The sequence below is a fragment of the Aptenodytes patagonicus genome, chromosome 6 (assembly GCF_965638725.1).
Source record: "Aptenodytes patagonicus chromosome 6, bAptPat1.pri.cur, whole genome shotgun sequence".
NCBI classification, from domain to species: Eukaryota; Metazoa; Chordata; class Aves; order Sphenisciformes; family Spheniscidae; genus Aptenodytes; species Aptenodytes patagonicus.
The window spans coordinates 40,325,981-40,447,876 of NC_134954.1; the positions used below are offsets into that span (position 1 = coordinate 40,325,981).

Below are 121,896 nucleotides of genomic sequence, written 5' to 3' on the forward strand. Positions count from 1 at the left end.
TTTGGTTTTTTTGACTTATTTGAGGAAGGCTAATATTTCCACTCAGGAAAGGTGCAAGGACTGAATGGAAAAATTAATCAAGGACAATGAAGAAGCAGCCAAGGCAATTTATTTCCCTATTCCACTCACTTAACTAAGGCTCTTCTTTGAGGAAAGGTAACAGTGCAGAGATGGACAGCAGTATTTGCTGCCAAGTCAATGCTGGCATTTAATTTAAGTTAAGGAATTTCAACAGTCTCCAAATTACATTATGATTGAACACATAACTCTATTCAGCCTGGAAGAGATCCTTTAGATAGATCTGTTGAACTAAGGTGCTTAGTTCAGTGTTTTGTTTTTAATTTAAGTTGCATGAAAATTTAGAGTAACTTCTTGCCTGATTTTTCAGTACAGAATATAAGTGGTCATATAATTCTGTCTGAGATCATGAAGCAGAACAGAGGCAGGACTGCCTCCCATGCAGCAGTTCTCTGCAGGTGTGGTCTGTACATTATGTCATGTGTAGCAAATAGTACAGGGATCAGGGAGATGATTTGCTGAATAAGATCTGACACAAGAAACGTTAATGAGAACCATTAGAACTTTAAGACTTTTACAGATAGATGATATTTTTCTACTTGTGATTCACATGCATAAAGAATGTTATCCTGTACTTCTCTACAAAAGGCATGACCTAGAAAGGCACTGCAAGGTCAAAATAAGAGACTTCAGTGGAAAATTTGTATACTGGGAAATGAAAGCAAGACACTTTTAATGCATCTAATTAAGAGCTAGCCTCTGCTGGATGAGATGGGGAAATAAGATTCCTTCATTGGAGATAAACATCAAGAATAAATCTGCAATACAAGACTGAAATCCCTAAAAGGACTCTGGCATGTAAACTGAACTTTATGGGCCATTTAGGCAGCCCCATAGAAAATTAGAGTCCAGAAGCTGAAATGCTGTCTAGGCCTGGAGGTATCTAAACTCCACAAGTGTCAGACTTAAAACTTGTGTCCCAGAGTTACTTTAGTAACTTTAGTATCAGTTCCTCTATCTGGGAAAGCTTAAGTCCCCTTACAGGCTTGATTCAGAGCCCACGTAGCCTGCACAAGTTCATCATAAAAAAAGCTACTTCCCACACTGCCTGTTAGAATCAGAGCAGCAGCATAGCCAAAGATCAATCATACATCCCTTGGGGTGAATGGCCTTGAGGCTAGGAGTACCCCCCAGCAAAGGAGAGTCAGGTTCCATGCATCTTTGGGGAGGATCCCAAACAATCTCCCACATCAAGTAGTGTCATGACCACCAAACTGCAGTAGAATTTGAATGGAAACTCATTCTCTCTCCTAATAATGCCATGCCACTGTGCAAGAAAGGGGAAAAAGGAAAAATATTTACTAGGTGAAAAAGATTAGGTCTGTAGTCTAATACCAAAGGTATCAGACGTTAAAGGAATACAGAGCTTTCAGTTCCAACTGAAGAAAAGTATTCACAGCTCTGAGCTAGACATATAATGCTAGAGAAGTGCAAGATTTCAGATATGTATGCATGCACAGAATTTCCTACTAGCAATTTCCTGATCCACCTACTTTACTGTTCTGGACTTCATTCTCATGTACCTCTTTCTTTGATCCCTATGTGAGGAGCCCAGTTACACAACAGTTTTCTGTTTCATTCCAGGGACCTAAAAATAAAGTATTGCAACACTTGGCTTTAAGTGCCTGGAAGTTAAATAGCTTTTCTATTAAACACTGGTTATTTGATTTAAGAGTGTGGTATATGTTTATTTGTTCAGCAAGAATAAAGTTTTCCTGACAAAGCTGCAGTAGGACAAAACAAGTTTAGGGATGCCTAACTGAACTGTAATCACAACAGTAATTTCTAATCTCAGTAAGTGTAGTCCAGAGCAGGGAAGAGTAAAATAAAGGCTGCCCTTTTTACCTGCTGTTTTCTCATAATATCTGGAACTCAAAGATGTGCTGACCTCTGTAAAACTCTAGTCTAAAAATCAAGCTTGGAAAGACATTTAAGGTATTAAAAAGGCAACATATTTCACCTGCCAGTTTGCTTCTGTCTTCCCCTGCAACCACAACAATCCAGTCCCTCTGAATTGTGATCGCTGTGGCAGTGCTGGCCAAGTTGGCAATATTTGCTATTGTGATAACCAGGATATAGCACATTGTCTAGAGAAATGGGGGGAAAAAGTTACAACGTGAGATAATTGATGAAGGGAGATCTCCACTCCTACCCTGTCCAACCAGAAAAGACACTTTTACATTTGAATCCATACATTTTAGTGTTATTCTTCACACAGAAGAAGACCAAGTCTACTTTACAATTCCTGACAGAAAACAATCACCTCTGTTTACCCAACTAGCTCAAAGTTCCATTTACCAGTTTTAGCTCACTGGAATGTCTAAACAGTCTAGAGAGAAAAATAAAACTTCATCTGTCTGCCACGCTCCCCCAAGTTTCTTTGTAAGTCAATTCCTTATTAACAAGTTCAAGCACTCACAAGAAGCCATCCATGGTATAACGTCAAAAGCTGTGTCTTAAACAAGAAGACAATCATCAGGATAATACCACACAGGATGACAGATGCATTCTGTACAACCAAGGATGTCTGGGCCACTGTTTTAAAATCAAAACAAAAAGCAACAGTTATGAACATAAGAATGAGCTAACTATAAGCTTAAGGAGGTTATAATCAAGGAACATACACAGATTCTTTAAATATTTTTATTTCCCTATTCTCCCCCCCAAAATATAAGTGGTAAAGCTATACTTCATAGAAGATTTTGAATCTTCCATTGTCTTAGAGAAACAAATTAATGTCTGATGTAACTTTGTAGCTCTTAACAATTTACAGCCCAAGTAGGTCTTTTCTCAATCAAAAACCAAACTGTATCTGTTTAAATGCTGATACTATTTTTAAAGGGGTGAAAACAAGACAAAGTTTGAGTCTCTAAAATTCACCTTCAGCATACCACGGAAGTGATGCTATTTCATAAATTCTTGGAATGTAAAAATGTGTATGAAGAACTTGATGCCATGTTATTTATAAAACAGACTAGAGCATACGTATTTAAAACATGTATAATGCAAATGCAGTGTGTGTTTACACTTAAGTGGAAGATGTTTGTATCTAGACAGAAGACAACAAATAACACGAGTGTGTGTTAGTATCAGACTGTGAAGAACTTGGTCTGTAGTCCTTAAAGTTATGCGCTTTTTACCTTCTGCATTTCTGTGCATCTCTACGTATCGTACCAGTTTAGCTGGAGTAGTGGACATATTGTGACATAAAAATGTTTTCCTCCTGTCTTTGATGCTATCTTTGTATAATCATTACCACTCTGAAACACTATCCTTAAAAAAAAAAACTGAGTGAGCCCCATTCTCATATTTGACTTGAGCAGTTAACTCTTAACAGCTTTATCTTTTTACATTAATTTGATCCATCCTTAAGTAAATAACCTGCTTTAGGCATCTAACCTTTGAGCCTGGAGTTCTTGTCCACCCAGTCTCCAATAATGGCTCCCAGGAGAAGAACTGATCCCGCCACAACCAGTCCATAGACTGCAGTCAGGAGTAAGCTGTTTCCATACAGTTCAACCAGGAATACAGACACAGCAAAATGCCACATACGGTCTCCCTTTAAAAGTAAGAGAGAGTACATACACAACATTACTATTTGCACTTTGCAAGCACACAAGCTATTTTACTAATGCCCTGACAAAAGTCTGTATTAAAATAAAGGTTTGTTACACATGAAGGGGTGGTGTGTGGAATTTTTTTTTTTTTTTGGGGGGGGAGTGTTGTTGGTTTTTTTGGTGGATTTTTTTTTTGGGGGGGGGGGGGGGGGGTGATGACTACATCCTGTCACCATTGATTTTATCCCAGTATCACTAAGACCATCTGTCCTAATCAAGTGCAACATTACAGCTTGTAGTACCACATCAGAAATCTCAGATATTTTCTACTGTATTACAGGACAAAGTTTGTTACCAGTCACATAAAAAAAGCCTCAGAAAGCTTACGTAGATTCTCCAGCACAGATCAAATATTAGCAACAGATTTATTCATTACTGATAATATTTAAATAACTTTTCAAGACAGCAGTTTGCTCTTAGATGATCAAAGCTTAAACACTGCTTTAAAACACAAGGGCCAGTCAAGTCAAAGCAAGTCATAATACAATTCAGCATAGACATGGGTAAATCAAGGAAGGTGGTGTCCTGAATGTTAACTGAAGTTTCTGAAGTCAATGGACTTCAGCTCTTTTTAATAATGTTAAGCATTGGCATATTACTAAGAAGTAGAGTATCAGAGCTAGTTTAACCTATTGTAAACCCATTGCTAGTTCAACCTATTCAGCCTATTGCTAGTTTAACCTAGTGCTTAGAACACAAAATTTTCATGTTCTGATACCACTTACTACAGGTGAAAAAAAAGAAACCCAAGATGCTAAACATGTCCAAGTGAAGTAATTTTCATACTACTCAAAACATTTTTAGGTTTTCTACCAAACAGACCTGTGGCTTGCTATTGAATACATCGAGGTTTTTATGTTGTCACATGATAGGAATCATATCTCACTTTATTTGTAAACATATTGCAAGAAATGCACTACAGAAAATGCTTTATGTAATCAATAACAAAGCAGATGAATAGAAATCATTCATACTATTCTAGGGCACACAGTTTGTTTAATAAAGGTCCCTAATGTTAGTCTTCTATAAACCAAATATAAAACTGTTTTATTCTGCTGCCTTATCTTAAATAAGCAATTGTTATGTGATATAGCAAACAGTACAAATTTCTAAGGACCTCAAATATATCCCCCTTTAGTGTTGGGGGAGGTGTAACATTAAAAACACTTTTAAAAAGCGAAGTCTGCCAAATCTAACGTATCGTGTAACACAGCAACCAAGAGGTACATAAAAAGCATGCTATTTGGAGCGTCAAAATAACCGCAGTTTGATTAAAGTCCTCAATGTAATCCAGACACACTAAAAGAATTCGCCTTTTAATGTTACTGAAGTTCTCTGAAAGAGATTTCTTCAAACATTGTAATGTGTAAACATTCATATTTGTTTCCTTAACCATAGGCAGAAAAATAATTACATCACAACTATGTGGGAACAAAATTTCACCTGTTCAAGGAAAAACTCTGGGTATTTTGTATGTTTTCTAACTAAAACCAATGAAAAAATGCAAATATAAGCCTCAATGCTTCAATGTGCCCTCTCGTATATAATAAACCAATTTTCACTCTCTAGAGACACCTAAAGTCTTCTGCAAAATATGTTCCACTTTTATTCCATAGTTAGGAGAAGTATATAGAAAGTATTCCAGCAATGAAAACACAGGGATATAATTTCCCAAGTCTAGCATTCACTTAAACTTAATATGGCCTGAGGTACCTCTTTACTGAATTTCACTTAAAATACATGCAGGTGGATTAACTAAGTTTCAATTAGCCTGGGTAACTGTTTATTAAGCTAGAAAAATAAGCCAAAAGAGTACTTTCACATTAAAATTTCGTAACAGAAGTTTGGGTTTTTTTCTTTATGCAGAGATGTTTCAGTAACTGAATTCTGACAAGATGAAAAAGGCATTTTAAGAAAAATTTAAGTATGTGAAAGTTGGTGGCAGGCACTACTGTCAGAGTGAAAAACCTGTTTTCACTTGAAACTCACAGGAAGATTCCTTTAACTCCAGTGAGATCATGATTTTGCTATACAATTCATTTAAGGAGCCCGTGAACTCTGTTCAACCTTATCCAACACATTTACCCAGAGTATTTTGATCAGGCCAATCCACACAGATAATTTTTGGGTAACTAAAGCTGTTCCAACCTAGAAGCATGAATTTCTTTCAAGAATTAAAAACCATAAAGAGCAAGCAAAGATAAATTAGCATCACAGAAGAACAATATTAGTGAATTACAGAGGTTTGAAGCAGGTATGTAATTTCAAGCTAAGACCTACTGAAATTTAAATAAACAGTAAACACTGCCTTCAGAAATGAGCAAAGCCTTGATCATATATACTTAATCCCACTTTAAAATGTCTCAAACTGTGTATATTTCAACTCTTTTAAATAAATAACTACAGCTGTTTAGCCTCACCATCCTTTCAAGGATGGTTCTTGCTCTTCTGTCATTATGATTATCCTTATAATCATCTCAGATTGAATGTATACAATCCTATCTCAGAACTGAAGCCCACAAGTCAAGCAGCAGCCAGGCTACTACCTACTGACAGGCCTCCTCAGGTCCGAGTGGCACGGATAAGGCTGGGAAGTTGCAACTGACCTCCCGGCAAGCATTAGGCCTGGCACCAACAAGGAGGACCCAGTTTCATTCTGTTGTTTACTGCCGAGTGATAGACAGCAATGAATTAAAAACATAATGGCAATAGCATAAGGTCTGAGACTCCAGTTCAGCAGTGCAGCCCAGCCTATTAAGATCACTGAGGCCAAGCACACATTCAAACGCTTTACTGAGCAAGAGCCTAAGGCATAGTCTAGACTTTGTTCAAATCTGAACATTTGTGGAGATGTGACACGTTTAATCATTTACAGCTTCTGTCTGTATTTGGGAATGGCTTAGTAACACAGAAACCAAATTAGCGCTCTCAATTACAGCAAAACCACCTTTCTACCGGTTTTGTATTTTGGACGTAGCCATTTTAGAACAAAGATGATATATTACTTTGAGTTCTGAAGATTAAAGTGCTTGTTTATTGTTCCTGTTAGCAAAAACATTCAGACTACAGAACAGTAAAGCTTAGGAGATACAAAAGGTGCAGTCCTGCACCCAGTTCTGTCAAAATAAGCTATATTTCTGTTGTTTCAGCAGGTTTGGTTGGGCTTTTTTGAGTCAAGATTTTCAGCACAAAAGAGAACACATTGGAACAAGGAGCATATACCATTAATACTGCTAAACACCTGAAAAGACATCTTGCAGCCTAATGTTCGTTATGGTGTGCAACATTGTTTTCAAACTCTGCTTTGTCACCTTTACTCACGTACCGAGAGCAGTCCCACTGCCGAGCTTTGAAGCACTCGTCAGGGAGGAGTAAGCAGGGTTGGCCGACTTGCCAGTTAGGCGCTTTGTGGGCATTACTGACAAAAACTGTTGCAGGTAACGACCCTAGCCTCTGAAAAGCCATGAGCCAAACAGAAACATCACCACCCAGCTCCTTCCACAGTATTAACACTTGCTACAATATTGCACTTGTTTCAACAAGCATTTGATACCACTCCAAGCCTTCTCCCATTAACAGAAACATCAGTACGACCTTTCAGGTTAGTGGAAGCGAGGAGCTGCCAGAGTTCGGCATGCGATGTTGTAACTGTATATCAGCCATTTGTTCAATGCTATACAAAGCACACATTAAACCAGTCCAAATCCAGGACTAAAGACAAAACAGGGAATAGTAGGGAGGAAGCTTTCCACTTCTTTTTGAATCAAGCTATTGGATGGAGACTTAGGATTGTATTATAAGATACACATATTCTTAATTTTATTACATGGAATAAAACCAGATTGTCTATTCCTAGTGCATATTTTAAGATTTTTCTACTGTCTTTCAAGTGAGTAAAAACTGGTGCAATAAGTTACTTTAGTACAGAAGGAAAGCATTTCAGAAAACAAACGTTTTGACAGAAAGAGAGACATCTCCTGACACTCTCAACAGGTTTGCTAATGAGTGGCAGCAATGGGTCCATCGTAAACGTTGAATATTTCCCATTAGTGTCCTAAGTATGCAAGTCCTTCAGATACATGTTGCAACCGACTGCCTTTCACTCTGCTAGGGACTATCCTTCATTTCTTTCACTCAGAACTTACTCTATAAGGAGTCTCACTGGTTCTGTAGTTACTTAAAAGCATAAAGAGGTACAGAACCAGGCCCTCAGGAAATCGAGCACTGCACTACGCTGCACTAATGAAAACTGAATCTACTGCAACATATTAATGTAAAGATTATGAAGACTTTTAACAGCAAGGTGTTGTAACGAGACCTCTGTCTTTGTGGTGGCGTGCTATTTCGTGAAGCTTTTTTGGAAAGTACCAATAATGTTCAGGTAAATCATAGCTAGATTAATAAAATCCTACTTCTACCAGGGCAATATTTTACTTACCCAAGTGGACAGTGCATGTCCAAGATAAAGAAGAAACTTTGCAGACGTAAAATAGGCAACCACAGATCCTGAATGAGAAATAAGAAACAAACGCTAAAGGAGATTCGGGCCCCTCCACCACGTTTCGGTACACACCGGGCACCATTCGCTGCCGTGGAGGAACCCAGCGTCGTTTTCAGAGCGAAGCCGCCGCCGGGACACGCCGCGTTTCGGGGCGGCGGCTACCGCGCCGCAGCCCACCACCCGCGGGCAGCACCGCGCGGCAGCCTCGCCGGGGCCTCTCGCCCCCCGCCCCGCTCGCCCGCGCCCACTCCGCGCCCGGCAACCGAGCGAGAGGCGGCCCGGCCGCCTACCGCCGCCGCCGCGCACTGACCGCAGCGCCGCCGCTCGCCCGCCTGCTCCGCTCCCCGCGCCATGCTGGCCCGCTCAGCCTCTGCCAGAGCCCGATGCCGAGAGGAGAGGGGGGACGCGCGGCTTCGCTCCGTGTTGCCTTCCCCGACTTAGCTAGCACTGTAGCTGAAGTCGGAAAGCCTTAGCCTTATGCGCCGCGGGCGGCCGGGGACGCTCCGCCGCGGAGGGGCCGAGCGCCGTGCGACGCCCGGCTCGGTCTACGCTGCCGCAGCTGCCGAAGGCGTCGGGCTCAGCGTCGCGCCGCGCACCGCCCTTTCAAGGCGGCTGCGGGCACCGCCCCACCGGCCCGGCCCGCCCCGAGGGCGGCCCCCGGCCCGGCATCGCCCGCGCCCGGCACAGCCGACAGCCGCGGCCCGCGGCTGCCGCGCAGCCCCCGGGGCCGTGGGGACGCGACGCGCTGGCCTGGCCGGCGGCCTTCTCGGCGGCCTCGGCTCCCTGCAGTCATGTATTGGACCCCAAGCAACCACGAGACCCGCTTAAAAAGCGTCACAACGTGCTTTCCGTATGTGGGCCATAAGCGTCCTTCGTTTGGTTTGGCTCTTTTTTGTTGGCTTTTTACGTTCTTTTAAAAATGTGACGTTCTTGAATATTCAAATACATCAAGAAGCTGCGGTTGTAAGATAAGCACCAAATATCACAAAACTATGGCTGAAACACCTGCAAATGACAGTGCTCCCGATTCATAGCTTGCAAAAACAAAACAAGGTACCCAAATTTAAGCTCTTGAACTGAAATAACCTTCTATTCTAATGAACGTGGTGCAGAATTCACTCATTCGACGCTGGCTCAGTCTGGCTGCTTCAGATCAAGTATCCCAGTTCCTACCGTAAATATTTTTCTTTGCACCCTGTGTGACCTGTTTTTGGTATTGACCACCAGCAGAAACTGCATTTTTATAGAACTTAAAAAACATTCAAAATGTACAATAGGCTAGTTTTTTCAGGGTACTATGAAAATAATTAAGAAGTTTCTGTCCTTGTGCTGCAGAAAACATCATGATTGCTCTTGGTTGCCAGGGCTGAGATAGTTTTTTCATTGTGTAATACTGCAAAGTTCCCTCCTATATGCGTAAAATTGCTTTTGGTTTGGTTCCCCCCTCAAGTATATAGGCCATCCCAGGAGCAAATGCCTGATGTAATAGACCAATAATCTGTTCTGGTTTTGCCACTCCTGTGATCTTGTTCAAAGTATTTCTTGTATTAATTAGATGACTTTCCATGCATGAATCACAGTTTATCCTTTGCATAAAGGGAACTATACCTTGGGAAAAAGTAATACAGAAATAAAAATTCATAAAAACATAGGAAGCCTAATATTACTATTTTAATGGCATCGGTTATCCTAGGTGAGTTAAGTGTTTCTTCTTATGGTATGTTCCTTAGGAAATGCACAAAATCTTTTCTCAGATTGGCATATTGATGCCCATCCAGTAGAGAAAATTTTCTTGATGGCTCATCTTATAAAGCCTTACTGCTTAAACTTTATTCTCTTCTTTACTAACAGATAAAAAGAGAATTATTTTTTCCTAAAATGTAACATTTTTAATATTATTAGCCCATATTAAATAAATAACCTACAGTATATAAAAATCAACTGATACTTAGTTGGTTTTAAGTCTATTAACTGTCAGCGCTTGCACCTTTCCTGACAATTTCAGTGTATTGCCCAAGTAGATGCACGGAACTAACTCGAGTTTCTTCTGAAGTAAGGCTCTGATTAGTGTCTAAGTTACTCCTATCTTAGGCAGTAAGGAGACGCACCGTCTCGAGGAGCACTGTGAGATGCCTGTAGTGGTCCACACAGGCCAACCCATTTGACTCGCATCTTTGGCCAACCTATTTGACTTGCATCTTTTCCACCCCTGTCCCCGGTGGCACTTCTGGCCACTGTTACGGTTTGGTTACTGGACTGGATGCACCTGGGGTCTCATCTAGTCTGTCAGGTACCATACATAATACAGCAGCAGAACTGGATCCTAGAGAGATTTACGCTCCGTACAGTAACCCTAGGAACACTTACCAGAAAAGCACACTGCTGGTTAGACCTTTTTTTGTTACTAGAGAACAACTTGGATGAATAGTTTAAATAACCATTTCTGATGGAATGCTTGCAGTACTTTACACACGTGCCTTGGATTATATAGCTGAAATCATCATCCTCATTCTTTTTTCCCACTGGGCAATGCGTCTTTTTTGTGATATTTAAGGCATGAGAAAAGGGCAAGAAAACGTACCTACCATCCTTTGAGATTTAAAAAGCAATAGTTCCCATCTCTCTCAGATTTCTCAGACAGATGTATAGTCTGTCCAGTGTATACACAGGGAATCCAATATGTCCATGAAATACTGAATTTACTGGATGTCAGTGAAAGATTGTATTGTAGGCAATGCAGAGTTGATCTGCACACAATAAAGTCAGCCTGTCCAGAGTGTACAATGTATGATGCAAACAATTTGGATAGTGCAAATAAACCCTGCAGTTCATATACTCTAGGTCATGTATGTCCCAGACATATCAGAGTCACTGCACATGTGATGTAGAGTCAACCTGCACCAATAGATACAGTTGGTACCATCCAGAATTTGTTATATCTGAATGCAGTAACAGCTCCTTTTCTAATGATTTGCCTGCCGAATGTCCAGAGGTCCTAGACATACAGCTAAAACGCCACAGCTGATTTATGAAGCATTTGCCTACTTCCAAAAGCAGTGGAGTTGGCAGGTAGAGGAAATCCAGTTTTCCTCCTGAATTTGCCACCACTTTGCTGCACAATCTTTCCCCAGATGCTTATTAAAATATGTCTGTGCTTAGGTTTCTTCCTCTGTCAAACAGGGAATAACAGAACATTCCTTACAAGACCGATGTTAAACCCAATACAGTAGCTTGAGCACTTTGATTTTTACATCTAAGATGCTGCTAAAAAAGTCCCAAATATTCTTATTAATACTCCACTAAATCCAAATTTTATTAGATTGCTTTGTGAAGCCCTTGTGAATATTTTTAAAGAGGCAGCTCTTGTTTCAGGTTGGCTGGCTCACCGGAGTCTTTTCACCACAATATTTACAGATTTCAGATGCATTTAGGGAGGTGTTTAATAGCTGGAAGCTGCATGAGAGGAGTTACCAGTTTTACTTGGGTATAGACCTGACTCAGCAGTCTTACGGCAATAATTTACGTAATGGGACAGCGTACCAGCTGTGGATTTGAGCCCAGGTCTGACTAATAGTCACTGGCAGTGTGGAAGTGGAGACAAAAAAGTGGGATTTTGGAGACACAGGATCCTTCTTCTGTCTGAACACAGGTGCCAAAAGATGTCTTTAGATTCAGAAAGTCTGATTCTATATTGATGTTTAGGTTTGCAAATAATAGCCTCTGAGTTTTCAGAGATAATAGTTTCAACAGGATTTGCGTCTTCCTTTACAACAAGGGCAACCAGTATGTGCAGAAGCCCTGTATTATGTTAGCAAGTGTTGACCAAAACAGTAAGCCAACCTTGCTATGCAGATAACCCTGGCTTTCCACCACTCTCTGGAACATACATGTTTGTGGGCAACCCTATAGCCTCTTCTATTGCAAGGCCAGCCCTAGCCTCCTACTTAATAACCTGATGTTTCCTGTTCTTACCTATGGGAAGGCTTAATAATTTATTTTATTACTACTTTTCCAGATTATTAGATAGCACAATTTATCTTTGTTTTGTTTCTTTTTTTATGTGAGGAAAACCCTTTCAGAATTTATATTTACTGCTATTGTATAGTTGTCACAAAGGCATTTTGTTCTTAATAGAAATCTCTTAATTCTCTATAGCCTATCACTGGAGATGCACAGGAATTACAAGACATGTATTTATGTTCTAGTCTTCCTAGCCAAAGTTTTTCAGTGGATAAATTCCTTACGCTTTATTAAAAATACATGATTAACGTCGTCTCTCTAGTTATTATTTGACTGAAGAAACGTAACTACTGGATTAGTTTTTAGGATTTTTAAGTTTCATATTAAAATCTAAAAGTACTTTAATTTCATTCAAAAGACAAACATTCTTCAAAATGTTTCTGATGAGACAGCTATCTATAAATGAAAAAAGTTATAATATATTTTACTTGTCTGGCAACACGGGCAACAATTCAACTACAAGATGTAAACAACTGAAACTGTTTTAATTATTGGTAAGCGCATAACCATGATGCCAAGAATATGCAAAGATACACTTCCAGGAAAGACATGTCTTGAAAAATAAGAGAGGATGTATTTTGGCTTTAAACAACTGCCCACATCAGTGACAGGTTCTATAAACACTGTGCTTGTAATAGAGCTTCTGAATCTAGAGCAATAGCAATTTTACAAAATAATACCCACAAATGTCATCATGGTTTAACCAAAGAGGTGTGAATAATAGTGAGAGACCTCATGTAAGCTCAGATCTTACACTCAGCTGAGAGGTTTCATCAAGTTTAATCATCATGATGTTACCATTCTTCATTGAGACACCCCTCTTGGTGTGCGAAGTGGTTTTTTACTCATTTAGCTTACACAAGCCCTAGCAAAACTGGAAAGAATATATTTATATAATCTGCCGTCTTTTGAATGGTGAAGCATGGAAGCCTTTACTGAACTGACCCCTGCTATGACTTAGGCATGGAAAGCTGTGGCTCTGTTGCTCATAACCCCACACATTCAACTACCAGAACCACCATCTCCCTATCAGCTGACACTCAGAGTTTGCAATGCACTTGCACAGGGAAACAGGCAGAGATGGGGTGGAGAAAAGTCTCCCAGGTTTTTTAGGATTCCTGCTTCCTTTCAAAAGAGATGCTTTTCACTCCAAAACTGTTCATTTCACTTACATGTAAGTAATCTGAATAGCTATACATACTAATCCTCATTAAGTAAATTTCTACTCCCTCTCACTTTCTCTAAGATTCATAGTGTTATGCTCCTATTAGATTTGTTTCTCTCAGACTTCAGAGTAACAGCTCCTGTCTCTCAGGACTAGATGACAGACTGCAGACATTTTAACCTGAAACAATCATCATTTGCATTACCAGAGCTAGACTCCTGTGACAAACTCTTGTAGGAAAACCATCCAGAAGCTCTAGCAAATTCAGAATTCAGAGGTTTGTTTAGAGAGGCTAGAATTATCTAGCTTATACAAAACTCCAGCTCGGGGGCTGAACCAGCTCTGTGCTCACATGCCCAAACTAAGATGTTTGTAACTGAAAAGTGATGGCCTAACCAGTGAGCAAAACAACTTGCTTAAAATCCAACATTATGTGTGACAACTTGTTTCAATAAGAGACTCCTTTTGTCCGATCTTTCTCAGTCATAAGAAAACACTGTACCCAAAACACGAGTAAGGAAAGCATCTTCGAGCAAATGAGGAAAAAAAAAGTAATTAAAAGAAAGGAAAAACACCGCATCTACTAGGAACAAGTGGGTGTTTCACACCCAAATGTCAACAGTAGAATTTCTGCAAACTCCCTGTATCATACTGAACATCCATTCTCAAGAGTGGGAATTATTGACTTGAATTGGAACACTCTGTGTTGAGGAAGAGACTGAAATGAGTCTGGAGGGTAAGATAACAGCCTATCTGCAATTTAAGCTCATTTTGTTTAGTTTTCTTCATTAGAACTTGCTGCAGTTTGTCTCCTACAGGGTGTCATTGTTCTGTTACTAAACAATACAACAATGCTTAATAAACAGTATTTTGTTTCCTGTCTGTATCTTAGTATGCAATAGGAAAACATTGGGATTTGTTATTTTCCCTACAGCCTTCTAATACCTATGAATTTTGCCTTTATTTTTAATTCAGTGTTCAGGAATTCTGATACATACAATAAAATCAAATGTGAAAGCAAGTCAGGCAGTATTGGTAGCCCTTAAAAAAGAAACCCTGTTGTAAGCAGAAGGCATTCTTCTCTTGAACAGCTCCTGTTGAAGATTATGGTTGACCTCTTTAAGGCACTCAGATTTTGACATCGCTGTTCACCTTTCTGCAATATTTTATTCTGATTCTATGCCAAGAAAATACTTAAAAGCACTTTTTTAACTTCAGGCACATGTTTAGTTTCCACTGATTTCAATGAAATAAAAAAAAATAATTCCTAGATTTAAGACAATGTTGAAAGACTTTTTGGAATAGAAATGAACCAGGGAATAAAAGCTTCTTTTGACCTGCCGTTACTTTGAATTGAACAATCTATAGTATCAGCAATCCCACAGCAGGAAAAGGGAAATCCCTTAGAAGAGCTTCAGTTGCACTATCAATTTCTGTTTCTGGGTGTCTCCCAGAACGGTTTTTATAAAAAAAAGTTTGTCTTTGAAGACCAATATTCACTTAGGTTCAAATTAGCCACAACATTAATTTTTTGGAAGGCAAAGCATAAAATACAAGAAGTACTTAGAAGTACATGATGAAATAAGTATATGTCAGCAAATAAAATAATTAGTTTGAACTGTTCTGCAGTTATACAAATAATATCCACCTCAACAGCCATCAATTTTGTAGGCATCAGTTTTGCAGGTGAATGAATATGGGTGGAGCCCTTCGCCCATACACAGCACCCTATGTGAACGGGACTCTGCGCTGGGGCATGAGACTTAGCCCAATATATCTTTAGCAAAACCTGCATAGATGATTCTGGCATGCATTTATAGATATGAAAAAAACCTCGTACTACCATCTGACTGTACTTGATGTTAGACTGTGATTAACTAAGTTGCCATATCTTATTAAGAATTAATAAGCCAGTCTTTCCCCCTTTTGCAATATCATTAATATAATCCTTTGGTGTTAGCACTGTATTGCTTATTCATAATAATCCATCTAGTAATTAGCCACCATTCTACAATTACTTAGCTTTCAATTCTCATAAATTCTACCCTTAGCTTCCTAGCTTTCGATGAGTAGTTTACTCATCAGACTCGACCTGATACCTTCTTGTCACTGATGGTATATAACTTCACTAACACCAGTAAACATCAACTATTGTTTCGGTCAGGTAAAGCTGTTCCTATGGAAAGCTTTGTCCATCTTCAGGCTTTTTTCTTAAAAGGTGTTTAGCATTAATAAGTAGTTGAAAAATTAAAAAGAAAACCTGAAAATGTAAGTTTGCTCTAAAATTTCTTTTATAGTGGCTCTAACAAGAACATTCATATTAATATTGTTATGTTAATTTTCTAATTCATCTGAAGTGAAAGTTAAAGTAATACCAAGGGAAGCACTCCCTCTCTGTTCCATTAATGACACCCGTGGCCTGAATCATATTACAGAGATACTGCTGGGGAGACCCCCCAATATCCAAAATGGTATGTGGAATCTGTTGGCATCAGCATATTTATGTAGCTGTGCTCAGTGACAAGATACAAACCCCTCTACCCCAGGACGGTTTTCAAAGAGATAGTCTTTGGCGACAATGGTGGTCTTAGTCCTCAGTTTCAGCTTTGTGCAAGCACTGCTCTAGCAGAGCTGAAAATGCAGCTTACAGTATTTGCAGAGCTCTTTTTTTTCAGTATCTTAAGCACAAATCTACTCATTAGCTTATATCAAGCTAACAAGAAAACACAAATATGACTGATAGCTTGCTGTTATCTTGGTATAATACTTATCCACCCTATTATTATGGCTAGCACTCCCAAATGGATGGAATGACCTGTTATCCTAACCCAGATAGCTGGCTAAAGTACAATTTTTCATGGAACAATTATGCTCAATGGCCAAAATTGTGATACATTTAAATAATTAGGGAAATCAAGTCTCAATATTAAGTGCCCATTGAAAATTTGAAAAACAAGCGTGGTCAACATTTCAACAAAAAGTTTATCAGAAGCAAATGCAAAGTCTTATATCTGGGATGGAATAACTCCATTCAACAGTACAGGCTGGGGGACAACTGTATAAGCAGCAGCTTTGAAGAAATGGATCGGGGAGGCCTGGTGGACAGCAAGGTGAACATGAATCAGTTGAACATGAAGCAGTGTGTCCTTGCAGCAAAGAAGGCCAACTTGCATCCTGAGCTGTTTTAACATGAGTGTAGTCAGCAGGCCCAGGGGACTGATCCTTTCCCCCATTTGGCACCTGTGAGACTGCATCTGGAGTACTGTAACCAGTTTTTGATTCCTCTGGACAAGAAAGACATTGACATATTGGAGTTGAGTTCAGCAAAGGGCCACCAAGATGGTCAGGGGGCTGGAGTATACCATGTAAGAGGCGAGGCTGAGGGAGCAGGACCTGTTCACACTAGAGAGGAGAAGGCTCAGGGCACATCTTAATACTGTCAGAGGATACAGAGAAGATGGAGCCAGACTTCTCGGAGGTGCATACTAATAGGACACCAAGAGAGGCAACAGACACAAGTTGGAAAATGAGAAATTCCAATACCTACAAGAATTTTTTTTTTTTTATTACAAATTTACTACTCAAATACTGGAATAGATTACCCAGAAAGGCTGGGGAATTCCCATCCTGGGAGTGCCCAATACACAACTGGACAAGTCCCTGAGTAACATGCTCTGGGACCTACTTTGAACAGGGCATTGACTAGATGACCTCCAGAGGTCCCTTCCAAGCTAAATTATTCTATGATCATGGAAACTTTATCACCTTCAGCACTCAATTTCTCAAACAGCAGGCTGCGGACCTCTCTTTTGGGGGAAATGTAAATAAATCCCATTACAGATCCACCAAATAGAGTCAGTGTATGTGAAGAAAAAATGGTCAAAAACTGATCCACTGAAAAGGCAATGTTGATTTGAATTTGGGGATGGGTTGTAAATAACTAGATATTACAGAAGAACTGCTCATGAAAAATAAGTCTGTATTCAGTGCCCATGAGTCAATTCAATTTAAATCAAGGTTACATTAATATAATAAACGCAATCAGATCTTTTAAGATTTTGCACATCAGGAGATCAAACATTAATAAATTAAGGGAACTGATACAGAAAGTTAGCAACATCATGGGGGTTCTGGTCACATGAAGCCTGGCATGTGAGTCAAACGTGACTTAGCAAGAACACTTTCCTGCCATAACAGTGTCAGGAAAAAGAGCAAATATTTTCAAACAACTTCAAACAACTATGAGAAGAAAAAAATAAAACAAAGTCTGTATATTACTGGTACTGCAAAGAACAGCTGTATATTAGCTATATTCTTAAACTACACTGCACGGGTTCACACATGGAAAAAGTAGAACAACAGCAAGATCAATGGGTCTCAAATTGTCTCTTAATACAGTATATGAATATTTTTTTTCTGACCTCAATTGGAGCTGAGGCAGGGCTCTTGCATCACTGCAAAAGAGATGGACTTAAGTTGCTTTTCAAGGTAAATTTCAAGTAAGTAGTCTTTTAAATCTACGGCCTACTCACTAATTATGTCTTCAGTCCTATAAAAACACGTAATTGCCCATTACTGTATTCAGTAGAAATAGTAAAGTATTTATTATGCACGTGCTTCCAAGTGTTTTCACGATGAGAGTCCATGCCAAAATCAATTAAATATAGGGCTCCAAAGTGGTTGGGAAATTACATAGTATGAACAGGCAGAGGATGTTTCTTAAGTGAAGGTGCAATTCTGGATGTCAGACATGGTCAGAAGCATTGTTGTGATGTATTTAACCTTGCGAACAAACAGAAGAGTTGTTGTAATATATAATTATTAAAGAAAACATTGACACAATTAAACCTGTAACTAATGTCTATTTACACAATATTCACATCCATCCTGAGGAGCACAGGTTTTTCATTTGTGAATTCCTTTCTTCTGTAGTCTTTCTGTTTTGACCACATTCTTATTGTCAGCAATCGATTTCATACCGCCTGTTGCAAAACAAGTATTTTGTTTATGTGGTTGTGCATAAGAAGTTTCAAAATGGTGATTAATTTAGCTAGAAAACTCCACAGTGACTACATGCTACATAGGGCCAAAATAAGCTGCCTAAACATAAGCATCTAGTTTGAGACACCCCTGTGTATCTGAAACACCAAAACGGCAAGTACAACATAGGTCCTGTAAGAGACCTGTGCTCTTCTGGTTTATTAACTGGGTGGCAGACGGGATACCCTCTGTCATCTCAGATGATAATAGATGTCTAAATTTAGAAAAACAGATCAAACTCTTACTCTCTAAAAACCTTACTGAGGCTGTTGGAGACATACTAAATCTTTAGGACAGCATGTGTTTATTAATATTGTAAGGTTTTGGTTGGTATGTTATCCTTGGAGTACTTTGCCAATATTTCTACACTGAGACTCAGCAGCACTTCTGCACGAGGTATTACAGCTACACTGTGGAAGCACTGAGGTTCAGGGAGATTGAGAGCCACATTCAGTTTTCCCAAATTCTTCTTCAGTCTGTGTGTCCAGCATTTTCCACTGGAAAAGCCTACAGCCAACCGATCGAAACACTATCACTTAGTTGCAATTTGGATGGCATGAGTTTGGCCTTACAACTTCCTCCGGGAGGATTGCTTGGAGCCATCAGAACCCTTGGATGGAGTCTTAATGGAGAACTTGTCCTGACTGATTTTTAGAAGGCAGTCTGAAAGGAGAAAATGAGGGCTCTACAACACATGAGCTTGTGCTGTTGTAGTGAATAGCAGGTTGTAGTAGTAACTGAAGGAGCTACTCACTAGGAAGGTGAGAATCATTCCAAATTGTCTGGGGGAACGTGCTTGTCTTCACAATTATTATTCCTTAGATAATTAAATACTTGGAAATTGGCTGTGGGAATCACTGTTTGGAATAAAACGGTTCAGTTCCCTCATATTTTGTATAGATGCCTAGACTGAGAGATTTAAAGGAAGCCATCAAAAGAAGTATTTCATTAACTAATTCAAGACATGAGATTCATTCTTGTGATTCAGCTTTGTTAGGTACAGCCATTTAACTAGTAAAATTATATAATTATGCTCTGATATACCAAATTAACAAATGCAAGATACATTCAATTCAAAGTTTATTACTTTCTCTAAAATGCACAGGCCAAAGACAGGACCTAAGAGAACAAGAAGGCTGGACATTTACTTGAGTAGGAAAGGATGGGGGAAGAAAGAAAATTCAAGACTGTACCTGCCAATGTGAACATGATCTGATCTCCAGTGGGGCCTGCAGGAAGCAGAAGGCAAGGAAAAAAAAATGAGGCTTTGGCACACAGGAAGACAGGACTGAGAAAGAGATTAAATCCAGCGACTGACCAATAGGCTGGGTGCCAGGCACTTCTGGATTCTGATCTTAGATTCATTGCTGACTCACCACGTGGCTGCAAACAAATGACTCCACCTTTATGTTTCAGTTTCTCATAAGCACGGTGATATTTATCTACTAGTCTCATGGAATGTTGTAAAGATAATTAATAAATGTTTGGAAAGTACTTTGAAGATGAAAGGCCAAATTCACAGTCGTGCCTAGGAGGGCATCAAACTGACTTGCTCATTCCTTTTCAGCAAAAACAGTCTATACTTACAGAAAGCATGCAAAAAACCCTCCAACAGAGATTTGTTACTGCTGTCTACTCTCTCCTCTATCTATTTTCACCTATGATTACACTCTATTTAGCTAATGTTTGATTCAAGCAAATCATATGTGTACAACTATTTATCTGCTAAAGTTAATCATGTGCCCAACTGATTGTCAGATTAGATTCCAAGACTAAATGGTGTGTAGAGGGCTGTCTTTTATCGTATACCTACAGAAACATCTGGTAAACACTTTTTCAAATACAAATAATAATAGCTGGTAAGTTATAAAAAGTGACAAATACATTTAGCATTGGTCATCAGCTCTCTGAAGTTGGTACCATTTTTAAGGTCTATTTTTGTGCCTTAGCATCAAAGCACACTGTTGATGGCGGGTGTTCATTAGGATTTTATATTATTAAAATATATTTAAAAAATCACCACAAACTATAGGATACACTTGTTATTTCATCTAATGTCAAAAGCCCACTACATCTTAGGCAGCTTTGTGTTTATTTGGTCACAATCAGACCAGAAGCAGATTGGTATTCTGGGGTGGTAAAATTCTGGTTACTTACTTTCCCTAATGATTTCTCTACTCAAGGCTGAGGTCTTTCAGGAAGGCAAAACACTCTTAGCTTATGGGTGCCATAAGTCAACTGTAATTTCTATCCAAGTTAATATGCCTGTCCTTTCCATGAGTCTATTTAAAGTTTTGTGTGTCAGGCTTTATATATGCAACTATCTATGAAATCACAACAACTTGACCTAATCTGGTGATGTTGAATAATAGAAGAAAGCTCAACTGAGAAAGTTCAATAGCCATCCCTAAATAAAGTCTGTTTGTAAACTATTCAAACAAATTATTTAATAAGTATTTTTGAACTATATATTTAGTTTGTTGCCAATTAAGATTTGCTGTGTTTGGGTCAGGTACTGCCGCTGACTTAAGTAAATTATCATGATCTAATACAGCAATAGAAAAGACTGCTAGTCAGTGTGAATTAGTACATGAAATACCAGACATGCCATACTAATCAAGTGATTAGTCCACTTCTGCTTCTTCTGTACCTAATAAGTGAGTAAACCATTTTTCCAGTCTAAGGAGAACAAGAAAATCGGCTGAAAGGCCAAAATATTATTAAATGCTGAGACAAAATTTGCTTTTATGGCCTAATACATTTTTAGTTTCGGGCAACCCGGTGAAAAATAATTTATCATCTCTGCAAGGTAGGAAGCAGGGGTGTGTGCTTTATTTGCCAAACAAAAAGAAAACTGCATTGTCCAGCCCATTTTCAAATGCAAACACAACCAAGCACACACATAGGTCTTGTAAAAAAAGACAGCAAGCTGTAATTATTTAGCAAAGTAACAGCTAGTTTAAAAACAAACACAGGCTGTATCTCCAAACCATAGCACACAATTGCCAATTTTCAAGAACACCACGTATAACATTGCTTGAGAAGTTGCAAAAAGTGACATTACATCTAAATATTCACATCTGAATATGAAAGAAAAACAACAATATTTTTGTGGCTTGAGTGGCTTAACTGAAAATTGGATGGAACCACTGATAATTCACTGCTTGCTTTCTCCTTACTGATATCAAAATGAAATGACATAGCAGCTTGCTAATCAGTAACCTTGGATTCATCCTGTCCCTGGCTTTGTCACTGATACAGGGTACAGCTATACTGCAGTCTCTAATACCAATCTATTTATGGCAGCACTGAGTTGAGCAGAAGCTATACAGTCTGTCTAGGAAATAGGGTATGTGCTCAGTTAGTCCATGTCAAGCTTTATGCTGCATACCTACTGATACTGATACTGAACAAATACCACACCTGCTACTAACTCCAGGAAAAATGTATCAACAGCGTGTCACATTTTCCTTTATGCTTTATCAGCAGCTTGATAGATGCAGAGTGACAATCCACTGGTCAGAGTCTATTTTTGGTTCTATCACGCGTCGTTTGTGTATTCCTAAACAAGTGCACATTTTGTCTCAGTTTCCTGTGCTAGAAAAAGAGAGATATTTTCTAAAGTCTTTTAAAATTTGTGGATGAATAGTATCCTGCACAGTAAATTCAGAGTGCTGTTATATGCAGTCATGTCTAGTTTTATATCCTCCAATTTCTTCAACTATAGAATGAGGATTATTTTATGTGTTATAAGTAACGGGTCACTAAGAGGTTAAATTCATGAATGTCAGTCAAGTACTCTGAAAACCTGAAAATGGAGGCAGCATTCAAAGATTATTATTATTGGTTTCACCACATGCATATTACATAAAGCTTAACTCTACAGAGAGGCCAGGGAGCAGGAGACAGGGAACAGTGATGTTGTTGTGCCCAGAGTGATATTAGAACAATGACCATTATAAGCCGATGACACTTTATCAACTGAAGGGAGCAATGGCCAAGGCTTAGAACCCAATACTCTATTAGTTGTGACATTATAAATCAGAGAGATCATAAAAATGACGTCAGTTCTCTGGGCTAATTGTGTTTGGCTATTTGTTGAGAATTGTTTGTATAGGAAAAAATGCGTAGTTCAGTTTACAGATCTACTGTACTAAAAAATGAGAAATTCAAAAGGGCTAAAACTCAGCTGAGCTCTTCCCCCAGCAGTACCAGTCAGGTTCCTCTGTAGCAGGATGCTCAGCACTTTTAAAAATCCCAGTGGAAAGTGTGCAGTTTGCAGGATTCATGTGTCATGATTTGTTCTTTGGGAGGAAAAGTCACACTGTTAACACCTAAAACATATCTTTACACACTGTCCACAGTACTGGGTGCTCCTCAGGGAACAAAGCAGTTGGACAAAGCTAAATATTGGGGCTACCACTATATTTTTCCTCACCTACCTGGTTACGAGAGAGAGATATTATACTAGATGTTTGGGTAATTCGACCACCATTTTTTATATAAATATATCTATATATCTATATCTAACAGCACTGGACTTGTCACACTGAAAGCTATTGACCAGCTAATACCCAATGTGTCTAACCTTACTATAGTTCTCCCAAGGAAAGAAGATCCTTACATGGTCGGTGAAGAGGTGCTAAAATTCAGACAGACATCACCTTCCTTGAAGGTCTTCATAGCCCTCTCACCACTGCATGCATTCCCAATGTGTTTGCCATGTGCTTTCTGATGTGAAACAGCTTTTTGGTGACCAATCTGCACAAGAATTGTGGGATAAAGCACAGCCGTTACAGCAGTGACTGTGCAGCAGTACAGCATAGAATGTGGCTGCAGGAGCAAACAATGCGATCTATTGAATGGAAGGGACAAGAGGGGAAGCGGAATTAGTAAAAGTAAAACCTGAAATGCAAGATGTGATTCATTTATTTTAGGTGTTAGAAAAAACATGGGGATTAAAGAACGGCTGGAGTAAAAGGGTGAACGTGGCTTGACTGGCCAGGTCAAAAAGTTTATTCTATCGCAAACAGTGGGATAAAAGCATGAAAGGTAGGAAAACAGGTTAATTGATCACATACAGTACTATTATCAGCATGAAAGAGGTAAGGAAATTAACTTCAGTAGTTGAGCACGCAAAAGAAAATAACAAAAGGCTTCCTGCAAATATAATGAATATGGTACACACTGTCCTTGTCCTCTCCTCTCCAGTATAACTTCATGGAAGTTAAACAGAAATTCCGTTGCAGCCCTGGGGACAACTGATTGGTACAATCTTTGTACTGGAGTCTGGGGCAGATCAGTGGATATGGGAAATGGGTTTTTTCCACCCAGATGCAGGTCATCTAACAGAAGCAGGAGATGCGAGCAGCCTCATTGGAAAGAAGGGCAATCAATTAAAGGAAGATATTGCAGGTAAACATCAGGCCAGATTGCAGCAGGTTTTATTGGCCTTGTGAGATGCTAGACACCTTCAAGCTTTTCTTGATCTCAAAGATTTGAATAATAGGACAATTCAGGTTGGAAAGGACCTCTGAAGGTCTCTCGCCTAATCTCCTGGTCCAAGTAAGGTCAGCTATGATATCAGGTTACTCAAAGCTTTATCCGGTCTGGCCTTGAAAACCTCCAAGGTTGGAGACTGCAAAACCTCCCTGGCCAACCTGTTCCTCTGCTTCACTGTCCTCATCTGCATCTTCTTTTGTCTCATCTGAGAAATTAATTAATGCTTCCAGTTACCAAATATCTCCTGTATCTGTTCCTGCTTCATCCTCATTGATATTGGCACCTGGAATTGCTTTTATTCTGCTAAGGAGGCATGACTAGCTGAATTATTTTTTTTTTTTAACAAAGTTCATACCGTATGAGCTGTGGCAATGTGACGAGAATAAAATACATGGGAGATGCTGCTGCGCTATAAACTTAAAAAAACCCACCTTTGTTCAGAGGATGGTAAAGCACTAGCAGATGGCACTGCCATGTTATGAGCAGTCTCACAGTTGGTATATTTAAATTCTGTAGGTTAAAAGGCTCTAGTGTAGTGATTTTAGGAGCTCCCACCTGACTTCAGTACAAGCTGAAAACATTCTCACTGTCATCAGAACAAGGATTTCAGTCCCCAAGGATGTTTTATGAAAGAAGAGAAGCAGCTGTGCAAGCATTCCTGCCAAAATAATCAACAAAAACAATAACTAACAGTAACTGGAGTAAGTGGCTGTATATTTTGCACCCTGAGAACCACAGGGAGTCAAAGTGAGAGCAACAGCTGTGGACGAAGTAGTTAGGGAAATAGAAAAGGACAGCAAGACACTCCATGATACAGATTTTGAGTCATTCTGAGGTATGCATATGTGCCTTCTGAGACAGGGGCCAGGATACTCAGCACCTCAGAGAATTAAAAATCAGCAACGTCGTTTGTGTCCCAGACAAAGCGATGATAAATGTTCTTCCCACACCTATGCACAGAGGTGTGGCACTCTGGTCTTTCATCAAATCTCTATTCGCAGGAAAACAGCTTGCTAGATAGAGCTACTGCATAGTAAGAGCCTTTCATAATGCACACTCTAAACCTAGCTGGCTTACCCAGGAAATTTCCTCCAATTAATAGTCCTTCCTGTTTGAAGATGGCTTTTTTGGATAAATCCGTACAGACCGCAGTGTGCTCAAGGGCAGAATATTGGCCCAATTACACCACACTCCCTCCTCAGACAGAACACAAAATCTTCAGTCAGGATGTTGCAGCTGTTCCACCATTGTGCACAGCGGTACTACACAATAATTTAGGCCAGGAAATGGAGATTACTTCATAGTAATGCAGAGCTGGTGATGATTTTTAAAAATTCTCAGAGGTAAAGTTTTATTTCACAATAAAATTTCACAATAAGTAAATAAATGCATGAAGCAATGGCACCAAAGTCAAGCAGGAAGTCTGCTTAATAACTTTCAAATATGAAGGACTAAAATTACAGTCTAACATAAAATGACAGTAACACATATAAATAAAAATATCCTCAGCCTATTCACCTCAACTGCTGAGTTTACCAAAAATATTTAGCCTGCTATTGGAATATACAGAAGCTGCTCCATAGGCAGGAAGAACTACTTGATCCAAGCATGCACTACGCTCTGTTTGATGAGAAACAAACTATTGAGAATTAAATAATGAAATGCTGCTAAATCATTTTTCTATGCATGAGGTCAGTACTATTTGAAAACAACTGCCATCTATTCTGCTAATCAGAAATTGACAGACATATAATAAACCCTTGCAAAAAGACCTATTTACTATCTACAGCTGTATTATAAAGTCTTACGTTTAAAGATGAACTAGTTAGAAAATCATTAAAAATGAATCATATTAGTGCCTAAGCAGAATTCCGTTTTGTTGTACTTCTCAGTGAAAATGGTAGCAAATGCTTCAGCGGAAAAACAACCAAAAAAATCCATTATAATGCTAAAATGCAAATGCAAAGAACTTCAGTGAAACCAGTTATTTTTAATTAATCATGCTAATTAGCATAGTAAAACCCTCAAAATTGAAGATGATAACCAAAGGCTAGCATTGCCAACTACCTATCTTTCCATACAAGAAGACAACTCAGACTACACTGGCATTTGTGAAATTGTTTTATTACTGAACAGCTAGCGGTAGTTAGGTATAGCACAAGATACTGTGCCATTTTGTTGTTGTTGTTGACTTCTTAAAAGGAACATTTGATACTGGAGCGTAAGATCTATCGCATTCATCTAAGTGTCTGACATTCTGGCCTTCCTCTGACCAACAGCCAGTACTACAGAGCAGATTTCAGTAGATGTGCAATTCACTGTTGCATTTGCACACACTGGTGCAGAAGGTGACTTAAGGGCTTAAACCAATTCCTTTCTGACACCTGCTTATACGCTGAAGCATGGGATTTGGTCCTCCTTGTCCTACTGTAGCCTATGCCAAAAAATATCATTAGTGCTCATAAAATTAGTCTATTAAAAAAAACAAATCAGCATTTTAAACTAGGAATTTCTGTGGCATTACATTTCACCCACTAGCTGTGTACAACATGAATATTTTCAGTTCTAAATATATTACAACCCCACCACCCATCAGTGCTTTTTCTGTTATAAAATTAAATTAAAAAGAGGCAACAATCCCTACTATTTCAATGTCTCATTCAACCATTTTTCCAGTTCTAACTAATACAATTGTAAATAAATTCTCCCGCATGTCAACCATATAGTACGGGTGAAGCGTTAGATCAGAAAGATAATTCATGTCAACACTGTTAGCAATCATCTAGCAAGTATTTCCTCATTGTTGTTCTGTGTAGGGCCAGATACGTAGGCAGAATAGATGGCACAACCTGTCATTAGAAGCTCTGCTGGGAAGAGGCTGAATACTACAAACCTCCTTCTCCCCCACTCCCCAAAATCACTTCCCTATCTACATATTAGAACAGAAAATCTTTACCATCAATATCCTCAGCTTTGTCCTCAGCATCAGAATGAGAGACACGCTCACAACTTTGCAATGACTAGAAACTGAATTGTCCAGTAACTAGAGTCAAATCTTAAGCTTTCTTCATCAGCCACGTGCATGATGCAGCCGTGTGTTCTACTTTGTCAAACAAAAATACCCTCAGTTTTGAAAATCTAAAAGCAGCTTAAATAAGACTGAATATACTATCAAGATAATATATTGAGGTATATATTGAGTACTGAATACATTTATCAAGATAAATACTAAGACATTCTGCATGGTTTTGGAATGGAGTAGTGCCTGAAAGAAAACAGTAAACTGCAGTGATCTCGGATGCATATTTAGGTCTGATTCATCACATGTGATGTGGAAACTGCCCCCTTTGCTGTTCCATTTCTACTTGTGTTTTAATTCACCTGAGTTTAGGTTTTAATGACTTCTGTAAACTTGAAAAAAATATTAGTTGAGTTATCCAGGATGATTAAAAAATCCTTTTCAAAACAGGATCTGGCATCCTCAGAGGTCATCAAGCCTAAGAGAAAATTTTTTCTCGGTAGGCAAGGCAGATCAAAAGTTCAGTAAGAACAGCATCTATTAAGGTATAAAACTATTTAAAATTCTTCCCGTTCTCCTTAAGTGTTTTTTGGTTTGGTTTTTTTTTTGTTTGGGGTTTTTTTAAAATGCTTAGTATCACCTAACTTCCTTCCTTAACTTCTAATTAATTGTTAAATATTTGAAACAATGTTGGTCCACTAAAAATCCAGACTCTTCTCATAAGTAACTTCTAGATTCTTCATCCTGGGAACAGCTATCCTTGTCACTTAGGGCTTCATCCTGAAATGAGTTTATGCTCTAGGGTAAGTCTGACCTTGTCACCTATGCAGAGCACCAATTATTCCTATATATTCCACTACCCATACAATATTTTCCAAATAGCGTACAGTAGTTTTGCTTTTTATACATAATGTATCAACAGAATCTGATCAAGTCCAAACTTAATTCTGAAACTAGTATGGGTTTCAATGCAAGAGCTTGCTGAAACTTGTGGGTACTTTTCTACAGATTCCTAGTGATTTATACCTGGACCTAACTGAAAATTCACAAAAACCTAGAGCTATTTAAGTAGGGAAGCTGTTTCACAAACCAAATCAGCATCTGTACTGCATCATCATCTCTGCTTTGCTATCTAAAGAGTCTCCTAATCTCTTCTTAGTGTATAATTTTAATATACAGTTCTCAACTTCCAAACTGTTTTCTCTAAGATGATTCAGCCCTTGCCAATTTTTTCACGTTATTCTTGTTTGATTTTCACTAACAATTTCTTAAGCTTTTCTGTCTACACTTCCAGTATTTTATCTCTGCTTCACTCTTCCCTAGGAATGACACTAACTTGGAAATCTTTTTTTTTTTTGAGTTTAACTACAAACTCCTTATTTGACACCATACATATATATGAAATATAGAATTCTACAATATAAAGAAATGCGACTAACAATAATTAGAATATCTAGGATGATTATTATCTAATACAGTATGCTTATGTGCATATATATATAAACTTTTATTTCTGTACTCACACACAAACTCGCACACACTTAAATTTATACAAATGAGACATGAAGTTCCATTAAAGCTAATGGAAATCCTCCAGCAGCAAGACTTTCAAGACTTTGTTGCTTATATTCCCCACAGAAAGAATGCAGTCACCCAAATAGTTCCTTATCAGCTAAATCTTGCTCATCTTGCTTTGTAATCAACAGTCATTTGATTCACATTACCTACAAGAGGAAGGCAGCAGAATTTGGCTTTGCGGACTGCTATTCATTTAAACAAGTAAGATGCAGATCGCATGTCCAAGTTCTTCTATAGTAAGATGATAATGACTTTTATTACAGTTAAAAATACCAAATATGATTGCAAACTAAAAAAATATCAATTTTCCGATTATTACTCAGAACAAGAAATGCTTTTTATTTCCCAATATCACGTATGAACAAATTTTTCCAAATTTTCAGTCATACAAATATGTATTTTATTCTCCAAGGTGTTAGCTGTTAGGTCTTTTATTAAAAAAATAAAGGTAGAGCACTAAAGGAGGAAGCACACAGTCTGAGTCTATTCTAGTGCAGGACTGAAAATAAGCATGGCAAAGTCTCCTGGCAACATTTTGTGTAAAGACGCAGTAAACAAATAAGCGTAAGTTACATGCACAGTAACTGAATGCTAGAGCCTTCATTTCTTATCCAAAAATATTTTGAATGGTTCTATGTACTGTTAAGGAGCTGTTGCACTCATTTTCGTAGCAGACAATCCATATAAGACTGTATGTAGTGGACTTATTTAACAGCGGATTAAAAGTCAATTAAATACTTCAGATAAAAAGTAAAATGCAAAAAAAGAGAGAGCAATAATCATCTTCCTCTGATTTTTAAAAAGATCACGACCTCCTTCTAGTTAATAGAATTTTTAATCAGATATCTTAACGTAATTTCTGCAGTAGCTGTTTAATAGAGTAAAACTGATAGTTGCAAGGGCTGGCTACGAAGCCTTTTCAGCAGGTATTTGCCAAACCTGTCTGTTCTGCTTTAATTGTGCTGAATACAGTATAAATTCTTTAACAGTTGTGACAAACTTAAACTCTGCTCACCAGTAAGCCAGGCACAGCCTGTGACGCTGCTGTTCAGGGGCTCGGGTGTGGGTTTTTTTCCCCACTGGGACAGATACCTCAAGAATCCTTGCAGTCCGACTGTCAACATCTTAACTATACATCTTTATGCCTAAGGATTGCTTTAAATTTGGAATTGCCTTTTGAGTTTTGAACACTGTTAATAAGGGGATTTGGACCACACTTAGAGGTTACAAAACGTGAAGTCTGAACACTTCCTCAAAAGGGAGTAGCACAGTCTTATGCATTCTACATAGCAATAAACCAAGGAGTAAATTATAATCCTGACATTGACATGAACAGTGAGAATGGGGCAGATCAATTTAACACAGTCCCTTATTTAACCTATATTAAGCGCAAATGAAAATGGTCTCCAACAGCCATTTGGGGGATTAATTACTACTTACTACTTTCTGCATACTATAAACACACATTATTACTGCAATATAACTTATTTTGCAGATTGTTACCAGAAGAAAATGTGGCTTGCTTTTCCTTTTTGCCATGCACTTGTGCTAGAATACTGTAGTTCTCCTAGTCTAATAAGTTAAAAGAAGCAAAGACACATTTATTCCTTAAGAATTCCTCCCAAATGCTTAGCTGTCCAGCTGTAACAACTGAGAAACAAGTTCCCAAGCAATTGCGCTTTCTTTCTCTTCTCTGAGAAAGTACACACGGCAACTCCCCCTTGATCAGCAAACGGAAGACAAATCCATCTCGTTAAAGAAGGCAGTATGATTTCAAAAAACAAAAGAACTTCTGCCACATAGATCACCTTTTTTAGTGTAATCAGCATTTGAAACAATTTGTTTTTTCTTGTTTGTACTTCTTTGCATGTTCTTTCCTGGGCTACATTTATCAAATACAGACGGAGACAGCCTACAGAGCTAGACAGACCTTTGATCTGACTCCATGCAGCCACTTGTGTGTTATCTTATGTTCTACCCTATTTCCCCCCACCCCACCCCCGCAGAGTGCCATGTATAAGAAGTAGCAGAATTTTCATTGTACCAATTTGGTCCTGTAATTCAGATATAAGTATACTGACATAGTTTTATGACTGAGATAACATTATTGACTATTTTTGGTGCATTACAAGGAAGAGCCATATCCATATAACATACACACAGTCCACACTAGAAAAATCTACCACATTCCTCAAGTACCTATTTTCAGCTTCCATATCAAGGACTGAAATTCATTGTCTCCCTGATAATAATTTTTCAACATTTCATTGAGGATGGAAACCAGCTGAGAAGGCTAAGAAGATACAAAGAGAGTGAAAAACAGTTGCCAGTTTTCCCTTCTTTTGAGAGAACTTTCATCCTTTTGGACTGGAATAATTCTAGAGATTTATGTTCCTTCATTACAGTTCATTGTCATGCCTCTCTTTTGTTCTGTTCTGGAGACAATCAAATGTAGTCACATCTTGCTCATGTTGTTGCTTGCAATTCTACCAAGAAAGGGTAGCTCCAGAGTTTAGTTTCATATGCTACTACTGCTAGGCCACTCTAAATTTTCCTCCTTCATGCCCATGTAAACTGATACTGACATTATTGTCACCTTCAACCTATTGAGACTGTAAGCAAAATTTTGAAAAGGTTGTTTGTTCTAAATTCAGTATTCTTATTTCTGACTTCCACTGCTAACCACGGTCACTACTTCTGTCTGTCAAGTTACACTGATACTCTCATGATTTTTAAAAGGTTTTAAAAGTTTGCTCTAACAGCATTAACTGAACTTACAATGTGTGTAGGCTGAGATTTTAACTTACAGGTATCTAATGTTAGTTTTGGGTTGTTTTTTTTTTTTCCCCAGACAGCTACCTTACTGACTTGATTTCAGAAGTGCTAAATACCAGTATCTTTCATTACAGAAATATTACAGTATTTCTAAAAATGATATGTTACTCGAATGTTCAATGTTGCAAAATTGTATGATTTATCTAGGCTACCTCTATCACATACGCTAACATATGTCATTGGCAGAAAGACCTTTTTTAAGCTTTCTATTACCTAAACTACTGTTAAGATTCTGAGCTACGGTCAATGTGTTGCTAAATACCCACCAGTTAGAACACATGCCAGGAATTATGTAACGATGCCTCTTCCTCCCTTGTGGTTATTCTTGCTCCACATGATGAACTATCATATTCAAAAATCAGCACTGTGAATACTAGGAACTCAGTCAACATTACTGCATTTCAAGTAACTGTATCAGCTACAGATAATACTATTAATATTCAAAGCGTACCAACACTTACATTGCTGGTTTCTTAGCTTCTAGTGGTTTTGCCTTGGAAGAGAAGGAAACCTTTTGAGGGCTACTATACTATCTAAAAGATGAGGTTCTTACGCCTCACAGTAGTTATAGCCCTTTTGTACTACTATATGTCCTTCTTCCTTAATTGTAACAGCTGTAATTACTCAAAAAATTGTGGTAAAAGTGGGAAAGAGTATAGGATCAGTAATGGTGTTTCACATGAGAATAGTCGGGGAGAACAGTTAAATCTCAGTGAAGTTTAGACTTTAAATAAGATGACAATCATAGTAATGCATAGGACACAGCAACTTGCGACTAGTGAATTTTGCCTTTCTTCAGGTTTTATGTCAACATGACAAATGGAAGATGCTTTTGTCTTGTGATATTCCAAAATAAACGTTTCATGAGATCTATCCTGTGAGCTCTTCTGTCAGAGCTCACCTAGCTGTGGAATCCCTAGTTCCCATGAGAATTTGATTAGGATATTTTCCTTCCAGCTACTGAGATGAAGTGTCTAGGCTGCCAAGCAAGCACGATGGTTTAAAACAGTCAACATAAAAACTGCGATAAAATTAAAATAGATATAAATTCATTGCAGTGAATTTTTTTGTACTGAGTAGTTTTCTGATTGTGACTTCATAAAGCAAAAATAGCCTCATTTTAAATATGGAAATAGTAATTTAAACATGCAAATAGTAATGCTCATAGGCGGAACGTGAAGAAAAGCCAGGACCCCTGCCAACTCACACAACTTTGGCTTAGATTTCCTCTTTGCATTTATCTGCTCGAGGGTAGGAAGGCTCTGCAGAGGGACCTGGACAGGCTGGATCGATGGGCCGAGGCCAACTGTATGAGATTCAACAAGGCCAAGTGCCGGGTCCTGCACTTGGGCCACAACAACCCCATGCAACGCTACAGGCTTGGGGAAGAGTGGCTGGAAAGCTGCCTGGCGGAAAAGGACCTGGGGGTGCTGCTCGACAGCCGGCTGACCATGAGCCGGCAGTGTGCCCAGGCGGCCAAGAAGGCCAATGGCATCCTGGCCTGTATCAGAACTAGTGTGGCCAGCAGGAGTAGGGAAGTGATCGTGCCCCTGTACTCGGCACTGGTGAGGCCGCACCTCGAATACTGTGTTTGGTTTTGGGCCCCTCACTACAAGAAGGACATTGAGGTGCTGGAGCGTGTCCAGAGAAGGGCAACGAGGCTGGTGAGGGGTCTAGAGCACAAGTCTTATGAGGAGCGGCTGAGGGAACTGGGGTTGTTTAGCCTGGAGAAAAGGAGGCTCAGGGGAGACCTCATCGCTCTCTACAACTACCTGAAAGGAGGTTGTAGCGAGGTGGGAGTCGGTCTCTTCTCCCAAGTAACTAGCGATAGGATGAGAGGAAATGGCCTCAAGTTGCGCCAGGGGAGGTTTAGATTGGACATGAGGAAAAATTTCTTTACTGAAAGAGTGGTTAAACATTGGAACAGGCTGCCCAGGGAAGTGGTTGAGTTACCATCCCTGGAGGTATTTAAAAGATGTGTAGATGCGGCACTTAGGGAAATGGTTTAGTGGGCATTGTGGTGTTTGGTCGATGGTTGGACTCGATGATCTTAGAGGTCTTTTCCAACCTTAATGATTCCATGATTCTATGATCTATCTCAGTCAGGCATTTTCTATGGTTCTATGGACCCTTAAAACAGTCAGAGCACTAAGTATCACATTCATCATAAAATTATGGTGAAGAAGTATAACCCTCAAGACTGAAAGCTCTAATAAGATTTCAGTTATTTGGGTCCTGGGTTGTTTTGCCATGTGTGCAGGCTGATTTGTACCAAAGCTTCAAGTAGAGGAAAAAAAAATGGCTAGAGAGGAATAAGGACAATGCGTAAATGGGAAGCCCTCAGCATAGGCTAAAACACAAAGAATGAAATATAAAAATAAGTGAAGCCCAGCAAATTGTCTGATAACATGGCCTCTGGCACATTAGAAATTTGAAAGAAAACTCTCAGGTTTTCAAAAACTCCCTTCTCCAAACCCGGAAAAACTAAATTTTCTCTCTTTGGTGTCCAAGTGGCTATATTTGTTCACTAGCAAGCACTAAGTCCTAACGTCTGTAAGAATGAGAACAAAGGGACAAAAAACACTTGAGAACAACACGTTTAATAAATCAGTCTAGGTAAGATCCTAATCTAACTGGGTGTCTTAGAACAAACAGCCTTACCTTCACTCTTGCCTCAGAGAGCCTTGCAAAGGTATTAGGCATTTTCACCTCTCTCCAGCCTACTCCAGACATGTTCTGGTCTGCCCAAGTTCACACTTAGGCAAGTCCATTTTGTTTCTATGGGAACATGCTTTTGCTTTACAGGACTGTAACCTAGCTCAGCCAAAATGACCAAGTCCCTGGTTCTAGAAGACCCATATTTGAGTAACACAAGCAGGCTACTACTTCTGTACCTTCAGCCCATCCTGCTCAGGCCTGCCTACTCCTTCAAAGCAATCTAATCTCTGTGTTTTATCTTCAAGAAAATATCAGTTGTACATAGTATTAAACACAGTACTCACTGTCAGGGAGGCACTCCCAACAGGAAATAGAAGCAGGCACATAATTATCCCTCTAGTCTTCTCCAGGCTTCCTAGCTCAGCTTGCAAAAAGCACACTACTGGGCAGGCTGACTCTTCACTCAGAGTGTATTTGGTGCAGTTGTCATTTCCTTTTCTCATTAGGCAGAAATATTAGCATGATTTAGGCAGAAATATTAGCATGATCTGATTTTGCATCAAGATGCCCCAATTCAAGGTAACATAAATGAGGCATAGGTCCACCCGGTGTTCACGAGCAGTTCTAAGCCACTCATACCCCTGCTCCTTAGCAGCACCAACAGAAGGGCTTCCAGCTTCATACTGCAACCAAAATGTTTGTTGTTGTAAGACAGAGCACTTGATTTTTTAAGATCCCTGAACATTCACTGCTCAAAATTTGTGTCTGGAAATCTGATCCCATATTCAAACTAGACAGTTACTATATTAAACCTGTGTGTTGGTTATTGAAACTATATGAGGGACTGCCATGCCAGGTTATGAACTCTATAACAAAAGAGCGTTCATAAACAAGAGACAAAACCAAACCTTTTAGTTCTACCTTTTTAAGTCAAACTACCACTCACATGAACTTCTCAACTCTCTTTTAAACTCTAGCAAAGTGCACAACAAGGTGTTCTGCACTAAGGAAGGGAAGATTATGAGAATTAAAGCTCAGACTGTGTTCTCAGCTGCAACAACATAAAACCTGGAGAAAGGCCCTTGTATTCATTAGTTACTTCAGTTTACACTGAAGAACACAGAGTAGACTTGGAAAAGTCTATTTTTAAACCCTCTTTTATTTAAATCATCAGACGGAAGACTATGCCGGGAGTATTTTACAAACAAGCTGCTTGATCCAGCACTTTTTGAAGCTTTAAGGAGTGCAATCAGATTGTAAAAACTAACGATAGACTGATGCTACGCAAGTTCTCAGGTATTTTCACAACAGCCTTAAAATCTTCCATGTGAAAGTGATGAAATTCTGCTTTTAAATAGAAAATTAAGAATTTTATGCATCTGATCTATGCAGAATTTTTTTAATAAAACAGTTTTCAGATTGCTTTAACAGTGTATCAGAAGTAAATACCGAAAAAACTGACTGTACTTCAAGTTCATAAAAGTACTCAGACTTCCTGTTTTGTTTGCAGTAATGGGACTTTTAAAGCAGAATGATCAGAAGGTTTGCAAGGTTTCTTGTGCAACTGGTAACCTAGATACTTAACCTATGGAAACAAATCACAATGTTACATCGATTCCGGTAATAGATCCAGGTCCCTGGTTGTGTAAACTAACCTAACTCCCTTCAAATCCTAATGTCTCAATCAAATTAGCAGAAGGATTACCATAAAGCAAACCCAATTAATTTCATCAATTTGTCTTTTCTTAGACTGGTATGAGTTAGTAAGTTATTAAAATTTAGGTTCAACTGAGAAGTTAATGTAGAGATCAATGTTGCATCTCAGAATTTACTCGCATGGATTCTGAAGTTACAATGTCTGAATACAAAATAACCCAGGATCAGAACTTAAAATATTCCAAAAAAAGACAAAAAACCAAAAGTGCAAATACCCTCTGACCATGCTCTCCCCCTTCTAGAAACCTCATCTACCTGTCTTATAATTCAGGCTCCCTTCTTTCTTTGATTATCTCTGGATTCACCGAACAGCCAGCACAGTTTCAGCTTGCTCTCTTGTGGCCAACATTAGAGCTACAATTGTCCTGGTACTGTTCAATTCCAAGGACCTTCAGGAGTGGTTCTTCTAAAGCATGACAAGTTTCCTCAGATGACAGTCACTTACAGATGAACCTAGTAAATTACTAGACTCAGGTTTGAAACCGCAATCAAGTTATCGTGGCTTAACATGTTACCAAGCATCAGCTTAGATACAGAACTGAGTACATGCAGATTTCTATCCCACAGCAAAGCATGGGAACTTGGCACTGCTAGGCCCCAAAGGCATTATCAATGCTACCCTGTACCTCTCACATCTGTAAAATCATTGGACACAAGTGTACTGCCGACATCTTGAAAAGAGGTCTTCAAGACTGATAGCGGTTTTCAGAAGGATGGCCTAACATTTTTAGCATGCTTTTAACAACAGTCTGTCAGAGCTTGAGCTTGGTTTTTTGAGGATACTGTTTTGGGCATGCGTTTGCTAACATGGGATGGCAACTTCAAATATTTTCTGGCATCAGTCATGACTGCCCGTTTTGTAAATGTTTACATTGCTTGTTGGGTAATTTGTGTTATTTTGTATATTTTTAAAGATCCCAGATACTGAAAAGGTGAGGACTTCAAAAGACTGAAATATTCCGTGATACTTTATTAACATTGTGTCAGGCGTTATTAAGCTCCCAAAAATAGTTTTATGCCAGAAATAGTTCAGAGCACCTGAGCTGGCTCAGAGAAGTGTACAGACACAAGCAGATTGACCAGAGATGTATCATTGGACTACACTGCCCACTTAGCTGTCAGCCAGATCAGCACCTGAGTCACCTCACCACCTCTCATGAAGAACAGTGCAAGCACATAGCACACAATAGAACTACAGCAGCCCTGAAATAAGGTTGAATTAAGATGTCACAGCTCTGCATGGGGAGATAAAAGGTGCCAACCTTTGCTGAGTTTTAAACACAGCTGCTCTTGTCATGGGTATGAATGTGGGTAATTTCAGGAGTATTCATGTCGCAGGAATCCATTCATTTTAGAAAGGACTTATCAAAAGCACATTCCGTATCAGTAGAAGAATCAGCAATTCATGGTAAGACCAGAAGTTGCAAACATTCTACGTTCGCTAATATGCCTCAAGACCATTATCATCATTCTTATGAACCAACTGATGAAACATTCTCAGGAACAGAGTGATGAATTTTTGACTAATAAACATTAACTGTATTTATTACTGAACATGAAAAGGATCATCAATACAGAAATTATACTTTGAATACTGGGTTACTTGATCATCAACCTTGTAAATATCAACAGCAAAGAAAATACTCAGGCAGCAGAGGGTTGGGAGATACTCAGATTAAACAAATTACTCCCCAGACCAAGAGTGACGAACTACAAAGCACACCGAGCAACAGCATCAAAACTGTTGTATGTGACCCAGGTATGCGCACTTCTTCTAGAATTTGAAGGACAAGCCCCAGAACCTCTCCAACCCCTAAGCAACAGTTCCCCAGCAGCTTCAGTTAATCTGCTTTGGGACTGCCAGAATCACATAAGCACTGGTACACTACAGAGAAAGCTGGATCAGCTACCTAACCTGTCTCACCACACAATCCCACAAGCAGCTACGTTGATGCAAGGGTGGAGGCAGAAGCGTGTGGTTGAAGGTGGAGGGAAGAGCAAGACTGACCTTTTATGAAACTGTAACCTGTTTCTCTTTCTCTTCAATGCAAATAAGCACAACATTTGCAAGTTACTGTATTGTTAAATATTCTTATAGCCAAATTGTCTTTTTTCATGCTTCTACTAGAAGCCAAAATCCTTATTCTCCATATACCACTGCCAAAAATTCCAATCAACATCAAAGACATTCCAACCAAGCTCACAGATGCCACCAAAACAAGGTGTAATCTTGCTCACAAGCTCTAAGTATTATCAAAATACATAACATGTACGATGTGAGCCATAAATCACAAAGCAGCAAAAGAAAACACTCCTACCTCACTTATTAAAGTAGCAAATATTTCAAATAATTCATGAAGATTCGCACAATATTTGCAGTGCAGTCAGTAGCATAAGGACTTGTAGGATTTTATGAGATTTCTACCCCAATTGAGCTGTTAGCAGTAGTCTGTAAGTTTGGAATGGCTCTTGAGTCTTTAGAATAATTACACAACAATATTTAAAAAGACAGAAGGGGATGAGACCAAAAAAATAACTGTCATGTTCCTACATCAACCACCCTGACAAAGTCTTACCCAAACTTCCCAGTGATAACCACTAATACTAATAAATATATGATCTATTTTCCATGAAAATCAGCAGACTTCCAATTCCCTGAGATACACAGTTCATTCAGCAATTAACTCGGTGATCAAAGCATGTAATTCCTTTCATAAGTAAATAAAACTCTATCTTAATTTTTTGTTCCTCATTGGTGCTACTGGAAGACATTTTCAAAACCTTCTTGTCACAGTAATTGACTCCTTTTACCATTTCTGGGCCTAAATTTATTTATGATAGCAAATCATGATAATATTATTTGTCCTCGTGCTATCATCATCCTGCCACTTAAAACAACTTCTTCCCTGACATATTTATAAAGACAGGAAGACAGATGCATCACTGCAATATAGCTATAGTAGAATGGAAGAGACAGAGACATATTAAGACCATCCTACCAAAGAGGTAAACATATAATCTTAATGTCTGTAAATATTATGTAATTCATATCTCCTTGGGAATCCCTTTAAGCAAACTGCTTAAAGGTATTTCAGAGCAAGCTGCCCGATTCTCATCCAGGGTCACCACCACACCAAACAGTTCCAAGGCAAAGCACTTCCTTTTCTTTTTCCTTCCCCCCCCCCCCCGTTTTTTTTTTCCCCCTTCACACTCTACAAGGCCCAGTTTCCAGCCCTCATTCCAAACAGCGTTTTCACCTTGGCCCTGCCAATGCCCTCACAGACAAGGGGACAGTTCACCGCGAGCGTATGATGCCCAGGAACTCCTTCACTGGGCCGGGACGTCGCCTGCTGCCCGTGCGGACGGCGGGCCGGTACCGGGAGGCGCGAGCCCCCTTACCCGTTACCGCCAACGGCGGCCGCGGCAGGTGCGACGGCAACAGCCCCGCCCCACCCGCTCGCGCCTAATAGCTCGCGCGTGCTCAGTTGCGCCTCCACTGGAGGAAGCGCTGCTGACTGGTGCTCCGCGTGGCCCTGCCGCACGCATGCGCGCAGGCCCCCCGCTGGGCTGTTTGCGCATGCTCTGCCGCGACTGGCCGCGCCCGGTGGGAGGTGGTGGGCGCCAAGCTGCTGCCGCTGCCGCCGCCGCCGCTGCCGCCGCCGGCGGGTTTGTGCGCGTGGTGCCCGGCGGAGCCCGCTCCGCGGGGGGATGTCGGGCCGTGCGCCGCGGCAGGAGGAGGAGGAGGGGGAGAGGGAGAGCGCGAAGCTGCGCCACAAGGAGGAGCTGAGCCGGAGGGTGAGCTGAGGCGGCCGGCTGCCGGGCGGGAGGGAGGGAGAGAGTGAGGCACCGTGTGGCTAGCGGTGGCGCCTGCGGCCGCGGCCCCCCTGCGTATCCTCGCCGTGCTCTCGGCTGCGTGGGGCGGGCTGAGGCACGTCCAGGGCCGTGCTGCTGGGGGGGAGGCGGGCCGGCGGCCCCGCGAAGCCTGTAATCTCGGGTGCGATCAGCGTGAAGAAGAGGAGGGCGAGTCCTGTCAGGAAGCTGGGGCTCCTGCGATACGGGGTTTTCGTTGTAGGGCTCGGAGGAGAGTGTCTGTCGTGTCGCGCGTTCTTGTCGGCGTCGCTCTTAGCTCTCTTGTCAAATTGGTTTTTTGGTTCTTAGCGCTCCAAGTTGAGCTTGAAATGTCAGGTGAGTCGCAGTGAGGTTTTTCTCTGCAGTATCTACTTCAGCTGTATCTGCTCAGAAAGTCCCAAGGGATTTCAGTCACAGAGGCTGGCATTCCTCATAAATGTGCTCTGTCCGTGGTGCCAATAGCTTTGTTTAGTATGAAATCTGTCAAGTCCTATGGAACTGCTTTCCCTCAAAAAATTAATTCCTTTCCATATGGTCATATTGTACAAAGTCGGGGTGGTTTTGGTTGCCTGGGAAGCTGTAAAGCTAGGACATAACAGTATTGCAGGTTGTAATTTCTGTTATGCTTAAGTGGCCGGTTTAGTCCGTAGCAAAAGATGACACTGCTGTTTTGTCTGTTGGAATTGTAAATATAAGATATTGATGTAGCTGCTGGAAAAGTTGTCTTTTCTGTATGCCACGTTCAGTTTGGCTAACCTAGCTCTGTGGTAGCTTTCTACTGTTGCACCAATTCCAGGAGACACAAAGGAAGAATAAAGGAAACCATAGTGTTTGTTTCTAACAAAAAGCATTAAGTGCCTGCTGACCAGATTTTGTTCTATTTGTTGGCTTTCATGACAGTCCTCCTGATTGCTCTTTAGCATTGACAGCTGTCATTGTAGAAGAAGATGGGAATACTGCCACCTCTGCCAGTGCAGTTGAACAGAGTGGTAAATCCCACTAAGGAAGTTTGTGCAAAACTCCAGAGCAATAGAAAGGCTTCCACGGCTCTTAATACAGTTTTAGGGGTTCTGGGGTTTTACTGGTTTCATTTTGAATCTGGAGAATACCCATGATTATAAAGTGTATTGTAGATATTCTAACGTTATTTTATGTTTTATTGGTTGTTTGCATGTTTTCTTTTCTTCTGGGGGAAAAATGTAATCTCTGATTATAAATAGCTAGAGGTACTCTGGCTTCCCAGTAGTGATTGCTTTCGAGGGTAGGAGAAATATCAATCCATGCAAGATAACCCATTTCTAGAGCGGTTATTTAGTATTTCATTTTTATATCTATTTCCACTTCATCTTCAATGGTCCATTCAGAGAACAGCAACTATATATGCATGTAGCTGTCTTAAAATATTAGTAAGCGTGTTCACCACCAAGATTATAATACAGTGGTTTATTTTTAATAATTAAATTGAAGTGCATCTTTTGCCTTTCAGATTAAAGAGCAGAAGGTTGTAGTTGATGAGCTTTCTAATTTGAAGAAGAACCGGGTAAGTGATTGAAAATTTGCTTTTGACTATTTCATTTTAGCTTCAGAGAAATAAGCATAGAGACGAGAGGGGAAAGAAAATTGGAGCACACTGTCTTTGATTTGTTTTAATACAGATTTTAGTACAGACGTGGTCGTCTGTTCTCAGAATAATTTGTCCTCCAAATGGTTTGATTAGGTACACTTGTGCAGTGTAACACAGTACGTCGTTGGGCTTTTTTTGCCTTTTAATGTTTTTTCTGAGTTATTTCATTAAGATGTTTGAGTTGATCAGAAGACTTCATGAAGTATTCTTACGTTGCATGTGTATGTGTCTTAAAATAGAATGTGATCCCTCATGTATGAGGAAAAGAGAAACGCAGAATAGTCATGGGTTGATCATGGAATGTTTTTGATGGTACGACATTAGAATGTTGGTGTTATCAGGGCAGAACTTATCCTTCTGGCATAAAAGTGAAGGCGTATCTCAGTGGACCTGCATCAGCTTCTGCTGCGGTGTGGTTGCCAGAGTTTGTTGCTTTGACTTAATGCAGCGTTGTTTTTGTTTTACAGAAAGTTTATAGGCAGCAACCCAATAGTAACATTTTCTTCCTTGCGGACCGAACAGAAACGCTTTCTCAATGCAAAAGTAAGTTTGCAGTGTAAAAGCTGATCAAATAGTTAACTATTTAAAAGCTGTATTTGTAGCTGTTAAGGATTTCAAAGGTATATTAAAATGAAAAACTGGCAACTGTATATCAAATGCAAAGTAGACTTCAGACATGTTCTTGTTTTTCTGGATTGGATAAGTGTGAGAGTGTTTCCACTTGATATATGGATGTGATAAAAGAGGAAGTGCTGAAGATGTAGGAAGAGCACGAACGTCTGCCCCACAGAGAAGTCACTATTCTCAGTGCCCTTTGGGAAGCTGTATAGCACTTTGTCCCTTAAAAAAAAAAAAGTCTAAAAGTTGCATGGGATGAGTAGGAAGAAAATAATGACAAGTTAAACTGGAGGCTAAGCTAGAAATCTTTAGGTAGTTGAAAGAATGGATCTGTGGAATTACGAAGATAGGAGAATGGATGATAAAGAGAGTTGATTGAATAAGCGTTAGAAATGTATAAATTTATTTTCTGGAATGAACAATTGCTACTTTGATTTTCTTACCTTTGATTTGAGTTAATGGTGTTGACATTTTAATTGACAGTTCACTTTTCTTATTATTACAGATGTGTGAATCATACTGATTATATAGGCAATAGTTGGCCATTCCCCTAATTCTTATACTTGTAGTGTGGCTTTCTTTGGGAGGAAAAAAATAATCTTTGTATAATTAGAGGAATAAGCTACAGTGAGCTATGTTTCTTACATCAATACTATAGCACTTTTGTTAATTAGTGTTTCATGTTTATCTCTCTTTAATTGAACAAGTGGCTGGAGTTACTAATTTCTTAGATATACTCTTAAACTTATTGTTGTGGTTTAACCCGGCAGGCAGCTAAACACCACACAGCCGTTCGCTCACTCCCCACACCCCAGTGCGATGGGGGAGATAATGGGGGGGGGAAGTAAAATTCATGGGTTGAGATAAAGACAGTTTAATAGGACAGAAAAGAAAGGGAAAACAATAATAATGATGATGATAAAAGAATATACAAAACAAGTGATGCACAATGCAATTGCTCACCACCCGCCGACCGATGCTCAGCCAGTTCCTGAGCAGCGGTCACTGCCCTGTGGCTAACCCCCCCAGTTTCTATACTGAGCATGGTGTCCTATGGTATGGCATACCCCTCTGGCCAGTTTGGGTGAGCTGTCCTGGCTGTGCCCCCTCCCAGCTTCTCTCTGGCAGGGCATGAGAAGCTGAAAAGTCCTTGACTAGTGTAAGTACTACTTAACACACTGATGTTTTAGTTGTTGCTATCAACATTATTCTTACACTAAATCCAAGACACAGCACTGTACCAGCTACTAGGAAGAAAATTAACTCTATTCCAGCCAAAACCAGGACACTTATCTACTCAAACTCACTCATAAACTTATCACTTTATGAAACTGATTATTTGTCTATTTTTCTCTTACACAGATGCATTAGATGAATTAAAGAAAGCACATCAGGAGATGGAAAATTCAGAAAAGACTAAAATCAAGAAATAGTCCATCTGAATTCAAAGTCACAATGTGTGGTATTGGTTGTGTTGTTACCTTGTGTAGCCAGCATGCTATTCATGATTTCTTTAACGAAGACATACTCTGCTGTCTTAGAAGAAGAGGACCAGACAGTAGCCAACAGTTGATAAAAACTGCATCTGATCTCTCTTATGAGTGTCTGTTTTCTGGCCATGTACTTCACTTGAGGGGACTGATGACTCCTCAGCCTCTGGAAGATGCCAATAACAATATTTTTCTTTGGAATGGAGAAATTTTCAATGGAGTGCATGTAGGCGATCTAGAGAATGACACTGAAGTAATGTTTCGTCATCTTGCATTATGCAGTAGTGAAGCAGACATTTTGTCACTCTTTTCATCACTGCGGGGTCCGTGGTCTTTTATTTATTATCAAGCATCTAGACATAGTTTATGGTTTGGTAGAGATTATTTTGGTCGTCGTAGTTTGCTTTGGCAATTCAATAATGAGGTTGACAGTGCTTTCTGTCTCACATCTGTAAGTGTTTATTCCAAATCTGGTAACCAATCGCAAGAAGTGCCAGCATGTGGAATTTTCAAAATTGATCTCAAAGCTTGTGCAACAACTAAATCTTTGTCTTTAACATTGTTTCCATGGAAGTACAGCTGCACAGAGATAGCAGTAGACAAAATATTTGTTAATGTTCTGGACCAAGTTTCAAAACAGTTACCAAACCACATACCTCTCGTGATGAATGAATCAAAACTATGTCTTAGAGCACCAGTTATCCCCTTAAATAAAACAGTTTCTGAAGCTTCAGGTGAATGTCCAGGCACTAATATTAGCAACATTATCCATATGGTTTCTGTAGAAACCCTTCAAGGACTTCTTGCAGAGGAACACAAGAAAAAATTAGTCCATCAGTTTATCGATGTTTTAAATGAAGCAGTGAAGAGACGGGTTTTATCTCTCTTTAGAGATGAAGATCAGAAAACAAGAGAAGTTCCAAGCATGTCTAATAGGAAAGCACATGTTGCGGTGCTCTTTTCTGGAGGCATTGATTCTATGGTTATTGCAGCCCTTGCTGATAAACATGTGCCTTTAGGGGAACCAATTGATCTTCTCAATGTAGCTTTCATGATAAAAGAACAAGCTAAGCAAAAGTGTACTGATAAAAAACATACCAACCAGGAAGTACAGCTTGATTTGCTTTGTCCTCGAGAAAGTTGTAAAGATCGTGATGGTAAAACTGGTGTTCATTTATCTTGCTTTGATGTTCCTGACAGAATCACTGGTAGGGCAGGACTGAAAGAACTAGAAGCCATTAACCCTTCAAGAACCTGGAACTTTGTGGAAATTAATGTTACACTAGAAGAACTGAAAAAAATGAGACAACAATGCATTAATCACTTAATTTACCCACTGGATACAGTCTTGGATGACAGCATTGGCTGTGCAATTTGGTTTGCTGCCAGAGGAGAGGGTTTTATTAGTAACCATGGAGAACTAAAACCATATAAAAGTCCTGCAAAGGTACTGATTGTTTCCTGCCTTATGCTTGACCTATGAATGTAAAAACAGTTCTGTTGTTTCAGAAGTCGGCAGGGGTCTTTAATATTCAAAAGGCTTCTGAAATTCAGTGGCAGAATATAGAATAGTTCTGTAATGATAATCTTTGAGTAATTCTGGAGTTAAAAACTGCATTCAGTTCTCTTGTCATGTAATGTGTATGGCTTTTCATGAAGCTTGAATGAGCAACAGTGTGACTAGGAAAAAAATAACAATCTTATCGTCAGCTCCAGTAGTGGGTAACTGCTGTGCAATCCAAACTGAATAGGTTAACAAATTTAGAGAGAAACATTAATGAAGTATTAAGTAATACTGTTTTGTGCCAGCATCCCAACAGCTGTAAAATTACTAGCTTGTTACTTAGGCACACTATGTGACAAAATCGCAATTAATAATGGCAGAAAAGATGGCTACTTGGAATCTTTTGTAATTAGAGTCTGATTGAATGACAGAACTACAGAAAGTAGTTATTTTTCATAACTTATTTTCATGTATGTAGTTTTAAGTAAAATCTTTTTAGTAACTAGATGATTTTCTTGGGAATTTGAATTGGGAACTTCCCACTTCCCAATTCCTGACGGTTTGTGTAGGGAAGAATAAACTGTTCAATTTCACGAGTTTGCCGTTCACTGCTGCCTTTGCTTTTTGAGGCTTCTGTTACTTTTATATTAATTGGTAGATCTTAAAAACTCAAAAAAACACCAACAACAAAAACCCCCAACAAGCACAATAGTTTGCGTAAAAACTGCTGCTCTAGAACACAGTTGATTTAGTTGACTGATCTACTTAAGGATGTACATCTCAGATTTGCAAAATATGCAAATTCATCTTAGGTCCAGAATATGTTGAAATGGGCCATGAATTAATAAAACATAAAGTGAAATTTGTCATTCTCATATCAATTACTTACCGCTGTGCACAGGTAAAAAATTAGTTGACCACTAGCCGGTGTCAGATTAGTGAAACACACTTGACTGTTTATGTTAAGAGACTGCCACATTTATAGTGAATTACTGTTGAAGGCACAGTAATGGACCAGATGTAGTAGTGTTTTTCTCTGGATAACATTTTATGTGCTTATCATTGAGTAGACAGAACAATATGACATTTTTGTTTCGTGTAATGCAGTTGTTACTAACCCAGTAGCTGGTAAATTAACAATAATCTGGGTGTACATTCAGATGACTATTTAGAACCTACGACATACTGCGTACTGTGCGGCAACATTTTTTTTTTAATAAAGGCTGGTGTTTAACAAATACTGTTTATTGTAATAGAAACTAACAAAGACATTCTTCAAAGATACTGGTGTATTTGTGATGCGCACAATATTATTATGGTGCTTTTTCCTTGCCTTGGTAGAAATGTTTGTGTGTACTTTTAGGTCTGATTGTGAACCTACTTCAAGTTTCCAGTGACTTTATTGGGAACTGTTTCAGGCTCTGTAAATGTGTAAGGCACATCCCATCATGATAGGTAGTATATTTAGAAGATGTGTATTAAGTTATTCTCCTTAAGATGTAGTTAAACATTTAAGATCTGTTACGTATTATTAGCTTGCATAGATATTAAGAAAGATTTCTCTTATTCTGTTTTCTTAGGTTGTGCTTACAGGAATGGGAGCAGATGAACAGCTTGCTGGGTATTCTCGACATCGTGTTTGCTTCAAAAAATATGGCTTAGAGGGTCTGAAAAAAGAACTTGAAATGGAGTTAGATCGCATTTCTTCTAGAAATCTCGGTAGAGATGACAGGATTATTGGTGATCATGGGAAAGAAGCCAGGTATTATTGTTTTAACATGAAGGAAAACTGGTTTTGCTGGTTAGATTCTGCTTTTAACACTCCAACAGAAAGCTTAATTGAAACTTCTATGCATTTTATTGTCTCTAAGTTCTGCTGCAGTTTTGTTAATGTGTACTGTGTTGGGGGGGGGGGGTGTTTTTGTTTTTAAAAAAGTGGTCTGTAGTACTGTGGAAGAGTTACTTAAGGAAATTTAGCCACTGGAACATTGGATTCCCATCTGGAAGCTTTAAGAAGCAGCAACAAATGTTGAAATAGTCAAAATCAAGTTGGTTTTATCATTTTAAGTGGAACAGTCTTCTGCACAACTTTGAAGTGTTCTGGTGTGGTCATTTGGGGAGTGACTTTGGAGAATGACAGCGTAACACAGAAGCCATGTATTCCTGTCCATGCAATCAAGGCATGATCAATATCCACTGCATTTCCTGATTGTTAAGTCAGAATAGTTAAAGAATCATTTTATTTGTGTTTACTTCCTCCATGCTACCACCAACTTGCAAAAAATTCCTTAGGTGTTGTCCAGTAGCAGAGGCCACTGAGGTGCATGAAAGGTCTTTTCATGTGATCTTTGTGCCAGTGTTTTTCCAAATCTGTTCTTAAGTTGCACATTTTCAGTTTAGCAGTTGCAGTGGTGGACATGCAATGCTGTTAATTGTGCTTGTGATTAGGTATGAATGCCTGGAATTGGGAATGTTGTCAGAATTTGTTGTGTAAATATTTTTGTTTCAAAGTTACAGTGTAGCTTCATACAGTATTTTTAAATACTTAGAAGCTATCTTGAGAAGTGTTACCTTAAAATTTGTCTTGCTCTTCCATTGTATTTTCTGATTTTCTTCATAATTTTTATTTTGTATAAATCCAATATTTCTAATGCTTGTTCTTACTCTTTTCTTTGCTTGAGTTTTGAAAAATTCCAGGCTTCTGAGTTTAAACATGATATATTATGTTTTCTTTCTCCAAGACAGTGTAACTGCTTTGGAGACTTGCCTCAGTGCTGTGACACTAACATTTAAGATACATCTATAGTTAGGAATTGACACAGACTCTGAAGTCTTTGCATGTGGTAAAGGGGAAAACCAAGACTATTTGTATGAAGTTTTTAAAGGGCCTTTCCCCATGTATATCTTTCCTTTAGGTTTCCTTTTCTTGATGAAGATGTTGTTTCATTCCTCAATTCTCTGCCCATCTCAGAAAAAGCTGACTTGACTTTACCTCGAGGAATTGGTGAGAAATTGATTCTGCGCCTTGCGGGCACGGAGGTTGGCCTTACAGCCTCGACCGTTTTGCCAAAAAGGGCTGTACAGTTTGGATCTCGGATTGCAAAACTGGAGAGCAACAGTGAAAAAGCATCTGACACGTGCAGCAGACTGAAGTTATTTTCAGTAGATGAATTATAAAGCTGCATCTTGAGATCTTGCATTTATCCTATATGCAAATTCAGTAAATCTTTGGCATTTTCTCAGAATGTTTGGTCTGTATTTTTATTTACTTGGACATTATTATTAATCATCAAAGTAATACATGTAGATGTGTACTTGTACTAGAGACTCACTATGAATGCATCCTTAAGGAGGAAGGGAATACTGGGCTCTGGGGAACAGCGTATAGCCAGAGGTTGGCTTTCCCACCCTTCCTAACCAATGTCAGTGTCGCAAAAAGCATATTGAATCTGTCCAATCTGTCACGTATATAGAATTCAGTACAGTACATTTTCTTCTGCTGTAGAACAGGGCTGGTCTTGCAGTTCTGCTTTAGGAGAGGGTTCAGGTTATGGTTTTAGAAGGGAGGGCGCAGTGAGGAGCTGTCCTGGGTTGCCAGAGCCAAAAAGATGAGGGTCTCGGGCCTTGTTGCCTCTTGGAGATCTGCCCTCCAAGCGTCATGCTTGCCCTTTCGTTACTTGAGAAACAGACACCCCACACACACCCTGGGTGTTTTGGGGCCATCCCGTGCAGCCTTCTGGTCCTTGGCCAGTTCTGCAGGGCTGGGCTGGTTGGTGGTCCCCAGCCTGGGGCTCCCTCTGCTCCCAAACTGGGAAGCTCCTTTGTTGTCCCTTGTTGGCTCCCCTAGCTTGCTGCCTCTCCTTTTAGCTTTAGCTCTGCTACTTTTACTTCTAAAGTTGCAATGCATCCATTGTGTACTTCAAGGAAGATCTCTTTTAAACAAAACAAAAAAGGTCTCTCTTTTTTTTAAAAAAAAAAAAAAAAAAAGGGCACTCTGAGTATGTGGATGCAATCATGGGGTTGAAATAGAAATACGAACGGACTTCCTCTGAAGAGAAGCTTGAGTTAGCTTGTTTTTCTAATTGTGTATGGAAGGATTGCAAAGGCAATGTTATAAGAAAAACTGAATACGTGCTCTCCAGTGTTTTTGGTAAGGTCGGAGCTTAGTACTCAACTTGCTACCTTACAGTTCTAGTTTTTATGTTTGTCCAATTAAATAGAGAAAGGAAAAATCATACCAGAAAAAAAATCCATTTTCATACAAAGCATAATATAGCTATTCCTACAAAGTATCTCTAAGGGTGTAAGTAGATTTTGAAAATAACTTGTCAAGTCTGTAAAGAAATATTTATTACAAAAACTTGAGTTTCAGACTGCTTCAAAGCACTGGCAGATTTCTTACTGGTGCTCTGAGGAAAATTGAGTCCCTAGTACCTTACTCTGGGATGTTTGCAAGAGTTCTTGCGTCATGCTCTAAAGCAAGTGGAGATTGGACCAAGAGGAACATTAGGCTGATGAAATGCGACTTGTTCATTGTTTGTTGTCTCTGTAGTAGTGTTGCAGTATTCCTAGAAGTTATGTGCCACCTAGGACCCTAAGAAAAAAAAGTTGGGCTTTTTATACCTAGGCAAATAGCTTCTTTTCCAAACTAAGAGGCCTCTGATACTTAGAAAAACATGAGAAATAATTTTGGAAGACTTCTAAACAGTTTTAGATAGTAGAAAGAAACTATATAATTTGGTGTTGGCAAACTTTTCCATTTATCCGGTTATTCATAAGAAATTAATTTATTGTTATTATTTATGGTACACTTTTATTATTTATAGAGTTTCTTGACCAAATGTTTGGTTCCGGGGGTGGGCGAGGGAAAGACATTTTAAAATGCTGGATGTATTGAAATCACATTCTATAATATTTTAGAGCAACCTGCAGGAATGTTACTGTCTTTTAATCTTGTCCTTAAGAGCTTTATTGTTTTCTTGCAAATACTAGTATATTCTTGATTAAGTAATACTCTCTTTCTTTTTTTGTTAGCCTCTCTAAGTATTGTATTTTATAAACTGGAGAATATTTTTGAAGAATGCTGAGGCCTGATAAGTGTTCCCTAGAGCTGAGTAAGCTGATGAGGCAACCTGCTTGTCAAACATAGTAGCACAGAAAAATGCTAGTGCCTTGTTTGCGAGATCTGACAAAAGTAAGTAGCAAGAATGACTTACTACCATGTCCTCTAGTTGGCTGGCTTCAAAAGATGACATACAGTGGTCAGTGGAGATTCCCAGTGGACTGCTGGGCCAGCTAAAAAATTTGTGTACCCAGACAGCAACTTTGCTAGCACTGATGGATTCAGATATGCCCTTGTATTATTAAGTCCATCGGATTTTGAGAGAATTGGCTGTTAGAATTTGCTGTTTAAACCTTCCATCAGTTCAGATGCAAATTATCATCACAGAACTTCTTGTCAGCTTCCTCCAGCTTACACTGATACAAAAACTGGACAAATTTTGATCAGTGTTGATTACATGGCAGAAGTTTGGGGCATATATACCCAAAGAGAAATGTGTCGGATTCTTTGAGCTCTGGTGCTCTGAAATGGACGTTGATACTGATGGGAAAACCCAAACAGATGGAAATATTTTTTGAGTTTTTGTTCAGGAGGTGAGTACAAAAACATTCCTATTTAAAAAATACCTAGTATTGCATGTAGTTTATACATGGCATTCCTAAAAGCTGGGATTATTACTCAAAAAAAATACAGATCATTGGATCTCATGCAAAATTACAAGCTGATGTGAAATACTGTAAATTAACACATTTCCAAAAGAGCTCAGCTTCCAGTGTGGTATTTAAGTGATTGGTTAGATTTTCAAAAGTCCTCAGTACTCTGAAGCACTCTCTAAGAATAACGAGACCTCCAGGCTTCTGAATTCTTCAAAATACATCTCTAAAGACACTTATATATTTTTTTCCTAACATTTTACATAGTTTTATTTATATTAAGATTTAAAATTAATTGCCTTGCTTTATAATATATAAGGTGGTGTTAGCAACAGAAGAATCTTCTAACTTTCTAACTAACATATAACTAGTAATTCCCAGTGTATTAATAAAAATACTGTCACGTTATATATGCAACAGCAAAGTGCCTCTGACAAATACATTTTAAAAACTGAAGAATAATGCTTGCATTTAGGTGGTACAAACGTATTTTTATGGCAAGCAATGATAGTGTTCTAAAAGGTTTCATTTGACCTTGTAGAATTTTGTACTCATTCCTGATTTGCAGGTCTAATTGATATTTTCACTAAACATGATTTTGAGGGAACCTGTGATGAAAATACAAATGAAGACCCAACTTACAATCCAAACAGTACAGAAAAAAAGTCTTCTATGCAATATGCTGTTAATATGCTATTTAAATTGACACTTGGCACTACACAAGTTGAGCTACATGACAGTATATTTAGGTTTGATGCGGTGAATAGGTTCACCAATGTGATAAGATCAACAGAGGCCTATTAAGATACAATAACGTATCAGACTGCAGCAGAGGTTAGCTCTTCAGCAAAAGCTTCTGAAGAAACAATTGGAAAAAATCATAGCTATCTGCAGGAATAGAGAGTACCTCAAGTTAATGAACTCCAATTCCATTTTTACTGGAGTTTGAAAAGAAGATGGAAATCCCAAATTTAAGTAAATGTCTTCAGCCATATTCTAGTAAGACAAATGTAAATTTGCTAATTTTTTAAGTTCAAATTTGACATTGATATTTTTACATCTTCTAGATATCATAGCTTGTAGATTTTTTTATGTTTAAATGAGAATTTATCTTTTATATATTAAATACTAAAATAACTTTAGTGTTTTAAGCTGTTGTCATACTGCTACTTCTAAAAAAGAAAAAAAAACCACTTTTTTTTTTTTGTATCTTGTAGAGTTAAAACTGAAAGAGAACTGCCACTGTTTTGGGGGGTTTTTTTGACCAAATTTCAAATGTCAACATTTTCAATATGCACAGAATGAGTATTTTTATGTCCATGGGGGAACTGAGTTTGATGTTGGTACTCTGTCAGTAAAGGATATTTCATTAAAGATCATGATTATAGTTTGCTGTCTGTCTTATAATGTATCCGTGTGTATGTCTTTACAGCTAATAAAGCATGAGAGAATATTGTACTTGGTTAAAATTAGCGTCGGAGATAAGGAAAAAGCATGCTTGCTCCAGGAGTTAATAGGTTTGTCTTGACCGTGTTGTTGCTTGGTTATCTAAGTAGTTCTTACAGACCAGGCTAATACAGAGTTCAGTACTTACTTCTCAAAATGAGTATGCTATAAGAATATTTGCTGCTAATACTGAGCTGTACAAGCTGGCACAAGATACCTTAATCATAAGGACAGCATTGCCCTAAAAGAAGCATAGCTTTTAGGTGGCATTTCTGGATGGCACAACAGTAGTCTTAACAATGATCAAAACAGGTTCACCTGAGAAGGTATCGACTATTCCCTGAGGGATGCTTCTCATTAGATACGGCTTTAATTTGCTGTGACGTGTGCAAATGATCTGTATAAAGAGGTAAAGCACTTCTAAACATGAAATGAAATAAAAATTCTGCTTCAGCTTCCATGTTTGCTGATCATTGGTAAGCTTCTGAAGCTGCAATTCTATTGGTCATTTTATTGATGTAAGCAGTTGGGTATTGATGTAAACAATCCTTACAGCTGATTTAGTAACTTTTCTCATAGGCTTCCTGTCGTCTGTCAGGCTATAAGGCTTGGTTGTTTGACAAGGATATGCCAGGTTTGACATGGATACGCCAGGTAGAGAATATTACCCCATTCCAGTGATGGAATTTGATGGTAAGATGTAAGGAATGTGCACAGTAATATAGATACTATAGTATAGTCTTAAAATAATAGAAGTCCTTTCTGTTTTCAGATTGGCATTTACTTAACTGGAATTGCTGCATATACTATGAAGGTTTGAGGAGGTATAAAGATTTTTGTAGCTTAATAAAATGCATTTTGATTCCAGTTTGATTTTTTTTTTTTTTTTATTTTTTAACATTAAATGACACTCACTATAAAATACTAGTTAAAGTTCTGTACGTGTAGTACAGTTGCTGGCAATGTACAGGGTTGCTGGCTAAATACTGTGCAACCATTTATTTTGTATAATGCAGTTACTTTTTCTGGAAATAATGAAAGTTCTGTAGAAACAAATGAAAAACATTCATCACAAGAAGAACTTGTTTTTTTCAATGCTTTAAATTCAAGCATGTGAAAATATCCTTACAAAAGCACTATAAAACCAAGGTTTAAATTGTAAACAAGCAGAGACTGCAGTTGGAGGGTTTTTTTCTTCCCTTATTTGAGCACTGTAAAACTTTAAAACGTCTTATAGGAGGCAGTGGTTGTATTATTTCATGTAAGAAAACTGCTCGTCTTGCTATAGATGTATTAAATTCCAAGTAAATGTTTTCAATTGTACTAACTAGACTAAAACTTACTCAAACATATTTCATGAAGATAGAATTTCAAGATTAAATTATTTTTAGGTTTAAAATTTTATCAGTTGTTTGACTTACGGTTACTGAACGTACTTTAAAAAAAAATGAGTCTTGAAGTGATATGAAATGATTACATTCTATGGGTTTTAATAATATCCAGAAGGTTAACAAGCAATGAGAACAAGGTGTATATATTGTGTACATTATAGCAGTGTAGGGCTGCAAGGGATGTCCAGAGGTCGTCTACTTTACAGCCTTGTTCTGAATGAAGAATGAAGTATTTGCAGAGCATTCTAACAGTTATTTTAATATGTAACATGCTGTGATTGAGCGATCTGTTTCAATAGGTAATGATGTGCTCCATTACTTCCCTTCCTTAAAATAGAAAGCTTTTCCTCAGTTTTGTAAGCCTTTTCTGCAAATTAAGCTAAATACTTCAGTTTTTCCTGCAATGAAGAACAACCGAACACTGGTTTTACAACATACTGTAATAGACTGAGAGTTCTTCGGTATATCATTTCCGTTGTTTTAGTCAGCCTCTTACTGCAGTAAAAAAACCCCAACCCTGTATTTCTTGTCTCTTATGTGTTATTCCTATAATAAAGACAAAATCTATGCCTCTCAGCACTATATTGTTGATTCGTATTAGATTTGATTCAATTACATCCTACAAATCTACCTCATTAATCCTAGTTGCTATTTTGTATTTGCTTGTCTTTGTCTGAGTTCTATTTTGTTGATTTTTTTTTTTTAAACCAAAGATCATCGTCTTTGTAAGTAGGTTTTCAGAAGCGTTAGCAGCTGCTTTCAAAACAGTATAAGCTGCAATTTCACCACCTCCTTTTGTGCTTTCAATTTTCAGCTACAAATAAAAAAAATTAAAAAGTACAGAATGAGACATGGAAGGAAACGAAACCTTTCATACCTTGTGGGCTCTATAATCACAATTCATCAAAAAGCCATCAGTAACTACTCATTGAACACAGATTTTAAACCATGTAACGTTTTATTTGATTTACTGAGATAGGGCAGGAAATTGTCATGATAGCATTTATAATTCATTGTTACAAGACATCTCCACTTAAATATTTCAAAACGTCTTGTCTTTACTATAATTACTTGAGGCATTGTTCCCATGTACTTGTTTTGGAAGACTTCTAAGTATTTTTTTTAATTTAAAAAAAATCATTTTTGCTGTGTAAACTTTCAAACACTTAATTGAGATGAGATAAACATAATAGTGATGTTACTGTATTTGTAGTATCATGCAAGAAAGTTTCTGTGGTGGTAGAATCAAGCTGTCTGGTCCAAACAACAGTAGTTTTGGGAGGCTTGGGACATACTGGAACCACTCCACCTCCAGTTCATAAGGCTGCATCCCCCATGGGAAATCTGTATGGGATTTTATCAGCATTTATTGTATCACAAAACACAGCTACTTAGGGATTTCTTCCTCCTCAATGTTCAGACAGTTTGGAAGCAGAGAGAGACTCCTGAGCAGCAAGACTGACTGGCTTGTTGATCCCAAGGAAGGTATGACCACTAAAAACTGGCGTAATTGAGAGATTAGGTGTAATACGGAGGAAAAAAGGTTTTGCTCACTGTTAGTTTCACAAATTCCAGTCTTTCATCTATGTTGAAATCAGTGAGCCACATGTATAAACATACTGCTGGGTAGGGCCTATGAAATGTGATAGTTAAATTTATTAAATGATACATTACCAAGAAGATAAACTACTTAATGATACAGATAAATTACTTTACCAAAAGATAAATTACTTGTAGTTGAAATCCCATGAAAATGAGACTCCAGAAATGCTGCATAATAAAATGTAAATACTATGTACTCTTCCAATGCTTTTTGTTCAATGAGGGATCTTAACCTTCTTCCAAAAATTAAGTATTGGTGAAAAAATAATACATGTATCTTGTTAACTTGTTACATCTTGCCCTCAAGTTAAAAAAACAAACAAAAAAAAAAACCAAAAACCACAGGCAACTTGTTTGGCTGTTTATAGCTGTCCCACAAATCCCAATTACTTGTTTGTATTTAAATGGAGGCAATTTTAAACATATGCATTATGAATTAGAAAACTCTTACTGTCATCCAAAATGAAGAGGTGCTTAATACTTAAAGTATTTATTCCAGAAAATACCATTGCAATGAATAATAATGTAGAAGTGTATTATACTGACTATCAAAAGGCAAGGTAAGTAACCCATTATTCACATCAAACCTCAGAACTCGCATCCTAACAGCTCGCTCACGCTGTGATTAGCTTTCCTGTTTATAAAAAAAGGAGAAAATTAAAAGGCACTAGCCCTATACCCCAAAATTTAAATTTTGTATAAGTAATCACACCAGCAGCAGAAAATTAGATACTGCTGAAATTCAATTGTACTGGCACAGCTGACACATGGAGATCTTGAAAATCTGTGCTCTCTCGTGATCACTTTCTGTAACTTTTCAATCATGGAAGGTAGGAATTTTTTTACATGTAGTGTAAATTATAAGCCTTATATGAATTAATATTATATTGTTAAATTATATATTATAAATATGTAAACCTTTGTCGTGGTTTAACCTCAGCTGGCAACTAAGCACCACACAGCCACTCACTCACTCCCCCCGCAGCAGGATGGGGGAGAGAATCGGAAGGGCAAAAGTGAGAAAACCCGTGGGTTGAGATAAAGACAATTTAATAGGTAAAGCGAAAGCCGTGCACGCAAGCAAAGCAAAACAAGGAATTCATTCACTCCTTCCCATCGGCAGGCGGGTGTTCAGCCATCTCCAGGAAAGCAGGGCTCCATCACATGTAGCTGTTACTTGGGAAGACAAATGCCATCACTCTGAATGTCCCCCCCTTCCTTCTGCTTCCCCCAGCTTTATATACTGAGCATGACGTCACATGGTATGGAATGTCCCTTTGGCCAGTTTGGGTCAGCTGTCCTGGCTGTGCCCCTCCCAGCTTCTTGTGCACCTCCAGCCTTCTCAGTCGGTAGAGCATGGGAAGCTGAAAAGTCCTTGACTAATGTAAGCACTGCTTAGCAACAACTAAAACATCGTGTGTTATCAACATTATTCTCATCCTAAATCCAAAACACAGCACCCTTACCAGCTACTGGGAAGAAAATTAACTCTATCCCTGCCAAATCCAGGACAGTATCCACCCCTTATTCTATACCATCTACTTCATGCTCAAGACCCGTATTTTCCAGTACAACCTCATTAACCACCCGCCCCACTTTCCATCCTTTGATATAACACACAGATATCATTCCTTTAGTCTATGGACCACCCTTGTGGAATGTCTGTAAAGTGTCCAGAAATGTCCATGAAATATCCATTGAGTTCATTCAGTCCATGCCTTTGGGCTCCATCTGTGATGGTGGTCACTCAGGACAGGAGAGGTGGTGTGTTGCGTGGAGTTACTGGGCACCAAAGCCAGCTCAGGTCGGGTCACTGCTGCACGTGCACTGCTTCTTGTAAGGCTTGTCCTCCGTTGGTTTGGGTGGTTCCTGCTATAGTAATTCCTGTAACACACAACTCAAATCCCGGGTTACGACAATTCAAAGGTATATCCATTACAATCTCCACCCCTGGTCCCTTTGGACCAGACCATCGGGTTTAACATTGCAATGAACTCCTCCCCGTGCCCCTGCTCCGGCTTGGACTTATCCACAGACTGCAGCCCCTTAGGGGCGTACCTGCTCCAAGTGGAGCCTTATCTATGAGCCACAGTCTCTCCAGGGGTATTATACCTGCTGCAGCATAGACTTATCCACAGTCACTTTGAGATGCACCTGTTCCAGCATGGCCTTCTCCATGGGCCACAATGCCTTCAGAGATGTACCTGCTCCAGCGTGGCTTTACTCACAGCCACAGTCCCTTCAGAAGTAAACCTGCTGTAGCACAAACGTAACCGCAGCCACAGACGCTTCGAGATGTACCTGCTCTGGCATGGGCTTATCCACGGCCACAGACGCTTTGGGGTGTCCTGCTCCCGCATGGACTCATCCACAGGTCACAGTCCCTTCGACTCGAGTTCACACTGCAGTTCCAGCCTGTCCAGTACAGCAGCACAGAAACAGCAGCGATGCCCTGGCCATCTGCCAGCCCAGGCGCATCGCCATTGCTGTTGTCAAAACGTTCCCAGGCACAGCACAGTGAGATGATAAGCAGTACAGCAAGCAGCGAAAGCAAAAAGCAGCCACCAACAAGCACTAGACTCTAATACACAGTGAGGCAAGCAAGCCCCATGGCAAGCACAGGAGCCTGTCAGTTAATAGCTACACAGCAGTAACAGCTATAAATTCAATCTAGCACATTCCAGTCAAATCTGTCATTATCTCGAACCCTTCGAGCCCCACGGGGCGCCAAAAGGACTGTCGTGGTTTAACCTCAGCCATTAACATCGGTGCGTTATCAACATTGTTCTCACCCTAAATCCAAAACACTGTACCAGCTACTAGGAAGGAAATTAACTCTATCCCTGCCGAAACCAGGACACCCTTATAAGAAGTTATAAAGTGTAAACATTGGAGATATTTTCATTTGTGTACATTTATTTTTATTAGAAAGTGCACTTAGATTTTTTTGTTATTGTTTTAATAGCTAGAACTCTTAGACATTTGTGGACTGGAATCGTTTTGGTGATACCACACAGCATTTATTTCTCTGACAGGTTATTTTTCAACACTTGTAAACCAAGTACTGTCAGTAAATGTAACAGCATTGAAACAGTTTTTACTGAACAACTTATAGCTGCATTTACTTTACTAAGTTACTTTTTAAGATGCCAACCATTGTATCTTCTTTTTTAGTTTTGGCACCTTGATGGAATCTTCTTCAACTCTTTTTGAAATATCAATTCCAAGGGGAGCTCTAGAAAATAATAAAATTATGTATTTGTTAAAAATAAGTAACATGATTGCCGTATCACACAGATGTGCAGATTCACAAACCTTTTTTATAGTGAGCATTGGAGTCACCGTATTTTTACAGATTCCCTGCACTGTAAGACTGTGTGACCATTAAAATGGTCCATCTGAAGCTGTACCTAGAAACATCTTTACACTGAGGAAATGTTTCATTTGTAGCTATTCCAAACTCAGGGAAACACAGCTGTGATTTCAAAGCCGTCTTTTGGGGACGTTGTTTTATTTAGATTCTGATTTTAATTGACAATTCATTTTACATGTCACTGATGAATGCAAGACACACTAGAGATTCACAGGTATCTATGTGATAATCTTAAAGAATGTATAGTCTACAGCAAATAAAACTTAGTATTTTATTCACCAAGATATATACAGCAAGTTATTTTTGAAGAAGAATATTTTATCATTTTTCATGTCAAAATTATAAAACAATTTTTTTTGTCCTGAGACCTTCCAAGGCTGTTTTCCTGGAAGTGGAAAGGGGAAAAACCTGAAAAAAATTTCAAGTTTAAGACCAGCTGGTACTTTTGAAATACTAGAACTTTGTTTGGCCTTAAGCCTAGGCTCTACTTAAATCCATAGAACAAGTCTTACCTAACAAGTCATTAAAAAAATCAGTATTATCAGTAAAAAAAAAGTATTATCAAACTTTGTATGTCAAGTTCTTCTTTTTAAATCAATTGCTCATTATGAATACACAGTTGGACTTGAAGCATTTTGATTTATGCCTACAGTAACTGAGAAGCTAGGGGGAGCGTATTACAGCTTACCTTGCTCCAGTTTTCCCATACCACCATGGTAATAGGAAAATACATAGAACTGTGATGATGTATGGTAATTTAAGTTTCTGAGCCAAAACAAACCTAAGTGCCAGACTCCATCATTTGTATTTCACAACTACATTGAAAAGGAAGTGCTGGTAACTTTTAAACCTTATATGCACTGCAAAGACCCTCCTCATCAGCTTCTGCTCTTTTTAGTCTACACCTCCTTCCCCTTTCATTGACCATAGCGAGTAAGTGAAGAAACAGACCGTGAATGAATTGAGTCACTTACTTTGGTTCATAGCGGATGCCATCAGTACTATGTAAAACACCAAGTCCTGCACGTAACCTTTCAATGCCATTCCTAAGCAAGAAAGCAATTATGTAAAAATGTATGTCATAACTGGCTGAATATGTGTATGTGGTTCAGTCACCATAAACAGAAATTCTTGATTTGGATGTCAGCTTTTAAAGAACATTATAGAAACATGCAAAGAGAAACAACTCTTACCATGCGATCATAACACCATTATCGGTGCACAGTCTTGGAGGAGGACACAGAAACGCAAAATCATTTGCATCTGCCAAAGTCTGTAGACCTTTTCGGATATACTGATTACTTGCAACTCCTCCTGATACAACCTGCCAGCAGTTTCAAATAGAAGAGAGGCGTTAACTCCAAAGTAGTGATGGGTCACGCTCAACTAACATCCTATTTAGAAAGAGGTTATCAGACGAAGTTCTGAAGACAGCAATAAATAATGCATTTGAAGATTAAAACATATCTTTGAAGATGAAAACGTATCAGAAAAGAGTATGATAAGTGAGCTTATTATGCTAAAAGAGATTCCTGAATAAAAGCGTGTTATAAGTAGAACGGCTGTCGAGTATTGGGGAGCACTAGGTCAAATTATGTGGCCTAAATTGTTGCGGAAGGTCAGATTAGATGGTAAGAAAACTTCTAGCTTAAAACCAAACCATGAAAGACTTCATTGTAAATATTTAGATGACTATTACTTTAATCCTGGTATTTTAATGATGTAATACATACTGACATCTTCCTCACCCGTCAAGGAAGGAAGTACAACAAGGCACCTGCATCTTCAAATGATGTTATACAGTCAAATATAAAAAGGAAAAAAAAAGTATACCCACCAAAGTTGCATTTTTTGATGATAATATCCTATTTTTTGTGCAGAACAGCATGGCTCGATAGGTTCGCTGGATAATGTGAAGAGCCACTGCATGCTGTACAGCAGCAGCAATATCCTTAACACAGGATAGGATCTCACCTTCTTGAATACCTAGAAAAATGTATGATCAAATGGGTTTTCCTGAGTATAGGTCATCAAAAACATGGTTTGTATCTGATTTTGAAAATACCTTCTTCTTTTTCTTTTTGTATAATGGCTTTATTGACAAGGTTCTGAAGTCCAGAAAAAGAAAAATCACAGTTACGATATTGTTGCATGGGAAGTCTGAACGTGTGCTGTTGCCGGTTTCCAGTTTGAGCCAAGTGCTCTATCGCCTTCCCCCCAGCCATGCTGCGGCACTCTGGGTGCTTTCTTAAAGACAGTCTTCTTGCTACCTAAGGAGATAATAAACAACAGACTCGGAACAGCGAGCTGATTTAATTCCTCCTGTAACTGCATCACTGTATTGTAGTCCGTGGAGTAAAATTAGACACCACAAAATCCAATCCAATGTGAAATGATGAACAGGGCACAGTAAGACAAGACATACGCCGGCTGGATATTTTTTTTTTTTCTGGAGCAACTAGAAATGCAATTCTAGAACAATCTGGGCAAACATGAGGATCAGCGAGTTTTGCAGAAAACATTCATTACCCAATTTTTATGCTATAGGAGACACACGTGGGCTGCCATACTGTATTACCAGATAAACAGGAACAAAGTTGATTTCAACTTTCAACAATCCCCCTTCTGACTCCACTCGCTCCCCCACTTTTTTAATTAATACACACAAATACTGTTTAAAAACTCTGCTTGTGTTTGAGAACAAAACTGTAAGTAATCAATTTTACAGAATGTATTCAGTGACCCAGAGAACTTAGATTCTGAAAGCCAAACCAGGCTTTTCAAACTGTACAAAAAAGCTGGTAAGAAATGTTTTAACATGCATTGTTTTAAACCTGACAGCATCCTTTAAAATATCACTATCAATCTTCTCAAATTCATACAACTCATTTGTATAGTGGGTGTCAATGAAACTTCCAACACCAGTTTTGGTTATGTTGTCTATTTGCTAAAAATACAATTAATATACATATGTTACATCTGATGCTAGGCATAGATTTTTAACAGCCTCTTATGTCTTAAATCTATGGTATTTCAAAATAGAAAACAAAAAGTTAAGTAAAGCTCATATTGCACTGTAGTACTGTCCTTGGGCTGATGATAATACTACCATTATGTAGTATAACTGCAATAAAAAGAAAAAAAAACTAGATTCACTTACATAAGAAAATATTACCTTATCCAGCATGTCACCCGGTGCTATATCTATGGACTGTCCAAGCAGAAGGAAATCTGAAACTCCTTGTGCTACTGCCAAGATGCAGTGGCCTCCAGAGAGTAAAAGAACTAAGAAGGGAAATTCCACGTGATGGGTCAGTCTGATGGTCAGTGCGTGAGCCTCCATGTGATGAATGGGTATGAACGGCTTCTGGTACCTGCTCACCAAGTTCAGGCTGTACTGCAGCCCCACCTCAAGGCTTAGTGCAAGTCCTGGTTTTACCGTAGTTGCAATAGCTGCAAGTTCGTGTACAGAAACTCCACTGACACCAAGTGCTTCTTTTACTACTTGCTCGATGTTTTCTCTGTGAAGTTGCTGTGCCACCACAGGAATTATTCCACCTGCTCTAGTAAAAACAAAGAGTTACAATACATTTGTATTTTGTAACAGATAGAATGGCATAAAAAGAGATTTTAAACACCTCTTAACCTTGCCATGTCCTGCCTGTTTCCTTAGTACATTCTCAAATGCCTTGTTTAGTGTAAAGGGCATCTATGCACCGAAGAGAGCATAATCACCACTGGGGGGTCAGAAAAGGATGTGACCTGCCCTTTTTTGGTACACGTACCTCTTAAACGTATCTCAACGTTGTTCCAAAACAATGTCTGTAACTTAATATTCACAACCCCTCACTTGTCTGTTCACGTACTTAGCCACCAATGCCTGTATCTGATTAATTTTCCCCTAAAAAATTTGAGACATTTGGTGGTTTTAACAGTAATAATGATTTCATCTTTAATTCAAGCTAGATAAGTAACCTGTCTCTTTTTGAAAGAAAATACCGGAGGAAACTTGTTAAATGCACAGCATTTCTTTCCTCACCCTTAGTAATATCTCAAGCAGAATGCGGTGTGGCCCAAGAGACAGGTCTTTACACCTACCCACTTCTTACTGAGTTTTCTGGAGGAGAGGACTTACACAGACAGTATTACAAGTAAGAACAACAATAAAATCATTATTAAGGCAAAAGCCCCGAGAGAATTATATTCTCACTGTAAATGGACTTCCTTCTGACAGTGCAGCGCTTCTCCCAGAACGTTGCCGGCACCGTCCACCACAGCAGCGCCGGTGTCATCGCAGCTCGTCTCTATTCCCAGAACTAGCTTCCGAAGATGCTGTTTTCCAGAGTGAGCAGAGCTGCTTCTCAGCCACGCAGCTCGGCCATGTTTAACGGATTTCAAAAGGCTTTTGGCAATGCTGTTCATCGTTAAAAATCTATCTGGTAGTTATGTCTAGAAAAGAACTGTACAGCTTATTATTACTGGAGGGTTTTCAAGCATGCGCTCTGGTTTGATGTTCCGAAGAGGTGGTATTACTTTTAAAGTTACGAATGGCCACACATGATTTTTAAGACTCTACGAAAAAAAACAAACCAACCTAATTTAAGAGTTGGGAGCAAACACCTTCGTTTTACCTTAACGCCGCTTCAGGAGAGTTCTTCACCCAGGCTCGCTGCGCATGGCGCTTCCTGCAGTCCTGAAGGAGGGGCGCAAACCACAAAGCAAGCCCGTGACCCGCAGCAGAACCGCAGAGTGGCCTGGCCCTTTGTCGCCCCCAGTGCACAGGGCGATTCCCAGCTGTTAGCGAGTTGGCCTCTTGGTATCCTCTTTGATGTTTCATCGGCAAAGGCTTACTTCCGTCCTCAACGGGCCTACGGGCCGGGCAGCGGGGGAAGGCGGAAGGTGCGCCCCGGCCGCGGCTCCGCCCCCCCGCCGCGCCAGGGCAGCACCGACCGCCAGCGGCGCCGCTTCTCAGCGGCCCCGCCGGGCGCGGCCACGTTTGTCACCGCGCACGCGCCCCGTGTCCTTGTACCGTGATTTATCGCCATCTCACGCCTCTCGCCCTCCCCTTTTCCCAGCAGCACGTTTCCGCCCCGCGGGGGGACACTGCCGGCCGGGGTCGGGGCCGGGGCCCGGACAGCTCGGGCACGCCCGCTCGCCCGCCTTCCTATCGCCGGGCCCGGCCCAGCGCCCACCCGCGCAGGCTGGAGGCACCGCCTCCGCGCACCGGCGTCTGTCAGGCAGCGGCGCTCTCCCGCCCACCGGCGGGCCCGCGGGGCGCGGCTCCCCCGGGGCCGCCCCCGAGGCCGGCGCAGGCGGCTCGGCCGCCCCCGGGGCCGGTTGCGGTAGGCGCTGCGCTCCTGCCTCCCCGGAAGGCCGAAAAGAAAAGGCGGCCGTCCGAGGGCAAGTGATTTCAATTCCGCAAGTCAAGAGCTTTGTACAACCGCCCGAAGGCGTCCCTGCCCCGTTACCTGCGGTCCCAACACGCGTCGCCACCGCTCCGTGTCGACAAATTCGGTCCGTCCCTGAAAATCCTTGTCACTTGTACACAAAACAGTGATTTTCAAAGGGCTAGCATAGCCTTGTGATGGTCACGATTCTAAAATTACCCAGTTAGCACTTTCTGTACAAGTAACACAAAGAATGAATTACTTCCAATTGCTGAAAAAAATTCATAACTCATTACCTTTTTTTTTAAAAGCAACATCTTTATCGACAAACAGCCAGAAAATTCTCTTAGCAAGAAAAGGAGAATGCCACTGTAGGCTTTTTTTTTATTATTATTTTTTTTCCAGCTCACTGGCTGTCACTGCAACCAAAATGTAAATCAAGTCTTACATGGAGTCTTCTGCTAAATCCGAGCCGGTTTTGGCTGGCAGACATATGGTAGGCTTCAGAATTCATCCTTTTTCCACGACAGAGAAGCAAGTGCTCAGAGCTCTAGATGTACCTCCTTCACTCTAGTTCCAGAGTTGATGATATAAAAGTTACTCCGTACTACACAGTACCCCTAAAACACAGCATTCCCTCCACGTTTCCAAGACATGCAAATTATCTATAGCTTTTTCTGCAAAAGCATACAGTTAGTCCATGTGATTTGCCTATTCACCTACTTCTAGTTCGGCTTCTACTCTAACTTAGGACCTACACAGAGTTCCTCTTACGTGTTCTGACATTGTTGCTGTGTAATGGAGCTGCTGCTCCTACAACAGCAGCAACCCTTTCCCCCACCATTACAGGCCTCTCAACTACTGAAAAATAACCCATCAATCAAGTATCAGAGAAAATAGTCAAAAATCCACACCTTAAAAGGAATTTCAATTTTTCAGGATGTCCCATTTACACATAGAAAAGTCAGTATCCTGGTAAGCAAAATGAAATAAACACAACAGTAGCAACTTGTAAAAGCGTACATAAACTGAGCAATCAAGTTGATGTAGAAATCCTCTGAGCTGACAACTAAGGACTTTCTTCTGTCTTTGTGACCAAAAAAAAAAAAAAATCACAAGAACAGATAAGGTGTGAATTACACCGTCAGTTTATGCTAGCTGTCACAGTATTTACTGTGAGACAAACTTTTACAATGCAATAACAAGCACAAACACCTACAATCCATACAGCAGAAACTAGCCACTTTCACTTAATCTAAGAACGCGACCTCAGCAGTCCTTGGCATTAAGGGTCCTGGATTTGTATGTAAAGTTACCATTTGCATTATGGTTGACTGGGTGTTTGTGAAACCTTACTCTCCGTTTCAACTGTTACTCGCACCTTCCTTACAAGATCACTTGCATCAGCCAGGCATACCTACAGTCTTAGTGGTGATTACGCTCTAGAGCTGGGCCTGCCCAGTTCTTCATGGAAATCTTTCTTCTAGAGGTTTCCAGTTCACATTTAAGTATTTGAAGGTATCTTCTTATAAACTCAGCTTTCATCCCAGACAATGCTGCAGGAAGTAGGAATTGTATCTCAGATGTAAAAGCACCTCTCATTGAATACGATTAGATACATGGCACAGCAGACTACTCGTTTCCTTCTCCTGGGGAGCGCCAGTAGCCACGTCAGGGGCAGTCAGTGTCAAACTTTCTGCTTAGTATTTATTGATGCCAAAGATTCGAACGCCATGCAACTGTGGCAGCTTGGGGATAAGCACGGTCAGGAGAGAGGTTGTGTTGAGGATAAAGTGTGTCGGATCATACTTTGTGTAGAAACTCGCCAGGAAGTACCTGCGGGAGAAAAGGGAGCAAGCTTAGCTGATAACACCCTTGTCTAAAAAATAAACAAACAAAGCATAGGTGAAAAAAGTGCTTTAGTAACCAGTCCTATTTTACTGATTAACAACCCATCTATTCCTGTGTTAAATATCTCACCTGAGGTTCTACAATATCTACAGCAAAATTATGGACTAAGTCTCTTCTTCCCGTACTTCTCAAGGTGCTAAAAAGCAGCTCTCGGCCAGTATTTTCCTCCAGCATTTCTCCCCGCCCCTCAAGCTGGAGTCTCTGACTTCCGCAGCTACAAGCCTGATTTTGTGATACAAGTTTTAAACGGTGTAAGATCTGTTACCAAAACACTCGCAGTTCTGCTACCCTAGCAAGCTCTGTGACAAAGCATTTGACATTGTTCAGTGCAAAAATCATTTATGCTGAGCACATCTGTGACTGGCGTGATTTTAAAGTGTTTCCCGTCTGGCAGATGTTCCTAGCACATTTTTCTTTTAAGCGAGTCCACAACCTGTTCAACGGGAAGAATAAGGAAATGTGCCTCAGAAAATCCAATTCTCTACCAACTTCTTTACGCTTTGAGCCAATAATTTCATCTTGTTCTTTGCAAAAACTAGTCACAGAAGTGGGGCTATCAGATTGTTGGGTTTTTGTTTTTTTCCCAGCAAAATGGAGATGTTTATTCAGCTACTTATGCATTATTAGTGCACGAAGAGAACCATATGCAAGTGTTACGAATACAAAATTCCCACTGGAAAGCGGGAAGCTATCTTTGAAGAAAGAGAGGATTTTTTTGAGGAGTTACATATATTTTTTCAGTTTCTGTCCTTTGTGAACTAACTTTCTAAACATGATGCAGGATCTTCCCTTCCCCCACCCTCCACACCGCCATGCTAGTGGACAACTTCCTTAAGGGGAAAAAAGACAGACTTTTTAGAGTTAGATATTAAATACATATCTGATTTCCTTTAGTTACACAACCATACTTTTGTCAACAGAGACAGGCAGCATAGAATTTCTCATCTATTTACAGAACTAGTGTAAACAAAAGACAATCTGTACAAAGCAAAACCAATGTGCAAAATCCTGGACCCCATTCAGTGAGGACTGCCACACTCCTCCTAACTCACAAGTTGCAAAATGGTTAATAAATGCTGCACGCGCTAAAGGCAATTAGTTTAGATTTTTAATATTTATGACTTCACAATCTCTTAAAGAACTTCAAGAGTTAACAGTAAGTTCTCCTCATAACGTTTCTAATCTTTAAAACCTGCCCCATTAATAACTGTTTACAAACTTTGACTTCAGTATGTGAATTAGAGTGTTGAAAGCTGCAGGAATTAAGATTGTTGGTTATATGGCCTGTAAATATGTACTCCCTACCTCTGTGATGTAGAAACAAACAAACAAGCAAAAAAAAAAAAAAAAAAAAAAGAGAGAAAATGCTTTTAGCATGTAAATTGCAACTCATCTGGTTGCAGCTTTTGAAATCATGGCTTTATGATTCAATTAATCCATAACACGGTTTTGAACTCACAGAATTATAGGAGAGATTGTGAAGAATTTTCTTGAAGATGTAAATTGTACTCCATAATCCAGTTGTTCCCAGTGTGTTAGTAGCCTAGCTTTCCCCTGATCAGGTGTTTCAAAAGGAGTTCCCTTTACTGCATGCAAAAACACATACATTCCCTGGGGGAAACAAGAAGTGAATACAGTGGCACTTTTAGCTGCATTTTTTTGTAATTGTTACATTGTTCAATGCATTGTTAAAAAAAAAAAAAAAAAAAAAAAGAGAGAGAGAGAGAGAGAGAGAGAAAAGGAATTCTCACCCAGAAAAGCTGCTAGCCTGTAATGACAAATTATAGAATAGGAAGGAAGAGACAAGAGACGATTTGCCCGAGGTTGTGCACTCAGTGGCACAGTCAGAATTAAAGCCACAGCCTATGCGACATCCGATCCACTGCCTTGTCTTCTACATTTCTACATGCAAAAATTGCATGAAATCAACAGAATTTTAACAAGCACTGTAACAAGTTTAGGGCTGCCAATTTATATTACTGCTTTCCTAAGACAGTGTTAAATGAGTTATGAGATAGAGTCTGCACAAAGCAAAAAAATCTATCTACGAATACAGCAGTATTACAGGAACTTTTGAAAGCTTTCTCAGCCCCCCAGTAGCTTCAAATACTTAGAAGCTGACTACTAGCAATCTGTTGAATACCATCTGTCCATCTCTTCGCTGCTTCTCCTTAACCACAGCGGACTGTTCTTTGCTGTTGTTTCTATTTGATGGGAGCATGCCATGTCTGGTCTGGTCTGAAAGATCAATTTGGGCCCAAAGATCAATCAGACAGGGGAGTCCGCCCTCTTCCAGTTTTAATGAACATTTGTTTTCTATCAAAGAAAGCACACCAACTCCAAGCAAGAGCCTCCATCAGAAAAAATCAAAAACTTCCATTTTCTTTCTTTTGGGTGCGTTCATTTCTTACACACATACAGAAATTGTTATAGAAAGCTTTATATAGAAAAATCACATTTCTTCTGAATTCTTATGAAGGAAGTGAAAGTTGAGCAAGTCATTTCACATCTTCTTCCACTTTTTTTTGGAACAGCCCCCTGACCAGAGGCCTGTTAACCTAAGAGAATTAATTTGCTTAATTAATTCTTCAATTCATTATGTTTGCAGTGTCTCAGTTTTAATAACTTAACCAAAAAGGCACATTTAGGACAGATCCAAATGCTTACTACACATTTTATTTCGCACTGGTACTTGCAGAAGGAACCACCAAAAATGCTTTCAAGGTCAGCCAAAATTTTTCCATTAGTGGAAATCCAAGATTTTTTTGTTTGTCAACAATTCAAGGATTTGTTTCCAAAAAAATTCATGTAAATGCTGAAATATCCAAAAGTGCAGTTTATACTCATCTTCTAGTGTTCTATTAGAAAACTACTTGCCAGTGCATGCTCTCATCCCTGTTGTCATTACAGCTACTTGCAATGAATTCAGTAAGGCATTTGGGAAATATTTAGCAATACTTGTCTCTGCCAACATCTTCCGAAGTCAGGCATGTCTGATGCTGTCAAAGATAACGTACAAAATGCTCTAATGATGCTTACAATCCCACTATTAGTTTTAAACCTAGCTACAAAAATAAAAAGCTCATATAAAAAAAAAAAACACAACTTTTTTTTTTACGGGATTCTAGAGGATATTATCCAACCTCAGTCTTTAAAGCGAACTATCATTTTCCTAAATAAGGAAGAAGCTATCTTTTTGTCAAGACTTCTTTGCTGTTAATCTTAGAAAGCCGAGTTAGCAAACCTCAAATATGATGTAAATTGCTGGATTATGGCCCTCTTTTCTCTAAGCTTGGCAGGACCAATATACATACTTGCATTGCTTTAGATGATTACAACAAAATTATAGCATCCTGGGGAGAGGAGGCAGAAAGATTCTTAAGGTCTTCAGCTTCCAAATCCTTTTGCATACAAAAGTCATCATGCCAATCACTATCCACTGAATAACAAATGGTTTCAGGGCCTGAGTCAAGGAAGTCCAGTTTTTCCCACTGCTTTCAAGTAAGATTTTTCTTATGTCGTGTATAGTGACAAAGTTGTATGCTCAAGTCATTCTGAGCTAAAATTTATCTAGCTTGACCAGAAATCAAAGCAAGAAGAGACAGAACACAAATGTTTCTGTCCAAGGAAACAGGTAAAGTGCTGAAATTAAACATTTTGGGATACTAACAGATTTATGTAGAAACATTACTAGATAATATCCAAGCATTAAAAATGTAATATATTTTATGGATTCAGCACAGCTCTCTAATAACATGCAAAACACTGTAAAAGTTGGTTGGCATGATGATTTTATGTTTGCAAGATTCTAGCTTAATTAAATGCCTTTTAAAAGAATACATAAAATATGTAAGGAATACTTCACGTCTTTTGTGCTTAAACCCAAAGTGATCATGTATCACTCCTCCTCACAAAAACAGCCAACTCATTTAATAGTGAGTAAGCCAAGTAAAGGTGGTGTTTTGGCTAGCTGGATTTCTTTGTCCATAGAGCCTGGCTATTTTTCTCTTCTCCTGCTACTAAAAATAAATGCGTATGAACAACTTTTCAAATTTTGTTACAAGAGGGGGTACTTACCAGGTTGTGAATCACATTTGTTAAAGTCCAGGCGACAGGGACGCTAAAGAAAGGAATGCTGAGCAAGACAATGTGCAGCATGCCTACTCCGAGCGCGTACGTCAGCCACATTCCACGACTGTTCATCACCCGTGTGTTTGGATTTACCTCGCTGTGGGCAACTCCTACATTCATTTTTACCCTATAAAACAGAACTGTTTGCAAATTGAGACTACTGTTATAGAGAAGTACTTAACATAATGCAATTTTCAAATTTGGCAAAAGGCTGTTTTAAATAAACAGGTTTGGAAGGAAGACAGTGCATAAGCGAAGATGTACCTCAAGATCTTCAAAGTATGGTTTATAAACAGGTCAGTACAAAGGGGCTGTTGGGAACTGTTTTTTAAAAAAAGCCCAAACAAATAAAACCCACAAGCCTGCTACAGAAGGGACATTTAAAAAAAATAGTAAGCTGTGCTGTTAGAAGCTGAAGTTGCAAACCTGTAAGAAACCAAGCTTTGTAACTTTTGTCCTTTAAATTCTTTTCTCCATCCACGACAATATCCGCAGTTCTTTTCCAGTTCCCATATTGAACAATTTTCCTCCTGTTTCTCACTCATGTAATGGCTAATGAAGAATTCTGCATATACCAATTGCCCAGCCACCTACTGCTAGAAAGAACGAATAAGGACTAATTTATGCCTGCTTTTCTTGCAGCAGAGCGCAGATTTCAGATCTTCCTCCTCTCCCCATCTGTTAGTTTTCAGACAGACCTTTCTGTCTTTCAAATCTGGCTGAAATTAGCCAACGGGTTCAAATGTTTTCTAAGTGACAGACACATGCAGAGATACACAGAACAATTTCATAATGCTGATTTCTTCAGGAGATTGACAGAACTTACTGGAGGTGACACTCTCGTCCTGTTGTAATAAAATTTGTAATGATAATTAGAAAAAACTCATTGCATACTTCATACTTGTGATCTGTAAAACTATTTATATTCATTTATGGAACTGGGATGGAGACTTTTTAATTTTCTTCTAAATCAGTCTACAAAAGCATTGTTCAACCAGCAAAAATAGTTTGCTTTTGGTAGGAAGTTTGTTTCTTATACTCGCTTAGTGCTGTAAAGCACTGTTAATACCCAAGTATTTTGCACTATTAACAGCAGGCTGTAGAACAAAAATAGATGTGATGAACCTGAAACTGAACCGGGGCAACGCTGATTTTAATCAATACTTGTCGCAAAGTATTTCAAAACGTGCGTGTGCAGGGAACCCATTACCTGAGATGGGTGAAGTGAGATCGTTCCTCCCTCCCTGGATGCAGCACCGCAGGTGAGCGAGTACCTAGACATACCTCTTGACATAGTCTACCATCTCTTCCTATCTTTTCCTCACGTTTCTCGTCTAATCAGACGGACACCTTGTCTCAGTTCGCCGTACCCCCGTGTCGTCTCTCCCATCGCCAGGAGCCCAGCCGCACGGAAGAAGCGGGACGCTGTGCCCGCAGACCCGGCGCAGGTCGCCCCCGCAGGAGCCGGCGCCTCCCCGGAGAGCCGCTTCCCTTCCCGGCCGTGCACCGTGCGGGCTCCCCGGCAGACCCCTTCCCACCGCCCCGGCCCGCCGGGCCCCGCCGCTCGCCTCGGGGCCAGGCCTGGCAGCAGCCGCCGGGCGCCCCGGGGCCTGCTGGCAAGCACCGGCGCGCAGCCGGCAGCGGCGGCCCAGCCCGCCTTCCCGCCCTCCGCCTTCCGAGCGCGGCCCCACCTTTCCAGAGACCCGCCGGCCCAAGCGTCGCCGGCCGCGCTGTGGCCGCGGCCGCCGAGGAGCAGGAGCAGAGTGCGGGCCGCCGGCCACAGGTAAGACCCGCCGGCCGCCCCGTGGGCAGGGCTGCCGGCGAGGCGAGGCGAGGCGAGGCGAGGCGAGGCGAGGCGAGGCGAGGCGAGGCGAGGCGAGGCGAGGCGAGGCGAGGCGAGGCGAGGCGAGGCGAGGCGAGGCGAGGCGAGGCGAGGCGAGGCGAGGCGAGGCGAGGCGAGGCGAGGCGAGGCGAGGCGAGGCGAGGCGAGGCGAGGCGAGGCGAGGCGAGGCGAGGCGAGGCGAGGCGAGGCGAGGCGAGGCGAGGCGAGGCGAGGCGAGGCGAGGCGAGGCGAGGCGAGGCGAGGCGAGGCGAGGCGAGGCGAGGCGAGGCGAGGCGAGGCGAGGCGAGGCGAGGCGAGGCGAGGCGAGGCGAGGCGAGGCGAGGCGAGGCGAGGCGAGGCGAGGCGAGGCGAGGCGAGGCGAGGCGAGGCGAGGCGAGGCGAGGCGAGGCGAGGCGAGGCGAGGCGAGGCGAGGCGAGGCGAGGCGAGGCGAGGCGAGGCGAGGCGAGGCGAGGCGAGGCGAGGCGAGGCGAGGCGAGGCGAGGCGAGGCGAGGCGAGGCGAGGCGAGGCGAGGCGAGGCGAGGCGAGGCGAGGCGAGGCGAGGCGAGGCGAGGCGAGGCGAGGCGAGGCGAGGCGAGGCGAGGCGAGGCGAGGCGAGGCGAGGCGAGGCGAGGCGAGGCGAGGCGAGGCGAGGCGAGGCGAGGCGAGGCGAGGCGAGGCGAGGCGAGGCGAGGCGAGGCGAGGCGAGGCGAGGCGAGGCGAGGCGAGGCGAGGCGAGGCGAGGCGAGGCGAGGCGAGGCGAGGCGAGGCGAGGCGAGGCGAGGCGAGGCGAGGCGAGGCGAGGCGAGGCGAGGCGAGGCGAGGCGAGGCGAGGCGAGGCGAGGGGCCGGGCCGGGCCGGGCCGGGCCGGGCCGCCCGCACCGCCCACAGGAGCGGCGGCGGCGGGAGCGGGGGCGCCGCGGACGCGCAGGTAGCGTAGCCACGGGGCTCTGCAGGAGGCGGGCGCCCGGCAAGGTCGGAGGGGAGAGGGGCGGCGCGGGGCAGCTGCCCGCCCCGGGAGACGCCGCCGCCTTCCCCCGAGGTCCTGGCCGGGGCGGGGACGCTGTTTCCTCGGGCAGCTGGCAGAACCGCTGCGGTAACCGCTGCCGCTCCGGGCTGCGCGGGACGGGCCTGGGCCTAGGCCCGGGCCCGGGCCTAGCGGGGCGCGGCGGCCCCCGAAGCGGGGACGGGCCCTGGCGGAGAGCGAGGCCCGCTGGCCGGAGCGGGAGCCGCGCGTCCCTCGCGGCGGTGGCAGCCCTCCCCTCGCTTCGCCGAGGGGCGCGGCGATGCTGCTGCCGGCGTTGTTTCTGCGCGGCCCCCCGTGCTTTTCTTAACGAAAAGCGGAACTGGGGGCCGTTCGTGTGGTTTTAGATAAACTGAAGGGCGACCGTGCGCAGGTTTTGTGTGTAGCTTTCCTCCGGCTTTTTTTCCTCATAAACTGAATTACCTGAGCACGTGTTCTGGTGGACCCCTGAGAAAGGTGGCTGTTGGAGTGGGGTTTGGGTGCTGCTCTAGAAGTCTGTGAGGCAGCAACGGTGAAGTTTAAGGAGTTTTTGTTCGCAGTTTACCTGATGGCGTGCAGTATTACAGCTATTTAGAGAGCTCCCGTTGCTGGGGCGTCTGACTTCGTTTAAAGGGGCAGAAGGACGACATTGGTGATGGTGCTCAAACACAGAAAATACGATGCCTTCCCACTGAGCACGGATTATAGTATGTCCAGTCAGCGAAGAGTTATAGTAGTAATGTGGCTTGAGCTAAAATATATATCTTTTAGCTAAAAGTAATCGGGTTGGATGCACTTCCATAGGTAGCAAGTACCAGAGATCCCTCCTTCCTTCCCTCCCTCCCAGCAGGCGCCCCCAGGATGTGGCCAGCGTGGCTGTATGACCACGCGTGTCCTCCCTCTGCGATCCAGCGAGCAGCAGGCAGCCCTGCGTGGGGTGGTTTGGGTCCAGGGAAGGGGAGGGCACACCAGGAGCTGGTTCTTCTCCCAAACTGCCTGCATCAGTCACACCTCATAGAAAATTTGTCTTTGGGATCTGCAACGTTTTTGAGTTCCCTCAACGTTCCCTCTTAAACGTTCCTCGTTTAAGACCCTCCCTTGTCTCAGTCAGTGTCTTTTGATAAAGATATCCAGCTCTGATCTGGCACTTGTCATTAGTAAATCATGAAGCGCTTGACACGGGAGTCCTGTATAATGCGTGAGGAAACCTGCCTTCCTGAATGCGTGTACATGATTAACATTGGTCTGTCTTCAACAACACACATCTTCCCGTGCTCCTCTTTTTTTAAGTTTGGTGGAAAACTGATTTGTCAGATCTTTTTACCGCATCTGAAAGGCAAACTCCCTTTGGAATGTAAATAATGAAGTTTAAAGGGAAAACCTCTTTGTAGCTGTTCTTAGAAAAGTTTTAATGCTGCTTCCTCTTCAAAACCCTGTACCTTTTTTTCCCCCAAGTAACCATGTTTTTGCTTTGTCTTTTGTGTTTAAAGAGTGGCAGTCTTTAGAAGGATATGGAGGCAGAGAAGTGTCCTGTAATTGTTGTATCAGCTGCATATACCCTGCAGGATGGTGGTGCTCTGGGGTGTTGGCCACAGTGCCTCACTGTGTCCTGGCTGTGTCAGGAGGAAATCTGGGTTTGTTCCATTCCTCCACACGTGCTCATATCCTTGGGACGGGTGCTGAGTGTGCAGTCTGTGTTCTCCAGCAGATAGCTCGGACTGAATCGATGGGGAAGCCAGGACTGCCGGGATTGTTTGCCTTTCAATGTAAATAACATTACATAACATAACCCCGTAAAGAGTGCTGCTCTGGAGAGAAGAAACGTTCCTTGTAGGACAGAGAGCAACCCAAGTTTGTGAACCATTCTTGCGGTGCAAAGAGCTGTCTAGCGGTGGTCTTTCTCCCCCCCCTTCTCATATGCATGAAAAACTGTGGTTGAGTTCCTTGTGTCGTGCTACAAGGATCAGCAAAGATTTTTCCTGGAGCTTGGCTAACTGTGTCTACTTGGGTACTTAAACAGCAATGCATGCAAAAATTTGCAGATCCACTTACAATCTCTTCATGGTAGAGGGTCTCTCTAATGCAGCAGGAATTTTATAACCCTTTGTAAGTGTTTTCAGTGATTAAAAAAAAAAAATCTCCATTTGCTTATTATAATATGAGGCATCTCCATTTTCAAGTGGAAGATACAGAGACACAGAAATAAAATGACCTGCCTGAGGGCATGCAGTAAGGCTGATCAGAAAAGCAAGGTTATAATTCAGAAGTTTGTGGGTTTTTTTTCCTCGTTATTGTCAGTAGATCACATTGTCATTGAATATAACTTTTGCCTCAGCACCACTGTGCTTTCTCCCCACTTCTTTCCCGGCTCCAAAACAGTTACCTTCAGGTTGTGTTGCTTCCATGAATTTTTGGGTACTGGGAATTGTACGTGCAACACAGCAGTGCTGAGCTAAGAAATTTTAAATGTAGGGAAAACAAGATGCAAGGAGTTTTTAAAAAAAATAAAAAAAGATGCAAAATTTCTATTTTTTTGCATCAGTGCTGGAATTAGACCTGATGCTGGGTAAATACCCTATCTGAAGACATTTCTGACTGGCACTCTGGGTTACCATCTGGTCTGTCTACTCTGTTATAATTGCAAGATCACAACCACACGTTACAGTAATTTACAGGAGATGACTCTATACATGTGAGATACTGGTTTGGTCAATATATCTCTGAATTCTTAATTTTTTTTCATTAGAAGTTTAATCTGCTTCAAATAATGTTTTCTAGTCTAGACCTCTGTGTTCTGTTTCTTCCACAAGTCAAACTCCCGTTGACTGCAGAGGAGGCTGGGTCTTACTGTATTTCGAAAATCATACTCCTTAACCGTACTGTTATTTTTCACCTACATTTAAAAGTTGCTGTAAAACAATTACTTAGGAATATGTATTTGTAATGTGCCTTTTACGTTCTTTTTCTGTTATCTTTCTATGCAGCTTCTCTGACTCTTAATTCCACTATGAAACAGCTGTCGGCAGAAACTATTCGTCTCCTTTCAAGTTCTCAGGTGATTACGTCAGTTGTCAGCGTGGTGAAGGAGCTGATAGAAAATTCCTTGGATGCCAGTGCCACAAATATTGACATTAAACTGGTAAGTCCTCTTTCTTTCTCTTACAAAGAATTGGATGTAAAATAAGATGCAAGGAAAGTTGTTCCACTGCAAATGCATTTTTTAGGCTATCGTGGTTTGGGGAATAGAAGGGTATTAGTAGTATTTATACATACATATTTTAACCTCAAATAAAAACGGTCCAAAATCAGTTTCCATTAACATTTTTGAGGCCCCACTGAAACAGTAAGGCATATTTGTGCTCCCGAGTGTATCTTGGGGAAAAAGTGTCAACTTCTTTAATACTTCTTTTCCTACTTACAAGTTACTTTTTCTGACCAATAGCTTGTTTTAAAAGATGTTGGACTTAAGTTTCACTGCTAGACTGGCATATTTAATGCTCATCACAAAATATTGTCAGGAAGGTGAAAATGGAAACAATGGAAAAGGTTGATGGCCATGGTAGATGTTTTTTGTGATATAAATTACCACATGGTCCCTAATTAGCATGGTGAGCTCTGGCTACTTCTAACATTTTATTTTTATAAGATGTTAAAAAAAAGTTGGCATATCACTCAAGGATAGTTTCTGAAAAAAGAAGATATTGCTTATAATAAAGAACTTGTGCTTTTTTCCCCAATTTGGGTAAAATGGCTAACTGATCAGCTTCTCTTGCTGCCATGAGTATTTCTGGTTTTGCAGTATTTTGTCAACAGCTGCATAGTAGCAGTATCTCCTGCTTCGTAAGAAAGTGTGTTGTTACAGTCTGTATAAATGGATGTATCCAGAATCACATCCAATTTCCTTTCCTGCAAATAACAGTGAATGTATAAGCTATTCTTGAACTAAGTGTTAGACAAATGCTCTTAATTAGGAGGGCAATTCAATTTCTGCTTGTTTCTTTGTCCGTATCACTGCTATCTTTTCTGAATGAGTCTCAAGTGTTTTCCATCTGAGTATGGTTTCCTGCAGATGCCAAGGAACATGCTTATTTGTTATTTGCCTTAAGTGAGCTGAAGAGACTCTGTCTTTACTATGGTCTGTGATGACCTCTATCTTCTCAATATTTAGACTGCGTAGTATCTTGCTTCGTGAGTAACTCCAAAGTGAGTAATGTGTGCACAGTTCTGGGGGTAAGGGTATCAGAACTGGATCCTGTGAGCCAATCAATAACTGCAAGAAGTCAACAGAAGGTTTTGGAGCCTTCAAAAATTGTTAGAACAAACCTTGTCTCTTTTACTGGAGTGCCGATATAGAGCCATGCAGATAGCTGGAGGAGAAAGCCCTCTAATCAGCGTGGGTTTTTCATAGTGCAATAACCAGCTGTTTCCATAGTGAGAGGTCCCAAATCAATTAAAAAGAGCATTCTCAACCATTTTCAGTGCATTAGTCATCTGCACTAGTTACATTCGTTGTCAGTTCAGCCCAATCCAAATCACTGTATTTCTAAAATAAACAAACAAACCTGGCTTTACACAGGTTGTCAGTGAGTAAACAAGATTTGCTGATTGTTCTTCTGTGAGTACTAGGGGAGAAGAGAAAACCTGCACTTTGCACAACTGTACACTGTAATACTGTAAAACAGTGGATTTTTTCCTGGGTTTTTTTGTGATAAGAATATTTTTATATCAAAATACTATTTTTATCATGTGAAATTTAAATAAGGTCAACCACATAATAGAGCTCAATGAGCACATTAACTCTGGTTTAGTTCAAAAGTGTAATAGAGAACAGAAACTTTGAAATTTCATTTTACAGCTTGGTGTTTTTTGCCTGAAACTTGCACCATTTTCATTGTTTTAACCTTTTCCAGATGGATTAGGAAGGCTAGCTGATTCATTCAGACTTGTTACCCAGTTTGCCTGAATAAAGACAGGAATGGCTTTTTTGGAGACAGACGGACAGGAGTTAACCTGCAGGTGGAATGATTCTCAGGTAGAAACTGTGGCAGTGGTCAGTTGTAGGGGGAAGCTTTGGCTAGTCTTCTATTCTTGTTAACTTCTTGGTTGATGCAACTCCAAAAGGTGATGTTATTGAGCGCCTTTGCACTGTGTATCAACTAGCTTTTACACAACACTGGGAAAAACATCAGCTTATACTGTAGTTTTAGATAATGTGATATTACTTTAATTACAATTAAAAGCCAGTCATTTGCTTAGAAACTGAACTGTGGCCTTTCTGTAAGGTGTTGAGTGGTATCTATTTATTAATTTGAAACTCAGCTTTGTTGCTTTTAGAAATAGGAACATGGTGGAGCTTGCCTTGTTGTTAGCAGCGGGGTCAACTGCCTCTGTAGCATGGCTGTGCATTAAGCACATGTAGAATGATGGTTTTATTCTTGACATGATGTCCTGGCTTTCAGGTTAAAGTATGCTAAAAACCATTGATGCAGCAATATAATTGCTTGTGTATGGATAAAGAGACTCCACGGGCATCAGTCTGTCAGTTTCCCTGACTGACCTCTAACAACAGGAATTTATGAGAATAATCTGCACAGTCTGACTGAGACCTGCATATTTTAATTAATAGAGAAGATGAGCAACTGCCTGTGTTAGTAGTTGGAGCAAAGCTGGGATTCGGGAAGGATGGATCTTAGCTACATGTTTACTACTATTACACGAAATGGCTGTCGTAAAAGGCAGGCACTCGTTTCTGCGCCTTTTTTGTATTAGTGCATGAAGTGGGAGCTTTAATCCTTAGAACCTTCTCAGAGGAAGTTTAGCTCGGGGTTAGGTTCCACTGTACACCTGATCCATCTCATTGCCTGAAAAACGAAGTCCTACGTCCATCTGCACGGCATTGCTAGACATTTCTGCCTCTCGTGATCCATTCATCTTGCTAATGCAAGAGAAAAGTAACCCAGCAGAAGTGTATTATTTGTGCCAGTTTAATAAGCTGAATTGACCTTAGAGTGCTCATGAGTAATAGAGCTGTAGCTGAAACAAAGATGGGGCTGTGCAGTTGTGAGTAAAAGAGGAAGGAGTTGAACCATATGGTTTGGCATCAGTGATGTGGTAGAGCAACTTAAACATCTCATGGGATCACAACCTCAGTAGTATTTAGGTCGTGTATCATGGTGGAAGGTGTTACAGAATACAAAGCTTAAGCACTGTAATATTTTAAGTAAAATGAATAATATTAGAAAAGAAATAGAGAATCATTCATGTAACATTTTGATTCAAGTTGAAGAAGATAAATCTCACTTTTCCTAAGCAGTTAAGTGGTCTGGAAGTACATATCAGAATGGAAAATAGGGGTTCATTGTAAAATGCTCAAACCCTTCGTTAGTGCATACAGCAGCAGGGTAGAAAGTTTCCCGTTTGTATCTCCTTATGTGTTTTTATGTTCAGTTGAGGTGTATTGCTTAGGTTCTGTTTTGCTTCCCAGTAGGAGGTTGTCTCAAATATTAGCAAAAGCATTGTTTTTCACCTGAAGATAGCTTTAGCACTGTTCATTAATACGGAAAGTGAAATGTACCCACATTTCTATTGTGTATCAGTTAATTAAATATATAGAGTTCTGTGCCTACCTCAGAGGCTTTTGATGTTTCCTAATGCAGATTATGTGGGAATACAGATAATATCTTTAGATACCTTCCTTTTGTTTTTAACTGCATTATTTTTTTACTTTGAGAAATAACCCTGAGAGTACATTATATTTTTTCATAACTGTTTTCAGTATATGCCCAGATGGGACAACAGAGTTAGTTCTGTTTAATCAATCAGCTCTCTGTGAGCAACCATCACGTGCTCTGTACAGCATCAGTGGTGGTAGCCACTAATTCAAGATACTCTTTCTAAGCAAAAACAATTTTAAGGTCGCCTAGATGTATTACACAGTACAGCACATTTTTCTGTATGTTACATCGTAATCTTTTCAAAGAGCCAGGCGTGCTTCTGTAAAAGTTAGTTAGTGATCCTGCAGCTCTAATTACTTTCTCCTCCTGGCTTGTGGTTCTTTTGGGTGCGATTTACATGTGCAGATTATAATGTAGCTGGAAGGAAGCATTTGTTTGCTGCACCTGTTTGAGATGTTATAGAACCTGAATTCCATCTTTCATTTAGCTGTCCTAATTATCTGGGTTTTCAGAGTTTTACCCTATTTATGCTGGTGCTTATTGAAATGACATATTTAAATTAGAATTCAGTAAAATATGTATTGCATGTACGTAAAGGTAAATCACAAAGATTGAACTTTGCTTCCTTGAAAGCTGTTTTTAAAAGAGCCTCTAGGAACCTTTACTTCTTTCTGTAAAGTATTGTACCTCTTTACAAGCTTTTGTATTTCTGTCCCCATTCATGCCTTGCCCCCATTAGAATTTCAGCTTCTGTATATTGAGACACAATATAGACACTGGAAAATTACTGAAGTAGTGAAATCGCATGAATCAAGACTGAAAATGAAAACAGTTCTAAGTGAGGGCCCACGGACTTTAATGGATGCAGGGCTGCATTTGTGGCGATATCAAAAAAATTGATACCAAATAGGTAAGAGAGGTGAAAAGAGGTGAAAAAGTCTTTAGCTTTCCAGCTATAGACCTCTTTCTGAGCTTAGGTTTTGCAAATTTCATCATGGTGTAAAAAAAAAAAAAAATTACTTAATTCCTGTTTTAATTTTACTGTATTTATATTAACGTGCTGTTTCCACACCACAGGGTATAAATTACATTATTTAATTAGAGAAACCATCACTACTATCCTAACATGTTGTATTTTTCTTTCTCTTTTTTTTTTTTTTTTTAAGCAGAGACACTTAGTGCCTGCTCAGTTTCTCCAAATAAGCAAAACTCCCGCTTCTGTCTGGATGGCTAGAAGCTGTAACCTTAGCTGCTTCAAACTTGTGTCTTAATTCATTCAGTTGTTTTAGTGCTCTGTTATGTTTTGTTCTTTTTTAGGAGAATTACGGATTTAACAAAATAGAAGTAAGAGACAACGGCAATGGAATCAAGGTTGCTGATGTTCCGGTTATGGCAATTAAACACTACACCTCAAAAATAAGCTCTTCTGAGGACCTTGAAAGGTTGACAACATACGGTTTCCGTGGGGAGGCTTTGGGATCAATTTGCTGCATATCAGAGGTGACCAGTTGCTATAAATGTGTCTAGTGTTTTGTGTTGTGGGTTTTTTTGTGTGTGTGTGTTTGCAAAAGTTTTATTAAAACATCAGTACAAAGACTTTAAATTGTTCAGCAGCCTGTCATGGATATGTTTTCTGAACGGTTTGGCTTGTGTCTGCTGCCTTTTCCCTCTTCCCCAGAAGTCGTGTCATACTGTTAGGAAGCAGTATGGATTTCTTCTTGGTGTCAGTCCTGCCTTTCTGTCATACCGGTTACAGCAGTGCTCTATTTATTTTCCTTAGTCAGAATAGGTCAGAGACAGATTACTTAATGTTTCCTTTTCTTTTGTATCAGGGTATAGATACATTTATAGATACATGATTCCTTAGAACACTGGCTTATCCTGTTTAGTGTTATCAGCAAATATAATGTCAAAGAGTATGGCTGAGTTTGCTACTTGAATTAAGGTAAATCAAAATGAGGAACAGCAGGTGGTGGCCAGGAGAAATCACTTCAGGGAACTGATGGCCCACATAGCTACCGTTCCAGTAGGGATTTCTGCCTTGATGTTATCTAGGTGATCAGCAGTCATGGGATCTTGCTGGGCTCCATATTGCTCCTTGACATGTATATGACTGCAGTTACACAAACTTTGTTGTCCATATGAGTAAACAGGAACCTGCTCCCTGGCCTATCTGAGGCTGATCCATATGTTTGTGTTAAGAGGACTGACAGCATACTAATATTTGGGATTTAACTTGTTGATTGAAAGTAAGGAAGTTGGTTCAAAACCATCTGAAAAGTGTTCAGGCTGTTAAGGGCACAGCATCTACCTCTTCCATTGTGCTCTGCCTTTTTGTATTCGTGCTGTGCCAAGGTCAAGTTCTGGATTCTTCTTTCTAAGTCTGCCAAGGATTAGATCCTGCAAGATAATACTGATATCTGTGTCTGATTGGAGCCATCAACTGTCAAGGTCAGGAGAGATGTTAGAGCTTGACTCTTTGCTACCTTGGGCTACATTCACCTTGCACTAAGCAGGAGTGGGCTGTGTGTTTGTATGGAGATTTCCAAAGATGCTTTCAAAAGTGTTGGTGTTTTGATAGATGATGACAAACCTCAGTCATTGGTTCCTTCTAATGAGTTGTCAGAGCAGGATGCCATCTGCTCTGAGCATTTAATCAGCTCTATGGCATGTTTCATAAGAGATGGGAGGTGGCCTGAGTGTATTAAGTACTTTAATAGGTATTACTTTAATCCTTAGATCAGTAATTATGTTAATTAAACACTCCTGGCATTAATTGCATTCTGGCTACCCAAACTGCCCCCCAAAGTTTCAGTTAAGAGGTACTTTACTATTGGCCCTTAAGTAGGTCTGTAGTATTGTCATTTCCAATTAATCAATTACTGTTTTTTCTCTCCAGAGGCATGGCTGAACTCTGAATGATTCATATGAGACACTAAAATAAACCAAAATATCTTGAAGCTCTGTATGTGTGGTAACCTTTATGTCTTTCAGGTGGTTAAAGTGTAGTGGCTCTATTGTTCAAACTATTGATACCTGAAGTCAGGGAATTGTAGTTTTATTGAACTTCTGGCGTATGACTGGTCTTGCTAAAGCCACTCTGTGTATTACCTTAATAGCTTACAAAACATGAAACTACTGATTGCTAGATATATTTGGGTGTGGAAAGATAATAGACTGTTTGTTTGATAGTAGTCGTTATGTTTGTGGAATCTCACATGAATTTAAGAAGTTGTCATAGTATGCCTATGGATTAAAATGCGAAATTATCAATTGCCTTATATGTTTATTTAACCTGTGTTTAGAATAGAAGATATAGAATTGTGTGTTGTAGGTAGTAGGGATTGATATGCTTTGTGTATTAGTGTGATAGAAATGCATGGCTTTTAGTTAAATGGATGGAAAAATGAGTAATAATGCAGAATTTTTCTGTGACTGTAAGAAACATCTGTAGAAGAAGAATTTTATAAACGAATTAAATGTAACTGTGGTGTCTAAAGTAACGCAAGGGTGGTAGCAAAGCTTATCTAAGCACATTCTGAACTTTGTAAATCCTTGATTAACATTATTTTTTTAAATTACTCTTTTCAGGTTTTGATCACAACAAAGACAGCTGCTGATGATTTCAGCACTCAGTATGCTTTGGATAGTAATGGGCATATAACTTCTAAAAAACCTTCCCATCTTGGGCAAGGTAGGATATCATTGTTCTGGTGTTGCACTGTGACAGAAGTATTTTCTTTTTCTCTGGGGCTCTGTTTGATGTTGAAATACCTGTTCTGTACTTGAAGGCTGAGTATGAAATCTTTGCAGCTGTAAACATTTCTTGCCTTATGTCTGTCAACTGAGAATGTGTTGTTATCGTAAGAAATAATATGTCTTGGAAGTTGCTTTAGAGATTATAAACTAGTTTCTCCTTCTCTGACTCACTTCTTCAAGCTGACAGCGGAAATAAAAACTATAAAAATTGAATACCCCAGGTCCAGGCAGACACTATATAAGTATATGAAAGATTTGTTCAGGACCAAAATAATGTTTCTGTATGTAGCAAAATCCTTGCTTAAAGGAGGAAGAGTTGCCCTGCTGCTGTACGAAGCAGTTGCTGGAAGCAGCATGGCTGTAGGACCAGGCAAAGTCAGTTTTTTCTAACCTGCAGGAAGGGTATGTCACTAGAAATCCTTCTGTGTGTTTGTGTGGAAGATTAAAGGTTGCCCTCACCTCAGAGGCAGCCTTGGTGGTTCAGACGTGGTGTAGGTTTGGGGTAGCATCTGTTCTACTTTGTGCTCTGCTCAGCTAGTTGTTGCTCAGCGAGGACCATTAAAAGACCACGCTGTGTCCTTGCGTTCACGCTCCAGCCAGTGTGTGTTCCCAGAAGAGAAGCGGGTTGCTCCTTTCTTGTGACGAGGATGTGCTCCTGAGGAAGCAGTTGCAGCTCTTCTGTAAAGCTCAGCTTTTCCCAGCTAGCCACAGCACTCCTTGCCAATATTGTGCCCACAAGCTGCTCCCCAGCTGGCTGCAGTGCTTGTACACCCAATGGTGAGCTGACTGCCGACCCGGCTCCCTTCCTCCTCAGTGCTAACTGGCCGCAGGGAGCCATTAAGCCAGAAAAAGCTGCCGAGGGCTAGTCAATGGGCAAACACCGAAGAATGAGCTGAAGCGGAGAACTCTAATTTTAGCTAATTTTAACCAGGGACTCTTCTTAAGATTTAGGCTGTAGTATTTTCCTGGCCTGTGGGTTGCGTTGCCTTGTCTTCTGTCAAAATTGTTGAATGATTGCAAACTATTAAACATATGTCACAGAATTCAGTCAATATCCTTATGAGCTACGAATTCATGTGATTGTGTTGATAGGTGAATATTCCTCCTCTATGTACTGTGCCTTGAACAGAGGTATCAGGCTCTTCAGGTACTACCCTAAAGCAAATGCTTGTGTAGGGCTTTGATCGAGCTCAGTGTTCCTTTGCCTCCAAATATGTCTGATTAGATTCTAGTCTGTTAATCATTTTACTAATGAAAGTTAACTTAATATGCACTGAAAGAGTCTTCAGCTTTATTTAGTGCTGATTCTCGCTATTGTCAGTGTGTACGAAAGAAGGCTTAGTGCTGCAATCATAACTCTAAATAAAGGAGGGGAATCACAGCTCTTGAGGTCTGTAGGTACTTTTTTTGGGAGGATAGCTGCTAATTTGGTATATTTCTTCTCATGGTAATATGAACTAATTTGGTGTTACTAGGGTTTATTTTGTATGCAGCAGCATACAGACAGGTCTCTTCAAGTAAAAATGAAGTTTCTTCAATATCCAGTCAGTGGTATGCTTTCAGTGTAATTTCTACTTGTTTTTTGTCACCTGCTTGCAGGTACTACAGTAACAGTCCTAAAGTTGTTTAAGAATCTTCCTGTAAGAAAGCAGTTTTACTCAACAAATAGAAAATGTAAGGAAGAACTGAAAAAAGTCCAAGATCTACTGACAGCATATGGTATCATAAAACCAGACCTGAGGGTAACCTTAACACATAATAAGGTAATAATGAGGTTTTTCTCTATCAGCTATCTTAAGGATCAGTTTCTAATGAATTTATGCAGTTCATCTAATACTTACATAAAATTTTTCATTCCTAGGAATTTTCTTTGATCATAGGTTTGTTTTGAACTTCCACTTCTTTCTTCCCTTCATAGATGTGTATTTATGAAGGTTACAGATTTTGATCCTAAATGTCTAAAACTCAGGCTCAGATCTGCCTTTTGGTCTGCTCCAACAGATGTCTGCTTAGATACATGAAGCATAAAAATTATTTTACATGCTAGTAGTATAAGAATGATTTTACATGCTAGTCGTTAGTAAAGATCATGGTGGTGTTCTGCAGAATAAAGCAGTGAGACCTTACTAGGCCACATGGCCTGATCAAGTGTTAACCTAAGCCAACTGAAAAAACTCAAAACTTACTTAGTTAGGCTGTCTATCTGGATAGACAGACACTATAGCACATACAGGTAGCTTGCTGTATGCCGAGTCATAAGAGCTTAATACATAATGATGGTTTTATTTAAAAAGGCTAAAAAATTCAAACCAATTTGCTACATTGGTGTAAGTAAGAGTAACGTTATGTTATAACAACTGGCTTTAGTTGAGGTAGTTGTTCTTTGAATCCGTTCCCCCAAGTCTAAACAGAGGCTGCTTGGAGGCTACTTTGACTTCACAGCATATTGAACAGTAATTTTATAACACAGCTACAGAAATTGCACACGCAGCTACAGAAATGACTCATTGAGCAGTTCTCTTTTACCTGACCCCGATTTAACATAGCTAATTTTACTGGTTGTACTCTGTTTTCGGCATCTCTGAGAAAAAAGCTATGCTAAAGAATTTCCAAGTTGCTGCAAAGTAGAGTGTGACATCTTGTGGCCAGATCCCTCAGCAATTCTTTTTCTGTTCTAAAATAATTTTGTTTGTTGATCTTGGTATATGGCCTGTTCATTGAGCAATTTAGATCAGTTACTCTATCAACCAAACATTCACACTTCAGTTCCTTTTCAGTGGGAATGACGAATGAGACTGTGCTTTCTTGAAATGACAACAGATTGCCCATCCTTTTCTGGAGTTGTATAACATGCTCTGGTTATATTTATCTATGTATTTCTAAATATCAAAGTGTAGATACTGTGAAAAACAAAAGCCAGCCTTGTGGCTACAGAATTAATATTTCAAAGCTGAGAAAGCGTAGTTACTTTCAGTCTTATTTCATTGGGACTATGGAAAGCTTGAAACCAGAGATCTTATGGGTGTGCACTTCTTAGATTGTGTTAAGCTCCTTGACATATCTAGCAGTGGTTCACAGTATTGGTCTTAAATGTTGGTTAATAAAACTAATTTTGTCTTTCATTGGTGGTTTGTTTTTGCCCTCGTGACAAGTTGCAAATGATTTTTTTTTTTATGGTATTGTGATTTCATCCCCTTTGATTAGACTATTACATATCTTGTTTTTCTTTTTTTCTGTGCTTATTTTAATACAATGGCAATAATGTGCAAGAATTTGATCACATGTCTTTTTCACAATACTTACTGCAAAAATGGTGTGGAGAGCGGCATGATAGTAGCCATTGCACGTTGTTTTTGACTACCTATCCTGTTAGCTTCAGAGGTAAATTCTTCAATACGCAATTTGAGTAGGTAATCAGTACAGATGCTATCTGCAGGCAGTATTATTCATTGTAATGACAGAGATGGTGCTGATTTTTTGGGCTCTTCATTTTGCACTGCCGGCCTTATGTTAATCTAACTTATTTAGGAAAAAAAACCTAAGAAACTGCTCAGACATGTTTCAACACAAGAGGTCGCTCAATAGCTATTGCTGAGCAGGGAAAATTAAAGGCTTAAGAAATCGTACAGAAAGTGTAGTCTGTCTCAGTGCATGTGTAAATGCTTTAAAATAGTCTGAAAATGTTAAAAAACTTTGAATGCAGATTCCTGTGTTTCTACTGCTGTTGTCATTCCTTGCAAAATTAAAAATTACCTATTGCATCATAACTTTTAAGAAATTCAAAATTCTGAAATTCCAATGCATAACAACTTCCAGCAGGTCTACGTGCATCCGTTTTACCATAATATCACAGAACATGAATGTTCATTAGTTCTTTTTCCTTCAGATGCTAAGTATTGTTGTCATTAAAATTATTAATTCAGATCAGAAGGTGTTTTTCCTGTAGTGATACTACAGTATATCTGTACTAGAATAATAATCTACTGAATAGGGTTGTCTGTGATTTTTTTTTTTTTTTTTCTTTTTTGGTGGTGGCTGTTATATTTCTGTTCAAATGTACTAGGAGAAAGAATCAACTTCTTTAGAATGGCTTTATTTTTCGTGTAGCTCATAGATTATATATTTTAAAAAATTATATGTGCAATTATTCAGAGGAATTCCTAGAATCGCAAGTTCTTGAGGCTGAGCCAATACTTTCTGTTGCAATGGAAGAAGATACACATCAGGAGTAAGATCAGGTTCCGAGGCTTAAAAGAGCAAGAAGGTAGCAGAGATGAGGTATTCCAGAACAAGACGAGGAAAGATGGATCGAAAGGGTAGTAAGTGAAGAAAGTGTAAGTGAAAGTGTATTTCAAAGAAATCTTGAAAATAAATTACAAAACCAGTACATTAAAAAAAACAACCAACCAACAAACAAACCAACCAAAAAACCTAGTCTTTCAAGTCCTGTATTTTATAAGAAATGGAAGGAAAATGGAAGAAAGCATAACCCTAGCTTTACCGAGGAAGAATGTAATGAGGCTGAAACTTTCATGGAAGTGTCTGAGGTTAGGCATCTGAAAATGGTTGCCTAATTGATTATAGCAGAAACTTATTTTGACAAGTCAGGCCTCTTATTGAGCTGTTGAATGTATATATGTTTTTAGGATGCACAGTACATTGCATGTCTTATTTTCACCATGGTTGGGGTTTTTTTTTAAAGGTTTATGTCTTGTGCTTCTGAACGAAATTTCCAGAAATTTTTCTTGTTATTGTGCCACACTTCATATCTGTGTTAATTCGGAAAATATTACCATTAAGTGTCTGATTTCTGTGAAGAACCACGATGCTCTTCCTGCCTTTGGGTTGTTTTCTAGTGAGTAAGAAAATAGATAGCCTTTTATCAGTCATCCTAGGGTTCATTTATTGTGTACTCTCTGTCAGTGGATTTCTGAATAGGAAATACTCAATTGCTCTTTCTGCTCTGAATGTTTTGTTTGCAGTAGCAATAAATAATGAATCACTTTGCAGATCAACCGTTGAAGTACTATTGCTATTTTGATAACTTGGATTAGCTAGTGCTCCTTCTTTTTATGAAGGTTTATCCTGCCAAGACATTCTTTGAATACTGATAATGTTGATCCTCTTGCCAGTATGGTTATGTTAGAAAGAGGTATTTTTCTTCTTTCATCACCATGTTCCTTGAAAGCATATTGAATAATGAGACAGCCAAATGGAAATAATTTACATGAGTATTCAGCAAGTTTATTTAAAGTTAACATTATCTGAAGGCATGCTAAGAACATTCCAAAGTCAGCTACCGCTTAAACCACGTCAAACTCTTCAGCCTGAAATGCCATGTTCTAGCCACCTATGAGCTCTGGCTGTATTTTACCCGAGGTGGTGTAGGGCTCTTCCCTGGAACAACAGTTTTCACACTCTTCATTGTTTAACACCACTAGCCCTCGACTCAGTTTTACAAGCCGCTGATGTTCAAGAAATGCCTTTGTGTGTTGAAAGGCTGATGATACAGAATACTTTAATTCTGTTCTAGTTGCCTTTATTCCACAAACGCCGAAATGAGAGAGAACACACGATAACTATACCTGTTTTAACAATTTCAGATATAATAGGGCTCAACCAATTATGGCAACAGGTGGTTTAGATGGTGCCTATCAGCAGGTCATACCATACACAACTGGTCCCATGTCTTGTGCGAAGCACGGGTGGGCCATAAGTAGACTCAATAAATTTTCCAGTTCCTGTTGAGGAAAAATCTGTATAAGGGAGTATTTTTTTCCCAGTGTTTTTCACGCATAATATTTTGAAGGCTTGTTCCCACACAGTTCTGCCTAGAACTATGTCGTCTTTATTTCTTGAGACATGGGTCTTATTTCCTCTTATTTCCAAAGTTGGATAATCTCAACCTACGGTCTGTATCCAGTAGTCCAAAACCAGTTTGTTTTCTGTGTCTGAGTCCTCTATAATAAGTGTGGGTTTTCTGAGACAGAGTAAGTGCATGTGGTGGGTTGACCCTGGCTGGATGCCAGGTGCCCACCAAAGCTGCTATCACTCCTCAGCTGAACAGGGGAGAGAAAATATAACGAAAGGCTCATGGGTTGAGATAAGGACAGGGAGAGATCACTCACTAATTACCGTCAGGGGCAAAACAGACTTGACTTGGGGAAATCAGTTTAGTTTATTACCAATCAAATCAGAGAAGGGTAATGAGAAATAAAACCAAATCTTAAAAACACCTTCCCCCCACCCCTCCCTTCTTCCCAGGCTCAACTTCACTCCTGATTTTCTCTACCTCCTCCCCACCAGCGGCGCAGGGGGACGGGGAATGGGGGTTGTGGTCAGTTCATCATGTTGTCTCTGCCGCTCTTTCCTCCTCAGGGGGAGGACTCCTCACACTCTTCCCCTGCTCCAGCATGGGGTTCCTCCCCTGGGAGACAGTCCTCCATTAATTTTTCCAACGTGAGTCCTTCCCACGGGCTGCAGTTCTTCACGAACTGCTCCAGCGTGGGTCCCTTCCACGGGGTGCAGTCCTTCAGGAACAGACTGCTCCAGCGTGGGTCCCCCATGGGGTCGCAAGTCCTGCCAGCAAACCTGCTCCAGCATGGGCTCTTCTCTCCCCATGGGTCCGCAGCTCCTGTCGAGAGCCTGCTCCAGTGCAGGCTTCCCATGGGGTCCCAGCCTCCTTTGGGCGCATCCACCTGCTCCGGCGTGGGGTCCTCCATGGGCTGCAGGTGGATATCTGCTCCACCGTTAACCCCCATGGGCTGCAGGGGGACAGCCTGCCTCACCATGGTCTTCACCACAGGCTGCAGGGGAATCTCTGCTCTGGTGCTTGGAGCACCGTCCTCCCCCTCCTCCTTCACTAACTTTGGTGTCTGCAGGGCTGTTTCTCTCACATATTCTCACTCCTCTCTCCCCTGCTGTTGATTGCCCAGCAGTTTTGGGTTTTTTTCCCCCTTCATAAATGTGTTATCCCAGAGGTGTTACCACCATCGTTGATGGACTCGGCCTTGGCCAGTGGCGGGTCCATCTTGGAGCCGGCTGGCATTGGCTTTATCAGACATAGGGGAAGCTTCTAGCAGCTTCTCACAGAAACCACCCCTATACACCCCCCGCTACCAAAACCTTGTCACGCAAACCCAATACAGTGTGTTAGCGTAAATTTACCATTTTTAATAATGGGATTATAGTTTGCTTCCAAACTCTGCTGTAGCTGCATGTTGGAAAGAAATCTGCATTGAGCAGAAACAGCAGCATGTAAGCTCGCTCTTGAGTTGGAAAGGCTACTCCGTTTAATGTAATGATAAATTAAGTTCCTCCCTAATCTGTGTGTCTTAAAATATAAAGAGGAATTATGATTAAGAATCTGCAGTGCTCTGCAGCCGACATGCTTTCATGTTGACCTGGAATATAGCTCAGTCTTCACTTTCGTTCCTTGTTCAGTGGCTTTGCTGAGAAAGCCAAACAGAGAGTTGATTATGGTGTTTTTTGTGATGAGGACACCTGTCCACTAGGAAATGCGCTGAGACCCTCAACTCAATTTACATCAGCCAGAGAACAGCTGCCAGATGGTAACTACTTTTGGTCACTACCAACCTGGTTGAATTTGAACTGGTGACCTAGAGGTGAAATGCTTTATATCCTATTACTAATTCCTTGAGGTTTCCAGTTTCTCATCCATCACTTTTTTCAAATGACAGCACAGTATATGTCTGAAATCTCAAAACAATTACTGTTTCACATATGTAGTGTGTGTTGCAGAATCTGAGATGTGCCTTTAGCTCTTGCAAGGCTTTCGCACTCACTTTGTACATTTAAAAAAGGTTAGCAGAAAAAGGATGTTTCCAAAGCCGCCTGGGAGTTTTCCCTCTTCCTTACCAATGCACTTTGTCACAGTTAGGTATGTTCTCTGTTACTTTTGTTAACCGCTATTTTACAAAAGGCTTTTAAACCTCCTTTATTTAAGTGGAATTCACTGTAATGATGTACATCCTCTGAATGACAGTTTAGGATTAGAAACTGTGTGGGTTTTTTGACAGTAGTTTAATTGTTTGGGAGGTGTTTTTGTTGGGGTTTTTTTTTCCTTCTGCTATGGAAGTGGAATTTCTCTAAACACCCACAGTTGAACATGCGTGGTTAAAGCAGCCAAAAAACTTACAACTCACTCTATAGTCTTTGTAATTCTTGAAAGAACTACAAGAAATCTGAAGACGTGTTACCAGATGAAGGTCCTTGTCTCCTTGTAATCTCTCTTAGCTCCTCTCCTAACTTACCTTCCAGCTCCCAAACCCAAGCATTTCTCCACTGCATGATGCTCAAGAAAGCCTTTTCATTGAGAGGGTGCTCTCGTATCACAAAAGGGAAATCTGAGCAGGAATACGTCAGAATTTGTAGGATGAACAGTGCTGTGGAACATGACTGTCTTTCAACAAATTCCCTTGATAGCTGTAATGGCTGGTGCCCATGGGATAGATAGGCAGATGTCATCTGCATCTGATGAGGGGAAAAATGGTGCCTTGAGTTTCTCTATTGCATACCTCTGCTGGTAGTTGTCCCACTATCATTTATGAAGTGGATGGGACAACTGATTCCTCAGGGGCAAGTATAAAATATGGGGGAAAATAGTTATGATTATGTAGAGAGTTGCATTATTTTTCTTTATGCTAAATTGAAAAACTGCCATGATTTCTGTTTTCAAGGGAAGATTATGCAAGAGCTCTCTCTTAGTAAGATAACTTACCATTGGTGTTAAAACAAGACACCAGTTATGGCATGGAGCTGATAGACAACATCGACGCTTTTCAAGGCTGGGATTTTAAAGAATGTGGTTAAGAATTTATCTTGGTGTCTTCTTGATCTTAGCTGATAGGTTTTCTTCCACTGCAGAGAACCTGCCAGCCCTTGCAGCCAGGTGTCTGTGCATCATGAGCAGAAGAGGTTATACACACTGTACAAGGTTGTGTCTTTTTTGTTTCCCTTTGGCTGAATTCAAACTTTTGGTATTACTGCCTGGCTTTGTTCCTGTTTGTATGCCCTCTCAACAGGTAGGCAGCGATGTTTTCGGTTTTGTTGGAGACTAATAAACTATTAGGTTTTAAGTCAGGAAAGTTAAGGAACATACTGGCCCAAAGAGTTAACTATCTACAGTGAGCTCTCAGATGCCAGGGTGACAGGATTCTTGAAGCATGTAAAACAAAATTAGAGAGACTGTGAAATACAGTTCTCTTTTACAGAGTGAACTCATGTTACGTTCCCAACCTACAGTTCATGTACAGTGCTTGCTCTACTAGACTTCTACACCCTCAAACTTTATTACAGGATAAATAACACAATCATTGTCACAAAATAAAGTAAGTAGATGGTTTCTGGGTAGTAAAAGTCCACTTGGTTAAGTTACTGCCATTATGTAGTAATAAGGTAAACGGGATGAATCTGTTCAACTCATAAAATCATAGTTGCACTGAAGTAGCCACAGTCAGCAACAGCACCCAGTCCCCAGCTCTAATTAAGATTTTTCTTTTGTCTGTGATTGTAAATCATTGTGGCTGCTAGTAGAAGTTCTAAAATATGAAGGATAGTTAGGGATAAGGAGTGGCTGCAATTTTTCTCTGTCGTTCCTTGGTGTCTTTGAGGAGACAAATAATGAGCAGTTCTTACTCTCCTTAGTGCCATATACCAGGGACCCCAGTGGGAAGAGTTTGCATACTCTTTCTCCACTCTTTACACATTTTTCAAGGAATCCTTCTGGGCTATGTGTATGCATCCTGAAATAAGAGATGCCTGCTCCATGTGTGCATGTACATTGTCATCGTTCACAAAAGTATGCGTATGTCCTAGGGCTGGATGGGGGTGGAGAAATACATACACACAGACACACACACGTACTTATCTTCTGTATATGTGCAATAGATTTTATATACGTTTTGACATTTTGTAAGATCTAGATCATGTAATCCCCTTCAATGAAACAAGGAGGGAGGTGGGATATATTTGGCTAGCTCTAGCAAAACCTAAGATGGGCCATATGTAATATTATATCTTTGAGTAGGCTGTTTCTGCAGTGTCATCATACTGACTAGAGTCAGATTCTTCCTTGGCTCATCCCGGACACCCGCTTTATATGACCTAGAAAAAAAATATGGGGGGGTGGGGGCGGTGTGTATTTTTAGCTAAACTAAAGGGTATAAGCAAGGTTAAAAAAATAGGGTATTGCAGGAACCTCATGGAAACAGGCACTTTCTAAAATAAATGAAATGGAACATGCGTTGTTTCTTCGTGGATTTTTTAATGCCTGTTGATACATCTGGAGAGTCTAGAAAAGTAGTTTTCTTTAAATTACCAGCTATTCCTATGTTGTTGCTTCATAATGTGCAGTCAGGGCTAAAAATGAACACACAGTTTATTCTGTGCTTATATAATATAGAAATTTAGGAGTTGCCTGGCCTCTTTAGTATGTAGGCTTTAACTTAACCTACAGTGGTAACTAGTTCCTAAAATTTTGTCTGTAGTTCTGAGTATCAATATCTCATAAATATATGACTAGTTAAAAATTACCCCCTGAACTTATTAACAGTATCTACTTTTAGCAAGTTTGCATTTAATAAGTTCTCATTTTCCACAGCTTTCTTAAAACCACCTTACTGAAGTGATCTTTTCACAGTCCTGAGTATCAGCCATTCAGCAGGTCAAGCAGTGTAATAACCTTGCATTAATCAACAGCTAAGATTTATATCAGTACCTGCGGCATCACACTAGTATAACCTAAAATAAACAGCATGATGTTTATATTAGTCATGTAACAAGTGTCTTTCTCAGTTTGGTCACATGCGTTTAATTTAAAATATATCCAGTAAAGAAAAAATTGCTTGGCACTCTGTGTTTCCATTTTAAGTAACCAATTTTAAAATAGAAACAGTACAGGATATGTTTTATAAGAGGAGCTCTAAAGAAGAGGACAAATTCTTTCATCACTCCAAAATGTCTTTGAGGAGATTTACAGCAGGTGGAGAGGAGAGAGGCTGAGAGGCAGCATGCTTTGGGCAGCCCCGGGGTGTCCTTTGCTGCTGCCTGCTGCCAAAGCACGGTGGGGACTCTCCCTGCCAGAGCTGTGGACACACGGCCCGTGGCTCTGCGTGCTCGTTTCCCCTTCTCCCCTTTTTGTATTTGCTGCCCGCCCCGACATAAATTGTCCTTTATGTTTGAGGGGTTCACGCTTGCTGTAGGATGACTAAGCTGTGATCCAGCACGTGCAAAGGTCTGTCAGGCTGGTGTCTAGGAGGTGAGTTAGATTCAGGCAGGACTAAAAAGCCCCACTTCACAAATGCTGCAGAGTGTACATGGAAAATTAATAGTTTTAGGCCTAACAGTCTCAAAGCTTTACAATTCCACCTGTCCTGTAGGAAGGGAATATCATTTTACAGGAGCACCGTGTTCTTCTGTGGAATTCACCCCTCAAGGCCAGCAACTATCCTACTGGACAGGTGGAATTTTAAGGCTATGTATTGCATTTCTTGAGATGGGTGCATGTATATTCTTTGCTCACTCACCATGCTTTCCCATAACATCCTGTACCAGAATACTGTGAACTCATTTTGAATTTATTGGATGCCTAGCACCTATTTAAAACATCAATTTTAAACAGCACTGTAACATCAGATTTAAAGTGCAACTTGCTGCATTTTTTTTTTTCTTTTGTGTTTGAATGTTACACATTGAAATGCACTCAGTCAGCTAACAGTGACGGAAATAGATATAAAGTGGATCTGAATCTAGCAGTCTCAGTTGCCTAGAAGCAGAAAGCCAACTAAGCAAAATATTTTTGTTGTTGATACACAGCAATAAAAGTCAGCAGATTCAGAGTTAAATTTGTGGCTGTTTAGTATAGGACTTCTTATTAGTGAGAGACAAAATTTCACCTCCCAAAGTAGCTGATGCTTTGTGTATATGTAAGTGGACTTGACAGATAACTTCTGATGCAAGTTGCAGTTCATACTGCCTTACTGTATTTATTAAATCTTTGCAATAGTATTGCAAGATATGAAGCTAATAGAGCAGATATCCTTTTATCCTTCTAATTTTTACAAAGTTTTCTTTAGACAAACAACTGCTTTCCTTGTAAATACTTCCTTAGAAACTGCTTTCCTTTCTAAATAGCAGGCTTGTCATAGACCTAGAGCATCCACATAAGAGCTATGAGTGGACATCTAATAGCCTGATTTCTACCAAAATGGCCTCTCTCTTGAGTATAAGTACCATAAGCGTCGCAGTGCCCACCTTCAAATGTTGACCACCATGCCAGAGACATGTCATAAACTCAATTTATAAGCTCGGTAAAAACACAAAGCCTACTGCTATATATCTAAGAGGAGAAGTAGTATTTTTATTGATTTGTTTTTAACAATTGTTTCAGGTGCAGAAGTCCAGATTAGCCGTGTAACGTCCATAAATACAAGCTTTGCTTAATTTTCCAATCGCTACGAGTCTAAATAAGTAATACAATATGAGAAGGCATGCCAAAAAGTACCATATCGTGTGTGTTAACACTGAAAGTTGCAAACGTAAGAGGGTCAAAGTACAGAATGTTACATATACAGTATGTGTGCAGTTGCATATGCATGTTCATAGACATGACTTGAGTTCAACAAATATAATGTCAAAAATTTGACTCTGTGCCATTTGTTTCAGGCAGTTATTTGGCAGAAGACCAGGGTGTCAGATCACAAAATGGCCTGTATGTCAGTTCTGGGAACAGCCGTTATGGGCAGTATGGTACCTTTTCAACACTGCTGTGAAGATCCTGAGGTGAGTTTAAACTTCCTTCTCCCGAATCCACTTAAAGCCTGTCAAAGAAGAGAGCTAAATCAATATTCAAAAAGAAGGAGACTTTGAAAAAGAGAATATTATCTCCAGATTGACATCTGATTAATGCATTTGATTCTGTTACTGTCCTCTCTGTAAAATTAATTGGTTTGGTGATTGAAAATCCACTCCAAGAATCATCTAGTGAGGACTCACGTGGCACTGATCAAATGGCAGTAAAAACAGTTGTGATGACAAATGCAGAATTGCTGATTGCTCAGAGCTGTCTGAGTTGGGATTCCTGGCCCACAGGCAGGTTGTGCTCTGATTAATATCTAAGCATTTATATCATTCTCATCCTCGTGGCCTCTTAGCCTTATACTTTAAAGAATATCACCTCAATTTCAGTGAGGGGCACCTGAGCAGCAAAAGAAACAGCATACTTAGAACATAAACATACATTTCAAGGAAATACTAGTTAGTTTTCAAAAAATTCAGTGCACTTGACTTTCTTTGCCCCTGTTGAAATTGAGGGAATTGCCCATGATAATCTCCTTTGTCTAATATTTTCAAAAAATTTTTTACTCTACTTCCATTTTTGTTGGAGATATTCTTATAAAGGGGAGTCTTGCTACTGCTGATCCTTCAAAGTTGCATTTTCCTGTATCTTGTAGTAATAAATCTTGACCAGTCATATAGATGAGATGAATCACCATCTGTAAAGTCACAGTGGCTATTAAACACACCTTGCCATGCTGCATTCAGCATGGTAAGGTGTGTTTAATAGCATTCTTTAGACTTTATTAAAGTCTGAATATATATATATGTATTAAAATTTAATAGCATTATTCAGACTTAAATCTTGAGTTTGTCAGAATGCTTGTAGTATACATTTGCAGGGAAATGAGGGGGGAAAAAACAAAGTTGCTTCTTGTAGTTTACAAAGTTTTAGTTGCTTACGTCTGAACAGAACATCCAGAGTGATTCTTACCTGAATGCAGGTTGGATGTGCCCCACAGGGCAAGTGCAGGGGGCTCCGAAAGGAAGACATGGGGGTATTTAGAAGGGACTAGCTTCAAGGAGGCACTCAGGTTCTCACATTACCTCTCTGCTATATCATGAGGCATCCATACTCCTTGAATAGAAGTTGGGGAACATTCCATCTCTCTCTGTCTCTAAATAGTGTGTAAAATACCACGTGCATCACTTATAGGTGTATAAGTGATCCATGCATATTGCTCATGCACAAATCTACGTTCAGAAACCATGGACGTTTCTAAATTAAGCAGCCAAACACTATGAAATGACAGAATTAAGGTTGCCTGCGTAACCCTTTCTTTCTCCCTTGTGTGCTGGTATTGGGGTAGGTATTTAATGGCAGGGCATACGCTGCTTTTTTCCTTCCCATTAGGTCCATGCCTCATTCAGAGGGCAGCTCTTTAATTCTTTTCCTTTCCTACTTGTTCATTGTGTAGCTTTATACTCCTTTGCTGCAAAGTCTACTCTGAAGACAAAACTAATCTTGCTATAAACAACTTTCTGTAAGCTGTACCTTGCTAACTGCAGAGTTAAAACTTCTGTAACAAGTGATCCAGGGGTTTTAAAGACTGGCCTTCTTTAAAACATCTCCATTATGAGGACTGAATGAAACAAGAACACATTTCAAGCTGACTCCAAAGCATGCAAACTCAGGAGCTACTTGTAAAATAAAAAGAAAACTAAGAAAATAAAGAATTGACACAACTTTTTACATGTACAAAACAGCATCTATGCTTTTCACATCCCCAGTCTTGTAAATGGATGGATATATTTTGGCTGAAAACTTTCACACAGGAAATTTTCCTAGTCTCTTCTTTTTCTGTGGAGGTTAAGTTTAGCAGATACACATGCTACTGGGAAAAAGATAAGTACTTAAGAAAGACATTCTGCTGTCCACTCAACACAGCTATATTTTAATACATATATAAGTTTTTTTTATTAAAGTATTAATTTTGAAAACAGTTGATCTAACTTAAAAGCAAAAATTCTGTAATATTTTCCAGTCTCTGTAATTTTGTCTTTATACTTCGTATACTTTTGTATATGAAAATTCTAATAATTAAGACGTTTTAGAAATTGTTGCTAGCTTTTAATGAGCATACTGATATTTTACGTGGCTTTAAATAGTAACAGCAGTCAGCCATTTCTAAATCTGGCAACTTCTTAAATGAGTTATTTAGAGACTTTCAGTTTTGCTTTAATGTTGTCTGTATATAAAAATATTGTTTGAAGTGAAAGACTTGTACAAATATTTGGGAATTAGAAAAGGAGCTTGAAGCGTAGAGGAGGGACATTCAGAGAGGATGTGCTAAAGTTGCAGAATAAAAATCTAGAAGTGCTGCATGTTGTTTTCTGATAATCATCCAACAGATATTTGACACCTCTTTTACTTGACCAGTGGTGTTTGGTTATGTGCGACGTTGCTGACCAGAACACTCCAGCTTTAGCACAGAATGCTTATTACAAGGTCAAGAGGGAATAAGGGAGCAGCACATGAGCAGATAGCTGGCATGACGTAGATGAATGGGAAGGATGGGCCAAATCCCAGGGATTTTAAATTCCGTTTCAAATGCATGATAATTTGGATTTTAGTAAATACAAGTGGTTCTGCCAAAAGCAAAGCTAACGAGGTCTGATTTCTGTGTTCAGTGATCCACCCTGCTACCAGGACATTCTCCAAACTTTCCCACATCTCCAAAATCTCCATCCTCACGATGCCCCAGTGTTCCTTCACCTATTAGTTTGGGCAAGTGGCAATGGGGCAATGTGTGGGGCAGTATGTGGACTGGTCGGCATGTCAGTTTTTACATGCTGATGATCCTGGCTTTTGAAAAGTTACAATTGCCTTTTCCTCAGTAAGGTCATTATCTTGAGGCTCTCCTCTCCAAACAGCTGTCAGTTACCACAGAAATTGTGGAAATACAATATCTTTGGGATTTCTGCTTCTTCATCAGATTGAATTGAAATCGATCCAACAGTTTCAAAGTTGCTTGGTGGGGGAGAGGGGGAGGTGATGGGACAGGCAGCACAAGTCATCGGCCTCATTTTGACCTAAAAAAAACTAAGCTAAAGAATCTCAACAGAAAAATCTTAAAACTTGGAGTTAATGTTAGGTACTCGAATTGTGTGATTTTCCAAGGCTCCTTGGCAGCGCTGTGTGCTCACAGGTTCTGCTGCAGTCTGTGAATCGTGGGTGCTCAGCACTCTTGAGAGTCAGATGATTTGGATACAGGTGGTGTAGGTAAATTTAGGTGCCCTGAATAAATGCCCTATGACAGGCTATTTAAGGTGTCCTGCATGTTGAAAGTGAGGGATTGTGTGTTTTGGACTTTCCCCGTAGGGGTAATTCACTACTGCCTTCACCAGGTTGGGCAGCAGTGCGTGCCTTTAGCTTGTACAGGGGTTAAGTTGGCAACCCTACGGTCACCCAGCCTAAAGCTGGCTGGTGTTGCTCTCCGCAGCCCTCAGCTGCAGACAGCAACCTGGTGCAACTGGCAGTCCAAATGGGAAATTTCTCAATAAATTGATCAAGGAAAATAGATACAAACCCATCCTTCTCAACCTCTTTTTTTTTTTTTCAAGTGCTTTTTTTTTTTTTGTATCATAACTTTCAAGAAGCAATGTATGCGTTTGAATGACTTGGACTCCTGTATAATTTCATTTTAATATCTCACCTCTAAAAAAACCTTTTTGGGGTTCTCTTTAAAAGACTTTTGCACTGTATTTGTTTATCATTGCAGATAAATCTTTCTGGATTTCTCCCAAAAGCTGAGTCAGACAGTTCTTTGACAAGCCTTTCAAGTTCAGAAAGGAGTTTTGTTTTTATAAATAATCGTCCAGTTCATCAGAAGGAAATACTGAAGGTAAGATCCTCTAGCTTTTTATTCAAGGAATAGAAAGGTGACTTCTTTGAGGACAGAGACACCTATGCAATCTACAACCTTTTTCCCACGTAAAATAACTGGGGTATTACAGGTGAAGATACTAGCATTTACAACAGAAATGTCTTCCACAAGTCTGATGCTCCTGGTGCCTCAGTTCTGTTCCATTTGCTGCAGTCACTTACAACCACAGAGCTGGAGGTTATGTTTATGGCCGTTTAAAAAAAATGTAATTTCAGATACTCTATGCGAGAGACCAGAATAGCTGATTCTTTCTTTGTGTTAGCCTGCAGAAAAACACCTGTGCAGTTTTCCATGGGGGAACTTTATGTAGTTTCTTGTAAGAGAATTCTTCTGAAAATAAATTTTTGATTTTGTCCACTTCTTGCTGTGGACTTATCAAGCAAATACGCATACTTTCCCTTTAAATTTGTGTATGCATTGGATAAAAATGAAAGTGATAGTGCAGCAGCATTGGCTACAGCTAGGCATTGTGTAGGCAGAATTTGATACTCTTGGGTTTCTCACACTACTGAACCTTGCAGCACCTCACTTGGAGCAGCCTTGCTGTCCTAATCCTTGCCCTCCCCAGAAAAGAAAATCATGTTCATGCCAAATTGTACGTGTAGGTTTTAAAGTGGAGACAATGAAGTAATTTCAGTTGGCAAGCAAAGCTTTGTAGATGTAAACCCTGAACTTGTGTTGGTACGTTAAGTGCCAGATAAGGCTAATCCATCTCCATGCAATATTTGATGTGCCTGGTTCTTCTGGGAGTTCAAAGCTCAGCTTGAATCCCATGACAGAGACAGCTTTTTAACCAGAGCGCGGAGGCCTAGATTCAAGGTGGGATTCAGAGTACTATCATACAAAGTAAAAATACTTTGCCCTTCATTTAGGGCTGTTCTTGTAGTTGTGCAAGTGATAGTCTTCTGCTGCCTTTTTTTTTTTTTCTTCTTTCTTTTGCAGTTTTTTAATTGTTTTTTTTTGGCCAGGTGAGGATAACAATACATCTGTAAGAGTACACTTTGATAGGTTTGGAAAACAAGCTATAGATCACTTACTTTTATCTCCATGCTATGTATGGGGAAGAAGTGCTGGTGGACCTCTCATTACTATAGTTCAGTGCCAGCTGAGGACAGGCTGTGGGAATATTAAGGTTAAAATAACTTGAAAATATTTAAATAAATTTAATGTTATTTAAACAATATTTAATAATTAAAAATTAATTAAAAATTTAAAATTTAATCTGCAGCAGCTCTTCATTTTTTACGCTTTCAATTTTTTTTGTCTCGTTAACATATTCTTTTCTCCAGTTTGTATGTCTGTTGAAGGATCCCTGATACTAGAGGGAAATGCAAGGATCTTTATTTGATCTTCTAGTTAATGAGACCAAAATTCTGAAACAACTAAATAATTTTGTAGTCTTTTGGAGGAGTTTTTGGGAGGATTCTAGAGAAAATAGTAAGGGCAAGCAGAGTTTGAGAAAAGCTATAAATTTACAATTGGGTCAATAAAAGGAACAAATTAATCCTGTTCTGGGAAGAGGGCAGGTCTGTGGTGCAGGTGCTATTTTCTCAGACAGACTTTAGTGTGGCTGAAAGAGACAGCAGTGTAGTTGCATGCTATATAAGTAGATTTTCTTTAAAAAGCAAACAAATAATAGTATTTGTGTTGATTGAGGAAGTAAGTATTGGAGTTGCAGTCCAATTTGGGCATATCATATCTTTTCTTCCAAGTGTGATCAATGCATTCATTCAGAAGGTCAAAGTAGCTACCACTAGTGTCTTGGAATTGTGGGTTGTTTGTTTTTTTTTTAATTTAGCTGTGAAGATGTGGAAGCCACCAATTACTGTGTGGTAATTGGTAATTGTTCCGGCATACATGTATACCCACGAGGACCTTCTTAGCATTCCTTTAACTTTAAAAAAACCCTAACAAACCAGTTATGCTTTTATAATGTCAAATTTTGTTTCTGTGCCTTTGTGTCTATTTTATTGCCCTTACTGACATCTCTTTATTAAATCAATCTGTAGTTAATTCGACAGTACTACAGTCTGGTGACGCACAAGGACTGTACTCGTTTATATCCTGTTTTCTTTTTGAATATTACTGTACCTGCCTCTGCTGTGGATGTGAATTTAACACCTGATAAAACTCAAGTTTTACTGCATTATAAGGTAACTAAGATTTTAATCTGTTTTTGAGTTGTCAACCTTTTACTTATGTAAGCATAATAAGGGCTTCTGGGACTACTGAAATGTTTGAAGGTAAACAGTGCCACTGATTTTTTTTATTTTTTTTATTTTTTTTTAGTTGCATGATAGCTTGCCTTTATCACAGGACTGTTTTGTTTGAAAAATATTGAACAGGCTAAGTGGAAGATGATTCAAAATTAATTTCCCAGTTGATTTCAAAGATCATTTTTACACTGTCAGATATATGTGTATCACTTTGTTTTCAGATGGCTTTATAGTGAGAGAAGCTAAATGGAATTATGAGGTGTGTCCCTACATAAATCTCATGCTTAACTTCATATTACACTAAGTAATCACTTTTTAAATGCCACATACATTAAGGTGGGGGCAGGGGGGGAGTTGATTTCTGGTCAATGCAATATTTTGCCATTGTGTGCATAGATTATTGTTGACATCACTTAAGTTTCAGAATATCCTGTTCATACTATCAAGACCTGAAATTTAGACCGTATATGTCCGTGTTTTAGAGGCTGTATAGTGATAAATTTCCATAGAGTCACTTTCATTTATTAGCACTTCATATGAAAAACAGTGCCACATAAATTAAGGCGGCCACATAGGTTATTCAGTGTGAATGTAGGTAGTCACACCAGTATGTTAATCCTCTTCTTCACTGAAAGTTTTTGTATTTGTCTATGTTAATCTCGTAAATATACTGCCTGTTAAATGTCACTTGTATGAAAATTAACACAGCATTCTCACATTGGATCCAGTTTAAAACTTTCCTTCAGCATTAGAAAAAGGGTTGGTTTTTCTTTTTTCTTTTATTTTGTGGGTTGGGTTTTTTTTTCTTTTTCATTTCCATCATTTGGCGCAAAGCTGTCTTGGAAGCATGCACCATAAAAGCACCTACAGAAACACGGTTACATGAAATGGGATGTTGTTGGTGCATCTGTCTTGACTATAAGCTTCTAACTCCATATTAGGTGGGAATAGCTTTATCTGATACTGGTTTAAGCAGTTAGTACCCTGCTATAAAGAAAGCGGTTAATCGGTGTTGTGATATCAGAGTAAACCAGTGAAGCAGAATACCTATCACAAAATACTTGAGGCTAAAGGTGTCCAGTTCAGAGTCTTTTTGAGCATGTGTGAACAACTGAAATGCAATAATCTGTCCAGATTTGTCTGAAAAATATTCTGAATAAGATCACTTTGCTTATTGTTCTATATTCTCAATATCTGTCAGTTACTTTTTCAGGTGTGCTTGTGCATGTGGCTTTTCTGTTTGGTTTTGTTGTTTTGTTTTTTTTTTTTTTCTTCCAGGAATCTGTCTTACTTGCTGTTGAAAATGTGTTGAAATCACTGTATGGGCCACTACCTGCTACAGTCCCTGGTGAAAGTAATAAAACAGATGTTACCTCAGAAGACATGTTTGTTCATAGAACAGAACAAACAGATGTGGTTGTTAATGAAATGGGACCATCTGGAAACGATGATCTACGTGCTCATACTTCATTCCTTTCATTCAGCAGTGATGTGCAAAACTGTCAAGCAGGAAAAAACACAGAGATCTGCTTAAATCATCAGACGTTTTGTGGTGATAATGTACATAGTCGCCTGGACAAAAAAGAGGTTTCTAAGAGTGATGCCTTTCCAGACAGTTCCTTAAATTTATTGTGTGAGAAGGAACAGAATGGACAGAATATGACCGATATTCAAAGTAACAGTGTTCCCGTGGACCCCAAGTCTAAAAAAGCTGATGAGCATCCTTTGAGTTCTGATAATATTGACGAAATAGAAAAAATTGAGGAAGCCTTAGTCCCTAAAGACTTACCTGAAATCTCTGCTGATAATTGGAGTATGGGAAGTGGATTTAAAGACCGTCTAGGAGACAACCTGGAACCTGTTAAGATTTTGATTCCTGAAGTTGGAGGAACAATTAATAAGCAAAATGAACATACTGGTGAACAAAGCGATGATTCACAAATCTCAAATCAAAGCGTAAAGAAAAGAAATGTGATAAGTGATAAATTTGGTCACGTGACGGCTTATGACTTAATTAGTAGTAGAATAATAAGGAAACCGAAGTCTGCAATTGGATTTTTCACTCAAGAATGTCGTCCAAAATTGGTAACTGATAATCCAAAGACCAGCATGGAGGACATCCTGCTGAAAATTGAAGAGCAGTGGAAGAATTTGAACGAAGAGGAAAAAAGAAAGTAAGTTTTCAGGCTTTCTTGCTTCTAAATCTGGTAGTTACCAATGAGTCACCTGTAGTGAATTAAAAAAATTGTAACTTCCCAGTTAGTTATGAAAAAATAGAGCAGAAAATTATTTTTGGCTTTTCAAGATCAGCATCAATATTTTGAGTTGTCATCTTTTTCTGTGTGCATACGTGCACTGCTGATTTGAGTTACTCATTTTGCCACTGTGCCATGCAGCAGTTAGGTAGGGACAGTTTTGCTGAATTGTTATTTAGAGATAACAGGCAAGAAATTGTACTGTTTGAATCCTACAAACTTCTGTTTTCTAAGGGCTGCCTGTATATTGTCGCACCCGATGCACTGTCAGTGAAAATGAGTATGGTGATGGACGAGGCACCGTATAGTTCCTCCAGAGCTTTTTCCAACCAACAGTTCTTTTTTATTGCTACAAAGTGGGAATTCTTTTTCAGGATCTTTAGTACTCGAACATTTGGTAAACTCCTTTCCTCTAAATTTAGTACGTATCACAACCCAGGCTACCTCAGAATTGTATTTATAAAACCCAGTCAAATGACACTAGGAATTTCTTTTTCCCCTAAACAGCTATTCCAGTGCTGGTTCAGAGAGTATAGTACAGTTTGAATTTTAATCTGTTTCAGTCAAAACCAAATCTCTTTTTAGATTAAAATATGAATAGTTAAATTCCATAGTTTTCTAAGATGAATTGTCAATGAGTTTTTGAAATCCATCTGCAAGTAAGGGAAATATTTTAGCCTAATTTGGAGCAGGGGTTGGATTAGTTAAAATATTAGGTATATGTTGTCCTTTATGTGGAACTTGTATTACGGTAAAAGATGGATTAAAATAACAGATTTTGAGACATTCTGAGACAGTTTAAAAAAAAAAAACACCAAACCTTCCACATTTTGTTTGTAATTTTATAAAATATAAAACACTGTAGGGCATCATACAAATGAGGAAAATGGAAGTAGTTCTTCAATAGTTTTACATGTAATGATTTGAATGCATATTGTGATTTGTAGCAGACAGTTTGGGAAATGAAATTTTGGTTCTGAAGAACAAACTCATTGGAAGTGGTGTGAAAATGTGTTTTCTTCATGTTATGGAAGCAAGGAGAGGGGAATTAAGAAAGACCACTGAAAAGGAAATTATACTAGTCAAAACAGTGTAATTTTAACACTAATGAGAGATTTGACTGGGAAAATGGTGAAGAGAAGCTATACCTAGTGAATTACTGTTAATATATCTGTGTTTTCCTTGACTTCTTGACTTTGAAAACATCTGCGTTGTTCTGAATACCAGCTATTTCAGAGTTAAGTAAAACCTTTTTATCTAGCTTCTGATTTACCTAATTTAAAGCTCACTAAGCAAGCAACATGCCATGATCATAAAACCATACATGAGAGTGTTTTGTCCGTCTCTGCATTAGCAGAAATATTAATGTAATATTAGAAATCTACTCTGATTATATTCATGCTTTTAATGAAATGAAACAAAAGGTTCTGCCAGCTGTTTCAGAAAATTTTAATTTGCTCTGCTTTAGCTTTTGAGATTTCATGGTTGCTTTCCTGGTACAACTGTTATGTTTAAAAGTGTGCCTACAGATTAACTTTGTATTAGTTCAGGAAGGAGACCCCTCTGGTAATGAAGTTTTCCTTATATGTAGGAATGAAAGCAGTATGGTCCAGTGGATGTTGAAGTGAATGAAAAATTTACCGCTAGTTGTAGCCATACATTTCAGCTTTGGTGTACCTCTTTTCTGCTTTTAATCTTTTAAAATTGCCTCAGAAAATGACAAAGAGGAAGAGATACACAGACATCTTTTCCTCCAAGGCAACAATCCAGAAGAATTGTTGTATGTCTGGCAGAGAACATAAGTCTTGCCTACCAGATACTCTGGATAAATTGGGCCACCTAGAGGTAACAACAAATGCATATACAACAGGGCAGCCAAAGTGCCGCAGTTCTGAGCACACTATGCCTCCAACTTCATGCAACGTTGCTGGCAAGACACCATTTTTCCTGGGCTCTAGTCCTCCATCCTTCTGTGATAAAGTCACGCATTTATGTTACAATGGGTGTGCTTGGCTTCAGCATCTCTGTTTCTTTCTGTGGCTCCTCCAGCAGGTCTAAATGAGCTTAAATCCCTTTTGGGAGCAGTACAACCAACAGATGTCTCATAGTGACATAGGATAACCTTTTCAAAACAAGCCAGCATTTATTACTCAACCGGAATGTAAAATGTTATGGTCTTTAGGTTATAATAGAAGAGGAAAGCTTCCATGCATGTCCATGTTGGCAGCATCGTATATCCCCCTGCTTTGCAAAGCAAGGATTTAATTTCTTGCACTCACTCTGCTCTTACTTAATACAGCTTGTGTATGTTTCTGGCCTTAATATTTCTCGCATATCATGCTCAGGTAGGAGTGGGAGAAATCCCTCCAAGTGCCATGACAGTGGCAGCAGTAGTTATCCTGAAGGTGTAGGAAAGGTTCAGAGCTACACACATTATCATGAGGCTAACAAATTATCTTGTCAGCGCTCTACAGTAATTCTTCATGAGTATATTTGTACCTTGAGAGAAACGTTACTTCAGGTAGCGTGGCCTTTGCTGTCTGTTGACAGGTAAGAGCGAGCACATAGACAGTCATTAGTGGCTAGTAGTAACTAGCTCATGTGTGGTAGCTTTTTATTGCCTGATAAACTTTCCATGCATCTCATGGCTTGTGTGTGTGTGTGTGTACGCATTATTTGCAGCTCCTTCACATTGGGGTGAATATGCTTGCTTAGCAATTCCAGAAAAAATCTTTTTTACTGTATTTTAACCTTTTAGTTAACAAGTTCTCTTTCCTTTGGATGGAGGTCATTTGGTGGTACCATCTGGTCGTTGGCCATCCATCCAGCTCCATTAATATATTGCCAGACAGTAATCATGAATAATGTTATTAATAATTGGTATCAATCCTTCCATACTGTTGCTTGTCCCCAACATCTCTTCAGTCATAATAGAATCATAGAATCATTTAGGTTGGAAAAGGCCTTTAAGATCATCGAGTCCAACCGTAAACCTAACACTGCCAAGTCCACCTCTAAGCCATGTCCCTAAGTGCCACATCTACACGTCTTTTAAATACCTCCAGGGATAGTGACTCAACACTTCCCTGGGCAGCCTGTTCCAATGCTTGATAATAGTAGGCCCATACTGTCCACTCCTAGGAAACAGTGCTAGTCACCTGAAACCTATGCATTTCAGAAGATGACTGTGAAAAGCTGATATGGGCAGTTAAAAGCTTTTTTTATTTTCCTGTTCACGAAGGAAACACAGAAGTAGTGTGTAATACTTACTCGTGGTGGTAGTTTGAGTTGATTTGGTTTCATTACGTGAAGAGGCTGATGCTGAGACGTATTACATTCAGAATGTAACCTCTCTATTCTGGACACGTATGAATGTACACAAATGGCCATTTCCAGTCAGAGTTTTCTCCAAATAGTCAAATTCAGATTATTTGTCTTGTAAGGTCTGAGAGACCTTATATTAAAAGGTTTTTGTTATATGCTAAATATTTCATTTGGGTTTCAGATGCAAGGGGAAAATAATAAATGGTGGATCCATTTTTCTAGTTAAACCAAAGCTGCCTTTGAAACTAGACTTCATTCTAGTCTTCCACTTCCCTCGTTACACCCAGTTTTCCAAATTTCCTTGGCTTTAGGTTTTGGAGCTTCAAGAAAGGATCCTAACTTCACAGTCTTAATTCACAAAGCAGAGAAGAAACTGTTACTGTAGCACTTGTTGATTATACTTGCCTCTGTGGAAGGATTTTTGGAAAGGCAAAGGTGTTCCCTCGTAGTTTGTAACCTGCTGTTTTCTTTGATTCTGAGCAAATCACTAATAATGATGTATATGACTTTGCAAAACCCTCACAATCAAAGCTTGTAAGGCTAGAATTTTTCTGCTGGTAGCCTAAAATGACAGGCAAGTTGGACTTTCTTTGGAAGTGTTTTTGTTTTGGATTATCAGTGTATCACTGAAAGCTCAGTTCTCTTATAGTTAAATATTCTCCTGTATTACAATTGGGTCTATTCAATACAAAGTATTTATTGATCTGGTCAAAGCTATAAATATTTGGGATAAAAAAAAATTCTGTTCAAGTGATTTCATCCATTCATTTTAAAAGGAGCAGATGTTTTTTATCTTAACATTTACTCCATATTTTCTAGGACATGATTTATTGCAAGAAACTATTTAAGCTGACTTTTTTAGTTAACTAAATATTGGTACCATATGTGAATGCTAGCACATCATAATTAATTGCAAATGGTGACCCTTTTGTTGACCTTAATTTTCCAGCGTGCATACACATAATTGAATCAAACTGTTCAGCAAGTAGCAATAAATAAATATGCCCAGCTAAAATACTTATTTCCAATACTTACATAGGATAGTACTACTTTTTTTTATTGAAGATTGGACCGGTTTGAATTACCTGCTAGAATTCAGAATATCAAATAAGGGCAAAAAGAGGGAGTTCAGCAAATCATTTTGGCCTTCAAAAAAGTAAGATTCGTATGCAGTAGGCAAGTATAAACCTGGCATCTATAAAAGTTTAGCTATTTTCCTGACATTTGTAAACTCATTAAGAATCCATTCAGGTTGTAGAGATTTAGTATGTAGTAATGTTTTAACCGTTTAGACAGCATTTAGTAGTTCATTATTGAGTACTTTTTGAAAAATCTCTAAGTTTATTAGTTACAGAATTCTGTGATAATCGTATCTATTCTGTATTCTCACGCTTTTTATTCATGTGGCTAATTTTAGGCCATTTGAAATCAAATGTACTTCTTTATATAAAGTAAAGCCTCAGGCTTATGAAATTATTTAGACTCCAAACTCCTACCTAACCACATGGACCCCCCTTGAAATCTGTAGAGCTCTAGAAGCTTAAATGACTTCGTGAATTGGGCTGGATGTGTCTGTGACAAAACTCCTTCCAAAACTATATATCTGATTGCGAACTAAACATAGTCTTTGGGACTGAGGTCAAAAGCAACTTGCTGTAGCTCTTTGTATGATGCAGTCTACTCCTCCCCCTTCAGTAATTCAGGTTTTGCTGGCTGTCGTGATGAAGGAAAATTTCCAACTCATCATCTTCAAAGGGTAATGTAATATGGGCACAGTCCCCAATGTCCTTCCATCTCTGTCATAGTGGAAAACATATTGATGCGGCTACTTGAATGAACCATGGGAGTTGTTCTTGTCTGTCAAAATGGCTACCTTGCCTTTTGTTTTAGTATGTTAGGAGTTGGGGTTTGGGGTTTCTTATCTGATTATGCTACTGGTTTGTTTTCTTTTTTAAGTTATGAAGTAAAAGCTGCTAAAGACCTGGAACGGTACAACAGAGAGGTCAAGAAAGCTATGGGACAGACAGTGCCCCGACCAACAAAGGAGGCAGAAAAACAGAAACCCAAGCTGAAGACTTCCCCATCAGACCAGCAGAAGCTTGACAAGATATTTCATGCTCAAATTGAAAAGAAGCGGAAACCTGAACAGCCTATGAAAATTGTGACAGTGCCTTTTTCTCTGAGTTCCTGTAGACATCAGCTTCAGAGACACAAGAAAAATGATTCAGATGAACACGAGCTTTTCCTGATCCGTCGTCAGAGTTTTCCTGATGTCTGGATATTTGCTACTGAAAAAAAGCTAATGTTGCTGAATCCATATAGATTGGAAGAAGCCCTGCTATGTAAAAGATTATTGATGAATCATAAGCTTCCAGTAGAGAAACTGGACAAGTCAATTGTGTTAACGGACAGGTATAGTACAATTGAGCGAGAATTTGTATGTTATTTCAAGTATCATTTGATAATTATTTACAGTGAACTCTGGTGAGGCCCTGTTTGCTAATTCTGTGATTATTTGTACGTTCGTTTATCTGTAAGAACAGATTTTATGTTTTGTATACTTCTACCTTATAGTAATGAGCAGGCCTCGTCATACTCCATTTGAAATAAGTATGAATTTTGACCAGTTTCATTGGTAATGCAGCAAAGACAAATTTCTTCCCCCAGAAGAAAATTAAATGTTTCACGACTTCACTCTAGCTAACCTTCCCCCATGGATTAGGGAATGGCTGATGTAATTATTATTATATGTCTAAACTTGGTCACCCTTTAAGATACGTGAATAGTTGCTATTTTGTTTCTTTAAACAAATTGCTTTTTCAGAATACTTTTAAAAATCTTGATCATTCCTCATCACTTACTACTTTTTTCTGTATTTTTCTCACATTTTCACATTAAGGATTTTGGTTTTTAACGCATTGGGGATATTTTTTTTTTCCAGTCTTACTGGTGGATCTCAGTATATGGCTGCTCTTTATAAAATGCAGAAGGATTACCAGCGTTTCAATGGATCAGGTTATTTGTCAGATCCAAGGCTTGTAGCAAATGGATTCCAGATAAAAGTGATAGAAGGTATGATGGGTTTAAAATCTTTTAGTGGTATTGTGGCTTGTTTCTTCTGATTTAATGATTTAAATGATTGTTAATGTAGATCATGTTATTCTACATCGCCTTATCATTTAAAGCACTAACATCCTGCTTTCCTTAACATTGAGATTTTATTACTTGGCAAAGAATGTAATCTTCTACATAGAACATTGAGTAATGGAAACTGATAACTGAACAGAAAACTTTAATAGTATTTCAAAGAATGCTCTGAAATCCACATTTTCCTGACTTTTTTTTTTTTTTTTCTTTTCTCAAAATGCTGGATGTCGATATCCTTGCCATTCTGACAAATTTAGATTAAACTGATGAGAATTCCTTAGTCCTGGCAGCTTCTTCCAAGGTGATACCTACTTGCAGAAGATTCTGCGAGTACGTGCTTTAGCTGACTACTCCTCTGCTGTTGAGCAGTTGAGGAGGTCCAGTAAGGAGCTGGATCTGGTTATTGACTTACTTTCACATCAGAGCTGTAACACAGAGCCCAAAGGGGCCAGTAAAGAGAGGGTGACAGGATCACCGTCACACCTTTTGATAGAGTTCGATACGAACTTTTTTTGAGACAGCCTACTTTTCAATGCCTCTATGTTGATCACAGAATAAATCTGTTTCATATAAGATCCTTTTACCTTAGCAAGAGAGATCAAATATTTATACATTTTTCTGAAGAACGATTTAAAGGGATGCTGTTGGAAAACCAGGGGCAACCCAGTCAGGGTAGGTTCTGCGGATCAGGATTTCTCTAGCAGAATTCCAAGAAAAGTGAACATCTTTGGGGGTAGTACCTAGCTGACAGCTCAGAGAAAAGATTCACTATAAGAGCTGTTAGAAATGCTATAGCTTCATGTGTTACAGATCCCCACATATGTACAGTGATGACAGATCTACTGTAACATATGGGATCTTTTAAGGGTAGGTACAAAAAAGCAATGTAGAGCAACTCCTTCACTCAGAGGCTGACTCTTGGGAAGAACAGAGCCTAAGCAGTTTTCTTTACTGAATCATGCACAGCAAAAACAAGGAAACTTCTTTCTGACTGGCTAAATCCCTACATAAATAGCAAAAACTTTGTAGAAGAGGTGTTCGTGGTAATAATCTTAGATTGAATGATTAGGTGAATAAAGTGCATATTGTAAGAGGCAGCTCTTAAAAGGTTTATTCAGCCTAGCAAATCAAAAGCTGAGGAAGTCTATGATGTGTCTCTAGACAACGATGGGAGAAAGGGATTGTTGCTTAGCCTTTTTGCTCACATACTTTTTTTTCGCCACCTCCTGATATTGTAAGTTTGCTCAAAATCTAATTAATGTAAACTGGATGTGAATAAATTGAATGTGAAAATTTGAAGACAGTTTCTAGGCAACAACGGAGGAGAGTTGTTGACCAATCTTGTGGTACTGGAGATGGGAAACTAGTTTTAAGATAGCTTGATTAGTTTAAGAGCAGAATTGTACAATATAACAGCAAGGGACTCGACACAGTAACTGCGAAGTAGTAACAGTCTTCCAATCCTGTGTTCCTAAGTATGAAAATTAAGGAAATGAAGTCTTGTGATGAAACTGTTCTCATTTGGCTTACAGTTAGTGAAAGTAAAAATGCTTTATATGTACTATATGGGTCGACGAACCGTGGTCATAGACTTGATCAGTACCATAAGGCTAGCCCATATGAAGACTGGGAATCTAATTCAGTTCTTTGTTCCAGTCTTACACTTTAACTACTTGAATGAAATGTTAATAACATCTGAGGCTTGTCAGTCATGTTTATAAGCTTCTGCTGATGACATTATAGCAGTTACAGCCTCTGTTATTAGAAGAGCATACCATTGCAGATGAAGGTAGAAATACCAGCAAGCAAATGGAATTTCTCCCAGACTTTTTTCCAACTGACCCAAGGATTTTTATTTAATACTTCATCAGTCCCTCTTTTTTCTTTTTTTCTTAAACTCATCCCTGAAATATGCTATCTTCTACACATATGCTAGTCTTCTACAAATACTAATTAAAGCTGATTTTTAGAAACATAGTTATTAATTATTAACAGTCCTTATGTGTCCTTCTCTGGGAATTTCACTATGCAGTTTGAGGTTCTTTAATTTATAGATTCTTGTTGTATAATCTTTACGGAAAGTGACCTGCAGACCAGGATTGATTTGTCCCACTTAGACCTGAGCGTTCTGTAGGATTTCTCAACTCATGAGAGAAAAAGTTCATCTCATAAAACATTCTTCACTGTCCTTATAGAAGGATTTTTTTTTTGTTTGCTGTCTGAATTCAGTGTCAATTTTTGTGGGTTTTTTTGAAACTCAGACACAGCCTGAAAGGGGGGCATTCAGGTGTTGTTGAACTAGAAGTTGCCTCAGGAAAGTTTTGTTTCTTCAGGATATATTGTTAATTTTTTGGGACAGGGGTTGCCATGTTGCATGGTGGATGATAAAGTCACATCTTGCTGTGGAGAGGTGTCCAGAATGCAAATGTGCACTTAACCCACGGTAGCTGGAGAGTTTCACCTTAGCAGCATCCATAGGAGCACAACTGAACCCCATTCTCTGTGCACATACCTTTATAACTCATTTTTCCCCAACTTTTTGGGTGAATTAGATCAGTCCTAGTATTTACTGTTTCTCAACTGAACTATCAACTCTTTCTTGCTGTCAGGGTCCACTGTAGTGTATTTGAAGGCCTATGCTTTCCTTTGGGACTTCAACCTTGACATGGTCATATTAGATGTTCCTTTCTGCTACTGGTTGATTTCTTATTAATAGCCACTAGTGCATGGCTTCCTTCTTCATCCTGGGTTAAGAGTTTTATTTTCTGTAGTTAGAAAATTTCCTTCTTCTGACAGAGACATCCTCTTTTATGTCACAAGCAAAGGTTCCATTTCTTCAGCTTAGAATTTGAATGTGAAAGTGGTATTTCTGGTAATTTCTTCTTGCAAAATAACAAGCCTTTCTGTTGATCCATGTGGATAAGTCTGTGATGCCATCGGTAGCTCTAAGATACCTTCCAAAACAAGAACAAAGGAAACTTAGCTGCTCCAATTCGATGTTTGGCAGTTTTGGCTACAGAAGAAGGGGCTTTCCTTGACCCATGGTGATCTCTGAAGAGGACTGTCAGTCTAGTAGGTTGCATTGATTATTTCTTTAAATCTCCACACATATTCTGACAAAGGAGAAGAGAAGGACCCTGAGTATTGCTGCCTATTATCGTATATTGAGTCTACTCATAATACTCAGATGTTAATCTGGAACACAAGACCTCTTGCTTTGGTATTGAGCACCTCACTAGGACTGTTTCCTAGGTGAGTATATAATGACTTGAATATAGGACCATAGATTCATTCCTTATTTCCTCTTGGTGTGGGGGGTGTTTTACAGGACTGACTGTTTATTTAATAACAAGCAAATCTGAACAGCTGCATTAATTTGGAAGGTGACTTTGGTTAATTCCCTTGTTGTGTTGGGCTTGCATCTCAACTGGTCTTTGTTAAAGATGCTTCTTCACAGTTTAAATTCCTACCTTTTGGCAAGTTATGGCACAGAGGAACTTTTTATAAAGATTTTGATTCTGATAGTTTCTTACTTGGGAAAAAAAACCCCAACCCACGTAGTATTGGTTTTTCCTTACTTGGATGACTTGTCTGTAAGGGACAACTTCTCTCTTAGGATAAAAAAAATTAATTCATTAGTCTTGCACTAAATTGGGCAGGTCTTGGGATTAATACTCGGAAATTGAATCTTATTCCCTCACAGTGCTTGGAATTTGTAGAAATACAACTATACTCTTTAATGGCCAAGACCTTTTAGCTAGTGGGGTGGTTCTGAACTTCAGTTACTCTAACCTACCAGGAGTCTTTCTCACAGGCATAGCACGGACATGCCTCACCCTGAACCCCATGGCACCATGTGATACCAGATGCACTACTCCTAGTAGGTTTTTGAAAGGTCTAACTAGGCCTGTTCTTTCTAACAAGGACTCTGTTCCACATGGAGTTCTGTTCTTATTCTGTCATTTTGGTGGGAAAACTGTTTGAACTTTTGGCAATGTTTTCCTTTTTCACAAATGCAGCCTTTGGATAGTTATTTTTACAAGAGTGTGAGAGTTTCAGGCCTTACTTGCCTATTGTTTCATTTGAGGATAAGTCTGTCCTTTGAATGCTCTCTTGTTGTAAGACAGGAATGTAATTTACCTTTGCTCCATATTGTTCAAAGTTTCTGTATGACTTCAGCCAATGTCGTTCCAAGTATCCTAGATCTTGGACGTGCCCTATCTTCTTGTTTTGGTAGACTAAGATCTTTTTTAATGTCTCCTTGTTTCTCTTTATATTCATTGCTCAGCAGTCTAAGGAATTTTCAACTAGATTTTTCTCTGGATAGCTGACAGTGAAAAACATGTTGTGAAATAGCTCAGAAAAAGCTTCTTGCTGTAAGCATGTTAGTTAGGCAAAATCAATGGTTTCTTTGTGGAACGTGCCAGTTGTTGTGATTTGCAAAGCTGTGACGCTGAGCTCCAGTCTGTCTTCCACTGCCCTCCCGCCCCCTCATGTTCTGGCCTTACTGAGGCTTCAAGCGATGCTACCTTTGGGAGAGCAGTGTGTTTGCTTTTACTTAACTCAGTATTCTGGGATCTGCCAGGCATTTGTTTGCTGGGTATAGCTTGCAATGACCCCTACATCAGAGAAGCATTTCAAGAAGTAAGATGGATTACTTTTCTGTCCAGTTCTTCTTAAGATGTGTTTGTTATATGTGCCTTCACTGCACATCTGTCTGTTTGCCTTTGTGAAAGTCCTAGAGAGAGAGGTGAATTCTTGGCTGGAAAGGAACTGAGAGCAAGGAACACGTCTTACCTGTTTTTGTAACAATGGTAGGCATTGGGCCATGCTCCGAGGTAGGCTTTTAGGGTAGAATTGTCTGCCTGATAGACTACATGTACGCAACATATACAAAGAATGTGCTTACAAGGCCTCAAAGAGCAGTAATAGATAAATAACCCATCTTCCTTGATAATATAAGCTGCCTCAGCTCTTGTCACCGACCAGTGGAAAATCATGCTGCTACTTAATTTCAGTTTGATTTTGACCATAGACTGGAAGATAGATAGTCTTATAGTGTCACCTAATCTAGGTGGCAGCTGGAAGAGAACAATTTTTCCTGGCCATCAGGAAGGAATTATCCAAAGATGATTGTGAATGCTTTGTTTGGAAAGAGAAAGGGGAAATTTGTAGCAATGAGAAATCCACATTTTTAGACAATTGAAAGCTAGTTTATTTGTTCACAGAAATATTTTGCAAATTTTTTTTTTTTGCAGTTGCAAAGTTGCAAAGCATTTCATAGAAACTACGATGGAAACTGCTTGAAGGCTGCTGTTTGAATACTCAAAAATCTTAATGTATATTTTGTCATAAATTAATAAGTACACTGAGGCTCTGACATCTGCTCATATCATCAAATGTTGCCAATATCAGAATTCCTGCAAAGACTTGCAGATAAATATATGTTAATCAGCATGCAGTGGACTACTTTGCAGTCTAAAGAATGTAAGCAGGAAAGAAGAATGACACACAAACAGAAATACCAAAGGAGAAAACTTCTCTTAGCCAGGATTTGTATTGTTTGTTCTTATGTTAGAGTCTTTAAAGCCCCCTTTGACTTTCAAATTAATGAGCAGTATGGTGAAGTCAAATCTGGCTGCCAAAATTAGTGGACAGGAAAATTGCTGTTGGTAGAACTGAAGAGTATTGAGCATTAGCAGTCTCGTTAGCAAGCACATATGATTGGTTTACTGGATTTGAAAAAAAAAAAAAGGAAATGTTTTGCAAATCCAGAACTTCATTGTCATGAACTTTTAAGAGGAAGCACTGGAAATACAGTCTTTGGTAGCATATAGAGAGGTAATTATTGAAAGGTGGTCAGATAGACTAAGTTCTCATTTTAGAGAGAAGGCAGCATAATCAAATGCTCTGGAACAGTTACTCAAATCTAGTCTTTCATTAAAGCAAAATTGGGATAAAAATGAAGAGAAAAGAGCTGAAGAAGATTAAAAACAGACTTTATCTTTTGCTCCTGTCTCTTACTGGCAGCCTTTTCCGTGGGGAAGTATTGGCATAGTACATCATCTTATCTCACCTTTAATAACTGGCGAACTTTCAGATAGTTTAAGCTGAATCTGATCACAGGGTTACAGCAGTACGTAAAAAATATGTCTGTTTTTGCTGGCCACGATTAGGGAAAGACAGCTCGAAAAAGAGAAGGAAGACAATGCGGGGTGAAAAAGGAAATAAAGTTTCAAATTTAAAGCAGTTAAATATGTAGCTGGAAGGAGGTCGTGATTTTTGGGGTGGGGGGAGGGTGCTCCCTGTATCAAATTCCCACTCTGGTCAAATTATCTCTTGCCATGAAGCTTGAAAAGGCCCAACAGCGTTATTTACCTGGTGACACATCCATATTTAGAAAAATTTTCAACCTGCACAGTCCTCCTGTTCATCTGTGCTCTTATTTAATAAAACTGTCAAATAAACAGTGCCTGGTCATGGATAACTAGCTAATGAAAGTACATTGTGGTGACTTATATTGCATATATATTTTCTCTGACTTCTGAAATCTTTCACATTGTTGTTTGTATTAGGAACATGAATGATCCCTTATCACGGTTTGCTAGTTTAATCCACTTTGTAGCAAACTTTGTCTCCAGCTTTTCTGACTTTGCAAAAACCATTCGTGACTCAGGCTGAATGTAATTTATCCTACCTGGGGCCATTACACAAGAGTGGATTTATTTTCATTATGAATTGCGTTCTTCAATGCTCTCCTGAAGCTCTTTACTTCTTAGACTTGTAGTGGGGGGAAAAGGGAAGGTAGCCATGCGGGTTGAGTTGAGATTTCTGTGCACCCAACATGAATGAGAGGAGCTCTGAAGGACTGCACGAGGATATGTGAGCCTGACCCCTAGAGAACTTGCTTCTGACTGGGAGTGGAAGAAAAGTTAGCTGTACAGTAGCAACTTCATTCAAATTTTTTGCAAGTAGTGTGAATAAGAAGTGAAATCTGTCACACCTCAAAGATTGAAGAGATATTTTGTTGGGAAGGTTGTTGAAATGTTTTATTCATCATTCCTGTTCAGAGTGGTACCTGCTGCAGCAGTGATGTGATATATGAGTGATAGTAAGAAGTCTGTCACAGAGCCTTTAGTTATATGGGCTTGAGTTCTTCCTCTGCTGTTGTAAGAGAAAAAAACGCTTTTTATTTCAGTAGAAGCTGAATTTGTTAAGATAACATTTGAACTCTACAGATGTTTAAACCAATTAAATAGGAAATAGTTCCAACACTGTTTTAATTTTTTTCAAACTAAATTGTATTTTATTACTAGCTTCTACTTTAATTTCATGTATGTTTAATTAAAGCCATAGAAGCTTTAATTAAAGGAATGCTGCAAAATGTTTTAAGCATTTAAACAGTACCTGCTAGGATTTGAATTAAAATAAGCTGAGACATTTGTGATGTGAATAGGCACACATCATCATAATGAAACATGGGACAAATAAATGCTTTTCACTCCAAGGGAGGAGCAAAAAAAGTTTCCTAATTTTATTGAGTTTGTGAGACTAATTTACCAAGTGATTTTACATCAGTTTAATTTTCTCTGAATTGCTCCAGAATAGAAATCAAAGCAGTGTATGAATTACTGTTTTGTTTTTGTGTCTTCAGGTGCTTCAGCTACAGAAAGTCATCTGGAAATAGAAGGGATCACAAATTGTCTGCCATATTATGGTATTTCTGATTTGAAAGAAATTTTGAATGCAGTAGTTAATGGAAATGCAAAGGAAGTATATGAATGTAGACCTCTCAAAGTAATAAATTACTTGGAGGTAAGACAGAAGTTTTCTTTTAAGTATTGGCCAGCTGAGCTTATAATGAATCCTTAAACAGCTTGAAAATATTTCTTCAGCTTTCTGTTTTAATTAATGTAGTTCTGTTCTAAACAGAAGTTCCTTTTGAAAAGGAGACTGTCATATCCTCTCTGAGGTGTATGGGTTCTGCATTGCTTACCAAAATACTTCCATCAGACATAGCCAAAAGCAGTCGTCCCGACGTGATATAATACATGCTGAAAGCTGATGTTCACAAAGTGTTTCTATATAGGCAGTTTTCAGACTAGAAAGGCATTTCTCCATGTTAGAATACAGAACTGCCATAAAATTGCTTTACAAAGTCTAGAAGGCAGTTGAATCCAGAACAGTCATCAAGATTTAACTCCTTTATAAATAAATCTATGAAGAAGTCATAAAATGATTTAAAGTAATAGTTTATGAAAAGTAGGCGTTAATTGAAGCTGAATTCTCATGTAAACCTCAATGAGATGTACATCGTGAAAATCAGAAAGTGCACCATTTCCACTTAAAGAAGAAAAATTCCTATGATTCATTCAAAGAAAGGGCAGAGAGAGACAAATGGAAACTTTTTTTGCCAGAAAAGCAAGCTGTCACTGGAATTAAGACATTGAAGTAAAAAATGAAGTCTCACATACAGTGAACCCCATATGCCTCTGCAAATGCTTGTATTTAGTTAACATCAATAACTTCTGTAGTTAAAGGAAGCACATACTGACAATCTTATAAGTCCACCCTGTTCAATGCAATAGTGACTAAGTTCTGCAGTGCACTGACAGAGAGGAGGCCATGTGTTCTTCACAAGCAGCCAGTATTATTAGTTGCCAGAAATACGGTACTTGAGTAAAAGAATCTTGAATCTGTTTTCTCACAGAAGTTGTTATGCAACAGTTGGAACTGGAATGACTCTTGTTAATATTTGATATGCAAATAGATAAAATCATCCACCCAGAGACAATAATAGGAGTGCAGTTTCAGAGGCAACTAATATATGTGGTACTAGTTAAAGCTGGAGTAACTAACAGTAGTAGTTTTCTATCACTTCTTGTCTAGATGTTTCGTTAATGCTATCTTTTAATCCCAATTCTTAAAATCTCTGTTCAAAAAGGTTACCAAAATATATGTTAAGTCTCTTCTTACTTAAGCATTTGCTAATGTGCTTTCCTGAATCTGGCTACTTCAAAATGGGACCTAGGCATTTACACAGAATGTGTGTTTTATCTTTTAAACATTTATTATACAAATCTTTCCCTGTCTTTTTGGGGCAGTAAGTTTACAGCTGCCTTTGGAGCGAGTGATTCTGTTGTGTATACTGAACCTTTCTCGTGCACTCATGAAAGAAGCTTAAAGAAGGGATAAGTTAAGTGTTGAAACAGGAATGATTTGTAACTTGGTTTGGAGGCGGAAGCTTTATTTCCTTTACTTACAAATACCCATCAGTCAGATTGAGTGGAATGGAATTTGTTTAGAGAGAGAGAGAGATACACCCGCATACAAACATACGTGTGTGTGTGTGTATATCTATATACAGAGATACATATAGATATACACACACACAGACACACATATAAAGATATATATCAAGAGATTATGAAACGAAGGTATATTAAGAGCAATGATGATCCTGTGAGGAACTGTTAGAAAGAAGATGCATGTGCAGCAGTAACAGTAGCTGTAAAATACATATTAACTAGGAAGTATATGGCTTGCCGTCATGAAAAAAAAAAACTATAAAAATAAGCACTGAGGTTTTTGACCATTCTGAGGGGTAAACACTGGAAATGCCATTCACTGTCATGTTCAGAATTGCAACTTTTATCATAAGTTTCATGTTTGAGCAGGCAGCATGTCTGCAGCTTTTGCTGTCTTTTGGTAGGCCCAGAAGTAAGAACAGGGTAATGGTTAAAGAAGCAGCCTTCCTAGGTAGAGAATAGCCCACAGGGATCTCTTTTCCATTTGGAAGAGTGGGAGAAAACCCCAGACAGACAGAATGAGAAGATTCAGATTAAAACGTTATGAACGCTGCTTCAGGTTTGTACAATGTGAAGGGAGACTGTATGCCACATCCATTTCTGTCTAGGCAACGTTACTGAAGTACAGAAGAGAAGGCAGGAAGGCCCGTCTTGGAGGAGGAAACAAAAAACCTGACAACTTCTTTTTGAAGTTGCTTGTTTCTTTGAGGATGGGAGCTTCAGTAACTGTATTTAGCAGTCACTTCTGCTTTCTAGTATTGTGAGATAACTGGATGCAAAATAGTTAATACAGCATTAATCTAAAATTTCACTATAGTTTTTTTAAAACTTTGTTTAGCTGACTGTTTCACTTAATTTATGTTAGTTGTAAAGTTTGTGGTGTAGAATGTGTCTTGTGAACTGGTAAACATCTCCAGCTGATACTGGTGCCAACAGGAAATAAGATATTCAGAAACACAAAGCATCTTGCAAAAGTGGACCCTAAAAGAAAAAGAGTGCAGACATGACCAGGAGACTGACTGTGTGTGACGCCATTGTAGAAGTGTCATGAAATGACCAGTAAGATATGTTTAGAGTTACATTTGGGTTTCTGGGATTCGGAATATGTATCAGCAGAAAAGAGAAGAGTGACCTTTAAACAGTGAGTGCTTAATTCCTGCTTTCTGGTAGCCCCAGGTTAATGTGTTAAAAAGTGGTACTTTAAAATTATTGGGGTTTTGGTTTTGTTTTTCCTTTCCACAGGGAGAAGCAGTACGTTTAGCTCGGCAGCTGCCCTTACATTTGTCAAAAGAAGATGTACAAAACACCATTTACAGGATGAAGCAACAGCTTGGAAAGGAAAATAAAGGCTGTGTTCATGGTCGTCCTTTTTTTCATCACTTAACAGATATTCCAGAAGCTGACAAGCACAACTCCACGGAAATTATTCAGTAAATGGAACATTTTGTTTGGGATCATATTTCTCTTGCTTAATTTTGATCATTACTCTGTAATTTCAGTATGTTTTGTGCAAAGCTTTTGTATAATGACTTTTCGTTATCATATGTTCACCTCCTAGAGACTTTTTTTATTTAAATTCAAATGCTACTTGAAAACTGGTAATAAGTACTGTAGAGAAACAACTCATCACTATTTTTTTTTTTTAAGAATTTATTAAAGGAATGTTCTCAACTGGTTTGATGCATTTCTTATTGCTGCAGGTTTAGAAAATATCAGTATGTCAAAATTTTTTAGATATGAAGTGGTTAGAAGTTGCTTTCAACAGAGCCTGGCAAAGTTTATTGTACTAAGGATATGAGATGTTCATTTTCAAAGGAATGCCAGATAGCTGTAGGTATTTAAATGTGGCATTGTCATATGCAGTTATTAGAGTTACA

At 39.5% G+C, this 121,896-nt stretch overlaps 6 protein-coding genes across 14 annotated transcripts in view; 3 read left to right on the forward strand and 3 right to left on the reverse strand.

Moving 5' to 3' along the window:
* Positions 1-8,744, reverse strand: part of SLC40A1 (solute carrier family 40 member 1) — a 17,098-nt gene extending 8,354 nt beyond the window's left edge. The window contains exons 1-5 of the mRNA XM_076342197.1: positions 8,507-8,744; positions 8,134-8,201; positions 3,478-3,637; positions 2,498-2,613; positions 2,039-2,165 (exon numbers count right to left, since the gene is read on the reverse strand). Of these exons, the coding sequence (XP_076198312.1) occupies positions 2,039-2,165; positions 2,498-2,613; positions 3,478-3,637; positions 8,134-8,201; positions 8,507-8,549 (514 nt within the window). The 5' untranslated portion in view covers positions 8,550-8,744. The remainder of the gene's footprint in view (positions 1-2,038; positions 2,166-2,497; positions 2,614-3,477; positions 3,638-8,133; positions 8,202-8,506) is intronic.
* Positions 8,745-39,377: 30,633 nt separating this feature from the next.
* On the forward strand, positions 39,378-43,253 carry ASDURF (ASNSD1 upstream open reading frame). The gene is made up of 4 exons (XM_076342200.1): positions 39,378-39,524; positions 41,065-41,118; positions 41,670-41,745; positions 43,183-43,253. The coding sequence occupies exons 1-4, from the start codon at positions 39,438-39,440 to the stop codon at positions 43,251-43,253; spliced, it is 288 nt and encodes a 95-aa protein (XP_076198315.1). The 5' UTR covers positions 39,378-39,437.
* A 22-nt stretch (positions 43,254-43,275) lies between these two features.
* ASNSD1 (asparagine synthetase domain containing 1) lies at positions 43,276-51,916 on the forward strand. Its single transcript, XM_076342199.1, has 3 exons — positions 43,276-44,757; positions 46,395-46,576; positions 47,730-51,916. The coding sequence occupies exons 1-3, from the start codon at positions 43,276-43,278 to the stop codon at positions 47,989-47,991; spliced, it is 1,926 nt and encodes a 641-aa protein (XP_076198314.1). The 3' UTR covers positions 47,992-51,916.
* Positions 51,917-55,433: 3,517 nt separating this feature from the next.
* Positions 55,434-63,306, reverse strand: OSGEPL1 (O-sialoglycoprotein endopeptidase like 1). Of its 2 annotated transcripts, XM_076342201.1 has the most exons (8): positions 62,973-63,306; positions 62,552-62,801; positions 61,517-61,904; positions 60,407-60,611; positions 60,179-60,327; positions 59,535-59,665; positions 59,316-59,387; positions 55,434-58,203 (listed from the first exon to the last, which is right to left on the reverse strand). In XM_076342201.1, the coding sequence occupies exons 2-8, from the start codon at positions 62,761-62,763 to the stop codon at positions 58,110-58,112; spliced, it is 1,251 nt and encodes a 416-aa protein (XP_076198316.1). In that variant the 5' UTR covers positions 62,764-62,801; positions 62,973-63,306; the 3' UTR covers positions 55,434-58,109. The 2 variants fall into 2 exon arrangements, with proteins under 2 accessions (XP_076198316.1, XP_076198317.1); XM_076342202.1 differs by lacking the exon at positions 62,973-63,306 and having other exon boundaries at positions 61,517-61,899; positions 62,552-62,722.
* A 771-nt stretch (positions 63,307-64,077) lies between these two features.
* On the reverse strand, positions 64,078-71,592 carry ORMDL1 (ORMDL sphingolipid biosynthesis regulator 1). Of its 5 annotated transcripts, XM_076342207.1 has the most exons (5): positions 71,462-71,592; positions 70,981-71,104; positions 69,717-69,897; positions 67,099-67,250; positions 64,078-65,564 (listed from the first exon to the last, which is right to left on the reverse strand). In XM_076342207.1, exons 3-5 carry the CDS (start codon positions 69,888-69,890, stop codon positions 65,429-65,431), a joined length of 462 nt encoding a protein of 153 aa, XP_076198322.1. In that variant the 5' UTR covers positions 69,891-69,897; positions 70,981-71,104; positions 71,462-71,592; the 3' UTR covers positions 64,078-65,428. The 5 variants fall into 5 exon arrangements, with proteins under 5 accessions (XP_076198322.1, XP_076198318.1, XP_076198320.1 ...); XM_076342203.1 differs by lacking the exon at positions 70,981-71,104 and having other exon boundaries at positions 69,717-69,910; positions 71,462-71,537; XM_076342205.1 differs by lacking the exon at positions 70,981-71,104 and having other exon boundaries at positions 71,462-71,521.
* An 896-nt stretch (positions 71,593-72,488) lies between these two features.
* Positions 72,489-121,688, forward strand: PMS1 (PMS1 homolog 1, mismatch repair system component). 4 transcript variants are annotated; one of them, XM_076342208.1, is made up of 13 exons: positions 72,489-72,522; positions 75,579-75,733; positions 80,586-80,768; positions 82,860-82,962; positions 84,627-84,790; positions 95,712-95,828; positions 99,605-99,727; positions 101,779-101,922; positions 103,264-104,159; positions 109,521-109,976; positions 110,506-110,636; positions 118,366-118,526; positions 121,262-121,688. In XM_076342208.1, the coding sequence occupies exons 2-13, from the start codon at positions 75,602-75,604 to the stop codon at positions 121,451-121,453; spliced, it is 2,802 nt and encodes a 933-aa protein (XP_076198323.1). In that variant the 5' UTR covers positions 72,489-72,522; positions 75,579-75,601; the 3' UTR covers positions 121,454-121,688. The 4 variants fall into 4 exon arrangements, with proteins under 4 accessions (XP_076198323.1, XP_076198325.1, XP_076198328.1 ...); XM_076342213.1 differs by lacking the exon at positions 72,489-72,522 and adding an exon at positions 72,577-72,687; XM_076342209.1 differs by lacking the exon at positions 72,489-72,522 and adding an exon at positions 72,962-73,071.
* Positions 121,689-121,896: the final 208 nt, after the last annotated feature.

Bases quoted from the DNA above. Each gene is read 5' to 3' on its own strand.
- ASDURF (XM_076342200.1), top strand. From the start codon at position 39,438: ATGTCGGGCCGTGCGCCGCGGCAGGAGGAGGAGGAGGGGGAGAGGGAG. The intron at 41,119-41,669 runs GTAAGTGATTGA...TTTGTTTTACAG, and splicing joins CTAATTTGAAGAAGAACCGG to AAAGTTTATAGGCAGCAACC. The intron at 41,746-43,182 runs GTAAGTTTGCAG...TCTCTTACACAG, and splicing joins AACGCTTTCTCAATGCAAAA to ATGCATTAGATGAATTAAAG.
- ASNSD1 (XM_076342199.1), top strand. From the start codon at position 43,276: ATGTGTGGTATTGGTTGTGTTGTTACCTTGTGTAGCCAGCATGCTATT. The intron at 44,758-46,394 runs GTACTGATTGTT...CTGTTTTCTTAG, and splicing joins CATATAAAAGTCCTGCAAAG to GTTGTGCTTACAGGAATGGG. The intron at 46,577-47,729 runs GTATTATTGTTT...TCTTTCCTTTAG, and splicing joins GATCATGGGAAAGAAGCCAG to GTTTCCTTTTCTTGATGAAG.
- OSGEPL1 (XM_076342201.1), bottom strand. From the start codon at position 62,763: ATGAACAGCATTGCCAAAAGCCTTTTGAAATCCGTTAAACATGGCCGA. The intron at 60,328-60,406 runs GTATTTTCAAAA...ACATTTTTCTAG, and splicing joins ACAAAAAGAAAAAGAAGAAG to GTATTCAAGAAGGTGAGATC. The intron at 59,666-60,178 runs GTGGGTATACTT...AACTGCTGGCAG, and splicing joins CATCAAAAAATGCAACTTTG to GTTGTATCAGGAGGAGTTGC.
- ORMDL1 (XM_076342207.1), bottom strand. From the start codon at position 69,890: ATGAATGTAGGAGTTGCCCACAGCGAGGTAAATCCAAACACACGGGTG. The intron at 67,251-69,716 runs GTAAGTACCCCC...TGTTTCCCCCAG, and splicing joins CAAATGTGATTCACAACCTG to GGAATGTATGTGTTTTTGCA. The intron at 65,565-67,098 runs GTGAGTTCAAAA...TTTCTCCCGCAG, and splicing joins ACAATCTCTCCTATAATTCT to GTACTTCCTGGCGAGTTTCT.
- PMS1 (XM_076342208.1), top strand. From the start codon at position 75,602: ATGAAACAGCTGTCGGCAGAAACTATTCGTCTCCTTTCAAGTTCTCAG. The intron at 101,923-103,263 runs GTAACTAAGATT...TTTTTCTTCCAG, and splicing joins AAGTTTTACTGCATTATAAG to GAATCTGTCTTACTTGCTGT. The intron at 110,637-118,365 runs GTATGATGGGTT...TTGTGTCTTCAG, and splicing joins CCAGATAAAAGTGATAGAAG to GTGCTTCAGCTACAGAAAGT.